The following is a 144,179-nucleotide window of genomic DNA, read 5'->3' as shown; positions in this document are numbered from 1 at the left end:
CGATGACCTCAGGCAAGCGCTCCAATGTCATTGCGCAGTCTTGCAATATTTTGTTTGGCCGGCATGCACCAGGCCAGCTGGCACCCGCCAACAATTAAAAGGCCTATTAAGGCAATTAAGAAGCTAATTGAATTCAGGTTTACGCAGCTCGTCCAACCTAACGGTTGGCGGGCAGGTGTAAAGGCCAAGCAGCCTTTACATTTTAGGAAACCTAATCCAGAGGTGGGATGAAGTTTTCTAAAGCAAATAAACATCAAATAAAAATTTTATTTTTAAATTAAAATCATGTCCCAGCTCATGTGACAGAATCACATGAGGGGGCATATTTTATGACAATTTTATTTCTTTTATTTTTTACTCACCCCGCTTGAATGGCTTACTGTGCCATTGTGCCATGGCCAGTCTGCTCATCCACCTTGCAGACTTCGCTTTATTCCACACAGGTTGCGAGCACCTCAAACCTGTTTAACAATTGTAAAGTCTGAGGCTCCTCCACTACTGTCTGTTCAGTCCCTTTACCTGCCTCACTCATGGTCACATCATCCTGTCCCTCACTGCTGATGAAGACAGATGACCCTATTCTAAGAGGTGTGACCATCTTCTGGAACAAAGTGGCCAAGTAGTTCTCCCCCTCCCCTATGCTGCACAATGTCTGCAGTTCGGTTTCCAGATCAATAGTTCTGATCCAGAATTCCTCTAGCTGCTTACACTTTCTCCAGAACTGTTTGTCCTGGATTGCTTTAGCATCCAAAAACTTCCACATTCCACAGGTTCAACATAACACCTGGCCTGCCATTGTTACTTATGTTATTTGGTTAATTTAATTATTTTCTTAATTAACTTAAAATAATACCTATGTTTACTAGAATTTACAATGCTTATTCAATGCTAGTACCACCTACAACTAAAAGGTATGTGTTTTAGGCATTTTATTTAATTTTTACATTTATTTTATTTTAAAGTTTTAGTTCTTTATTTATAGATTTACCTTAACCCCGGTGTCCTAAACTAACCAATAACACACTGTCCCTTACACTAAGCATTTACTGGCCAATCAACTTACTAGCTTCCTGTGATGTCATAGTTTATTTTTACTCAGTTTCTTCAGCAGCTGAAATGGTCCCGATAGTCTCTGCTCTGCTCTACTCTGCTCCCAGGTTGGAAAGGCTGCGCTCCAATCCCTGGACTGTATTTATGGCGCTTCCAACTGCCTCTGCTCTGCTCCCAGTTAGGAAAGCATGGAGGGTATGAGGCAGGATGGGGGAGTGGGTAAAGGGGCATAGGTTGGCATGGAGGATATAAGGAGCCATGGATAGTGGGTCTGACCTTGTGCTGTAAAAGAGAAGGAAGAGTGTCATTGAATGTGCTGCAATGTGTTTCGGTAATGCAACTGTCATGGTTGAATAGCTGCTAGTGTGTGCAACCTGTGAGACCTGGGTGTGATGCTTGCAGCAGTGCTGTGTGTGAGGGTGAAGTGAAGTTAAAAAGGCACAAGAGGAAAGTTGTGGTGTGAGAAGGGGGCAAGTAAAAGGTGTACTGATGCCTGTAAATCAGAAAAGAGTGTGGGAAGAGGGGTAAGTGGCAAGTGAGAAGGAGGATTAGATATGAGGATATCTTCATTTTGATGGTTTCACTGGCCATGGCCTTAACAATAGCCATTCCAGCAATGGCCAGCACCATCTTCTCCATGGCGGGGTTAGGGCATGCAGGTGCACCTGTACCACTCTGGTTAGCTGCTGCTGCCTCCAGTTGAGTGTGACCTCATGCTGTAAGAGAGGGGGAAGAGTGTCAGTGAATGTGTTGCAGTGTGTTTGGGTAGTGTGATTGCCATGGTTCAATAGCTGCAAGTGGCTTCAACCTGTGAAATGTGGCTTGCAGTAGTGCTAAGTATGCAAGGGCGAGGTGAAGTTATGTTAATTATAAGGCCTGATTGATAGGGATTATTGGTAAGCGAATGATGGGGCTGTGGTGATTTGAGCAGTAACTGAGGCTAATGGTTCAGTTGGTAGGATATGGCATTTGAAGCTACATTTGCTAACCTTGACTACGTATGTGAAGTCATTGAAATTTTTCTGGCACAGCATCCAGATCGCCAACTTGACTCCTGGCATTGACTTCCATGGATATCTGCTTTTTGACATTTTGGAGGGCCTCCTACCCCTTGCAGATAAATGACATCTCTCCCACTTTTTATGTCTTTGTGCTGCCAGCATTGCAATTAATGACATGAGTTAATCGCTCATCGCGATCCCCATGCCAGTTTTGGGGAGATATCCAAATTAGCCTCTAAGACTCCTTAAACACAATGGATGCTTTTCAAAATACTTACTAAGATGCAGTTGTCTATTGCATGATGAGGTTTGTCCATTGCTGTTGACACTGGCAGCCTGTGGTTCATCCTTAATTTATACAGTTTGTGGGTTTGCATATGGCTGTAAAATTCAATTTTCATGAGGAACTTTTCCATACACATATGATCAGATTGACCTGAGGGTTCATCTTTCTTTGTTTTCCTTTTGGGCTGTCTTTGGCTTGCTGGAACAAGCTTTGTCATGCTATCAGAAATCATCTTTTACCACTTTGTTTTTTAATTGGTCTTTATGTAACTCATGTGTCTGTTGAACTGACCACCACAAGACCATATACCAATCTTTGGCCACCGTCAAATAACTTCTTGGATAGTCTAGTGCCTGGCATTTGATGTGCCCACCTTAGCTACAACTTTACTATGATTCCCTCTGTATGTGACATACTGACTCTTCTAAAGACCTCAGCGAATATTGTGCTACCATCAAATTTTCATGTTATTTCTGGGCAATCTATGTGGAAATTATTGAGTTTTCTGATGTGGCAACTGTAATTGGTTCAGCTATCAAATATGCACACAGCAAGGATATAATAACTAATGCCTTGTAGACCTTCATTTTTGTTCCCAGTTTAATGCCCCCTTTTATCCCAGAATGCCCCAAGAAGCTTTGCATTTTATTTAATTTGAATTGTGCTCCACCATAATCTGTAATTTCATGGCCCAGTATATCCCTCACTCTAGCATTATCATCACACCAGGGAATCAATTCTGGTTCAATGCGGAAGGGCATACCAGGAGCAGCACAAGGCATACCTAAAAATGAGGTGCCAATCTGATGAAGCTACAACACAGGATTACATGCATGACAAACAGCCATGTTATACACAGAGTTAAGTGATCCCACTGCCAAAGTATCAGATCAAAGCTCCACAGTCCTGCCACATCCAGTCATGAATGGTGATGGATGGACAATGAAGCAACTAATGGAAGGAGAAGGCTCCACAAACATCTCCATCCTCAATGATTGCAGAGACCAGCATATGAGTGCAAAAGACAAGACTGAAATATTTGCAGCTATTTTCAGCCAAAAGTGCCAAGTGGATCCATGATAACTTCCTCTTCAGACCCAGAGTCAGAGAGACCAGTGTTCAGCCAATTCAACCCACTCCGCCTAATGTCAAAAAAGTGTACTAGACATATCAGGCCTATGGGCTCTGACAACATCAACTAAAATTGAATTGGATGAAAATTGAGGAAATCTGTCCACTAGTTTCAGTCATACATAGCACAAAGGAAAGATGGTTGTGGTTGTTGGGGGTCAATCATCTCAGTCCCATGACATCACTATAGTTCCTCAGGGTAGCGTCCTCATGGCCCAACCATCTTCAGTTGCTTCATCCTGTTTTCCCTTCAACATAAGGTCAGAGTAGGGATGTCCGTTGATTGTGCACGATGTTCAATTCTATTTGCAATTCATCAAGCGGTAGCCTGTGCCCACATACAGTAAGACTTGGACAACATTCAGGCTCAGGCTGATAAGCAGCAAATAACATTCACTCCCCACTGCCATGCAATGATCATTTCCATCAAGAAAGAGCCAATTGTCCTCCCCATGACTTTCAGTGGCATTACTGTCATTGTATAATTTATTATTATTTAGCATGTACATAGTCAGAGCTGAACAATAGCCTTGTCAGTGGCTAAATGGAGTTCTTTGAGTTCACTTTCAGGTTTAGTCACTGGACACTCCTCTACAATGTAACTCATTCTTTGGACTGCACCACAAATGCGGCCTGGATCCTCTTGGTGACCCTACCAATTTTGGGTTGCTGCAAAGAGGCCTTGGTCAGTCCAGAAGAGGTTTAAAACTGTCGCTGTGGGAGATCAAAGCTGGATGAGCAAGCAGTAGATGAGAAAGTGAAAATATTGAATATTAAAATCCCACCATCAAAATTTCAGGAGGTTACTATTGACTTGTAACAACTCGAACAACTGCATAAATACTGTGGCTACAAGAACAGGTCAGAGGTTAGGTATTCTATTACAAATAATTCACCTCGTGACTCCCCAAAGTCTGTCCATGTACGAAGCACAAGTCAGTAGTTTGATGGCATACTCCCCACTTGCCTAGATGAGTGCAGCTCCAACAACATTCAAGAAGCTCAACACCATTCAGGACCAAAAACAGCCCGCTTGATTGGTATCCCAATATAGAAGTGATCTGCACAAGGGCAGGTCTTCTGCTCCTTTCTCCATGCCTCATGGTCTTGTGCTTTCCTCTTCAGCTGCTTGTAAGAGCCTCCTAACTCACAAAAGGGCAGGGATGACCACCCACTGAGGTTTTGAATGACCCTGCTACCCCATCCAGCATGTTAAACATTCACTCCTTGCACCTCACTGCCACCCTCAAGGTGAAATAGGGATGGGGAATAAATGCTGGCCTTGCCAATGACACCCACATCCCATGAATGAATATAAAAAACTTGTTTTCCAAAAGCACCAATGGCTTTAAACAATTTATGGTTTACTTGACCATCTAAAAGCACATCACAGAACGTGGTACTTCCTAGGTAAGTGAACCAACTCACTGCAGACACCATGTGCCCTTTCTTGGTAATATTGGGTGGCTTGTAATGTGTTCAGCGGCATGCTTCTATATATTCTCCCTCAAACTGATAGGGAGGCCAAATTCCTTATAAGATCTGAAAAATGTTCCATGATTACTTGGAGGTCCTCTTCTATGTGGGCAATTAGGGCACCATCCTTTGCAAACAAGAGCCCCCAGACAGATATCTTATCCTTGCCCTTTGACAGTAGAGATTGTACAATTTGCCGGCTGTTTTGAAGTGAATATACCTTCCTTTAATCAAGCTCCTGAAGGTATAAATAAAGCATTGAAGCAAGCAAAGTGCTGCAAAATGCTGGAAATCTGAACCAAAGAACAGAAAATGCTACAAAAACTCAGCAGGTCAAGCAGCACCTGTGGACAGAAAAACAAGTTAACACTTCAGGTCGATGACCTTTCCTCAAAACTGGAAAATGTTAGAGCTGCAATAGACTTTAAGCAAGCCAGAGGCTGGGGAAGGTGAGAGGGCAGGAAATAACAAAAGGGAATGTGTCCAATAAAGTGGAATGCAGAAGAGGTTAAATGATAAAAGGGATCATAATGCAAGGTAATGGGACAAGTAAAGATATAAAAGTGGGTGTAAATGAAAATAACAGAATCATTACCAACCACTACTATACAGTAAAATGGGAGCAATAGTTCTGATCTGAACTGAATGAACTTAGTGTTGAATCTGGAAGCCTGTAAAGTGCATAAACTAAAAGATGACATTCCTCGAGCCTACTATGACCTTCACTGGAAAAGTGTAGAGGACTAAGGCCAGGATTTTACATTGGTCGGGTGGGCTTGGTGGGGGCGGTCGTGAACCTGACCGCCTCCTGCAATCAGACCCACACTGCCACTTTACATGGGCGGGCCAATTAATGCCCTCCCAGCATAATACACGACTGCAGTATCAGCGAGAAGGGGCAGGCGGGGGCGGGAGCTCAGTGTCCGCTGGGTCCAATGGCAACCTGGTGGCCGATTCAAACGTGGCTGCAGCAGCCATGCGAAGGCTGCCATTGACTCAGAGAACCCTAGTTATAAAGAACGTCAGTGCTGAACATGGCAGGCAGGAGGGCAGGTTCGGCGGGGCTGTTGGCCCCATGTTTTTCCGACGAGTATCTCGCTGCCCTCCTGGAAGAAGTGGCAACACGCCGGGATGTATTTGTCCCCAGGGATAGGAGGAGGGGCCCCCCCACCTCACCAAACATGCCTGGGTGAGCCCCCATGATGTGGTGAGCCGCACATGGGTGCAGTGCCGCAAGCGGTTCAATGAGCTCCTGCGATCAGGAAGGGTGAGTACCTTGTTGGCATGGGTCACTTAGCACAGCAGTTAGAAGCGACCCACCCGCCTCCCCCCGGACCTCAGAGTTCTTAAAGTATGAGTGGCAAATGTCAATGAGGCAGCATCTGGGCGAGGGGGTGAGCCCTGGCTGCTTGGAATGAGTGTCTTGTGGCTCCAGGGTCACGAATCGGCTGAGCCCTGCCAGGTATTCCTCAGGTGGGGTTGGGCCAGGCTGCAATAGCAATGCAGGTACAGGGTGGACTAATCAATGCTCCTCTGTCCTTTCAGGAGAAGACACCCCATAACAATGCCGAAAGGTTTCGGACTGGAGGAGGACCGCCCCACTTCCTAATCTTGACCAGATACGAGCAGAAGACCCTGGAGGGGTGCCATGCGCCTAGGTCATCCGGCCGCTGTGAGGTTGGGGTGACACAAGGAGGTAAGAGTGCAGTGCACTGAGGTCAGAATCTCTGTAAGAGCAACCATTCCACTGTTGTCTCTATATTGATGTGAGCCTCAAACATGGAATCCCCATTGATAATGGAAAGACGAGGGCACCCTGATCCGGGTGCCAGGCATGCACAGTGACAGTGTAATAACTTCAACTAATGACATGTCCTTGTTTTACCTTTCAGGCTCACCAGCAGCCCAGTGGGCCTGAATGCCCACCACTGACCCCAGAGAACAGCAAAAAACGAAATGCACCAGCATCACATCCTCTCAGCCAGGCAGGCACCAGTGCAGATATCAGCACCTTGGTGGGCATTAGATTGTCAGATAGTATCTCGGTGCACAGCTGTGAGGCCACTTCACACTCACTTGAGGTGCAGGCAGAGACAGAGAGTGCCCATGGTGCCAGCAGTCGGAGGACTGCTGGGGACCAGGAACATGCTCAGTCGGTGGCTGATGATGGGCCTCTGGAGTCGTCCCTGAGCCAGCAGATGCTGGAAGTCCAGCAGGGTGTGCGGGAGGATCTGGTGGAAATACATGAGGGAATGCGTACCATGGTCTCTGTTGTGGAGGAGTCCATGCGGAGCATGAACAATGCAGTGACCTTCATGGCTGAGCGCACTGCCTCCTCCATGGAGATTGGCGACTCTCATGAAAAGGCTGCTTCAGGAGCTGAATCAGGGCTTCCTGGGGATGCACACGGACCTGCAAGCCCACATACCAGCAATGATGTCAGCTGGTCAGTGTCAGTGTGGGAGATGGATTGAACACCCAGTCTCTCAGCTCGGTGCCCATCCATCAATGGTGAGCAGGGAGGTCCAAAATGACTTGACATTGGTGCACAAACTGCTTCTTGTCTTTGCAGGCTCCTCTCAGGGCGCTCCGGATGAGAGCAGCAGCTCCTCCACCCCTATACCAGTGACTGGCATCCGATGAGGCTGCGGTGACTGGGGAAATGCCAGCCGTGGTACTGGCACCTCCCTCCAAGTCGGGGCCAGCAGAGGCCAGCAGAGTGAGCAGGCTGTCCCCAATGCCAGTGCCAGCGAGGTGGGAGCACCGAGACGTAGCACCCACAGGTAAAAACTTAAAGCACCTCAAGCACAACATGGGCTTATCACTGGTGATATTTTTTTCCCCCACTTTCATGTTAATTATTATTTGGTGTGATGGATAACACCTTTCAATTTAATTTGTATTATGTATGCCAGGCACCACACCATTAAGTGTGTTTTTGTTCAACAAGCCTCTGGGTGCTTCATTAGTTCTGCAGGTGAAGGGTAACCCATGATGTTATGAGTGACTTGTTTGTAATTGAACTGTATTGAAATGGCACATAGTGCATGTTGCTCACCAAGCAAATGTTCCTCTCAGGTATCGAGTATGGAGCCTGCAGCCCTGGCATGTGGTGGTGGTTCTTATTTGGTAAGCTAGTTGAAGTTGGATCAAAGCCTCTCAGGTGTTCCTGCCTCCCTGGAGGTTGCCTGGGTCAGCGTCTATTCCCTCAGCGTTCTCCTGACCGTGCTCATCCTCGGACTCACTACTGGACTCATCGTGTGCAGCCAGAACATCTGCATCTACATCTTCCTCCGCTGAGTCACCTCTTTCCAGCGCCAGATTCTGGTGAGCGTAGCATGCAACCACTATCGGTGACACATGACCTGGGGGCTATTGGAGTGTGCCCCCTCAACGGTCCAGGCATCGGAAGCGCATCTTGAGAAGATCGATGGTTCTCTCCACCACATCCCTTGTGGAGGCGTGGCTCCTACTGTACCGTTGCTCGGTCTCTGTTCTTGGATGGCAGAGAGGCGTTATGAGCCACCTTTTGAGGAGATAGCCCTTGTCGCCCAGCAGCCATCCATCCAGCTGGGCTGGAGCACTGAAGAGCTCAGCACTTGGGAGTGTCTCAGGATGTAAGCATCATGGGAGCTGCCTGGGTACCTTGCACAGACTTGCAGAATCTGCATCCTGTGGTCACACACTATCTGCACGTTCATGGAGTGGAAGCCCTTCCTGTTGACGAAGGCACCGGGCTCACCTGCTGGTGCTTTGATGGCCACGTGTGTGCAGTCTATTGCACCCTGGACAGGGGGGAAGCCAGCAATTGCTGCAAAGCCTCTGGCTCACTCAGCCTGGCTGGCCTTGTCCATGCGGTAATGAATGAAAGTCAGTGCACACCTGAACAGAGCATCCATCACCAGCTTGACACAACTGTGGACAGCCGATTGGGAGACTCCACAAAGATCACCCACTGACCTCTGGAAAGAGCCGGAGGCATAGAAGTTGAGGGCCGTTGTGACCTTCAGCACCACTGGCATCAGCGCACATTTTTGGAGCTGATCTCAGGGCCGATCATCTGACAGATTGAGGTCTCACTCTCCCTTGAGAGGCGGATCCTCCCTCGGCACTGCACTTCAGACATATTGAGGTAGCTGTATTGCCACCTATAAACCCTGGCAGCAGGATAGTGGTGTCTTCTGCGGCCCTTTCCACCTTGGACTTCCTGTTGTCCCTGAGCCCCTTGTGCCTGCGCCTGTCCTCCCACAGGTTGCTCACCTGGAGGCTGAACAGGGACACCTGGCCTCCTCCCCCGGCCCTCCCTTCCTCTTCAGAGGAGGTGGCTCCAGCGGAGACCACAATCCCCATTCCCAGGGTAAGGGAAGGCTGTATGATACCTCATAAGGCCACAAGTGTTATGACTCCTCCGGAGTCCTGAACTGAAGCTGTTATTTCTGTCAAAGCAGCTCTGAAACAGCAGCAAGTTATAAACTGAAGTACTCTCAACTCACGTTAGTGAGCCCACTCACCTCTCTTCATCCCACCCATGGATGAGGCTTTTGAAAATGTGGCCTGCCCACCGACCTGTTGCCCCCATGCAATGCCCTGAAAATCGCACGGGCTATGTAAAATCAAAGACAATTGGTGCCTCAAGGGCCTTAACTGGCCCGTTAATTAATGGCGGCACGCCTCCGTTCTCATTGCATGCCTCCCTAGTGAAATATCGCAACAGTGCATGGTGATGTTGGAACACATGCCCGGCGTCATCACACATCATTTTACGTTCCAATGTGTCGGGGTGTGCGCCTGCATGCCGAATGTAAAATTCTGCCCTTAGGAAAAGAGATCAGAATGGGAGTGGAGTGGAAAATTAAAATGACAGGCAACTGTAAGGTTGGGGTTATACTTGCAGACTAAAAAGAAGCGTTCCACAAAGTGATCACCCAACCTGTGTTTGGTCTCCCCACTGTATAGGAGACTGCATTGCGAGTAGCAATACAGTATACCAAACTGAAAGAAGTACAAATAATTTGCTGTTTTACCTGGAAGAAGTGTTTGAGGGTGTGTGAGGTGGGAAAGGATGAAGTAAAACAGCAGGTGTTGAAGAACCTGTGCTTGCACGGCATGGTGTTATGAGAGGGGAGGGTGGTGTTAGGGTGATTGAAAAGTGGACCAGGGTGCTTGGAGGAAACTTCAAACAGATTACATGAGCCATGCCTTTTTTAATGTTTTGAAAAATCACTTGAAGAATGGATTAAAAAATTAAGTATTACATTCTTATTCAATGTGTTACTTAAAATAAATCCTCTGCTACTTGTCAGTAACAGATCTAAAACCCATAGGGACTTAAAGGATTTTTATGCATGTTATGTGACTTTTCAGCAAGAATCATTTCAGTGTCTATTCTGTTTAGTCCCACACCATGTCTACATAGTTTCCTTTGAAAATATACTGTTATGTCACATGATCAGTTGACCATTGTTCCTCATATGTCCTTGTTCATGTGCTCTCAGTCCTCTGTCCTGCATCCTTTGCTGCAGCTTGTCCCTGAGCTTCATGAGAGAAGAATGAAGAAAGGCAGAGGTGATGTACGTAACTCTTTGGTAATCCTGCCAGCATTGCCTTGTGACAATTAACCTTTGTTTATTTCTACAAGGGGAGATGACCATCTTGCCCGAGTGCAGATGGAACTGTGAACAGGTTGTCAACAAACCATGAAATCATTATCAGACGATTTCTAATTTGGGCAATTCAGACAAACTAACATTTGCCCTACATTGTTCATCATAGGGTGTAAGGGACCCAATAGTTAATTTCAGAATTTATGCTTAAAGATTGTTTCTAACTTAAAGATCATGACCATTCTTCAACCTTCCTTCCTTGTCTCTTATCAAAGACGATTCCTGGGTTATAGCTAAACTCAATTGTTACATACACATTTAGGTGAGTTATATGATTTAATAATACTGAACCTTTATAAGCCATAAGACCATAAGACGTAGGAGCAGAAGTAGGCTATTCTGCTCTGCCATTCAAAGAGATTATGGTTGATCTGATATTCCTCAGCTCAACTTCCATAACCCTTGATTCCCTTGCTGATTAAAAACCTGTCCATCTCATCCTTGATTATACTTAACAACCCAACTTCTACAGCCCTCTGTGGTAAAGAATTCCACAGATTGACTACCCTCGGAAAGAAGAAATTCCTTCTCATCTCTGTTTTAAGTGGGCGCCCCCTTACTCTAAGATCATTCCCTCTGGTCCTAGACTCTCACACAAGCGGAAACAACCTCTCAGCATCTATCCTGTCAAGCCCCCTAAGAATCTTATGTTTCAGAAGGTCACCTCTCATTCTTCTAAACTCCAGTGACTACAGGCCCAACCTACTCAACCTCTCCTCATAAGAAAATCCTCCATACCTGGAATCAACCTAGTGAACCTTCTCTGGACTGTCTCCAATGCCAGTATACCTTTCCTTAAATAAGGGGACCAAAACTGTTCATAGTATTCTAGATGTGGTCTAGCTAGTGACTTGTATTGTTTTAGCAAGATTTCCCTATTTTATACTCCATTCCCTTTGAAATAAAGGCCAACATTCCATTTGCCTTACCTATTACCTGCTGAACTTATATGTTAGCTTTTTGGGATTCATGCACAAGGACCCCCACATCCCTCTGTGCTGCAGCTTTCTTCAGTCTTTCTGCACGTAAATAACATTCAACTCCTCTATTCTTCCTGCCAAAGTGTATAACCTCACACTTTCCTACATTACATTCCATCTGCCACATTTTTACCAACTCACCTAACCTGTCTATATTTCTCTGTAGACTTTTTGTGTCATCCTCACCACTTGCCTTCCCACCTATTTTTGTGTCATCGGCAAACTTGGCAATAGTGCATTCATTTCCCTCATCCAAGTTATTAACATATATATATTGTAAATAATTGTGGCCCCAGCACTGATCCCTGTGGCACTCCACTAGTTACAGGTTGCCGTCCTGAAAATGTGCCTTATATCCCAATTCTCTGTCTTCTATTAGTTAGCCAATCCTCTATCCATGCTAGTGTACTATCCCCAACACCATGGACTCTTATCTTATTAAGTAGCCTTATGTGTGGTACCTTATCAAATGTCTTTTGGAAATCCAAATATATTACATCTACTGGTTCCCCTTTATCTATCTTGCTTGTTACCTCCTCAAAGAATTCTAATAAATTTGTCAGGCATGATTTCCCCTTCGTGAAGCTATACTGACTCTGCTTGATTATATTTTGCATTTCTAAATGCTCTGCCATTGCATCCTTTATAATAGACTCCAACATTTTCCCAATGACATGGAGTGTTAAATCCAATAGGGCTTTCTCTGCAGGAAGTTGGGTGGGAAATTTCAGGCCTGTTGTGTCTGATTTTCTGTCATCAATTAAAGTAGATGAAGAACAAGAGGCTGCATGTGCCCACAATTTCCTGACCAATATTCCTTGCGAGCATCACACCTGCCCAGGAGCAGTGAATTGGACAGTTGCCCTTTACTGTCAACAGGTTCAAATATCCAAATTGTAAAAAGTTATTTGTTAGAATAAAGATTCTGTACATTCCTCTAAGCTGAGATATCACTTAGATAAATCTGTGATATTAATATTGTTTTCTCTGAACGAGGCAGTTTGGGATGTCCTGAAGATGTAAAAGGCACCAGATAAACACAAGCTTGTTCTTTTCATCTGTCTGCCTTTCTATTACAACAAATGGGTGAGACTTTGTAATTTAATGAGGTATGACAGTTAAATACATTTTAATAACCGCTTTTATGTAATGAGGAATTAAAGTTGGACTGATTGATCAATTCCTTCAAATTCATGGTATACACTGACAGAGTCTATCATCTCCTGCAATTTGAGACACTGCAGAATAATGCATTGATAATAGATAAATACAGAGCAATATTATCGAAATGATTGTCCCGTACGGGTATGACTATTAAATTTGTCACAGTCCAATAAAGTGCCGACTCACTTAACTGTAGTGGCACAATAATACCACTTTAAGGTTTTAATTCTGAAAGCTCTTTGTAGGGTTGTTCAATCTGATTTATTTGTTTAGGACAGGCTGCAACTAAATTGCTACGTATGGATATTAAACATTTAAAAACCTTAGGAATTTAGGTTTTTCATTGAACAATCTTTTCTAAATATTTCTATGACTAGATACTAAAGGTGAACTTCAGATCATAGAAAATGTGGAGTCTACTTTATGGGGTGTAATGGAAACATTGTTGTGATCTTGTTCTCAGTAACTTCCTATTTGTCACCAGTGGCAGCCATCAACGGAAAAGTCCTAATCATCATCATTGCTGCAGCGTATTACTGTCATGTGTTTCTCAAGAGAAAAAAGAGGGAAATTGTAAGATAGAAACAGTGCCATTTTAGCTATTGCCCACAATATAGCAGAACTGAGAGAGAATAATCATTTTGTTCACGTTATGGATTAATAAAGTCTTTTTTGTTGTTGCTTTAGGAAGAATTTCAAGGACCAGGTGGAATTCAAAGTCGAGGTTATTTTATGTTTAGGGTATGTGTCAAAATTTGAAAATTTACACTTATATAACAATTATGCAAGTTTCTTATGAGATGCGTATGAATTTGGGAACATCATTAGAATAAAATCAGTTTCTTCAGTGTGGAGCTGCACTGAAATGGGATATAGGTTGGAGACAGGGCGATGACATAGTAGAATTTTTTGACTTGTCTGAGCTTTCAATGTAAAAATGCAATTTGGGTCAATAAGCTAGTGTGATCAAGTTATATGTATAATAGCTTTTTGATATTTCTGGTATTAGATTCCTTCTTATTGATGTAACTCACCAAAATTTAAGCCTGACAGTAAACATTAGTGGGTTGTTTAACCTGCAGACCATTATAGCCAGATCTGACTCTGTCTTCAATCACCAATTTGACTAGGAATCTCAGGGGCACTGAGGTTATGATTTTATAAGCACAATATGTTGTAGATACTCCATTATTTCTTTTATATACTTTTTTCTAGCCAAGAAATGGAAGAAGATCGTCTAGTTTTCGCTAACAGGTACTTTCTTTCAAGTCTGCAATCTAATATCAGGTATTGAAATGATAGTCACAAAGTGATCAAGTTTCACTATCACATAAGCTGTTTCTTTGTAATGATTTAGTTATTGTCTGTTTCTTTTATTGTCATTTTGCAGTGCAGGTCAGTGATTTGTTTTCCCATAAAAATCTAGCCCTAAATTTCTGTACCCATTTCAGACATCAGCCTAGGGTTCTAGGAACCTAGATTAATGACCTGAACTCCCAAATATGGATGGGTTTATTTCAAGTTAGACAAAAGGCATATCACTTGCTCAATTTCTAAGTATGGCCAGAAGGGGCAGATAAACTGACCCACAAATCTCTTTGGTAGTCTAACCTTGAATGCAATCTTGTTTACTGCAGTTAAGCATTGAGCTGATGGTTTCACAGAGTTAAGCACCAAATAATCCCAAAATTAATTCTTGACAGCGGAGTACATCATTAATCAATGTAATGCTTTTTTTTTCCATTCATTGCTCTCAGAACAATTATTTTACACTTATCTACAATAGATTACACCTTCTCCCGATTGAACCTAGTACCTGTAAAGCTCTTGGTAAGAAACACTTGAAGGACTGCCTTGTGCTGCTAAAATATAGCTGTTCTGACTTCTGACTTCCACTGCTGGCATGTTGCACATGCTTCTTCATACACATACGGTGATCATAAATACACCACAGCCCTCCCCTTCTTGGTAAATGAGAAGCATATCTTCTTTGCCTTGGGCAGCATTTTCCCGTTGGCAAGCAGGGAGTGGGGCCTGCTCACCGTCATGTGAAATGACACGCGGTGACATCGGGTGTGTGTCCCAACGTCGCCGCGCGTCACTTAGACTTTCAGTTCAGCTGCCAATGGCCACTTGAGGCCTTTAAAAAAGTAATCAACCCAATTAATGGACCTGCCCGTCCAATCTTAATGTTGGTGGGCCGGTGAAGAGCCAAGACGGCCTTCAGAAAAAACATGAAATCTCATCCACGGACGGGATGAGGTATGAGGGATGTAAAATGTGTATAAAATTTTTAAATAAAAGTAATTGACATTTCCCTGCTCATGTCACATGAGGGGACATGTTAGGAATATTTTTTTCTCCCCTTAATAAAGTTTTCAAACTTGAGCCAAGCTCCTGTGGCAGCACTTTGCCTTAATTGGCCTGTCCACATAAAATGCCGGCGCTCCCCCAATGGTGGGCGCCGATTGGAAATCCACCTGCCTGCGCCCACACCTGCACAATCTCCCCAACGGGGGAAAAATGCAGCCCCTTGAATCAATTGAATTTTTAAAAAAATTATTGTCATGGGACGTAGCCGTTGCTGGCAAGGCCAGCATTTTTATTGCCTGTCCCTAATTTGAGAAGGTGGTGGTGAGTCGCCTTCTTGAATCACTACAGTCCATGTGATGTATACATCACAGTGCTGTGAGGGAGGGAGTTCAGGATTTTGACCCAATGACAATGAAGGAATGGTGATATAGTTCCAAGTCAGGAAGATGTGTCTCTTGGAGGGAAATTGGCAGATGGTGGTGTTCCCATGCATCTGCTGCCCTTATCCTTCTAGGTAGTAGAGGTCATGGGTTTAGAAGGTGCTCTCAAAGGAACTGTGGTGGGTTGCTGTGGTGCATCTTGTAGATGGTATGCACTGCTGCCACTATGCACCAGTAGTGGAGCGAGTGGATGTTGAAGCTGGTGGATGGGTGCCAGTCAAGTGGGCTGTTTGTTCTGAATGGTGTCAAGCTTCTTGAGTGTCGTTGGAGCTGCACTCATCCAGGCAATGCTTGTTACATTGGTTCCTGCATAGTAACAAGGGTGGGACTTTCTGGGAATGTGTTCATAGGTTACCAGATCAATTGAAGATTCAGTGAACAGCTCTTCTTCAGGCAGTCAGTTTTGGGTAGTCTGCCAGCCAACAAGTGCCACAGAGACAGGGACAGGCAGAGGTCCCGGTTAAGCTGAGTTAAAAAGTTAGAGAAACTGCTATGGGCAGTAAACTTTAAGTAAAGAGGGCTGTTGAGGCAAAGGTACCCCTTTGGAGCAGTGGTATTCTTTTTGCCATGGTCAATGATCTAAAAGTGTGCTTGTGAACCAGTGTTTGAGTGTACTCGGGAATCCAGGGAGAAGGAATCTCAGAAGGCGAGACTGAAACTGTTCAGATGGGCCATTGCTAAAGCCATCCAAGTGGGAGTGACTTTTGGGGAGGATTCCAAGGAGAAATCTTCAAAGGTAGATATTGGAAACCCTTGTGAGAAAGACGAACTTGCAGTGAGATTGGTTGACTCACAGTGGGACTAACATCTGGGTGGTTTGTTGAGAAATCCATGGAATCTGTCTTGGTTGCATCTGTCATTTACTCCATTTTGTCTGTTAATTCACCTGTACCTCATACTTACCCTGAATGTAAAGATTTGTAAATTGTTTTATCTTTCTGAACTTGTATAGTAAAGTTTGTTTTTCTTCTTGTGGCTTTATTCCAAAAGCAGATGTCTTGAATCTATTTAAACGATATGTTATTGGTCCCTAACCTGATCTCCCCCCATGGCCTGGGGTCTGGCCAAGAATCGTAACAATTCCCATTGACTCCAGTTTTGCTAGGACTCTTTGAAGCCTCAATTTGGAGAGCGACCAAAAGTGCCCGCAACAATGCCTGTTGCTAGCAGGGCAAGAAAACCCTGGCCTTTGTCTGGAGGTTGGACGTTTCTTTAATTGCTCACAGTGACCTGTGGGATTGTCATTCTGGGATCTAGTTCTTGGTTGCATTTGAGATCTTGTATTAGGTGCAGTAGGACTGCCTAGTGGTTGAGGAGCTAGAATGAATCTGATTTGTCTTCGGTTATGTCGCACTGTTACACCTTTGTGTGTAATGACTTCACAGGATCTTGGTTCTGAACAAATACTTGTCACCTCGGCTGGTTGTCATGGAGCTTCTGTGGGATCCTGGATGTGAACTTGTTGTCCCAACTGTAAACTTGGCAGTTCTGTACCTGCATTTTAATTTTGCTTGTTGATCATCTTCTTCTGCAGTTTTAAATATTGGTCTCTAGTTTCTAAGAGAGTAGAATGGGTAAGAGCAGGTAAATTGGTATGCACTTGTCTGCCAAACATGAGCTCTGCCAGTGATGGAATGGCTGCATTTAAAGGTGTTGCTCTCAGATGTAACATTTCAATATGTAGATTTACACTTTCAGATTGTAATGTATTAATCAGACAGGTTTCCTGAGGTTAAGCAAAGAACAAGATAAGTTTATTGAAACTACTACCTGAATTTAAAAAATAAGGTAAATCACAACCACCCTTTGTGCATTACACACATTCCCTGAGCCCACATACACACTAGCATAGATGGCAGATTAAAAAGGTAGTTTAAGGATTTTTTACAGATCATGAAAAAGATAAAAACAAAGGAGTATATGGTTAGTTGTCCTTTGACCGGTTTTGATGCGGTGATTCCATGTTGTGGCCATTTTGTTCAGTTGTCTTCCTGGGTGTAGTTGTATGGAACAGATTTCTATGTTTTATTCCCTAAAGATCTCAACTTGCAATGGATTTCTCTTCTCAAGATGGTAACTTTACAAATCTGGACACAATAATTTAAAGAGAGAATGAGAGAGAGAGAAAGAGAGGGAGAGAAGGCACCCAACTTTTGCAGCCTGTTTTCAGTACAGCATTCTGATCTCTGGTCTCTCTCCTGCTTGGTAACAATATCTTAAAGTACCCTGCTGGCTGTGTATTCCAGAGGAATTCAATTAGTCCCTGTTTGCTGCAGTCATTGCTTTTAGAACAGGTAACTTGCAATATAATGTCTCATCTCAGAAATTTCTGAAAAATTTCAGGATAGTGTAAAGCAAACAAAAGATAATCTTTCAAACTCCCTTGGGTGGGTTGGGGAGGGGTAGAGTGTGCTTTCTTTTTCATCCCACTTGGTGGAATGCAAACTTGCATGTTGTAGGTGTCTGGTAGTCCTCCATTGTTGTAAGAGGATTTCAGTTTATTTTTAAAAATTCAGCCAAAATAAGAAAACATTAGAAATTGTATCTTTTAAAAAAAAACACATCCTCGTAACAGACACTGTAGGCATGCATGTAAGCCTGTTTCAAGTTCCCTTTCAGTCGACCGTAGATGAGAATGTCACGACTGATATTCAGCATGCCTTCAATATTAGCAGTGCAGACTGAAGCATGTGCCAAAATACCTGAGCTGCTGAGCTGACTCTAAAGTTTAGCCACTTGTATAGAACAAGTTTGTTGTGAATGGCGAACACTGTAAAATACCTAGATTCTTCTGCAAGCTCGATTTGATGGTAGCCTGCATTGAGGTCAAGTTTAGTGAAGTGTTTAGCACAATTCACTTTCCCTATCAGTTGTTATGTCAAATATCTTTCTCATTATACTACTTGGTTTGACAACTGCATATCAATGCAGATTCTGACCTGGTTCTTGTTTGATGACTTGTATGGGTGAGACTCAAGGCTCCAACTTTCCCCAACTTTCTCAATAATGTCAAGGTCAAGTAAGTGCTGACATTCCTTCTCTTTTTTCTGACGTGAAAAGTATTTGTCTTCCTTGCTGAGCGACTGAAGGCACATTAGGGTCTACATGGAGCTTGTATGTAATATCTTTCAGCTTGCCGATACCCGTAAAGTGGTCAGAATACAGTTCAGGAATGTTGTTGGTATGCATTGGATCAGCATGTGACTGCAATCAGGTGCAAATCGGTTGCTGTTTGGAAACCAATAAACAACATTCTCCAGATATGACATGGGATTCGGCATTCATTATTATATCTTTGAATGCGACTGGCATTTCAAAAGTCCCAAGAATTTTCAGTACTTTGGTACTGTTGTAAGGGAGGAATTTTATATTCTGTGTTTGCAGAGAATGGGCAACCTTGAAATTTGTTGAACTTTTTATTTTCCATGATGTTGACAGATACTCTTGTATCTATGAGAGTATCTAATTCTGAGCAGACAGTGGTCATTGTCCCATATGGCTGGTTCCTGTGACCAAAAGAGAGCACAAAAGTATATTCCAGTACACTGCTTACAAGTATCAGGACATTCTGTCCAGTGTGGGTAGGCACTGAGACAATAGAAACAGTGCTTGGACAAGTCACAATTCTTTTTTTGAGACTTGTGTTGCTGCTTTGTGGGTGGTTCATGAGTGATGAACCTGTTCACAGGAGTTGGACTTGTAATGTGGCAGTTACTGTTGGCAATCTCAACTTCAGTAGCTCTGGACTCTGAAAGGGACAACTCTGATAGGTTTCTGTCTTCCTTGAGTGCTTTTCTGCGTAGTTGGCTAGACAGATAACCTTCGGTTATTTGTGTTTTACGCACATACGAACTTACAAACATTTGAATTAGCAGCAGGAGTAGGCCCTGTGGCCCCTTGAGCCTGCCCTGCCATTTTGAGAGATAGTCACACTGGTTCACTCATGCATACCTGCTGACAGTTGATTTCCCTGAGTCATGGGCATTCCCTGGGGAACAGGATGAGAGGGAATGCTGCTCATTCATCTCTTACATGTTTCTCTGACTTTGCACAAATGACCCAGCATGATTCTTATAGAGGACCAACAGCCATTTTATTAAGATAAAAGCAAAATACTGTGGATACTGGAAATCTGAAACAATGCTAATATTATTAAATATTTAATATTAATATGCCTGCACTCTCCTGCATGACTTGCTTGAGTTTGAGGCCGAGCTGTATGGGAATTCAAATCCTGGTGTTCCATGGTAAAATAATGTGTTGTACCAGTGAATACCACTTTACGTTAATTACTATGTTGCAGTGAATCTATATATTTTAAGTAGTTTGAAACCTAACCTCCAGTTAAAGACAATATTCATTGTCTAACTATTACAATCATTTCATTTTGCAGGAAGATGAAGATCTATAGGAATGATTGACACACATGATGAAAATGGTGTATGGACAACAATGTACAAGCAGTTATGTCTATGCCTTTCTACAATTGCCTGTTTAATTGTTTAGTTATGTCTTTTAAACATCTACAATGTGCATGCTAACTTAAGCTTTGTTGAAAATTGTTGTTTCATAGTGAATTATACCATTAAAATTGAAGGTAAACTTATGAAGTCTTTCAGTGTATTTTAGTAAAGTAAGGCACACCTATGGTTAGAAGGTAAACAGCACTTTAAGGTTGAGTTATGATATAATATGATGCATGTTACTAAATTCCATCTAACTTTTTCTGTTTATGATGGTGCCACCAAATGTACAAGTTAATTTAAAATTCTTATCAAAGATTCAGTGTTTGCTTTTGTTTTAAGATATTCCCTCTTTTGATTGACTTGTGGGGCAGAACTTTTCGTCCCGCGGGTGGGCGCGTACCTGACCCAAATGGGAGTAAAATGGTGCGCGATGATGTCAGCAGCATTGGTAGTGGGGAGTTTAGGAGATAGTTTGCTGCTGGTTGCTTATTTGAACTTGACAGCTTCATCTCAGTTCTGAGCTTCATTCTTAGCATTTCTAGGCTTCATTTCAGAACTCATTGGTTTCTCCAAGGCCCCCGGATGATTTTGAGCATGTGGACCCTTCCAGGTATCAGACAGTCTTCTGTTGAAAATGGGGATTGTGGCCTCCACTGGAGGCACCTGATCTGAGGAAGAAGAGAGGGGCAGAAGGGAGAAGAGGCCATGTGTCCCTATGCAGCTTACATGTGGGAGGAAAGGTGCAGGCACAAGGGGCGCAGGGCCAGCTAGCAGTCCAAGGTGGAAGGGGCCACAGAAGACACCGCTAACCTGCTGTCAGGTTTTACAGGCCACAATGCAGCTACCTCAAAATGTCCGAGGTGCAATGTCTACAGAGGCTCCACCTTTTGAGGAAGAGCGTGACCTCCATTTGCCAGATGATTGGGCCTGAGGTCAGGTCCAAATGTGTGGGTGGACATCCCATGCCAGTGGCTCTGAAGGTCACAGTGGCCCTGAACCTCTATGCCTCTGGCACTTTCCAGGTCTCAATGTGAGATCTGTGTGGAGTCTCCCAGTCAGCTGTCCACAGACCGTAGGACCATAAGACATAGAAACAGAAATTAGGCCATTCAGCCCATCGAGTCTGCTCTGCCATTCAATCATGGCTGATAAGTTTCTCAACCCCATTCTCCCACCTTCTCCCTGTAACCTTTGATCCCCTTACCAATCAAGAACCTATCTCGGTCTTAAATACACTCCATGACCTGGCCTCCACAGCCTTCTGTTGCAATGAATTCCATAGATTCACCATTCTTTGGCTAAAGAAATTTCTCCTCATCTCTGTTCTAAAAGGTCTTCCCTTTAGTCTGAGGCTGTGCCCTTGGGTCCTAGTCTCTCCTAATGGAAGCATCTTCCCTACGTCCACACTATCCAGGCCTTTCAGTATTCTGTAAGTTTCAATCAGATCCTCCCTCATCCTAAACTCCATCGAGTATAGACCCAGAGGCCTCAAACGTTCCTCATATGTTAAGCCTTTCATTCCTGGGATCATTCTCATGAACCTCCTCTGGACCCTCTCCAGGGCCAGCACATCCTTCCTGAGATACGGGTCCCAAAATTGCTCACAATATTCTAAATGTGATCTGACCAGAGCCTTATAAAGCCTCAGCAGCACATCCCTGCTTTTATATTCTAGTCCTCTCGAAATAAATGGCAACATTGCATTTGCCTTCCTAACTACCGACTCAACCTGCAAGTTAACCTTAAGAGAATCCTGGACTAGGACTCCCAAGTCCCTTTGCACTCCAGATTTCTGAATTCTCTCCCCATTTAGAAAATAGTCTGTGCCTCTATTCTTCCTACCAAAGTGCATGACCTCACAGTTGCGTCAAGCTGGTTACAGAAGCTGTATTCAGGCGGGTACTGACCTTTGTTCTTTACCATACGGACTAGGCCAACCAGGCTGAGCGAACCAGAGGCTTTGCAGCCATTGCTGGCTTTCCCTGTGTCCAGGGTGCCACCGACTGCACACATGTGGCCATCAAGGCGCCAGCGGGTCAGCCGGATGCCTTCGTCAACAGGAAGGGCTTCTACTCCATGAATGTGCAGATAGTGTGTGACCACAGGATGCAGATTCTGCAAATCTGTGCAAGGTACCCAGGCAGCTCCCATGACGCATACATCCTGAGACACTCACAGGTGCTGAGGCTCTTCAGTGCTCCAGCCTGACTGGATGGATGGCTGCTGGGCGACAAGGGCTATCCCCTCAAAAGATGGCTCATGATGCCTCTCCGCCATCCAAGAACAGAGGCAGAGAAGCGTTATAATATGTGTCATACCTCCACAAGGGTGGTCGTAGAGAGTGCCATAGTTCTTCTCAAGATGCGCTTCCGATGCCTGGACCGTTCCGACGGAGCACTACAATACCCCCCAGAGCGGGTGTCACTGATAAGTGCTTGCATGCTGCGCTCTTCACAATCTGGCACTGGCAAGGGGGGACCCACTGGAGGAAGAGGATCATGACACAGCTGCATAGGCCACAGATGATGAGTCCCAGTAGTGAGTCCAAAGATGAGCACAGTGAGGAGAACACTGAGGGTGTGGATTCAGACCTCAGTAACCTCCAGGGAGGCAGGGACATCAGGGACACCTTGATCCAATGCTCCTTCAGCTAGGTTACCAAAGATCAACCACATCAGGGCTGCCTCCTCCATCCCGGATGTCTGAAAGGGCCCTTTCATTTGATCTCAAAGAACACTCAATGCCTGTGCAATAAAGTTCAAAACCACCTATGTCCAGCGTTACATACTGACGTACCCTGCGCCAATAAAATATAAAAATGAAGCATACTCAGGCCATAATGACAAAAACAAAATTTATCTCATTTTGACAAATCCAAACTCTTTACATAAACTTTTCTGGTCTTCATTCCTAGATCAGTGTAGATAAAGTAAACATAAATGAACATAAAATCACTCATGACCTGTCCCTCTTCTGCTCATGGTGCCTTTAACTGATGTTTGCGGGTGCTATGTCTAGATGTTCCTCCTTGCTGGCACCGTCATTGGAGATAGCCTGGTGACATCTATCTTATTGGCCTTAATGACTGTGGCAGTCGTCCTCTGGCCAGTGGAGCCTGTGCTGGCCCTGCCTGTGAGAGAGCAGCCAGTGTCATGGCTGGCATCTCCCCAGTTGCTGCAGCCTCATCAGATGCCACAGTCACAGGCAGAGGGGCGGAGGAGCTGCTGCAATCATCCACAGCTACCTGAGAGGAACCCGCAGAGGTGACAGGCAACACGTGCACCAACATGAGGTCGCTGTGGACTTCCCTGCACACCATTAATGGACAGGCACCTACCTGCGATACTGGGTGCCTCATCCATCTCCCACACTGGCATTGACCACCTGAGGTCATTGCCTGTGTGAGGGCTTGTAGGTCTGAGTGCAAACCCAGAAACCCCTCAATCTGTCCTTGGGGCTGCCTGTCCATGAGAGTCGCCACTCTTTCAGTGGAGGAGGCAGGGCACTCGGCCATGAGGGTCAACGCAGTGCTCACACTCTGTATGGACTCCTCCATCATGCAGACCATGGCATGCAGACCCTCATGGTTCTCCACCAGATCTTCCCACTCATCTCACTGGACATCCAGCATCTGCTGCCTAATGGACGACTCCAGAGGCTTATCATCAGCCTTCGACTGAGCATCATCCTGGTCCCCAGCAGTCCTCTGACTGCCGGCGTTCTGGGCACTCTCTGCACCTCAAGCAATTGTGAAGTGCCCTCACCAATATACACTGAGATATTAGCTGCTGCTCTAATGCCCACCAAGTGCTGGTATCCGCGCTGGTGCCTGCTTCAGAGATCGGGTGTGACGTAGGTGAAAATGAAGCCCGGTGGTCCCCCGGTGTCAGGGGTGGCCCTTCGGGGTCTGGAGGCTGGATGCCTGCTGGCGAACCTAAAAGGGAGAAGAAGGACATGCCATTAGCTAAAGCCATCACATTGTCACTGCGCATGTCAGGCATCCTGGTGAGACAATGGAGATCTGCATCTTGGTACCCTCATCTTCCAATGATCAATGGGGACTCCAAGTTCGAGGCTCCCATCAATGAAGAGACTGCACTAGAATGCACAAGCCAAAATTCTCACCTCTGTGCACTACAGTCTTACCTTCGTCTGGCACCCCCACATCTCCACGCCCGGTTGCACATGGGATGTGCAAGCTCTCGAGCTCCAGGGCATCTTACTCATACTTTGAGAGGATTAGGAAGCTGATGGGACCTCCGCCAGTCTGCAACCTTTCTATATTGTTGTGGGCCGTCTTCTCCTGAAACAACAAAGGAACATTGATTAGTCCACTCTGTACCTGCAGCGCCATTGCAGCTGAGGAGCACCTGGCAGGGAACTTCCAAGTTGTAGCCCTCGAGCCAGAGGGCACTCAGTCCAAGCAGCCAGGGTTCACCCCCTTGGCCGGTTCCGGCATAGTTGACAATTAGCACTCAGACTCTAGTACCCCTGAGGTCCACAGGGGACCTTAACACATCTGCACACTAACCCATGCCAACATATTACACACCCTTCCTGAGTGCAGCAGGGCATCAAAGCACTTCCTGCACTGCACCCAGGAACACTGCAACATCTCATAGCTGCTGACCAGTGCTCCCACCCCCTCCCATGTCCTCTTGGTGACATGCAGTGGCCTCCTCCTCCCATCCTTGATGACAAGGGTCTCCCTCCTGGCAGCCACCCCCTCCAGGGAAACAGGGGGCTGAGTACCCATGCAACCCGCCCTCCTGCCTGCCGTGTCCAGCTTCACTCGGGTCCATCGTGCCAGCTCAGCTGTCTGTGGCAGCCTTCCAGTAGCTGCCTGGGCTGCTTTTAAACCAGTTGCTGGGTCGCCATTGGACCCGATGGCTGACAGGCCCCCACCCCCGCATGGCTCCTCCCACCCAGTGTGGAACCGCATTTCCCACGTGTGAAGTCACAGTCGGGGCCTGATCACAGGGGGTTTGGTGGCTGCTCCTGGGCCTGCCCATCGCGCCCAACCGACGAGGGAAAAACCCAGCCCATATTTTCAAAGTACTGCCAAATGTCCACAGGGTTTTAATTTTATTCTGCCATGAACATACCATTGTGTTCAATGAAGAACGTATGGGGATGATTCTCCCGTTCGCCCATCTGTGCTACATTGGCAGCAGATGCTAACCCTGAAATGAGGTTCCAGGTCCTCCACAGAAGATTTCAGTTCTCTTTTCTCACCTGCATGATAAACCTCAATCCCTAAGTACACTGTTCCTCAAACAGCTGTAAGAAGGCTTACTGGAATCAAAGTGACAGTGGACAAATGAGAATCCCATCCCTCCCTTCCTGCATCACCATCTCTCCCATCTCCTCTCATCCATAGAAATTCACCTCTCTATATTTTATGTTTAAGGGGCAATGTTATTGCAAGTTCTGGGTTGCTGCCAATTACTGACATTTTCCAGATTGCAAGTTGTTTCCATTGTTGAAACCTCTTTAGAGTACAAACCCGTTTCCATCTGTTTCAGATGAAGTTACATTGTTTCATAGTTTGCCATTGTGAGATTTGAACTCTTGATAATCTTTTAAATGAAAACCAAATCAACAAAATTGGGATAAATCAGGCACAGCCCCTAATTCAGGTCAGCTGTAAAACCAAGGACAAAAATTTAAAAGGAACCTTACAAACTTTAAATCAAAATGTGATTAAAGGGGTCAACAAAACACCCCAGTCCCCGCGGTGCCCACCGGGCACGGAAGGCCAAGAGAGTGCCAGCAGACACCGCGTGCTCCCTCTCCAGGGACATCCGGCAGCGAACGTAGCCGCGGAAGAGGGACAAACAATCGGGCGGGACTCCCCCGTCGATCGCCCGCTGCCTGGACCTGTTAATGGCCAACTTGGCCAGGCCCAGGAGCAGGTTCATGAGGAGGTCCTCCTCCTTCCCGACCCCCTTCCGCACCGGGTGCCCATAGATCAGGAGTGTGGGGCTGAAGTGCAAACAAAACATCAATAAAAGGTTTTTCAAGTAACTAAAAAGGAAGTGGAGCCTACAACACCCTATGTATACATGGTCCACGGACTCCACAAGACCGCAAAAAGGGCACGTGTCCTGAGAGTCCGTGAACCTATGCATCCTCTTATTATGGGGGACTGCTGCATGCAACACCCTCCAACCCAAGTCCCCGATAGAAAGGGGGAGGACACCTCCGTAAAGGGCCTCCCATCGGGGGCCTCCGCCGCCGGAAGGCAACAAGGCATGCCAGGGCGTGTCCAGTCGACGGACAAGGGCGAGAAAATGGAAGGTGTGCAGCAGCAGTCCATACAAAAAGCCCATCTTTGCCGTGCCAAAAGGCACGGAAGGCATGTCCCCGAGGCGGCTCATATTGCGGGGCACCAGCACCCGAGGGAGGGTTCGGGGCTTGGGGCCAATGTGGAATTCTGTCCGAACAGGGGAACGTTCAGATGGAAGACCACCGCACACCTGGGCCACCTCAAGACCCAAAATAACATCAGGTCTGAGCACGACCGTTCTCAGGTCTTGGATGGCATCGGCTGCGACCTGGACACTCACAGACGCGCGTCGCACCAACTCCTACGGGAGCATCCAGCCCAGTCCTCCGCCACCCAGCACGTCCCCGATCCTGGTCACCCCTGCGGCCACAGCCCACCTCTCCGCCAACCACTGAAAAGGACGGAGGGGCGGATTCCTGAGCAGCGGCTCTCTGACGATAGCCGCTACTCCTGACGGGGGAGAGCTGCGTCGCGAGGCGACCACTTTCCAGACTTTGATCAGGTCCTGGTAAAAGACGGGCAACGCCTGCAAGGAGCCACCGAGGCCCAGCTGTTCTATAAACAGGAGCTGCACGTCATAATTCAGGCCATGCACCTGACGGAAGAAATACGTCACAAAAACAGAATTACCTGGAAAAACTCAGCAGGTCCGGCAGCATCGGTGGAGAAGAAAAGAGTTGACGTTTCGAGTCCTCATGACCCTTCGACAGAACTTGCGTTCGAGTCCAAGAAAGAGTTGAAATATAAGCTGGTTTAAGGTGTGTGTGTGGGGGGCGGAGAGATAGAGAGACAAAGAGGTGGAGGGGGGGGGGTGGGGGTGTGTGGTTGTAGGGACAAACAAGCAGTGATAGAAGCAGATCATCAAAAGATGTCAACGACAATAGTACAATGGAACACATAGGTGTTAAAATTAAAGTTGGTGATATTATCTAAACGAATGTGCTAATTAAGAATGGATGGTAGGGCACTCAAGGTATAGCTCTAGTGGGTTTTTTTTTTATTTTTTTTATATATAATGGAAATAGGTGGGAAAAGGAAAATCTTTATAATTTATTGGAAGAAAAAAGGGAAGGGGGAAACAGAAAGGGGGTGGGGATGGGGGAGGGAGCTTACGACCTAAAGTTGTTGAATTCACTATTCAGTCCAGAAGGCTGTAAAGTCCCTAGTCGGAAGATGAGGTGTTGTTCCTCCAGTTTGCGTTGGGCTTCACTGGAACAATGCAGCAAGCCAAGGACAGACATGTGGGCAAGAGAGCAGGGTGGAGTGTTGAAATGGCAAGCGACAGGGAGGTTTGGGTCATTCTTGCGGACAGACCGCAGGTGTTCTGCAAAGCGGTCGCCCAGTTTACGTTTGGTCTCTCCAATGTAGAGGAGACCACATTGGGAGCAATGGATGCAGTAGACTAAGTTGGGGGAAATGCAAGTGAAATGCTGCTTCACTTGAAAGGAGTGTTTGGGTCCTTGGACGGTGAGGAGAGAGGAAGTGAAGGGGCAGGTGTTGCATTTTTTGCGTGGGCATGGGGTGGTGCCATAGGAGGGGGTTGAGGAGTAGGGGGTGATGGAGGAGTGGACCAGGGTGTCCCGGAGGGAGCGATCCCTACGGAATGCCGATAAGGGGGGTGAAGGGAAGATGTGTTTGGTGGTGGCATCATGCTGGAGTTGGCGGAAATGGCGGAGGATGATCCTTTGAATGTGGAGGCTGGTGGGGTGATAAGTGAGGACAAGGGGGACCCTATCATGTTTCTGGGAGGGAGGAGAAGGCGTGAGGGCGGATGCGCGGGAGATGGGCCGGACACGGTTGAGGGCCCTGTCAACGACCGTGGTTGGAAAACCTCGGTTAAGGAAGAAGGAGGACATGTCAGAGGAACTGTTTTTGAATGTAGCATCATCGGAACAGATGCGACGGAGGCGAAGGAATTGAGAGAATGGGATGGAGTCCTTACAGGAAGCAGGGTGTGAGGAGCTGTAGTCGAGATAGCTGTGGGAGTCGGTGGGTTTGTAATGGATATTGGTGGACAGTCTATCACCAGAGATTGAGACAGAGAGGTCAAGGAAGGGAAGGGAAGTGTCAGAGATGGACCACGTGAAAATGATGGAGGGGTGGAGATTGGAAGCAAAATTAATAAATTTTTCCAAGTCCTGACGAGAGCATGAAGCGGCACCGAAGTAATCATCGATGTACCGGAGAAAGAGTTGTGGAAGGGGGCCGGAGTAGGACTGCAACAAGGAATGTTCCACATACCCCATAAAGAGACAGGCATAGCTGGGGCCCATGCGGGTACCCATAGCTACACCTTTTATTTGGAGGAAGTGAGAGGAGTTGAAGGAGAAATTGTTCAGTGTGAGAACAAGTTCAGCCAGACGGAGGAGAGTAGTGGTGGATGGGGATTGTTCGGGCCTCTGTTCGAGGAAGAAGCTAAGGGCCCTCAGACCATCCTGGTGGGGGATGGAGGTGTAGAGGGATTGGACGTCCATGGTGAAGAGTAAGCGGTTGGGGCCAGGGAACTGGAAATTGTTGATGTGACGTAAGGTGTCAGAGGAATCACGGATGTAGGTGGGAAGGGACTGGACAAGGGGAGAGAGAAGGGAGTCAAGATAACGAGAAATGAGTTCTGTGGGGCAGGAGCAAGCTGAGACGATCGGTCTACTTGGGCAGTTCTGTTTGTGGATTTTGGGTAGGAGATAGAAGCGGGCTGTCCGAGGTTGGGCGACTATCAGGTTGGAAGCTGTGGGAGGGAGATCCCCAGAGGAGATGAGGTCAGTGACAGTCCTGGAAACAATGGCTTGATGTTCAGTGGTGGGGTCATGGTCCAGGGAGAGGTAGGAGGAAGTGTCTGCGATTTGACGCTCAGCCTCCGCGAGGTAGAGGTCAGTGCGCCAGACAACAACAGCACCACCCTTGTCAGCGGGTTTGATGACAATGTCAGGGTTGGACCTGAGAGAATGGAGTGCAGTAAGTTCAGCGAGAGAGAGATTAGAATGGGTGAGAGGAGCAGAGAAATTGAGACGACTAATGTCGCGCCTACAGTTCTCAATGAAAAGATCGAGAGAAGGTAAGAATCCAGAGGGAGGGGTCCAGGTGGAGGGAGAATATTGGAGATGGGTAAAAGGATCCGTTGAACTGGGAGAGGACTCCTGCCCAAAGAAGTGAGCCCGGAGACGAAGACGGCGGAAGAAGAGTTCAGTATCATGCCGAGCCCGAAATTCATTGAGGTGAGGGCGTAAGGGTATGAAACTAAGTCCTTTGCTGAGCACTGAACGTTCAGCATCGGAGAGGGGAAGGTCAGGGGGTATAGTGAATACACGGCTGGGGTTGGGATTGGAAGAAAGGGTGGGGACGGAGGAACAGGCAAGGGTGGGGGGTCCTAGATGGGTGTTGGTGTCGATGAGTTGTTGTAGCTTGCGTTCCTTAGCACTTGAGAGAAAGAGATGGGTGAGCTCCTCTCACCCATTCTAACCTGTCTCTCTCTGAACTTACTGCACTCCATTCTCTCAGGTCCAACCCTGACATTGTCATCAAACCCGCTGACAAGGGTGGTGCTGTTGTTGTCTGGCGCACTGACCTCTACCTCGCGGAGGCTGAGCGTCAACTTGCAGACACTTCCTCCTACCTCTCCCTGGACCATGACCCCACCACTGAACATCAAGCCATTGTTTCCAGGACTGTCACTGACCTCATCTCCTCTGGGGATCTCCCTCCCACAGCTTCCAACCTGATAGTCGCCCAACCTCGGACAGCCCGCTTCTATCTCCTACCCAAAATCCACAAACAGAACTGCCCAAGTAGACCGATCGTCTCAGCTTGCTCCTGCCCCACAGAACTCATTTCTCGTTATCTTGACTCCCTTCTCTCTCCCCTTGTCCAGTCCCTTCCCACCTACATCCGTGATTCCTCTGACACCTTACGTCACATCAACAATTTCCAGTTCCCTGGCCCCAACCGCTTACTCTTCACCATGGACGTCCAATCCCTCTACACCTCCATCCCCCACCAGGATGGTCTGAGGGCCCTTAGCTTCTTCCTCGAACAGAGGCCCGAACAATCCCCATCCACCACTACTCTCCTCCGTCTGGCTGAACTTGTTCTCACACTGAACAATTTCTCCTTCAACTCCTCTCACTTCCTCCAAATAAAAGGTGTAGCTATGGGTACCCGCATGGGCCCCAGCTATGCCTGTCTCTTTATGGGGTATGTGGAACATTCCTTGTTGCAGTCCTACTCCGGCCCCCTTCCACAACTCTTTCTCCGGTACATCGATGATTACTTCGGTGCCGCTTCATGCTCTCGTCAGGACTTGGAAAAATTTATTAATTTTGCTTCCAATCTCCACCCCTCCATCATTTTCACGTGGTCCATCTCTGACACTTCCCTTCCCTTCCTTGACCTCTCTGTCTCAATCTCTGGTGATAGACTGTCCACCAATATCCATTACAAACCCACCGACTCCCACAGCTATCTCGACTACAGCTCCTCACACCCTGCTTCCTGTAAGGACTCCATCCCATTCTCTCAATTCCTTCGCCTCCGTCACATCTGTTCCGATGATGCTACATTCAAAAACAGTTCCTCTGACATGTCCTCCTTCTTCCTTAACCGAGGTTTTCCACTCACGGTCGTTGACAGGGCCCTCAACCGTGTCCGGCCCATCTCCCGCGCATCCGCCCTCACGCCTTCTCCTCCCTCCCAGAAACATGATAGGGTCCCCCTTGTCCTCACTTATCACCCCACCAGCCTCCGCATTCAAAGGATCATCCTCCGCCATTTCCACCAACTCCAGCATGATGCCACCACCAAACACATCTTCCCTTCACCCCCCTTATCGGCATTCCGTAGGGATCGCTCCCTCCGGGACACCCTGGTCCACTCCTCCATCACCCCCTACTCCTCAACCCCCTCCTATGGCACCACCCCATGCCCACGCAAAAAATGCAACACCTGCCCCTTCACTTCCTCTCTCCTCACCGTCCAAGGACCCAAACACTCCTTTCAAGTGAAGCAGCATTTCACTTGCATTTCCCCCAACTTCGTCTACTGCATCCGTTGCTCCCAATGTGGTCTCCTCTACATTGGAGAGACCAAACGTAAACTGGGCGACCGCTTTGCAGAACACCTGCGGTCTGTCCGCAAGAATGACCCAAACCTCCCTGTCGCTTGCCATTTCAACACTCCACCCTGCTCTCTTGCCCACATGTCTGTCCTTGGCTTGCTGCATTGTTCCAGTGAAGCCCAACGCAAACTGGAGGAACAACACCTCATCTTCCGACTAGGGACTTTACAGCCTTCTGGACTGAATATTGAATTCAACAACTTTAGGTCGTAAGCTCCCTCCCCCATCCCCACCCACTTTCTGTTTCCCCCTTCCCTTTTTTTTTCCCAATAAATTATAAAGATTTTCCTTTTCCCACCTATTTCCATTATATATAAAAAAAAACCCACTAGAGCTATACCTTGAGTGCCCTAACATCCATTCTTAATTAGCACATTCGTTTAGATAATATCACCAACTTTAATTTTAACACCTATGTGTTCTATTGTACTATTGTCGTTGACATCTTTTGATGATCTGCTTCTATCACTGCTTGTTTGTCCCTACAACCACACACCCCCACCACCCCCCCCCACGTCTTTGTCTCTCTATCTCTCCGCCCCCCACACACAAACCTTTAACCAGCTTATATTTCAACTCTTTCTTGGACTCGAACGCAAGTTCTGTCGAAGGGTCATGAGGACTCGAAACGTCAACTCTTTTCTTCTCCACCGATGCTGCCAGACCTGCTGAGTTTTTCCAGGTAATTCTGTTTTTGTTTTGGATTTCCAGCATCCGCAGTTTTTTTGTTTTTATCTCTGTGAAGAAATACGTCATCAGGGCACACCATCTAGGAGGTATCGCTGCAGGGTCTGAAGGCGGAAAGTCGCCACCTGTGTGCGTAGGCACACTAGCGCCTGACAACCCTCCCTAAGCGGGAGGCTCAGAACCTCGGCAGCGACCCAATGCAATCTTTTGTCCCAGAAGAAGTCGACTAACAATCTCTGGATTCTTGTGACATAGTCCAGGGGAGGGGTCAAAGTGACCAGCCGATACCACAACATGGCGGCGATCAGCTGGTTTATGACCAGAACTCGACCCCGGTAAGATAGCACTCGGAGCAGTCCTGTCCAGCGCCGCAGGCGAGCTGTGACTTTTGTCTCCAGTTCCTGCCAGTTTGCCGGCCAGGATTCCTCAGCGGGGCAGAGATGGACCCCCAGGTAGAGGAGGCTGGTCCTGCTCCAGGTGAAAGGCCTGAGCTCCTCGGGTAGGGGATCCATCTGCCACTGATCGACCAGGAGTCCAGAACATTTACCCCAGTTGATCCTGGCAGAAGCGGCAGAGTAGACCTCCTGGCACTCGCGCATCCTCCGCAGGTCAGCCGGGTCACTAAACATAAGGAGCACGTCATCGGCGTAAGCCGAAAGAACCACCCCGATGCCCGGCCCACGCAGAACCAATCCCGACAACCTCCTCCGCAAGAGGCGCAGGAAAGGCTCCACGCAAATAGAATACAACTGGCCAGACAGGGGGCAGCCCTGACGTACCCCTCTCCCAAAGCGAAGGGCCGCCGTCAGGGACCCGTTAACCTTCACTAGACACTCCGCGGCGGTGTACAGAAGTCGAATCCGGGCGACAAGATGCATCCCGAACCCGAACGCTCGCAGAGTTCCGAATAAGTATCCGTGATCCACCCTGTCGAACGCCTTCTCCTGATCGAGAGACAGGAAGGCGCTCGACAGACCAGCCCTCTGGGAATGGTGGATGATGTCTGGGACCAGATGGATGTTATCATAAATGGTTCGGTCCGGGACGGTGTAGGACTGGTCAGGGTGGATCATGTGGTCCAGCACGGTGCCGAGCCGAGAAGACATGGCTCGGGCGAAGATTTTGTAGTCCGTGCTGAGGAGGGAGACCGGGCGCCAGTTTTTAAGAAGGCGGAAATCCCCCTTCTTCGGCAGCAGGGCAATCACTGCCCTGCGCCACGAAAGGGGCCTCTCCCCGGTAGCAATGCTCTCCCCCAGGACCCTCGCGAAGTCGCTCCCCAAGACGTCCCAGAACGCCCTGAAGAACTCCACGGTCAGCCCGTCTAGTCCCGGGGTTTTGCCCCTAGAAAGACCGTCGAGTGCGCCGGTCAGCTCCCCCAGACTTATAGGGGAGTCGAGCTTTCCGGCGCACTCCGGGCCGACCTGCAGCAGGTCCTCCCACAAAACTCTGCAAGCTTCCTCACTGGACGGATCCGGAGAGAACAGGGCAGTGTAGTAATCTCGGGCGATGGCCCTGATGCCCTCCGGATCCGAGACAAGGGATCCGTCGTCGGCCAGCAGCGTAAGGAGCTGCTCACGGACCCCGTGCCTTTTTTCCAGCGAGTAGAAGAAGGGGGAGCCATGGTCCATCTCCTTAAGGAAACAGATCTGCGATCTCACGAACGCGCCCCGAGACCCGACCAGTTGCAGGTCCCGCAGCGCGCCCTTCTTCTCATTGTACACCGACCGCAGGGCCGGGTCCACGTCGGGCTGACGGAGACGTGCCTCCAGGTCGAGCACCTCCTTCTCCAACTCCTCGACCCTGGATTTGCGTCTCTTTGTCGACCCCTTCGCGTACTCTTGAAAGAAAACTCGGACGTGAGTCTTGCCCACGTCCCACCATATCCTCAAGGAGGGGAAGCCTCCCCGCTTCCTCTTCCAGCCGGCCCAGAAACGACGGAACGAGTCCAGGAACCACTGGTCTTCCAGCAACAGGTTATTAAAATGCCAGTACGCGGACCCCGTCCGAGCGCAGAACGAAGTGAGCTCCGCCCACACCAGACGGTGGTCCGTGCATGGAACCTGCTGTATAGAAGCAGCCGGAACGCAGCACACGTACGCCTTCAAAACAAAGGCGGTCGAGTCTGGACGCTCTGATTCCAGGTGACACAAAGGTGAACACGCTGGAGTCAGGATGGAGATTTCGCCAGACGTCCACTAAGTCGAAGGACCTGACCAGGTCCCGCAACTTACTCACACCTCGCGTGCAGTGCGGGGTACCGTGACGGTCCCGGACCCCGAGGGTGCAATTGAAATCCCCCCCGAGGACGATGCACTCGCCAGCGTCGACGGAGCCGAGATGAGTGGACACTTCTTCAAAGAAGCTCGCTTGCTGCTGCGTGCCCAGGGGAGCGTACACATTCACAAAGTGAAGCACCGCCCCCCCCAGACGCAGTCAGGTGCAGCAACCGGCCTGGCACCGGCTCCTTGACCCCCAAGATATCCGGCTGAAAATGCGGGGCCAACAAGATAGCCATCCCGCCCGAATTGGAGGCTAGGTGACTCATGTAGACCCCCCCTCGCCACTCCAGGAGCCACGTGGCTTCGTCTCCCGGAACGGTATGGGTTTCTTGCAGGAAGCACAACGCATACTTCCCTTCCCTGAGGACCGAGAAGTTCTGGAACCCGCGCTGTGCGCCCTTGCTGCCGCGGATGTTGAGGCTGGCTATAGTCGTCTTCATTGTCAAAGGTACATCAAACCTTCACCTTAAATAATTAAAAAGAAGAAGAGGACTTTTTAGTCCTTCCTCTCCTTCAGGAGCCCAGCGAGAAACGTTTGGACCCTCCGCCGCGCGTTCCTATCCAACTCGGGAGACTTGAGAGCGTCGCGAGTGGACCAGAACACCAGCGGAAACGAATGCCACCGGTCCAAGGCCAACTGAACCCTGTCCCGGCGACCGCGGTGCCCCGACCAAAAGTCCCGGAGTTCCCTTGGGGGGATGAGGGGGGAGTCAGTGGAGGACACCAGGGGATCCACCGCCTCGCTTGAGAGCAACTCTGCGTAATCTCCAACGCTCACCACCGACACCCCGTCCTCCTCCGGGTCGTCGCCTCCAGCTTCCGACCCCTCCCCCGCATTGAGTACGGGGGCTGATTCAGAGCTGCCAGCTGGCTTTATTTGTGCTTCGATCCCGCCCCCAGGATCAAGGCCAGAGGAGTCCTCTCTGGTCTCCTCTAAACTTTTTGGGCCAAAGGGCAGCGGCAGTTCTGATGCCCGCTCTCCTCCCGGCACCGGGTCGTCCCGGGAGCTCAGGACAAGCTCCTGACCTATAACTAGGACACCCGGTGCTAAAGTTTGGGAGGGAGCGGGAAGGCCTTCCTTCTCACCGCCACCCAGTGACCCGTTAACATTTTTAAAAATTTCAAATCTGCAGTCCCCCGACGAGCCTGAAGGTACCTCGGGGGGTATTAAGTGCCCTGGAGTGGGACACCACCTCAAGGGAGGTGCCCTCAGTGACGCCCAGTGGGCCATGTTCAGGGGACTGCAGCAGACTGGTAGGGGGAACAGTGGTAGGGGTAGGGGTTTCGGGTTCCCCCAGAGGGCAAGGCGAGGTTTTACTGGGTGGAGACGCCACCACCTCTTCATCAGGGGAAAGGACACGCCCAACTTCTTCAGTTTGGGCGTCGCCCACTTCCTCCTCCGAAGCGTGACGTCTCTTCCGGATCAGGCTGGGGGCTAGGGAGACCTCCATTTCCGAGGCTCCCTCCTCCTTGTCCAGCCCTCCCGGACAGTCCACCCTCTGGGTTTTGGATGTTTGTTTCCCCGGCTCGGGGTCCCGCGTCTTTTCCCCGCCGGCCCTGGGAGCACGCGCAGGGACGACGCCGGGCCCAGCACTTGGCGCCTTAGCGCCCACGGACCCGGGAGCACACGCGGACACGACGCCGGGGCCGGATGATGTTTTTTCCCCTGGGCTGGTTTTTCCATGTGTTTGGGGGGTTTGGGGCGTTTCACGGGCCGCCTCCAAATTTCGGTTCTTCCTCTGCGCCTTCTTACGGCGCGGGGGCTCTCCCCCTGCCTCACCGGCAGCTGCTGCCGGGGTCGCTTCCCCTTGCGGGGAGGGAGATGGAGTGGTGGCGGGGGGAGGAGGGGCGGTGCCAGCCGCGGCCGCTTGGGTGGGGCTCGTGGCCTTGGAGGCGGGGCAGTTCTTTCTTACGTGCCCCACCTCCTTACAGGCATGGCACCGCACGCCCTCTGCGGTCCAGAAGACCCGATAGGCGGTCCCCTCACAATTAACTGAGAAGGCCCCCTCCTGGCACTCCTCCCGGGCCAAGCGGACGAAAACTTGGCGCCGGAAGGAGTACACGTGGCGGAGGGCCGAGTATTTGAGGCCGAGCGGGACTGGCGCAACTCCTGACCTGACCTCCCCCAGCCTATTAAGGTGGGGGAAGAGGGGCTCACATGGTATAAAGGGCGGGACATTTGAAATAACGATCTTCTGGGCGGTGGCCTCAAGGGGATCCACCGCCAGAAAAGTCCCGCCCACAGTGAGCCCCTTCTGCAGGATGAGTTGCACCGCCCGCTCGGACCTCAAGAAAAAGATGGCCCTCCCATACATCTTTGAGGCCGCGACAATGGCTGAGGGGCCGACAACCCCAGCCATAGCCTTAACGCAGGCCTCAATAATCATCTCAGGGTGAGCGTAGCATTTTACCCCGAGGGCCCTGGTGAGGAGACGGAATGGCGACAGGGCAGCGGGAGCAGCAAGAGCTGCAGAAGCAACCACCCCCGCATAGGTCTTTTTTGTAGGCCCTGCCACCGGTGACAAAGCCGCCTCCACATTAGCCCTCGAGGGTCCGGCCACAGGAGATGTTGAACTGGCCTTAGGGCCAGAGCCACACCCACCCTGGGAAGGATTGGCCATTTTTTTAATATATATATATATTATATATATTGTTTGTTTTTTTTTAATTATATATTTCCTCCCCAGGGAGGGGAGGGGTGGGGAGAAAGGTAGGAAGAACCTCCCCTCTTTTACACAGGAGAGGAGAGGAGGGAGAGGAGTGAAGGACAGGGAGGCACAGGAGGGAAAAGGGAAGAGTCCAGGTGGGTGTCTCCATTGAAAAGTGGAAAGTTGGATGGGGACCTGATGATCTTCTTGCAGGGGGAGGCGATGTCTTCACCAGCCACCGCTGGCCTTACTGGGAAGGGGCTGGGTGGGGCCAGGGGGTAGCAGAAAGGTGGTTTTAACCACACACCCCCCTCTCTTCCTTCCCCAAACCTTCCTGCAGTCTTCTTTCCACCCCCTACAAAACACTGTCCTTTATTGCCCCCACCTTACACAAACAATAATGTTGGACACCCACCTAGGATGTTGTTTTTAGACACAGTCCTGGCCTCCTGGCCTTCCTGTCCTGCAGCAGCAACAGAAGCTGTTCTTCTTCTCTCACTCTCTCCTTTTGCTCCACAGGGGCAGGGGCAGCAGCAGCAGTAAACACCCTCGAGTGCAGGGGAAGCAGCAGCAGAAGCAACCCCAAAAGCAGCAGCAGAAACAGTTGAAACACTGAGGAGCAACAACACCAACAACACACACCTTCTCTCTTCAGTATCAGGAAACAAACTGAATCCACAATTGCCTCCACGAGATCGTTAAGAAGATGAACTCTTGGTAATCTTTTAAATTAAAACCAAATCAACAAAATTGGGATAAATCAGGCACAGCCCCTAATTCAGGTCAGCTGTAAAACCAAGGACAAAAATTTAAAGAAACCTTACAAACTTTAAATCAAAATGAGATTAAAGGGGTCAACAAAACACCCCAGTCCCCGCGGCACACACCGAGCACGGAAGGCCTCGAGAGTGCCAGCAGACACCGCGTGCTCCCTCTCCAGGGACATCCGGCAGCGAACGTAGCCGCGGAAGAGGGACAAACAATCAGGCGGGACTCCCCCGTCGATCGCTCATTGCCTGGACCTGTTAATGGCCAACTTGGCCAGGCCCAGAAGCAGGTTCATGAGGAGGTCCTCCTCCTTCCCGACCCCCTTCCGCACTGGGTGCCCATAGATCAGGAGCGTGGGGCTGAAGTGCAAACAAAACATCAATAAAAGGTTTTTCAAATAACTAAACAGGGAGTGCAGCCTACAACACCCTATGTATACATGGTCCACGGACTCCACAAGACCGCAAAAAGGGCACGTGTCCTGGAGTCCGTGAACCTATGCATCCTCTTATTATAGGGGACTGCTGCATGCAACACCCTCCAACCCAGGTCCCCGATAGAAAGGGGGAGGACACCTCCGTAGAGGGCCTCCCATCGGGGGCCTGAGCCGCCGGACGGCAACAAGGCACGCCAGGGCGTGTCCGGGCGATGGACAAGGGCGAGAAAATGGAAGGTGTGCAGCAGCAGTCCGTACAAAAAGCCCCTCTTTGCCGTGCCAAAAGGCACGGAAGGCATGTCCCCGAGGCGGCTCATATTGCGGGGCACCAGCACCCGAGGGAGGGTTCGGGGCTTGGGGCCAATGTGGAATTCTGTCCGAACAGGGGAACGTTCAGATGGAAGACCACCGCACACCTGGGCCACCTCAAGACCCAAAATAACGTCGGGTCCGAGCACGACCGTTCTCAGGTCTTGGATGGCATCGGCTGCGACCTGGACACTCACAGACGCGCGTCGCGCCAACCCCTACGGGAGCATCCAGCCCAGTCCTCCGCCACCCAGCACGTCCCCGATCCTGGTCACCCCTGCGGCCACAGCCCACCTCTCCGCCAACCACTGAAAAGGACGGAGGGGCGGATTCCTGAGCAGCGGCTCTCTGACGATAGCCGCTACTCCTGACGGGAAGGAGCTGTGTCGCGAGGCGACCACTTTCCAGACTTTGATCAGGTCCTGGTAAAAGACGGGCAACGCCTGCAAGGAGCCACCGAGGCCCAGCTGTTCTATAAACAGGAGCTGCACGTCATAATTCAGGCCATGCACCTGACGGAAGAAATACGTCGTCAGGGCACACCATCTAGGAGGAGGCTCGAAGTAGAGGTATCGCTGCAGGGTCTGAAGGCGGAAAGTTGCCACCTGTGTGCGTAGGCACACTAGCACCTGACCACCCTCCCTAAGCGGGAGACTCAGAACTTCAGCAGCGACCCAGTGCAATCTTTTGTCGCAGAAGAAGTCGACTAACAATTTCTGGATTCTTGTGACAAAGTCCGGGGGAGGAGTCAAAGTGACCAGCCGATACCACAACATGGCAGCGATCAGCTGGTTTATGACCAGAACTCGACCCCGGTAAGATAGCACTCGGAGCAGTCCTGTCCAGCGCCGCAGGCGAGCGGTGAGTTTCGTCTCCAGTTGCTGCCAGTTCGCCGGCCAGGATTCCTCAGCGGGGCAGAGATGGACCCCCAGGTAGAGGAGGCTGGTCCTGCTCCAGGTGAAAGGCCTGAGCTACTCGGGTAGGGGATCCATTTGTCACTGACCGACCAGGAGTCCAGAACATTTATCCCAGTTGATCCCGGCAGAAGAAGCGGCAGAGTAGACCTCCTGGCACTCGCGCATCCTCCGCAGGTCAGCCGGGTCACTAAACACAAGGAGCACTTCATCGGCGTAAGCTGAAAGGACCACCCCAATGCCCGGCCCACGCAGAGCCAATGCCGACAATCTCCTCCACAAGAGGCGCAGGAAAGGCTCCACGCAAATAGAATACAGCTGGCCAGACAGGGGGCAGCCCTGACGTACCCCTCTCCCAAAGGGAAGGGGCGCCGTCAGGAACCCGTTAACTTTCACTAGACACTCCGCGGCGGTGTACAGAAGTCGGATCCGGGCGACAAAATGCGTCCCGAACCCGAACGCTCGCAGAGTTCCGAATAAGTATCCGTGATCCACCCTGTCGAACGCCTTCTCCTGATCAAGAGACAGGAAGGCGCTCGACAGACCAGCCCTCTGGGAATGGTGGATGATGTCTGGGACCAGATGAATGTTATCATAAATGGTTCGGTCCGGGACGGTGTAGGACTGGTCAGGGTGGATCATGTGGTCCAGCACGGTGCCGAGCCGAGAAGACATGGCTCGGGCGAAGATTTTGTAGTCCGTGCTGAGGAAGGAGACCGGGCGCCAGTTTTTAAGAAGGCGGAAATCCCCCTTCTTCGGCAGCAGGGCAATCACTGCCCTGCGCCACGAAAGGGGCCTCTCCCCGGTAGCAATGCTCTCCCCCAGGACCCTCGCGAAGTCGCTCCCCAAGACGTCCCAGAACGCCCTGAAGAACTCCACGGTCAGCCCGTCTAGTCCCGGGGTTTTGCCCCTAGAAAGACCGTCGAGTGCGCCGGTCAGCTCCCCCAGACTTATAGGGGAGTCGAGCTTTTCGGCGCACTCCGGGCCGACCTGCGGCAGGTCCTCCCACAAAACTCTGCAAGCTTCCTCACTGGACGGATCCGGAGAGAACAGGGCAGTGTAGTAATCTCGGGCGATGGCCCTGATGCCCTCCTGGTCCGAGACAAGGGATCCGTCGTCGGCCAGCAGCATAAGGAGCTGCTTACGGACCCCGTGCCTTTTTTCCAGCGAGTAGAAGAAGGGGGAGCCATGGTCCATCTCCTTAAGGAAACAGATCCGCGACCTCATGAACGCGCCCCGAGACCCGACCAGTTGCAGGTCCCGCAGCGCGCCCTTCTTCTCATTGTACACCGACCGCAGGGCCGGGTCCGCGTCGGGCTGACGGAGACGTGCCTCCAGGTCGAGCACCTCCTTCTCCAACTCCTTGACCCTGGATTTGCGTCTCTTTGTCGACCCCTTCGCGTACTCTTGACAGAAAACTCGGACGTGAGTCTTGCCCACGTCCCACCATAGCCTCAAGGAGGGGAAGCCTCCCCGCTTCCTTCTCCAGCTGGCCCAGAAGTGACGGAACGAGTCCAGGAACTGCTGGTCTTCCAACAACAGGTTATTAACATGCCAGTATGCGGACCCCGTCCGAGCGCAGAACGAAGTGAGCTCCGCCCACACCAATCGTTGGCCCATGCACGCAACCTGCTGTATAGAAGCAGCCGGAACGCAGGACATGTACACCTTCGAAACGTAAAGGCGGTCGAGTCTGGATGCTCCGACTCCAGGTGACACAAAGGTGAACACGCTGGAGTCAGGATGGAAATTTCGCCAGACGTCCACTAAGTCGAAGGACCTGACCAGGTCCCGCAACTTACTCACACCTAGCGTGCAGTGCGGGGTACCGTGACAGTCCCGGACCCCGAGGGTGCAATTGAAATCCCCCCCGAGGACAATGCACTCGCCAACGTCGATGGAGCCGAGATGAGTGGACACTTCTTCAAAGAAGCTCGCTTGCTGCTGCGTGCCCAGGGGAGCGTACACATTCACAAAGTGAAGCACCGCCCCCCCCAGACGCACAGTCAGGTGCAGCAACTGGCCTGGCACCGGCTCCTTGACCCCCAAGATCTCCGGCTGAAAATGCGGGACCAACATGATAGCCACCCCGCCCGAATTGGAGGCTAGGTGTCTCATGTAGACCCCCCCTCGCCACTCCAGGAGCCACGTGGCTTCGTCTCCCGGAACGGTATGGGTTTCTTGCAGGAAGCACAACGCATTCTTCCCGTCCCTGAGGACCGAGAAGTTCTGGAACCTGCGCTGTGCGCTCCTGCTGCCGCGGATGTTGAGGCTGGCTATAGTCGTCTTCATTGTCAAAGGTACATCAAACCTTCACCTTAAGTAATTAAAAAGAAGAAGAGGACTTTTTAGTTCTTCCTCTCCTTCAGGAGCCCAGCGAGAAACGTTTGGACCCTCCGCCGCACGTACCTATCCAACTGGGGAGACTTGAGAGCCTCGCGAGTGGACCAGAACACCAGCGGAAACCAATGCCACCGGTCCAAGGCCAACTGAACCCTGTCTCGGCGACCGCGGTGCTCCGACAAAAAGTCCCGGAGTTCCCTTGGGGGGGGATGAGGGGGGAGTCAGTGGAGGGCACCAGGGGATCCACCGCCTCGCTTGAGAGCGACTCCGCGTAATCTCCAACGCTCACCACCGACACCCCGTCCTCCTCCGGGTCGTCGCCTCCAGCTTCCGACCCCTCCCCCGCATTGAGTACGGGGGCTGATTCGGAGCTGCCAGCTGGCTCTATCTGTGCCTCGATCCCACCCCCAGGATCAAGGCCAGAGGAGTCCTCTCTGGTCTCCTTTAAACTTTTTGGGCCAGTGGGCAGCGGCAGTTCCGATGCCCGCTCTCCTCCCAGCACCGGGTCGTCCGGGGAGCTCAGGACAAGCTCCTGAACTAATCATAGGACGCCCGGTATCAAGGTTTGGGAGGGAGCGGGAAGGTCCTCCTTTTCGCCGCCACCCAATGTCCCATTTATATTTTTTAAAATTTCAAAGCTGCAGTCTCCCAACGAGCCAGAAGGTACCTCGGGGGTGTTAAGTGCACTGGAGTTGGACACCACCACAAAGGAGGTGCCCTCAGTGACCCCCGAGGGGCCCTGTTCAGGGGACTGCAGCAGACTGGTAGGGGGAACAGTGGTAGGGGTAGGGGTTTCGGGTTCCCCCAGAGGGCAGGGCGAGGTTTTACTGGGTGGAGACGCCACCACCTCTTCATCAGGGGAAAGGACACGCCCAACTTCTTCAGTTTGGGCGTCGCCCACTTCCTCCTCCGAAGCGTGACGTCTCTTCCGGGTCAGGCTGGGGGCTAGGGAGACCTCCATTTCCGAGGCCCGCTTCTCCTTGTCCAGTCCTCCCGGACAGTCCACCCTCTGGGTTTTGGATGTTTGTTTCCCTGGCTCGGGGTCCCGCGTCTTTTCCCCGCCGGCCCCGGGAGCATGCGCAGGGACGACACCGGGCCCAGCACTCAGCGCCTTAGCGCTCACGGACCCGGGAGCACTCGCGGACACAACGCCGGGGCCGGATGATGTTTGTTCCCCCAAGCCGGTTTTTCCAGGTGTTTGGGGGGTTTGGGGCGTTTCAAGGGGCTGCCTCCAAATTTCGTGTCTTCCTCCGCGCCTTCTTACGGCGCGGGGGCTCTCCCCCTGCCTCACCGGCAGCCGAGACGGCAGCTGCTGCCGGGGTCGCTTACCCTTGCGGGGAGGGAGATGGAGTGTTGGCGGGTGGAGGAGGGGCAGTGCCAGCCGCGGCCGCTTGGGTGGGGCTCGTGGCCTTGGAGGCGGGGCAGTTCTTTCTTACGTGCCCCACCTCCTTACAGGCATGGCACCGCACGCCCTCTGCGGTCCAGAAGACCCGATAGGCGGTCCCCTCAAAGTTAACCAAGAAGGCCCCCTCCAGGCATTCCTCCCGGGCCAAGCGGATGAAAACTTGGCGCCGGAAGGAGTAAACATGGCTGAGGGCCGAGTCTCTGAGGCCGAGCGGGACTGGCGCAACCCCTGACCTGACTTCCCCCAGCTTATTAAGGTGGGGGAGGAGGAGCTCACATGGTATAAAGGGCGGGACATTTGAAATAACGATCTTCTGGGCGGTGGCCTCAAGGGGATCCACCGCCAGAAAAGTCCCGCCCACAGTGAGCCCCTTCTGCAGGATGAGTTGCACCGCCCGCTCGGACCTCAAGAAAAGGATGGCCTTCCCATACATTTTTGAGGCCGCGACAATGGCTGAGGGGCCGACAACCCCAGCCTTAGCCTTCACGCAGGCCTCAATAATCATCTCAGGGTGAGCATAGCATTTTACCCCGAGGGCGCTGGTGAGGAGACGGAATGGCGACAGGGCAGCGGGAGCAGCAGGAGCTGCAGAAGCAACCACCCCCGCATAGGTCTTTTTTGTAGGCCCTGCCACCGGTGACAAAGCCGCCTCCACATTAGCCCTCGAGGGCCCGGCCACAGGAGATGATGAACTGACCTTAGGGCCAGAGTCACGCCCACCCTGGGAAGGATTGGCCATTTTTTTCTTTAAATTATAAATATTTTTTAATATATATAAATTTTTTTAAAAATATACAATGTTCCTCCCTAGGGAGAGAGGTAGTAATATCCTCCCCCTTTTGTACAGGAGAGGAGAGGAGGGAGAGGAGTGAAGGACAGGGAGTCACAGGAGGGAAAAGGGAAGAGTCCAGGTGGTTGTCTCCAGTGAAAGGTGAACGTTGGGTGAGGGCCTGATGATCTTCTTGCAGGGGGAGGCGATGTCTTCACCAGCCACCGCTGGCCTTACTGGGAAGGGGCTGGGTGGGGCCAGGGGGTAGCAGAAAGGTGGTTTTAACCACACACCCCCCTCTCTTCCTTCCCCAAACCTTCCTGCAGTCTTCTTTCCTCCCCCTACAAAGCACAGTCCTTTATTGCCCCCACCTTACACAAACAATAATGTTGGACACCCACCTAGGATGTTGTTTCTAGACACAGTCCTGGCCTCCTGGCCTTCCTGTCCTGCAGCAGCAACAGAAGCTGTTCTTCTTCTCTCCCTCTCTCTCCTTTTGCTCCACAGGGGCAGGTCCAGCAGCAGCAGCAGCAAACACCCTCAAGTCCAGGAGCAGCAGCAGCAGCAAACACCCTCGAGTGCAGGAGCAGCAGCAGCTGCAGCAAACACCCTCGAGTGCAGGTCCAGCAGCAGCAGCAAACACCCTCGAGTGCAGGTCCAGCAGCAGCAGCAAACACCCTCGAGTGCAGGTCCAGCAGCAGCAGCAAACACCCTCGAGTGCAGGTCCAGCAGCAGCAGCAAACACCCTCGAGTGCAGGTCCAGCAGCAGCAGCAAACACCCTCGAGTGCAGGTCCAGCAGCAGCAGCAAACACCCTCGAGTGCAGGTCCAGCAGCAGCAGCAAACACCCTCGAGTGCAGGTCCAGCAGCAGCAGCAAACACCCTCGAGTGCAGGTCCAGCAGCAGCAGCAAACACCCTCGAGTGCAGGTCCAGCAGCAGCAGCAAGCACCCTCGAGTGCAGGTCCAGCAGCAGCAGCAATAAACACCCTCGAGTGCAGGTCCAGCAGCAGCAGCAAACACCCTCGAGTGCAGGTCCAGCAGCAGCAGCAGTAAACACCCTCGAGTGCAGGTCCAGCAGCAGCAGCAGTAAACACCCTCGAGTGCAGGTCCAGCAGCAGCAAACACCCTCAAGTCAAGGAGCAGCAAACACCCTTGAGTGCAGGGGCAGCAGCAGCACACAGCAGAAGCAACCCCAAAACAGCAGCAGAAACAGTTGAAACATTGAGGAGCAGCACCACACACCTTCTCTCCTCAGTATCAGGAAACAAACTGAATCCACAATTGCGTCCACGAGATTGTTAAGAAGATGAACTCTTGATAATCTTTTAAATGAAAACCAAATCAACAAAATTGGGATAAATCAGGCACAGCCCCTAATTCAGGTCAGCTGTTAAACCAAGGTCAAAAATTTAAAGGAACCTTACAAACTTTAAATCAAAATGTGATTAAAGGGGTCAACAAAACACCCCAGTCCCCGCGAGCACGGAAGGCCTCGAGAGTGCCAGCAGACACCGCGTGCTCCTTCTCCAGGGACATCCAGCAGCGAACGTAGCTGCGGAAGAAGGAGAAACAATCGGGCGGGAATCCACCGTCGATCGCCCGCTGCCTGGACCTGTTAATGGCCAACTTGGCCAGGCCCAGGAGCAGGTTCGCGAGGAGGTCCTCCTCCTTCCTGACCCCCTTCCGCACCGGGTGCCCATAGATCAGGAGCGTGGGGCTGAAGTGCAAACAAAACATCAATAAAAGGTTTTTCAAATAACTAAAAAGGGAGTGCAGCCTACAACACCCTATGTATACATGGTCCACGGACTCCACAAGACCGCAAAAAGTCGTCCTGAGAGTCCGTGAACCTATGCATCCTCTTATTATAGGGGATTGCTGCATGCAACACCCTCCAACCCAGGTCCCCGATAGAAAGGGGGAGGACACCTCCGTAGAGGGCCTCCCATCGGGGGCCTCCGCCGCTGGACGGCAACAAGGCACGCCAGGGCGTGTCCGGTTGACGGACAAGGGCGAGAAAATGGAAGGTGTGCAGCAGCAGTCCATACAAAAAGCCCCTCTTTGCGGTGCCAAAAGGCACGGAGGGCATGTCCCCGAGGCGGCTCATATTGCGGGGCACCAGCACCTGAGGGAGGGTTCGGGGCTTGGGGCCAATGTGGAATTCTGTCCGAACAGGGGAACGTTCAGACGGAAGACCACCGCGCACCTGGGCCACCTCAAGACCCAAAATAACGTCGGGTCCGAGCATGACCGTTCTCAGGTCTTGGATGGCATCGGCTGCGACCTGGACACTCACAGACGCACGTCGTGCCAACTCCTGCGGGAGCATCCAGCCCAGTCCTCCGCCACCCAGCACGTCCCCGATCCTGGTCACCCCTGAGGCCACAGCCCTCCTCTCCGCCAACCACTGTAAAGGACGGAGGGGCGGATTCCTGAGCAGCGGCTCTCTGACGATAGCCGCTACTCCTGACGGGGGAGAGCTGCGTCGTGAGGCGACCACTTTCCAGACTTTGATCAGGTCCTGGTAAAAGACAGGCAACGCCTGCAAGGAGCCACCGAGGACCAGCTGTTCTATAAACAGGAGCTGCACGTCATAATTCAGGCCGTGCATCTGACGGAAGAAATACGTCGTCAGGGCATACCATCTAGGAGGAGGCTCGACGTAGAGGTATCGCTGCAGGGTCTGAAGGCGGAAAGTCGCCACCTGTGTGCGTAGGCACACTAGCGCCTGACCACCCTCCCTAAGCGGGAGACTCAGAACCTCGGCAGCAACCCAGTGCAATCTTTTGTCCCAGAAGAAGTCGACTAACAATCTCTGGATTCTTGTGACAAAGTCCGGGGGAGGGGTCAAAGTGACCAGTCGGTACCACAACATGGCGGCGATCAGCTGGTTTATGACCAGAACTCGACCTCAGAAGATGTAACTCTTTCGAGACAAACCCGTTTCCATCTGTTTCAGATGAAGTTACATTGTTTCATAGTTTGCCATTGTGAGATTTGAACTCTTGATAATCTTTTAAATGAAAACCAAATCAACAAAATTGGGATAAATCAGGCACAGCCCCTAATTCAGGTCAGCTGTAAAACCAAGGACAAAGTTTAAAGGAACCTTACAAACTTTAAATCAAAATGTGATTAAAGGGGTCAACAAAACACCCCAGTCCCCGCGGTGTCCACCGAGCACGGAAGGCCTCGAGAGTGCCAGCAGACACCGCGTGCTCCCTCTCTAGGGACATCCGGCAGTGAACATAGCCGCGGAAGAGGGACAAGCAATCAGGCGGGACTCCCCTGTCGATTGCCCACTGCCTGGACCTGTTAATGGCCAACTTGGCCAGGCCCAGGAGCAGGTTCACGAGGAGGTCCTCCTCCTTCCCGACCCCCTTCCGCACCGGGTGCCCATAAATCAGGAGCGTGGGGCTGAAGTGCAAACAAAACATCAATAAAAAGTTTTTCAAGTCACTAAAAAGGGAGTGCAGCCTGCAACACCCTATGTATACGTGGTCCACGGACTCCACAAGACCGCAAAAAGGGCATGTGTCCTGAGAGTCCGTGAACCTATGCATTCTCTTATTATAAGGGACTGCTGCATGCAACACCCTCCAACCCAGGTCCCCGATAGAAAGGGGGAGGACACCTCTGTAGAGGGCCTCCCATTGGGGGCCTCTGCCGCCGGACGGCAACAAGGCACGCCAGGGCGTGTCCGGTCGACGGACAAGGGCGAGAAAATGGAAGGTGTGCAGCAGCAGTCCGTACAAAAAGCCCCTCTTTGCTGTGCCAAAAGGCACGGAAGGCATGTCCCCGAGGCCGCTCATATTGCGGGGCACCAGCACCCGAGGGAGGGTTTGGGGCTTGGGGCCAATGTGGAATTCTGTCCGAACAGGGGAACGTTCAGACGGAAGACCACTGCGCACCTGGGCCACCTCAAGACCCAAAATAACGTCGGGTCCGAGCACGACCGTTCTCAGGTCTTGGATGGCATCGGCTGCGACCTGGACACTCAGATGCACGTCGCGCCAACTCCTGCGGGAGCATCCAGCCCAGTCCTCCGCCACCCAGCAAGTCCCCGATCTTGGTCACCCCTGCGGCCACAGCCCTCCTCTCCGCCAACCACTGAAAAGGATGGAGAGGCGGATTCCTGAGCAGCGGCTCTCTGACGATAGCCGCTACTCCTGACGGGGGAGAGCTGCGTCGCGAGGCGACCACTTTCCAGACTTTGATCAGGTCCTGGTAAAAGACGGGCAATGCCTGCAAGGAGCCACCGAGGCCCAGCTGTTCTATAAACAGGAGCTGCACGTCATAATTCAGGCCGTGCACCTGACGGAAGAAATACGTCATCAGGGCACACCATCTAGGAGGAGGTTCGACGTAGAGGTATCGCTGCAGGGTCTGAAGGCGGAAAGTCACCACCTGTGTGCATAGGCACACTAGCGCCTGACCACCCTCCCTAAGTGGGAGACTCAGAACCTTGGCAGCGACCCAGTGCAATCTTTTGTCCCAGAAGAAGTCGACTAACAATCTCTGGATTCTTGTGACAAAGTCTTCAAATAAGCCTCATTCTGTGCCCTTCAAGTACTTTACCAGCCACTTAACTGCTCAAGTGCCAGCCAATGAGATGAATCCAGCTTCAAAAGGCAGGAAATTAAGCAAACCAGTATATTTTTGCAGTCTGATTCATCAACGTTGTTGACCCCTTGGGTTTCCAACCTCATCGTCATTTGCTGTAATTCTTTCGAGTACAAGCCCGTTTCCATCTGTTTCAGATGAAGTTACATTGTTTCATAGTTTGCCATTGTGAGATTTGAATTCTTGATTTTGGGGTTACAAACCCAGTACCATAACCACTTGGCTATTTAGGCCAAGCGTTTCTGTTGGTGAAATTTCACTGCTTGCTTTAATTGTATATCAATTGGGTGGGGTGTTTCATTGTTTTCATATGGTAGGCATTAATTGGGGCCTCACCCGTGCATATATATATTAGCAGGCTGAAACTGTGTTGGATTGGAGGTGCATGATAAGTAATGTATTTCTCTGTAAATAAAATTCTGTAAATGTATAAATACGAGGCTCCAGCTCTCTCCTCCACCGCTGGCTCTCTGAGTTCTAATAATATTAATCTCACCAGTTCTTACTTAGTATAAAATCCAGCAAAGACAAATGCTAGTTTCTTCATTATTTGATTGGGTGGGATTATTCAGTATGATTTTGTTAGTTTTATGTGCAGAGACCCAGAAATTCAGGGTTTGATCTTCAAATAAGCCTCATTCTGTGCCCTTCAAGTACTTTACCAGCCACTTAACTGCTCAAGTGCCAGCCAATGAGATGAATCCAGCTTCAAAAGGCAGGAAATTAAGCAAACCAGTATATTTTTGCAGTCTGATTCATCAACGTTGTTGACCCCTTGGGTTTCCAACCTCATCGTCATTTGCTGTAACTCTTTCGAGTACAAACCCGTTTCCAACTGTTTCAGATGAAGTTACATTGTTTCCCATTGTGAGATTTGATATCTTGATCGTGGGGTTACAAACCCAGTACCATAACCACTTGGCTATTTAGGCCAAGCTATCATCATTTGCTGTACATGGCCGAGGTGGTGAAAGGAGTGAAGTGAAGATGGCAGTGTTCTGGAGGCAGGCCGACCTGAGCTGCATTCAATACTCTCAAATCTGTGGACAAGTGGTGAGGGCTGACCTAAAGCCCCAGTACCAAGCAGAGGCAAAGAAAGCGGCAGATGTAAATGTTAAAGTCAACAAGCTGAAAGAGACCTGAGCAGCTTCCATAGACCTGAGCTTTTGAATATGAGAACTTTGACCCATCCTGAGAGATGGAATTGCAAATCCATTTGAAGACTCTGTCTGCAAAACTGACCGAATATTAATTAAAAATATAGATCTTATTTAAAAATAAACATTTCAAGGCAAATGGCCAAATCATGGAGGCGGAGAATAATCAATAATCAAGTTTAGAACAGGATTCATATGTTAACCAAGAAAAAAAATTGCTGCAGAATTTTGTGCTAGATGCTCATAACACAACACATCGAGCTAAATGCCTGAGTTGTCCCTTTAATGGAGCCACCTGTCTCCATGTGTTCACCTCAAGTAGCACAAAAACTTTACCTCTCATTGGGGAAAGTCTGTGATAGGGTGGAAGGTAGGAGAGATTAAACGTTAAGAAGGAAAATAGTGCAAGGCAAAAAGGGTTGACAATGGGACTAGTAAAGAAACAAAGAGTGGGTCTTGAGCAGGTGTAAATGGTAATAGAAATCTCATTCCCAACATCTACTGTCCAAACAAATTGGGCTTGTGGTTATAATCTGAAATTGTTAAATTTAACGTTGAGTGCTGAAGTGTCTAATTGAAAGATGAGGTGCTGTCCCTTGACCTTATATTGAGCTTAATTGGAAAAGTATGAGAAGCTGGGGACTGAGTTTAGAAAGTGAGTAGGGTGGAGAATTGAAACAACAGGCAGCAGAAGCTCAGGGTCACTGCAAATGCAGACAGAATGGAGCTGTTCAGTAAAACAGTCGCCCAATCTGTGTTTGGTCTGCTTAATGGAGAGGAAACCATCCCATGATCAGTAAATACAGTATATTAAACTGAAATAAATACAAATGTTTCACCTGAAAGGAATGTTTGGGGCCCTGGACAATGGGAAGTCAGGAGGTGAAAGAGGTGTTGCATTTGCTGCATTTGCAGGGGAATTGCTGTAGGATAAGGAGGAAGTGTTAGGTATGATTGAGGAATGAACCAAGGTGTTGCTAAGGGACTGGTCACTTTAGAATGCAAAGAGGGGAGGGGAAGATGTGTTTGGTAGTGACATCATGCTGGAAGTGGCAGAAATGGCAGAGGATGGTCCGTTGAATGTGAAGCCTGGAGGGGGAGGTGAGGACAAGAAGAATACCATTCTGGTTTTAGAGTGTGGTTTAGGGCTGAGAACAACAGTATAGAAAATGGCACTGACCTGGAAAAGGACCCTGTCAACCCCGGTGGATGGCAATCCTCAGTTGAGGGTAAAATAAGTCATATCAGAGGGACTGATAGAGAACTTGGCTTCATCAGAACATGATCGAAGCAGAGAATCTGGGAGAATGGAATAGAGTTGTTACAGGAAGCAGGCTGGGAGGAATTGTAATCAAGGTGACTGTGGGAGTCAGTGGGCTTTTGGATAGCCTATCCTCAAAAATGTAGACAGAAAAGTGAAGGAGAGGAAGGGAAGAGTCAGAGACAGACCATGTAAAGGTGAGGGAAAAGTAGAAATTAGAGGCAAACTTGATGAAAATCTTCAGTTTAGGGCACGAGCAAGAAATCACACTGATGTGCTCATTGATGTCCTGGAAAAAGGGGTGAGGGAAAGGACTTGAGGATGACAGGAACAAAAAATGTTTCACAAAAAGTTGTGCTAAACCTAGACATATACTAGTTCCCGTATCAATACCTTTCATTTGGAGGAAGTGAGTGGAGTCAAAGGAGAAGTTGTTCAATGTGGAAACAATTTGAGCTAGGCAGAAGGTGGTGGTGATGAATGGGGACTGGTTGAGTCTCTATTCAAGCAAGAAGTGAAGAGCCCTCAGGTTGTCCTGACGGGGGATGAAAATATAGGAGGATTGGGCATCCATAGTCAAAAGGAAACAATTAAAGCCAGGAAACTGAGAAGTGTTAAAGCTGCAGATGTCAGTCGGATGAGACTGTACAGGAAGAGAAAGAAATGGGGTAGAGTTGGAAGAAATCGGTTGAGGGGGCAAAAGCAGGCTGAAGCAAAGGGACTGCCTGGGAAGCTCTATTTGTGAATCTTGGAAAGCTGGTTGAAGTGGAGTGTTGGAGATGGAGGAATATGCATTTGGAGGCCATACAGGGAGATCTCATATGAACATAGGTACATAGGGATTAGCAGCACGAGTAGGCCACTTGGCCATTCAATAAAATCATGGCTGATCTTAATGTAACCTCAATCGCACACTCCTGCCTACTCCTGATATCCCTTCACTGCCTTGTTAATAAAGCATCTATCCAGCTCTGTCTTAAAAATATTCAGAGTCTGTTTCCACCGCCTTTTAAGGAAGAGAGTTCCAAAGACTCAACCATCTGAGAGAAAAAAAGTCTTCTCACCTCTGTCTTAAATGAGCAACCATTTATTTTTAAACAGTGACCCCTAGTTCTAGGTTCTCCCACAAGAGGAAACATCATCTCTAAATCCATCCTGTCAAGGCTCCCCAGCATTTTAAAAGTTTCAATTAAGTCACCTCTTACTTAATCCAGTGGATACAAGCCTAACCTGTCCAGTCTTTCCTCTTGGACAATCCGCCCATTCCTTGTATTAGTCTCGTAGACCTTCTGTGAACTGTTTCTAATGCATTTACATCTTTCTTTAAATAAGGAGACCAATACTGTACACAGTACTCCAGATGTATTCTCACCAGTACCCTGTACAACTGAAGCATAACCTCCCTACTTTTGCGATCAATTCCCCTCACATTAAATGATAACATTCTACTGGCTTTACTAATTATCTGCTGTACCTGCATAATAAACTTTTGTGATTCATGCACTAGGATATCCAGATCTCTCTGAATCTCAGAGCTCCACAATCTCTCACTATTTAGATAATAAGCTTCCTTTTTATTCTTCCTGCCTAAATGAACAAATTCACATTTATCCACATTATACTCCATTTGTGAGATCTTTGCCCACTCACTTAACCTATCCATGTCTCTTTGTAGCTATCTTACATCCTCATCATTATTTATTTTCCTACCTATCTTTGTGTCATCAGCAAATTTAGCCACCATTCCTTCAGTCCCTTCATCCAAGTCATTTATATAAATTGTAAAAAGTTGAGGCCCTAGCATTAATCCCTGTCACACCAGTCGTCACATCCTGCCAACCAGAAAAAGACCCATTGCTGCCAACTCTCTGCTTCCTGTTAGCTAACCAATCTTCTATCCATGCTAATACGTTACCTCCTATAGCATGAGCTTTTTTTCCTGCAATAACCTTTGATGTGGCACTTTGTCAAATGCCTTCTGGAAATCTAAGTACAGTACATCCACCAGTTCCCCTTTATCCGCAGCACATGTGACTCCTTCAACGAACTCCAATAAATTGGTTAAACATGATTTCCCTTTTACAAAACCACCTTCCCAAGGGCAACTAGGGATGGGCAATAAATGCTGGCCCAGCCAGTGAAGCCTACATCCCGGAATGAATAAAAAAAAACTAAAATCCCTTTGAAATTCAAATATCCCTTAATTTATCTAAAAATGCAAATTCACTTCACATTTACACACTTAGCCAGCATCCGTATTTACTCATTAGCATGTCAAGCACTTAGCTTCTTTTGATGATTTAAACTTGCACTCTGTTGACTACAAATGTAACTAAATTACACACAGACAGACCCAACTATACTTACTCCCATAAACCTACTTCACAATAAACCAGAAAAATATTATGAAAACTATTATACTTTCATGACACCTGTTCCTTAGTCAGTTCCTTGATGTACTGGTCTAAAAAAACCATCTCGTACACACTCCAGGAATTAATCCGCCAATGTATTATTGCTAATTTGGTTTGCCCAGTCTATATGTAAATTAAAGTCACCCATGATTACTCTAGCACCCTTGTTACATGCATCTCTAATTTCCTGTTTAATGCCGTCCCCTACCTCACCACTAATGTTTGGAGGCCTATATACAGCTCCCACTAATGTTTATCACCCCTTGTTGCTTCTTTGCTCTACCTGGACTGATTCTGCATTAGATTTTCTGAGCCAATGTCCTCTCTCACTATTGCACTGATTTCATCCTGAACTAACAATGTCATGGCACCTCCTTTTCCTTTTTGCCTATCCTTCCTAAGTATTGAATACCCTTGGATCTTCAGTTCCCTGCCTTGGTCACCCTGCAGCCATGTCTCTGTAATCGCAATTATATCATACCCATTTACATTTATTTGCACTGCTAATTCATCTACCTTATTGCGAATGTTCCATGCATTCAGATACAGTGCCTTTAGCTTGTCTTTTTACGCATCTTCTTTTGTGCTATGACCCTACTTGCTGCTAGCCCTTGTTTCCTTTGCCTTCCACTTTTGCTTTTCACTTTTCTGTTTTTTATTCCTATCTTTGTTTCCCTATCTTGTGTCTCCCTGCTCAGGTTCCCATCCCCCTGCCACTCAAGTTTAAACCCTCCCCCACAGTACTAGCAAATACCCCTGTGAGGATATTGGTCCCAGTCCTTCTGGGGTGCAATCTGTCCAGCTGGTACAGGTCCCATCTTCCTCAGAATTGGCCCCAATGCCTCATGAATCTAAATCCCTCTCTCCTACACCATCTCTTCAGCGATGCATTCATCCGGTCTCTTCTCCTATTCCTGATCTAATGAGCACGTGGCACTGGGAGTAATCCTGAGATTACTACCTTCGAGGTCCTGCTTTTTAATTTATTTCCTAACTCCTATATTCTGCTTGTAGGACCTCATCCCTCTTTTTACCTATGTTGTTGGTACCGGTATGGACCACGACCTCTTGCTGTTTACCCTCCCCTTCAGAATGTCCTGCAGCCACACAGTGATATCCTTGACCCTGACACCAGGGAGGCAAAATACCATCCAGCTGTCATGTCTGTGGACGCAGATTCATCTATCTGTTCCCTATACAATAGAATCCACTAGCACTAGTGCTCTCCAACTCTTTTTTTCTCCCCCTGTGCAACTGAGACACTCATGGTGCCATGGACTTAGCACTTGCTGCTTTCCCCTGAGAAACCATCTCCCCCAACAGTATCCAAAACGGAAAATCTATTAGAGAGGGAGATGGACCCAGGGGACTCCTGCACTATCTCCCTAGTGCCTTTACTCTGTCTGGCAGTCAGCCATTCCCTTTCAGTCTGTGCATTCTTTATCTATGGTGTGACCACCTCACTGTACGTGCTATCCATAAAGATCTCAGCCCTGTGGATACTCCAGCTGCAGCTCCAGATCCGAAACCCGGATTTCAAGTAGCTGTAGCTGGAGACACCTCCTGCACACATGGTCACCCTGGACACTGGAAGTGTCCTGGTAAATGATATTACCAGGAGACAAATCAGTAGAAAGATTTAGGAGTGAGCATGGTCAGATTCCTGGATGTATCAACATAGATTGCAGCAGCAATAGAGAAAGCAAATAGGATTTTGCGCTACACCATCAGAGGAATAAATCATGACTCTGCGCGAGTAATTATGAGTTTGTACAGAAGATTAAACCGCCCGGTCTGGAGAATTGTTTATAATTCTGATTGCCATAGAAGATATTGGAAAATGTAACATCTAAATTTCATTTAGGCACTTGTGGTATAAGGCAAAGTTTTTGAAGTTGGGTGTATTTATACCTGAAGAAAAGAAGGTTGAGGAGTATACAGGCCAGACAGCAAGGTTCCCTTCCCTGCAGGACATTAAAAAAATTACATGCAAATAAATATTGACTTTCATGACTTCAGGGCATCCCAAAACACTTCACAGTTAATGAAGTACTTAAGAAGTGTAGTCACGGTAGTAATTAATGGATCAGTTGGGAATCCAAGGTCAATTTTTACAATGCTAACATTATTTTTATTGAATTCAATTCCACAATGATGGCCATGATGGTGAGAGTACAGCTGTGGGATGAAGAAGAAATGAGAAAGGCACACAAGATAAGACTGCACCAAAGCAGAAATAGGTGAACTAGGAGATAACCTTCCACTAGACTCTTTGTACCACAACACTCCATTAAGTGTATATACCAGAAGAGGCCTGCTTGACAAGACTATGGTCAGATAAAGAGCCATTGTAGGAACTCCATGTCCTGTTGTAATGAGACTAGCAATATCCTCTCAATAAGCCCTGTGTTCTCCATCCAGCTGAATGTCACCTTAGTCAACAATTTCTATTCCACAATGCCCTTTCAGGCTGGAACTGCTGACTTCTGTGGCATTATTCAACTTGAAGCTAAGTTACTGATGCACTTTTCAACAAGGCATGCCAATTTATAACCTTGGCAATATCATTAGAGACCTTTAAACTTTTATCATACGCCTTTCCTGAGGTGCATGGTCCTAATGATAATGCTGTAATTTGGCTTGACATTTAAATTTTTTTTAAATCACAAATGTCTTCAATTCCTTAATGTACATGAAGTATGCAATTAGCAATATGTGATCTTGTACATAATGTCAAATTTTCAACAAACTGGTATTGCATTCAGTCAGAGGATCCCTGTTCTGATTGAGGGTGAGAAACAATCATCTGGCTGGCACCTTGGTGACAAAGATTATCTTCCATTGTCCTGGTTAATGGCCCCTGTTTCTATCCCTTCCAATGCTGCAGTGGAAAGATATCATGATCCCCGTACCACAACACATATTGTTGAGCACAGTACAGGCATTCTAAAGGCACTCTTCTGCCGCCTCCATAGATTGGAGAACTGCAATACCAACCCACTAGGGTCTCAGGAACAGTTATGACATACTGCATCCTAAACAATTATGTCCTTCCAATAAAGATTCTAGATAAGGCAACAACATGCATCCATCTTCAGCCAGAAGCGTTGGGCGAATGATTCATCTCTGCCTCCTGATGCCTGTCTTCAGCCAATTCGATTCAGTCCATGTGACATCAAGAAATGGCTGAAGGCATGGGATACTGCAAAGGCCACTGGCCCTAACAACATCCCAGCAGGACTACTTGTGCTCTAGGACTTGCCGCACCCATAGCCAAGCTGTTCCAATACAGCTTCAACATTGACATCTGCCAGACAATATGGAAAACTGCCCAGGTATGTCCTGTCCACAAAAAGATGGACAAATCCAATCCATCCACATGCTCAGCAGTGTATTTTCAATCATCAGTAAATTTATAGACGGTATCATCGACAGTGCTTTCAAGCAGCACTTGATAGGAATAACCTGCTCATGGACGCTCATTTTGGGATCTGCCAGGGCCACTTAGCTTCTGACCTTACTACAGCATGGACAAAAGAACTGAATTCAAGGGATGAGATGGGAATGACTGTCCTTGACATCAAGACAGCATTTGACCAAGTGCGGCATCAAAGAAACCTAGCAAAATGAAAGTCAATGGGAATTAAATGGAAAATCCCACTGGTTTGAGTCATATTTAGCACAAAGGAAGATGATTTTAGCTGTTGGAGGCCAAACATCTCAGTCTCAGGACATCACTGCAGGAGTTCCATAGGGTGGTGTCCTCGGCTCAACCAATTTCAACTGCTTCATCAATGACCTTCCTTCCATCATCAGGTCAGAAGTGAGATATTCATTGATAATTGAACATCATTTTTGACTCCTCAGACAAAGAAGCAGTCCATGTCCACATGCAGCAAAAACAGGACAACATTCAGGCTTGGTCTGATAAGTGGCAAATAACATTTGCACACAAAAATTGCGATGTTTATCTACAACAAGAGAAAACCTAACCATCTCCCCTTGTGATTCAATGGCATTACCATCACTGAATCTCTCACTATCAACATCTTCAGCATTACCATTGATCAGAAACTGAACTGGGTCAGTCATATAAATACCGTGGCTACAAAAGCAGATCAGAGGCTGCGAATTCTGCAGCGAGTAACTCACCGCCTGACTCTGCAAATACGCCTCCATCTACAAGGCTCAAATCAGGATGGAATACTCTCCACTTTGCTGCATGAGTGCAGTTCCAACAACACTCAAGAAGCTCAACACAATCCAAGGCAAAACAGTCTGCTTGACTGGCACGCCATCCAATACCTTAAACATTCACTGCCTCTACAACCAGTGCACAGTGGTAGCAGTGTATACCAACTACAAGATGCACTGCAGCAACTCGATAAGCTTCCTTTGACAGCAAGTTCCAAACCTGCAACCGTTAGCACCTGGAAGGACAAGGGCAGCAGACACCTGGGAACATCACTACCTACAAGTTCCCCTCCAAGTCACACACCATCCTGATCCAAAACTATATCACCATTGCTGGCTCAAAATCCTGAAGTTCCCTTCCTCACAGCATTGTGGATATACCTACACCACCAGATGGTTCAAGAAAGCTGCTCATGGTCATTTTCTCAGGAGCAAGTAGGGAAGGGCAACAAATGCAGGCATCGTCAGTGGTGCTCACATCCCACCAAAGAATAAAACAAGGATTGGAGCCAGCAGAGAGAACTCACCAGCTGCTTGACTTGAATTAAAAAAACCTATGACATTTCCATCTTTCTTTAGTTCTGCTGAAAGGTCATCTCGACCTGAAACATTAACTTTGTTTCTCTCTACAGATGCTGCCTGAACCGCTGAATATTTCCAGTACTTTTTGTTTTTATTTCAGAAGGAAGCTATTCAGCCTGTTGTGTCTTTGCCAAATCGCTGCAAGAGCAATTCAGCTAGTTCCATTCCCTGCCCTTTCCCTGTAGCCCTGCAATTTTTTTTCTCTGTTCAAGTGGTTTATCCAATTTCCCTTTGAAAGTCCTGATTGAATCTGTCTCCATTACACTCTCTGGTAGGGCATTCCAGATTATAAGCACTTGCTGTGTTAAGGCTTGCTGCATAATCTTTTTACCTCATGTTACTATTGGTTCTTTCGCCTTTAATTCATACCCTTGCAAAATTCAAGATTTTAAGGTCAAATCCTTGTGTTACAATCGATAATATGGAAGACTGTAACATCTGTTTTCATGTTTTATCAAAATTTTAAAAAAATATGCAGAAAGCATTCAAATTATCTAGTAACTTAAATTAACTGACATTGAATTAAAAAGAGAAGTGAACTGTAGTATCCACTCACTGGTATTAAGAGAGTTAGCTAGTTCAGGCAGTCAAGCAAGTGTCCAATCACCTTTCAACTGGCCCATGTAGCACTGTTCATGCTTTAGGAAGTTTGAAATAACCAGGGTAGTTTCAGTTTTATTTTTTAGACTGGTTCTGCTAGAATGAAAAACAATGCAGTTTGTACTGTAGTTAAAGTTGAACTCCCAATCCAAGCTTACAAGTGCCTCAAAACTATCAGGATGGGAACAAAAAGCTATTAGCCCTATGAATACTTGGCTCAACCAGACATTCCCTTCAGCACATTTTGCGGAGGTATATCTTTATCAATTAGTCATTCACTGGATACATTAATCAGCCATCATATATTCTAGGACACTGGAGCCAATACAGTTGCATGTGCTTTGGAAGGAGGTGAGTACCCTTTTGAACTGAAACTTATCTTCTTAAATGTCTTGCTTAGTGTCTACCACATATAGCACTGTGGGGATAGTGGTAACTTTCAAAAGAGATTTAGATATATACCTTAAAAGGAAAAATGTGCATGACTATGGAGAAAGTTCAGGGCTGAGACTAATTGGATGGTCCTTTCAAAGAGGCACAGAACACTAAGAAGAATAATTTCCTTCTGTGCTGTAAGATTCTAAGATTCTAAATAATGGCATTGGCTGTTAGTTTGGTATTTTCTGTCAGATAATTATTCACCAAAGGTATTATTTTATCACAATAGTTGTAACACTGTCACCACAATATATTGTGACATCACTGAATAAGTATAAATTCAAACTAAGATTGTGATTGCAGGAATCTAAAATTGGAATGTACCATTGTGATGTGTATTATTTATTTACAGTTATTAGACAGTTACTTGATAACTTTATCTTCTGATGAAAAGGCTTCAGTGGCTCCGCTAAACTCCAGTCATCTTAAGTACTATTGTTTTCCATTGTTTTTTGTATTTTTGAAATGGATTGTTTAAGGAGTGTTTCTGCATCTAGCCAAATGTGTTGTGACATATGTTCTTAAGTATTCCATCTGATTCTTTAATAATCTTCTACTGTGGATGAATCTTTCAGGAAAAAGAAAGGGAAAGCACCATGCAGGTAACAAAATAATTGAATTTTTGGAAAATCAAGTCAGGTGAACTGCGAGAAGACATTATGCTTTCATTCCTCCAACCTGGGCTTGAATGTAGCCTCTTTTTTGCATGCATTCTGATTGAAATGATTTTGGGTCATCAAAAGTCAGATTGTAGCATTGGATTGATACTTAAATGACAAATGCTTTGTGGATGGTATTGGGAACAGTATTGTTATGATGGATGAGCGGGGTTGCAATTCTCAGATGAAAGAGGTGATTTTAATCCTGCCACTTGCCAAAATCAGACAGGTGGACAGTTACATTTTCTTGTGGGTCTTACCTGAGGTCACAGTGTCTTTCTGGGTTTCTGATTTTTAACCGCTGAGGCGGCATCCAATTGAAATCTGTGGGATTCTTTTTTATATATGCAGATCAGGACCTGATGACACAATCAGGCCCAACGTCTTTTTCAATCCAAGTGCTGCATAGGGAAGCTGCTATGGCTTTTCTACCAGAGCCATCCAGCATGAAGAGGGGTCAGCACCAGATGAGGCTAAAAAAGATTACCCCCTTCTGCACTGTAACTGTTTTGTGATTCTGTGATAAGCAATTTTCCTTGTTTTGACTTTCTTATGGAGCCAGGAGAACCAGAGGTTCCCAGTGGTAGCTATTACAGGGGCAGAGAGAGGCCTGATCAACAAAGGCAGCCCAAAGGTGCCCTGGAGGGACTGGGAGGAATATTCCTGCTTCGCCTGGAGTGCTGTAAGAAGCACTTACTTTCTTCAGCTGGAAGTCCTTATCTTCCTTTCCCTGGTGGGATTCTGATTGCTGGAAAACATACTGTTCAATTTAAATCAGGATCCCACTTGTACTATGGGAACCTGATTTAAATATTTTAGTTATGTTCCACATCTCCAATGTCAGACACTTGCATGCCATAGAACCACGAAAATAGCAGCAGGCACATATGCAGTGGGTTGGGTACTAATCCCCCGATTAAAATTTTTTAACCCTCTCTTCCATCATGGAGGTTAATATTGAGGCTATTCATTCTTTATTTTCATACAATCATTTGAGTTTAAATTGTTGTAACATTAAGTGTGGAGAAGGCATGTAAGATCTGTAATTTAAGTTGGATTTAAGGAGATAAATCAAGATTTTCTTCTAAGTAAACACTTTTTAATAATTTGGAGGTTTTGAAAAATAGTCTTATTTTTTGTATCTATCCTTTTTAAGGAAATGGAGATAAATGTATTTAACATTAAGGGGTTGTAAGGAGATAAAGGGCTATGATATCAGACTCTTTGGCGATTTACCCTTCATTTGTGTTCTCCATGGAGTAACGATGAACATGTTAAGTACCAGTCAGATTGCGTTTTATTTATCAGTGGCAATGGTGGTGAACAGCAGGAGACTGTACCAGGAACTGGCTTACCAGCAGAGTGAAGATTTGAAGAGATAGTTAAAGGAGAGGCAACAGGGAGAGATAGAGAGAGAGCACAACAATTGAGGTGGAACATTTTGAAGTTTCATTTAAAGTCCTTTGACAGCTCTTGTGGTTTGGAGACCTGCTGCTGTTTCCTCTCACATTGCCCTTGTTGATTCTGCATGGTAGGTTTGGATTAGCAATATTGCTCCTGACATATTTACCATTAATAAAAAAGGGAAATATAGTTCTAGTATAGTTTTTGAAGGGCTGTATTTAGTTAAGGGCAGCATTAATATTTGACATGAAAAGCTAAAACAGCAGCAACTGCAAAGGCTTCCAGATCCTAGGGAAAAACTTTAGTTCAACATGGGATAGAATAGCAAGATTTTTGGGTGTTGAAGGCAAATAAGGAAGTGGTGTAGGTTGTATGGAGCAAGGTGAAAGAGGAAATCAGTGCAACATATTCCATCCCAAAAGTTGCAACATAGTGTCAGAAGTTCAGTGAACTCAGAAAGTTAGCTAAGGCTTGGCACTCGAGCCTCTCTCCTCCTTCCCTCTCAAACTCTTTCTATCTCAGCATTTCCATGCATGGGGAACTCACCTCTGTAGAGTGTTAGGGAATAGAGATAGTTTAAGTAAGTTATGTGTGTATTTGGATGTATTAAGAATAAGGTATAGCTCTAAAGTTTAAGTTTGATTTGTATCTCTGTATTTGTATGTTAAGACAAGGTCAAGTTGAGTTTTAGTTTCACTTTAAAAGGTGCCTGCATTTCTAATGAGTTTTACGATTCCTCAAGAGAAATTAAGCATATCAGAGTAGAAAAAAGCTGTGCTGTTGCCTAGCAGCAGCGTTCCAGAGAGGCAGGCTCCACCCACCCACACACAGAGAAAAACTAAAGAAACAACAGTTCTGAGTTCAATTTGAAGACAGCTGCCAAGCAGAAGCAACCTAGAAGGGGCAGATAGCCAGTCCCAAGCTTAAGTTGGTTGAAAGTAGCTGCCAGAGAGAGACTGGAGTGAAGAGGACAGATAACAAGTCACAAACTAAAAAAGAAAGTTCCCACATCCTAGGGAATGGAACAAGAGAAAATCCCAAGAAGGCCTTCTAGTCAAAGGAAGGACAGGAACCTGGAAAAGATCATGTTAAGAAAAGTTAAGATTGAGGGGCAGAGAAGGGCTCCAAGCTTCAAGCTTAAAGAGATAAAGGTTTGTGAAAAGTCAGAAGGTCCAAAGAGACAACGGAAGTTCTCTAACATTTTGCTGTGGGCATATGAAGCAGTGGTGTACTGTTGACAGCTGAGTCAGTGGGAGAGAGTGCATGGAAGAAAGAGAATATCAGAAAGAGAACACCCAGGAAGAGGAACATCAGAAGGGGAGTATGAAACTCTGGAGGTAAACCCTTGTGGAAGGCATTTGAGAGAAAGCATCGGTTGGGAGAAGATTCCAAGGCGAGTTCTTGGAGAGTAGAGATTGGAAACCCTTGTTTGAAAGACGGAATTCAGTGAGACCAGTTATTTCACGGTGTGGCAAGCGTCTAGGGGGAGTTGAGGAGAGATCCATAGCATCTGGTTGAGGTGGTATCTGTCACTTGGTTTCAGAGTGTAGTATATCTGACACAGGTCGCAATTGGGTTACATGGACTGTGTACTTAATATAAATTAGACTATAAGATAGCTTTTGTAATTTGTGTTATCCTTACAAATCTGTATATATCTGTAACGGTATAGTTGTGGACGAAGGAATATTATAATATAGTTCATCTTTCCTTGTTAAATAAATGTTTTATTCTTTCATTAAAAGTTCATCAGATGACCCCAGTGACTCAGTTCAGTAACCACTCTCCACATATTTACACAGAAAAATTAAAAGTTAGGATCTATCAAGCTGGGATCAGGCTTGTCCAGTGGTAATATCAGCTGGGATCATGACAAGAGGGCCACTATTCTGGCAATTCCCACTGCCTACCATAGAGGCTAAGTCTAGTCTTCAAGGACAATTGATTGAAAGGGATAACATACTTCCATGCCTTATCATCGTGGGAAGCATTGTCTTACTTTCCTCCAATGGAAAAGTAGCTTACAGCCAGCACTAAAGAAATGCAAGTGGAGAATAGCAGCTGAAAACCTTGACAGTACATGAAATGGAGTGGAGGAACTGCAAATCAAGGATTGGCAAATAGGAGAAGCCATGGGAGAGGGCAAAGTTTGAGATGAGATAGCAAAATGAGGTATATCATAGGTAGCTTGAACTGTATATGCTTTCTCAAACAACACTTTATATTTATGTAGCACTTTTAATGTAAGAAAACATCCCAAGGCACTCATAGGAGCATTATAAAACAAAAAAAAATGCTGATCCACATAAGGAGATATTGGCCAGCATTTTCCCCTCAGCGATTTGGGGGCGAGGCCCACTCACCGAAGGGAAAAATGACGCGGGGTGACGTCGGGAAGAATCCCCGACGTCATCCCGGGCCATTTAAATCTTTAGGAAGGTGGGCGGACAGCAAAATCATCTGTCCACTGGCCAATCTATCAATGGCCAATTAAGGCCATTGACAGGCTCATTAAGATAGTTAAACACCCTGCCCGGCCAACCTTAAAATTCTGAAAGATGTCCGGTCGCGGTAAAACCGGAGGCAAAGGGCGCGCCAAGGCCAAGACTCGTTCCTCCAGAGCCGGGCTCCAGTTCCCCGTCGGCCGTATCCACCGGCTGCTGCGCAAGGGCCACTATGCCGAGCGGGTCGGGGCCAGAGCCCCCGTCTACCTGGCCGCCGTCCTCGAGTACCTGACGGCCGAGATCCTCGAGCTGGCCGGCAACGCGGCCCAGGACAACAAGAAGACCTGCATCATCCCCCGCCACCTGCAGCTCGTCATCCGCAACAATGAGGAGCTCAACAAGCTGCTGGACGGGGTCACCATAGCCTAGGGTGGGGTCCTGCCCAACATCCAGGCTGTGCTGCTGCCCAAGAAAACCGGCCACCCCAGCAAGGTTTACGCCTGAAGGGGAGACACCGGGAGCAGATCAAATCCACAAACCCCAACCTTAAGGCTGGTGGGCAGGCCAGGAGCCCCAGCGGCCTGTAGATTATTAATGAAACTTCATCCACTGGCGGGATGAAGTTTCATTACCGTTTTGTAAAAATTTAATAAATTTTATGAGTTTGTTATCAACATGTCCCATCTAGTGTGACATTGTCACATGAGGGAGACGTTAATAATTTTAAAATGTCTCTATTTTTTGACTTTACTTACCTTTCACTAAATTCTCTGAGACAGGACTTTGCCTCAGGGAGCAGTGTGCTCTTTGACAGTTGGGGATTCCCTCCCCACCCCCGCACAGGAAGTGCATAGCGCTTCCTGTTGGGCAGGCCACTGGACGGGCCTCAGTTGGCCCGCCCACTCAAAATGGCAGCGGGCCCCGTTTCGGGGTGGGGCCCGCCCGCCAGCCAAGGGCTAAATTCTGCCCTTTAAGTCAGTTGACCAAAAGCTTGGCCAAGGAGATAGGTTTAAAGGAGGGAAAAGTGGTAGAGATGTTTAGGGAAGGTATTCCAGACCTGTGTCCTGGAGTATTGTATAACTAGAGCTGTAGAGAGGGCTGCTAAATAGTATGTATGTGTGCAGGGGGTGCAGGGGGTTGTTGGTGGGAAGGTGGAGGGTTCATGTGAGGGAAGGTGCAGTGAGTTAACGAGAAAGTACAAGGCAATAGTGCAAGATAGCAATATGGGGAGTGATAAGCAGAGTGTGACAGCAAGAGATAAAGGGCAGAAATTTTCGCTCGGTGGGCAGGCACGTGCCCAATCCGCTCAAGCGTGAAATGACGCACGTTGACATCTGCCGAGGATGCTTACATCAACGCGCAGTCGCACAATAGTTCAGGCACACGCCGGGGTTGGCAATGTGCCCGCCGACAATTGAAAGGCTTATTAAGGCTATTAAATAATCAATTAATCTAGATTTTCTGCTGCCCGTCCAACCGAACGGCCTTTGCATTTTTTTGGAAACTTCATCTACGGGCAGGATAGGGTTTTCAAAAGCATTTTTATTTTCTTTATGAAGCGCTCACTTGTGCGCACACGGGATGTTTGCACTCGGCCGCTCGCCCTCCTCCCGCCACCCGCGCAGGCAATACCGAGCGCTACCCCTCGCATTTCATGTCATGGGGTCCTTAATTGGCCCACAAGTGTGAACTCATGGGCAGCTTCCTGACTGCCCCCATCTAGCCCGCCCACCCAGGGCAAAATTCTGCCCATAGTGTACAAACATAATAGTGCAGCATAAAATAAGGTCAGAGAAGAGAAAGACGGCAAAAAGACAGAATTAAAGGCTTTTTAACTGAATGACATTCAGCAATCCTAACAAGATGGATGTATCAGTAGCAAAAATTGAAATAAATGGGTATGATATAAAGCCATTACAGAGATGTGGTTGCATTGTGGTGACCAAGGCTGGGAACTGAATATTTGAGGGTATTTTACATTTTGGAATATGTAAAGAAAGGAAAAGGAGGTGAGTAGAGAAAGGATGAGATCAGTACAATAGTGAGAATGATCTTGACTCGGAAGAACAAGTTTTAGAGTCAGTTTGGGTGGAAATAAAAAATGGCAAGAGAAAGAAGTCATGGGTGGTAGTAGATTTTAGGCCCCCTAACAGTGACCACAGTGTAGGAAAGAGCATAAATCAGGAAATAATGGGGGCTTGTGAGAAAGGTACTGCAATAATCATCAATGATTTTAATCTTCATATAGATTGGACAAATCAAATTGGCAAAAGTAGCTTTGAGAATGAGTTCATAGAATGTATTCGGGATAGTATCTTAGAATGAAAAGTTCTGGTACCAAGCAGCGAACAGATTATTTTAAACCTGGTAATGTGTAATGAGGCAGGATTAATTATGATCTCATAGGGCAGAATTTTCCTGTTGGCATGCAGGGGCAGGCCTCGCATGTCTGCACGTAAAATGATGCGCGGTGACGTCGGGCTAGCATTCCGACATCACCGCGCCTCATTGCAATATTTTGTTGGGCAGGCACGCGAAGATATCTGCTGTGTACCCATCACTAATTAACGGGCCACTTAATACCCTTGACTCACCAATTGACGCCAATATTTCAGCGCCAATGCAATCGTCGGGTCGGCGTTTGGGTGCAACGGGCAGGAGGGTAGGACACATTTGTATAAACCTCATCCACGTGCGGGACAAGAGGGCTCACTGGGGTTGCAAGTGTGCTCTCTCAAGTATTGATTTTTCAAAGTTTTTTGAAATTTGCCTGTGTGATCTGCAGTACTTCCAAACGCATACCAGCTGCTTTGCCTGGACTCTTAACCCTCAGGTCAGCACTCTGAAGTGAGGAATCTTTTTTGGTCCTGCAGGTTTCTGGAAGCCTTACCATAGCCTGGGAATGGGAGCTGAACTCTCCACTGGAGGCACTTCATCTGAGGAGGAAGGGAGGGCTAGAACCGGGAGGAGGCCAGGAGTGCACATTCAGCCTCCAGGGGAGCCACCTTTGGGAGGACAGGCGAAGGCACAAAGGGCACAGGGCCAAGAGATAGACCAAGGCAGAAGGGGCCACAGAGGATGCCACTATCCTACTGCCAGGGTATACAGGCAGCAAAGTAGCTACCTCAATATGCCTGAGGTGCAGTGCTGAAGGAGTCTCCGTCTGTCAAGGGAGATAGGGAACTATATCTGTCAGATGATTGGGCCTGAGATCTCTGCGAGCTGTGTGGGTGGACACCCATGCCAGTGGCTCTGAAGGTCACAGCTGCCCTCAACTTCTAAACCTCTGGCTCCTTCCAGGTGTCGGTGGGTGATCTTTGTGGTGTCTCCCAATCATCTGTCCACAGCTGTGTCAAGCAGGTTACAGTTGTTCTGTTTAGGCGTGCATTGACCTACACCTACTTCCATTGGGACCAGGCCAGCCAGACAGAGTGAGCCAGAGGCTTCGGGACGATTGCTGGCTTCCCCCACATCCAGGGTGCTATAGACTGCACACATGTCCTTCGTCAACAGGAAGGGATTCCATTCCATGAACGTGCAGATAGTGTGTGATCACAGGATGCTGATTCTACAAGTCTGTGCTAGGTACCCAAGCAGCTCCCATGACACCTACATCCTCAGACACTCCTAGGTGCTGGGGCTCTTCAGTGCTCTAGCCCAGCTGGATAGATGGCTGCTGGGTGATAAGGGCTATCCCCTCAGAAGGTGGCTCATGATACCTCTCCGCCATCCAAGAACAGAAATTGAGCAGCGCTACAATAGGAGCCATGCCTCCACAAGGGCTGTGGTGGAGAGAACCACCGGTCTTCTCAAGATGCATTTTCAATACCTGGACGGCTCAGGAGGCGCGCTCCGGTACCCCCCAGATCATGTGTCGCTAATAGTGGCTGCATGCTGCACTCTCCACAATCTGGTGCTGGAAAGGGGGAACACTGTGGATGATGAAGATGTCGACGCAGTGGCTGCAGCTGCACACGATGAGTCCAGCAGTGAGTCCGAGGATGAGCACGCACAGGGAAATGCTGAGGGGGTGGATGCTGACCTGGGCATACTCCAGGGAGGCAGGGATATCTGGGAGGCTTTAATCCAATGAACCTTCAGATAGCACACCACATATGGACCTCCAGGACAAGCCTGGGCTGCAGGCTCCATACTCAATATCTAAGTGCCAGATCTTCCAGGTTAGGAATAGTAACTAAGGGCCTTGTTAATAAAGCTGAATAAAGAACTCCTATCATTTTTGGAAACCATACACATGCAGAAGAAAAGAGGCACCCTCAGCCATGGTGACATGTCTGAATTTAATATCATAGGCAAAGAAACTTAATGAAACAAAATGGCAATGGTATTTCAATTCAAAGCAAATCATAAAGACCTCATTGTGGGCCAACACAAAAGCACTAGTGATAAACCCATGGTGCACCTAAGATGCCTTCTGTTTACGTTTTTGGGTGCAAAGTCTTGGTGCTGCCCCACCGCTGGGAGTAGCATCTGAGACAGCCTGCTGACTCTGCTGTCCTGTTGGCCTCGATGACCTTGGCGGTCGTCCTCTGGCCTGTGGAGCCTGTGCTGGCCCCACCTGGGAGGGAGCTGCCAGTTCCACAGCTGGCATCTCCCCAGTCATCGCAGCCTCACCGGATACCACGGTCACTGGGAGAGGGGCGGACAAGCTGCTGCCTTCATCTGGAGCACCCAGAGAGGTGCCCGCAGAGATGACAGGCAACTGCTGCGCCAATGCGAGGTCGCTATGGACCTCTCTGTTCACCGTGAATGGATGGGCACCAAGCTGGGAAACTTGGTGCCCATACCAGCTCCCATACTTGCACTGACCAGCTGAGATCAGTGCCGATGTGAGGTCTTGCTGGTCAGAGTGCATCCCCAGGAAGCCCTGATGGGTCTCCTGGAGGAGCCTCTCCACGAGATTCGCCATTTTCTCCATGGAGGACGCATGGTGCTCAGCCATGTGGCTTATTGCTTTGGCGAGCGTCCGGGTAGATTCCTCCGCTACGGACACCAAGCCAAGCATAGCGTCATGTATCTCCCCCAGATACTCACACACACCCCACCGCATTTCCTGCACCTGCTGTGTTACGGACAACTCCAGAGGCACATCATCAGGTACCGACTGAGCATGTACCTGGTCCCCTGCAGTCCTCCGACTGCTGGCGCCATTGGCACTCTCTGTCTCTGCCAGCTACTCCAGCAATTGTGAAGTGCCCTCACCGCTGTGCCCAGGACACTAGCCAATGTTCATTTTCCCACCAAGGTGCTAGTATCTGAGCGGATGCCTGCCTGGCAGAAATGGTGTGACACTGGTGAGACTTCAGGGCCCTCAGGTGTGAGAGGGGACATCTGCTGCTCCTCCTCCCGGCCCTGCTCCGATGATGCTGAAAGGACGAACAAGGATATTGGATCAGTTAACGTGGAGATAATGTTAATGTGCATCCCTGTCCCCCGGTAATATGCCCCCATCCTTCCATAAGCAATGGTCAAACCATGTTGCAAAATTAAATCACTTAACATTCAGCATTGCTATGGCTGTTGGGAGAACAATGCTGACTTCACTGCTGGCCATATATACCTGCCTGTGGCACCCCAGTCTCACTGACACCAGTGGACCTGGCCGCATGACGCCTATCCAAATCCAGGGCCTCCTGCTCAAATAGGCTGAGAATGACTAACTGCGCCTGGCCGCTGCCAGTCCTCACGTGCTCTGCTGCGTTATGAGCATTCTTCTCCTGAAAATGAGAGACGAGCGTTGATTAGTGCAAATTACACACGGACTCTCTTCGCGCACAGCCCACCCCAACCAGTGTGGGACATATCAGGGCTCCAGTGTCTCCTCACCCCGCTGCTGCTGAAACACTCACACAAAGGTGCTAAGCCTGTTCCCACCCCCCCACGCGCCTCTTGGCCACATGCTACCTACATCACATTAGGCACCATACGGCATATCCTTCCATAGAAAGGAGGCGCAAGCACATGGAGCACAGAGGGCAGCAGGTGGTTAGTTGCCACGCCACCTTGAAGCTACGCTCCCAGCATGTCATCACCCTGACTTGAGCATGCCCTGGAGTTCCAGCACTGCGCCTAGGTACAGCTCCTCCAGGTTGCCCCCAAAACAGTAATGTGGGACTCAGTGTACCACAAGCTGTGGGCACAGAACCCATCTCTTCACCACCCTCTCAGGGTGACCTCAGCATGGGTAATATCTGTTGGCCCACCCAGCAAAGGACACATGCCATCAATGATTCAAGGCAGTCACTACACTCAGACTTGGGTGGGAGGTTGGGGGGGAGGGGGGTGGGAGGAGGGCAGCAGGGGGGAAAGCCGACCTGCTGGGTTAAGTGACCAATAATCTTTCAGGTAAAACCAATTAAAGCAAATCAACAAAATTGGGATAAATCAGGCACAGCCCCTAATTCAGGTCAGCTGTAAAATCAAGAACAAAATTTAAAGGAACCTTACAAACTTTAAGTCAAAATGTGATTAAAGGGGTCAACAAAACACCCCAGTCCCCGCGGTGCCCCCCGAGCACGGAAGGCCTCGAGCGTGCCAGCAGACACCGCGTGCTCCCTCTCCAGGGACATCCGGCAGTGAACGTAGCCGCGGAAGAGGGACAAACAATCGGGCGGGACTCCCCCGTCGATTGCCAGCTGCCTGGACCTGTTAATGGCCAACTTGGCCAGGCCCAGGAGCAGGTTCACGAGGAGGTCCTCCTCCTTCCCGACCCCCTTCCGCACCGGGTGCCCATAGATCAGGAGCGTGGGACTGAAGTGCAAACAAAACATCAATAAAAGGTTTTTCAAATAACTAAAAAGGGAGTGGAGCCTACCACACCCTATATAAGCATGGTCCATGGACTCCACTAGACCACAAAAAGGGCAGGTGTCCTGAGAGTCCGTGAACCTATGCATTCTCCTATTAAAGGGGACTGCTGCGTGCAACACCCTCCAACCCAGGTCCCCGATAGAAAGGGGGAGGACACCTCTGCAGAAGGCCTCCCATCGGGGGCCTCCGCCGCTGGACGGCAACAAGGCACGCCAGGACGTGTCCGGGTGGCGGACAAGGGCGAGAAAATGGAAGGTGTGCAGCAGCAGTCCGTACAAAAAGCTCCTCTTTGCCGTGCCAAAAGGCACGGAGGGCATGTCCCCGAGGCGGCTCATATTGCAGGGCACCAGCACCCGAGGGAGGGTTCAGGGCTTGGGGCCAATGTGGAATTCCGTCTGAACAAGGGAACGCTCAGACGGAAGACCACCGTGCACCTGGGCCACCTCGAGACCTAAAATAACATCGGGTCCGAGCACGACCGTTCTCAGGTCTTGGATGGCAACGGCTGCGACCTGGACACTCACAGACGCGCGACGCGCCAACTCCTGTGGGAGCATCCAGCCCAGTCCTCTGCCACCCAGCACATCCCTGATCCTGGTCACCCCTGCGGCCACAGCGCTCCTCTCCGCCAACCACTGAAAAGGACGGAGAGGCGGATTCCTGAGCAGCGGCTCTCTGACGATAGCCGCTACTCCTGACAGGGGAGAGCTGCGTCGCGAGGCAACCACATTCCAGACTTTGATCAGGTCCTGGTAAAAGACGGGCAACGCCTGCAAGGAGCCACCGAGGCCCCTCTGTTCTATAAACAGGAGCTGCACGTCATAATTCAGGCCGTGCACCTGACGGAAGAAATACGTCGTCAGGGCACACCATCTAGGAGGAGGCTCGACGTAAAGGTATTGCTGCAGGGTCTGAAGGCGGAAAGTCGCCACCTGTGTGCGTAGGCACACTAGCACCTGACCACCCTCCCTAAGCGGGAGACTCAGAACCTCAGCAGCGACCCAGTGCAATCTTTTGTCCCAGAAGAAGTCGACTAACAATTTCTGGATTCTTATGACAAAGTCTGGGGGAGGGGTCAAAGTGACCAGTCGATACCACAACATGGCGGCGATCAGCTGGTTTATGACCAGAATTCGACCCCGGTAAGATAGCACTCGGAGCAGTCCTGTCCAGCGCCGCAGGCGAGCGGTGACTTTCGTCTCCAGTTCCTGCCAGTTCGCCAGCCAGGATTCCTCAGCGGGGCAGAGATGGACCCCCAGGTAGAGGAGGCTGGTCCTGCTCTAGGTGAAAGGCCTGAGCTCCTCGGGTAGGGGATCCATTTGCCACTGACCGACCAGGAGTCCAGAACATTTATCCCAGTTGATCCTGGCAGAAGAAGCGGCAGAGTAGACCTCCTGGCACTCGCGCATCCTCCGCAGGTCAGCCGGGTCACTAAACACAAGGAGCACTTCATCGGCGTAAGCCGAAAGGACCACCCCGATGCCCGGCCCGTGCAGAAAAAATCCCGACAACCTCCTCCGCAAAAGGCGCAGGAAAGGCTCCATGCAAATAGAATACAACTGGCCAGACAGGGGGCAGCCCTGACGTACCCCTCTCCCAAATCGAAGGGGCGCCGTCAGGGACCCGTTAGCCTTCACTAGACGCTCCGCGGCAGTGTACAGAAGTCGGATCCGGGTGACAAAGTGCGTCCCAAACTCGAACGCTCGCAGAGTTCCGAGTAAGTATCCGTGATCCACCCTGTCAAACGCCTTCTCCTGATCAAGAGACAGGAAGGCGCTCGACAGACCAACCCTCTGGGAATAATGGATGATGTCCCGGACCAGATGGATGTTATCATAAATGGTTCAGTCCGGGACGGTGTAGGACTGGTCAGGGTGGATCATGTGGTCCAGCACGGTGCCGAGCCGAGAAGACATGGCTCGGGCAAGGATTTTGTAGTCCGTGCTGAGGAGGGAGACCGGGCGCCAGTTTTTGAGAAGGCGGAGATCTCCCTTCTTCGGCAGCAGGGCAATTATGGCCCTGCGCCACGAAAGGGGCATCTCCCTGGTAGCAATGCTCTCCCCCAGGAGCCCCGCGAAGTCGCTCCCCAGGAAGTCCCAGAACGCCCTGAAGAACTCCACGGTCAGCCCGTCTAGTCCCGGGGTTTTGCCCCTAGAAAGACCGTCGAGTGCGCCGGTCAGCTCCCCCAGACTTATAGGGGAGTCAAGCTTTCCGGCGCACTCCTGGCCGACCTGCGGCAGGTCCTCCCACAAAACTCTGCAAGCATCCTCGCTGGACGGATCCGGAGAGAACAGGGCAGTGTAATAGTCTCAGGCAATGGCCCTGATGCCCTCCGGGTCCGAGACAAGGGATCAATCATCGGCCAGCAGCGTAAGGAGCTGCTGACGGACCCCGTGCCTTTTTTCCAGTGAGTAGAAGAAGGGGGAGCCACGGTCCATCTCCTTAAGGAACCTGATCCGCGACCTCACGAACGCGCCCCGAGACCCGACCAGTTGCAGGTCCTGCAGCGCGCCCTTCTTCTCATCGTACATCAGCCACAGGGCCGGGTCCACGTCGGGCTGACGGAGATGTGCCTCCGGGTCGAGCACCTCCTTCTCCAACTCCTCGATCCTGGATTTGCGTCTCTTTGTTGACCCCTTCGCGTACTCTTGACAGAAAACTCGGACGCGAGTCTTGCCCACGTCCCACCATAGCCTCAAGAAGGGGAAGCCTCCCCACTTCCTTCTCCAGCCGGCCCAGAAACAACGGAACGAGTCCAGGAACCGCTGGTCCTCCAACAACAGGTTATTAAAATGCCAGTATGCGGACCCCGTCCGAGCACAGAACAAAGTGAGCTCCGCCCACACCAGGCGGTGGTCCGTGCACGCAACCTGCTGTATAGAAGCAGCCGGAACGCAGGACACGTACGCCTTCGAAACGTAAAGGCGGTCGAGTCTGGACGTTCCGACTCCAGGTGACACAAAGGTGAACACGCTGGAGTCAGGATGGAGATTTCGCCAGACGTCCACCAAGTCGAAGGACCTGACCAGGTCCCGCAACTTACTCACACCTAGCGTGCGGTGCTGGGTACCGTGACGGTCCCGGGCCTCGAGGGTGCAATTGAAATCCCCCCCGAGGACGATGCACTCGCCAACGTCGATGGAGCCGAGATGAGTGGACACTTCTTCAAAGAAGCTCGTTTGCTGCTGCGTGCCCAGGGGAGTGTATACATTCACAAAGTGAAGCACCGCCCCCCCCAGACACACAGTCAGGTGCAGCAACCAGCCTGGCACCAGCTTAAGTGACCAATGCCAACATTGTCCACACCCTTTCTGAGCACAACAGATCGTTGAAGCGCTGGCGGCACTGGATCCAGGTGCGGGAGCTCACCACCTCCGTCACCTCCTCCCAGGCACATTTTGTTATGTGGGAGGCCTCCTCCTCCCACCCTGGGGAACCAGCAACTCCTGCCGTGCTGCCACCTCCTCGAGGAGGGCAGCAAGGCAGCCATCGGAAAAACAAGGGGCACACTGGCCCCCTGCCCTACCCTCAGGCCTAGCCTGCCCTGTTGGCCTAGCCTCTGGACTTGAATAACCTCCACTGCCCCTCTGCAGAGCCCTTCGCCCAGCCTTTGTGAGCAGCCTTTCTGAGGCTGCCAGGCCTCCCTTTATACAAGCCATCGCGTTGCCATTGGATCCGGCGGGCTGACTGCACCCTCCCACTCTCGCTATGTACAGGGGTCGTGAAGCACATTGGGTGGGCCTTAATTGGCCCGCCCATGTAAAATGGCAGCATGGACTCAATCGCTAGCAGCAATCAGGTCTGCGTCCACCTGTGCCCATTCCCGCTCCACCACCACCACCATCCAGAAAACTCTGCCCATGGTAAAGGATACTTTTGCAAGATATAATTTCACATTCAGTTTCAGGGTGTAAAGCTTGGGTCTGAAATGAATGTCTTAAACTTAAATAAAGGCACTTGGTTATGATCCGGTTAGGGACCATTCATGTTTAAAGAAGAAATCTGAAGCAATTATCCAACAGAACTAAGCCACACGATTTCACATTTAGGAGAAACAAACTTTATTGTATATAAAGAGAAATCAAACAAAGCAAGCACCACTAGCATAATACTAAAGTTTATAAAGACTTATGCTATAAACTCAGTTCAACATTTTACTTGCACACCCCCAAGAGTTCCCTTACCTTATGAAATCTTGAAGGTTCATTTAATTTACCTCTAGGACCAAACCAAAGGTATGTCACAAATCTCCAGAATTCGCTCTGGTTTCTCTTCAGTGTTTCAGCTGTTTTCCAAGCTAGAAGATTTCATGAGGGTCCTTCTATTAGCTTTTGGCTAAGTGACCTTCCAATGTTCGTTTAAAACCTCATGATTCCATATGTTCCCTGCAACTCCTGCACAGTGGTTTAAAATTGAAAAACACCCGCTGCTATGATTTCAAACTACAACAAAGCCGATTACTTCCAGACCTCCAACTGCAACAAGGTTAACTGCCTTTTGCTGAGAGAATTACTGTAGATTTTTATCCTTTACCTTCTAGTTAAAAAAACCTTCCAGTCACTGGCCCCCTTTCCAATTTTTTCTTATACCCAATCATATGCTGCATCATGGATGATAGATCTAGCATTTTCTCGACTTTAGGGGAAAAATTTTCCCCCCATTGGTGGGGGAAGCGCAGGAGCAGGCATGGACAGTCATGCCTCCAATCGGCGCCCCCAAATGGGGGCGCGCCACCATTTTATATGGGCGGGCCAATTAAGGCCTGCCCAGCATAATGTCCATCAGGAAGCGCTATGCACTCCCTGTGCGGGTAGGGGGGAAATCCCTCAGCCAGGAGTGCGCTCTTTCGCGCATGCGGGCAAAAGAGCGCACTGATCTCCCTGAGGCTAAGTGCTGCTTCAAGCAGGTCGGCCCCAAATTTTAAAATGTTAAAGAAACGATAGCAAAATTTCCCTGACATGTCCCCTCATGTGACACTGTCACATGGGTTGGGACATGTCCATCACTTTTACTGAAACCTTTATTAAATATTTAAAGACCCTCATGAAACCTCATCCCGCTCGTGGATGAGGTTTCATGCTTTTTCTTAAGCCCGCCAGGGCTCCCAGCCCGCCCACCAATCTTAACATTGGACGGGCAGGTCCATTAATGATGTCAATTACTTTTTGAATGGCCTCAATAGACCATTGACAGGCCAGCTGATTCAGCTGCGCCCGCACCGACCTGAAAATGGAGGTGACATGGGGTGACGTCAGGAGTTCCGCCCGATGTCATCCCGTGTCATTTTACATGTCGGTGAGTGGGCCCCGCCCCTGTAAAACGTGAGCCGTAGCACTCAGCGCTACCTGTGCCGGTAGACATGGAGCTGCCTCAGGAAGATTGAAGGGCTTTTGAAATTATTAAATAAATGGATTTTAAATTCAATTAAACATGTCTCCTCATGATGTGACATGTTTTGATTTTGTGTAAAAATTATTTATTTATTTAATAAAAGCTTTAGGAAAACTCATCCCGCTCATGGATGAGGTTTCCTAAAAACCATGAAGGCTGCTTGGCCTTTTCGCCTGCCCACCAACCTTAAAGTTGGACGGGCAGCATTAACAATCACATTAACTACTTCCTTAATGGCCTTAATAGTCACCCCAAATTAACAAACAATTTTTTAAAGTGTCATGATCGTTGTTATGCAGGCAATTACAGCAGCCAATTGGCATAGCCAAGTCTCACAAAAAGGAATTGTGATGAATGATGTTAGGAACTAGAGATAGTTTAAGGAAGTTATATTTGAATTTTTGGCTGTTAGGAATGAGTTTTAGCTTTAAATTTAAGTTTAATTTGTATTTCTGTATTTGTGTGTTAAGAAAGTAGGGGGGGAACTTGAGTTTTAGTTACACTTTAAAAGATGCCTGCATTTTAATAGGGTTTTATAACTTTAGAAGGGAAGTTAAAACAAACACAAGGTTGAAAACACTGTGCTGTTGCCTACCAACAGTGGTCCAGAGAGAGGGACCCATAGACACAGAGGGAAGAATTTTGCCCTTGGTGGGCAGGCTCGGCGGGAGTGAGTGGGGGCGGTCAGGAAGCCAACCACTGCCTGTGATCAGCACCAGACCGCGATTTCACCCTGGCGGGCCAATTAAGGCCATTGTGAAATGCGAGTTGTGAGTGGCAGTGCTCAGAGGCGGGGGTGGGGGAGGGTGGGGGGAGGAGGAGGGCGAGTGGGCCGAGCCCAAACTTCACATATGCGCACGAGTGGGCACTTCATAATCTTCCTGAGGCATACAGCTGCCTCAGGGAGATGCAGCGGGGTTAAAAAAAGAAAATGAAGAAAATAAAAATGTAATAAAACATGTCCACTCATGTCACTCTGTCAGCATAGCAGGGACATGTTATTAAATCAATTTAAAAACTTTTATTTTATCTTTATTTGCTTTTGGAAACCTCATCCCGCCCGTGGATGAGGTTTCCAAAAGATTGCAAAGGCTGCTTGGCCTTTTCGCCTGCCCTCCAGCTTTTAGATTGGAGGGCAATGAAAAATGTAAGTTAATTGATTATTTAATGGCCTTAACAGACCTTTTATTTGTCGGTGGGTGCTCCAGCACGTGCCCGCCGACCAAACTATCGTGCGACTGCGCGTTGACATCAGCATGCTCGGCCAACATCACAGCGTGTCATTTCACACTCGAGCAAGTTGGGGGTGCGCCCGCCCACCAGGTGAAAATTTCTGTCCTGAGAAACCAAAAGCAGTTTGATTATGCTCTTAAGATGGAGGAAGCAGTTTAAGTCTCTTTCTACATGGACATACTAGCAGATTGTTTTGGAAAATAAGCCTAAGAATCTTAGATGAGTTGCTCTAAAGTTAAAGTAACATTGAAAGTCAAGTGAATTCTGGATCTTAAGGGGGATATCAAGTTGTAAGCAGCCTACTGATAGAGGGAACTGCAGGGAGCAGGTGCTAAAGGAAAAAAGTCACAAGAAGCCCCTTTGAGTTAAGTCAAATGTCAAAGACAGGAATCTAGAACAAGACCCTATTCAGTAAAAGTGAAAGCAAGGAGCAGAGAGGAAGGTTTCAAGTTTAGAGAGAGGAACCTGCAAGAAGCAGACACTCAAGGCAAAATAGACTTGTGAGAAGCCAGAAGGTTCGAGGAATCTGCCAAAAGGTTGGTGACTCCTTACTATGGCCACATAGTGAAACAGTGGTGCTCTGTTGGCACAGCTGTGTATCTGAAAGAGTTTGTGGAAGGAAGCCTGAATGCACATGGTCATCCAAGGGAAAGGAACATAGGAAAGAGAGTTCAAGACCCTGTGGCAGGCGTTCCAGAGAAAGTATCGTTTGGGAGAAGATTCCAAAGCAGGTTCTTCAAGAGTGGAGATTGGAAACTCTTGTGTGAAAGACAGAGTTCAGTGAGACTGGTTGGCTCATGGCGTGCCAAGAATCTGGGGGGGTTGTTGGGGGGGGGAGTTGATCAGTTGGGGTGACATCTGTCATTGGTTTCAGAGTGTGGTGTGCATGACCACAGGTCGTCTATTGGTTTACGTGGATTGTGTACTTACTGTGAACAAGAGAGCACAAGATAGCTTTTGTTACTTGTTTTATTCTTATGAATCTGTGTATATCTGAAAAGGTGTAGATGTGAGTGAAGGAATATTGTAATATGGTTCATCCTTTCTTATTAATAAATATTTTCTTCTTTTGTTAAAAGTTCATCAGCTAACTCCTATGACTCTGTTCAGGAGCCACTCCCACATTTTTAATAAAAAAAAATAAAAGTTAGGATCTATTAAGCTGGGTTCCACTGTGGGATTCGACTTGTTCAGTAGTAACATCGGCTGGGGTCAGAACAATAATTAATTAATTTGTTCTGGCATTACTGGTTCAGGAATAAATGATGGCTAGAGCACTGCTCCTACTCTTCTTCAAATCTTTATTGAGCCTTGGTTGAACAATTCATCAAAAAGATCACCTTACAACACTGTTGCACTCCCTCAGTGCTGCATTACAGTGTTATCCAACATTATACCCTCAAGTATAAGGGTATTGAGCTTGAACACATAACTTTCTGACTCAGTAACAATGGGCTACAACTAGTTGACACCTTGACATACAAACAGAACAGTAATCCTAACATGTTGTAATTTGAAGATGCAGATACACATTGACAGAGAGTTCAACCAGCCAGGCATGCTACACTGACAGTAAACAGGGGTGGAATTTTATAGCCAGCCAGCAGGTTTGAAAGCGGGGGTGGGGAGGTGGGGGCCAGGAGTGGGCTTGTAAAATGCAGCAGGTGGCCTGCCTACTATCTAACACTCTGCCCCTGACCTGTCTCCAATTTTGCATGGGGCCACCGCTTGAACTTAGCGCTGCTGGGACTACAGAACTGCCAGCCATCCAATTGGCTGTCAGCTCTCTAAAGGGGGACTTCATCCCCAGATTGGGACAGAAGGCTCACTCTTAACCAATTAATGCCCCACCGAATGTTAAATGGCTGCAGGACTAACAGCATCGGAGGGGATGTGTTCCCCACTGAGTCTTCAGGTGGCTGGATGGGAAACACTGCCACTCGAAAAATCCTGCCCTAGAAATTCTAAACAAAACAATTCTTTTCACACTCACATCAGGAAAAGCACCTCCACTTCCTCAGCCAATAAAAAGGAAGTCTGCCTTCCTCTCCAAGTAATCCATAACCAATGGATTCCGTTTTCTGCCTCAAAAGCAAGTCCTTGAATGGGCAAAAGGATGATACTTGTTATATTTTCTGTAGAAGTGATGAATACTGTGAAGAGCTGCTGTTGAATATGCAGCAACATTGATCTGGATTATATGCAGCAATATATACATTTTTTAAATTAATTCACGGGATGTGGGCTTCATTGGCTGGGCCAGCATTTATTGCCATCCCTAGTTGCCCTTGAAGAGGTGGTGGACAAGGGCAATCACTCTCACCTCACCTCTGGGGTTCAGATCTTTTGTCCATTTTTGAACCAAAGCTGTAAGTAGGTCAGAAGCTGAGTGGCCCTGGCAGAACCCAACCTGGGCATCAGTGAGCAGGTTATTGCTAAGCAAATGCAGCTTATTATAACTGTTGATGACCCCTTTAATTACTTCACTGATGATCAAGAGTAGACTGAAAGGGCGGTAATTGACCGGGTTGGATTTCTCCTGCTTTTTGTAAACAGGACACATCTGGGCAATTTTCCACATAGCCAGATAGGCGCCAGTGTTGTGGCTGTACTGGAACAGCTTAGCTAGGGGCGCAGCACATTCTGGAGCATTCTTCAGTACCATTGCTGGAATAATGTCAGGGCCCATAGCCTTTGCAATATCCAGTGCCTTCAGCCGTTTCTTGACATCATGTGGAGTGAATCAAATTGACTGAAGGCTGGCATCTGCGATGCTGGTTACCTCCAGAGGAGACCGAGATAAATCATCCACTCAGCACTTCTGGCTGAAGATTGTTGCAAGTACTTCAGCCTTATATTTTGCACTGATGTGCTGGGCTCCCCCATCATTGAGGATGGGAATACTTGTGGACCTTCCTCCACCAGCGAGTTGTTTAATTTTCCACCACCATTCACGACTGAAACAAAAACAGAATTACCTGGAAAAACTCAGCAGGTCCGGCAGCCTCGGCGGAGAAGAAAAGAGTTGACGTTTCGAGTCTTCATGACCCTTACACAGAACTTAGCGAATATAAGGAGAGGGGTAAAATATAAGCTGGGTTAAGGTCGGGGGGGGGGGCGGGGAAGAGAAGTTGGGAGGGGTGGTGTGGTTGTAGGGACAAGCAAGCAGATAGGAGCAGATAATCAAAAGATGTCACAGACAAAAGAACAAAAGAACACAGAGGTGTTGAAGGTTGTGATATTATCTAAACGAATGTGCTAATTAAGAATGGAAGGTACGGCACTCAAGGTACAGCTCTAGTGGGGGTGGGGTGGAAAGGCTAGCGGGGCATAAAAGATTTAAAAATAATGGAAATAGGTGGGAAAAGAGGAATCTATATAAATTATTGGAAAAAACAAAAGGAAGGGGCAAGAAACAAAAAGGGGGTGGGGATGGAGGAGGGAGTTCAAGATCTAAAGTTGTTGAATTCAATATTCAGTCCGGAAGGCTGTAAAGTGCCTAGTCGGAAGATGAGGTGCTGTTCCTCCAGTTTGCGTTGGACTTCACTGGAACAATGCAGCAAGCCAAGGACAGACATGTGGGCAAGAGAGCAGGGTGGAGTGTTAAAATGGCAAGCGACAGGGAGGTTTGGGTCATTCTTGCGGACAGACCGCAGGTGTTCTGCAAAGCGGTCGCCTAGTTTACGTTTGGTCTCTCCAGTGTAGAGGAGACCACATTGGGAGCAACGAATGCAGTAGACTAAGTTGGGTGAAATGCAAGTGAAATGCTGCTTCACTTGAAATGAGTGTTTGGGCCCTCTGACGGTGAGGAGAGAGGAAGTGAAGGGGCAGGTGTTGCATGTTTTGCGTGGGCATGGGGAGGTGCCATAGGTGGGGATTGAGGAGTAGGGGGCGATGGTGGAGTGGACCAGGGTGTCCCGGAGGGAACAATTGGGGTAAAGGGAAGATGTGTTTGGAGGTCGTATCATGCTGGAGTTGGCGGAAATGGCGGAGGATGATCCTTTGAATGCGGGGGCTGGTGGTGTGATAAGTGAGGACAAGGGGGATCTCTGGTCCATCTCTGACACTTCCCTTCCCTTCCTTGACCTCTCTGTCTCAATCTCTGGTGATAGACTGTCCACCAATATCCATTACAAGCCTACCGACTTCCACAGCTACCTCGACTACAGCTCCTCACACCCCGCTTCCTGTAAGGGGTCCATCCCATTCTCTCAGTTCCTTCACCTCCGTTGCATCTGTTCTGATGATGCTACCTTCAAAAACAGTTCCTCTGACATGTCCTCCTTCTTCCTTAACTGAGGTTTTCCACCCACGGTCGTTGACAGGGCCCTCAACCATGTCCAGCCCATCTCCTGCGCATCCACCCTCACACCTTCTCCTCCCTCCCAGAAACGTGATACCGTCCCCCTTGTCCTCCACTTTCAAAGAATCATCCTCCGCCATTTCCGCCAACTCCAGCATGATGTCACCACTAAACACATCTTCCCTTCACCCCCCCCGGTGGCATTCCGTAGGGATCGTTCCCTCCGGGACACCCTGGTCCACTCCTCCATCACCCCCTACTCCTCAACCCTCACCTATGGCACTTCCCCATGCCCACGCAAAAAATGCAACACCTGCCCCTTCACTTCCTCTCTCCTCACCGTCAAAGGGCCCAAACACTCATTTCAAGTGAAGCAGCATTTCACTTGCATTTCACCCAACTTACCCGACTGCATTCGTTGCTCCCAATGTGGTCTCCTCTACACTGGAGAGACCAAACGTAAACTAGGCGACCGCTTTGCAGAACACCTAAGGTCTGTCTGCAAGAATGACCCAAACCTCCCTGTCACTTGCCATTTTAACACTCCATCCTGCTCTCTTGCCCACATGTCTGTCCTTGGCTTGCTGCATTGTTCCAGTGAAGGCCAACGCAAACTGGAGGAACAGCACCTCATCTTCCGACTAGGCACTTTACAGCCTTCTGGACTGAATATTGAATTCAACAACTTTAATACTTTATATAGATTTCTCTTTTCCCACCTATTTCCATTATTTTTAAATCTTTTATGCCCAGCTAGTCTTTCCACCCCACCCCCACTAGAGCTGCACCTTGAGTGTCCTACCATTCATTCTTAATTAGCACATTCGTTTAGATAATATCACCAACTTCAACACCTCTGTGTGCTTTTGTTCTTTTGTCTGTGACATCTTTTGATTAACTGCTCCTATCACTGCTTGCTTGTCCCTACAACCACACCACGCCCCCTCCCAACTTCTCTTCCCCCCCCCCGACCTTAACCCAGCTTATATTTCACCCCTCTCCTTATATTCGCTCAGTTCTGTGGAAGGGTCATGAGAACTCGAAACGTCAACTCTTTTCTTCTCCGCCAATGCTGCCAGACCTGTTGAATTTTTCCAGGTATTTCTGTTTTTGTTTTGCATTTCCAGCATCCGCAGTTTTTTTGTTTTTATTCACAACTGAATGTGGCAGGACTGACTTACATTTGATCCATTGGTTGTGGGATGCCTTAGCTCTGTCTATCACTTGCTCGCTATGTCATTTGGCACCCAAGTAGTCCTGTGTTGTAACTTCACCAGGTTGAAACCTCATTTTTAGGTCTTTCTGGTGCTGCTCCTGGCATGCTTCTTTGAACCAGAGTTGATCCCTTGAATTGATGGTAATGGTAGAGTTGGGGATATGCTGGGCTATGAGATTCCGGGTTGTGTTTGAGTACAATTTTGCTGTTGCTGATGGCCCACAGCACCTCATGGATGCCCAGTCTTGAGTTGCTAAACCTGTTCAAAATCCATCCCATTTAGCACGGTGGTAGTGCCACGCAACATGATGGAGGATATCCTCAATGTGAAGGTGGGACTTCATCTCCACAATGACTGTACAGTGGTCACTCCTACCGATTCTGTTGTGGACAGATGCAGCTGCGGCAGCACCACTACTGTGGGTCAGTAGTGATGCTACTGAGTCACTGTTGGTGATGGACATTGAAGTCTCCCACCCGGAGTTCATTCTGCGCTCTTGCCACCCTCAGTGCTTCCTCCAAGTGGTGTTCAACATGGATTACTAGTCCAGTGATACCACTATGCCATCGCCTTCCTTTAACTGATGCTTTTGTACAATTGCAGTGCACCAGGAAGCATTTGGCAGCTCCATGACATTTTTCTTATTGACAACTTTCTTTTAAACTTATTATCCCTCTTACACTCAGCATCTCCTCATAGCAACATATATAGATTCAGAACGTGGCATCATGTGGGAATTAATCCTGCACCCCAATGCCAAGGTATAGACTAATGGTATGTCAGTATACTGCATTACTGCTATACAATCCACACTGTGTAAATGTGACCATTGAATCAACTATTAAAAGCTAGGGCAGGAATTTTCCCTTGGCGGGGTGCTCGGCAGAGGTGGGCAGGGGTGGGCAAGGGCAATCAGGAAGCCGACCTCTGCCCATGATCGGCTCCACATCATGATTTTATATGGGCAAGAGGGCCAATTAAGGCCCACCCAGCGTGGAACGTGAGTGTTTGCACTCAGCACTGCCTGTGCGGGCTTGGGGGGAGGAGGACGAACAGGCCGAGCACGAGCTTCGCATGTGCGTGAGAAAGAGCACTTCAATCTCCCTGAGACAAGGAGCTGCCTCAAGGAGATGAAGCGCTGTTTAAACAAAAAATAAAGGAAATTAAAATGTCATAAAACATGCCCCCATGTGACTCTGTTGCATGAGCAGGGACATATCTTTAGCTCAAGTGTTAAATTTTTAGTTGATTTTTGTTTGCTTTAGGAAACCTCATCCCGCCCGTGGATGAGGTTTCCTAAAAAAATGTAAAGTCAGCTTGTCCTTTTCACCAGCCTGTCAACCGTTAGGTTGAATAGACAGTGAAAAACTCAGTAAAATTGTTAACTTATTGGCCTTAATAGGCCTTTTAAATGTCGGCAGGGGTGCTTCCGGCTCCGGCACACATCTGCCGACCTAACTATTGCGAGAGTGTGCATTGACGTCAACAATGTGCTTTATTTCACCTTCCGGTGTGTCGGGCGCTCACCCACACGCCAAGCATAATTTTCTGCCCCTAGTGTTTTCAAGCAGCAAACTTGTTCAATTTTAGGAGTGATTTAGTACATCACATGATGTGTGATTTTTGTTATTGAAAAATAATCTTTCTGTGTCCACTTTGCACAAAGATACAAATTCATGGTCTGACAAACGTTACAATTATCAATTTGAAAACAAAAAAAAGGCATAATTCCAGGTTTTTTTCCCCAAAGGATCCCAATGAAGATACAGAATGGAATGATGCCTTACGGAGTTTTGGGATTATTCCTCCAAAAGAAAAACCAAGGGATGAGGTTGAAGAAATGGTCCTGCGTTTACAGGAAGAAGCTAAAGGTAAAAGTTTAGTTTTGTCTAAATGTGAACGTGAAGAACAAAAGGTTCTAATAATTAAGATGAGGGCAAAGCTCATAGTGTGTATTGTACTGAAATCCCTGATAAAAACAGATATTACTTTTACCTTTTTTCTTGAAACCATGCAGTGTTAATCATCTGCTACTGTGGCTTTTAAAGATGCTACCTATATAAAACTATTAGAAAAAGGGAATGAAGGCACACAGTGTAAATCTATCATGTCATGAGCGCTCTGGCCGAAGGCAGATCCTTGGCTCATTGTCTCCTGATGCTTCATCCCTAACTGTTTTCTTGGCAGTTTTTGTCATTGGTGGTTTGTCATTGCCTTTCACTCTCAGGGACAGGGTGAGGAGCAAGTTCCTAAGTCTACTTCAGCAGGAACAGGACGGAACCTCTGCTGTTGGCATTATTTTGAACCACCTCTAGTCATCTAAGCTAACTGGCCCCTGACTGGGTAACTGCAACAGGGGTATTCCACAGAACTAAACTGTTCAGATTTAAGCTCTGCCACAGTAATAGTTAGAAGTCTCAGATTTGGCATTAGTGATGCTGTGTTAGAGAAAAGAAAAACTGAATTGTCGATTGCTGTTACAAACCTCTGTGGAAGTAGGCATTAGGGGAACAGAGAATGGAGGTTAGCAGTGATCACTATCATAATTGTGTAACCTGCCAACACCTGCTGTCTGCTCCCTATTATGGCCCTACTGTAACTTTTTTTTTGGGTTCTGTTTTGTCACTCATTCTCAAAACCAATACCAGGATCTCACATTTATAGGAATTGACTTAAATGGCCCTTTATCTATTTGTTCAATAGCCTAGGATTGCAATGATAATAACTCTTTATGACCTGAATCAGATTTACTCCTCTAATAAATGTACTTTTTAGCTTCTCTGATGGTGTGATCATGAGATATAAATCATTAACTGTTTTATTTTGTAGTGTTGTGAATGTACAGAGCAACAGTTAAGATTAGGATCACTTATTTCAATCATAAATTGACTTTGCATAATAATACCAATTAATGAACACACTATGCTTTCCCACATCCATGGGTTTTCTTGCTCTCTTCTGTACTCAATCCTTGAGGAAGCTTCTCCAGGCCTTACATATCTCAGTGTTTTATTTCCTTCTGTTGCTCATAACTTTCAATACTTTGAGTGAGAGGTGTTTTCCAATTCCTGATGCAAGCTGAGCAATTATTAATTGTTTATAATTTATGGGGAAAGATTATCAAAACTCATTAGAATCTTAACTACCTATGATCAAAAGGTTCTGAAATATGACTCAATTTCTGTATAATGTCTGAATAATTTATGATCTCTCTTAATTCAATAATCTACCAAACTTCAGCAGAAGAAATGGAGCAACATTATCAGTTTGATCATACTTTCATTACAATGAAAATATAAAATAACATTCTTACTAGCATACAAATAGTCATTTGGTAATGCAGAACTTGAGTATTGCTGAAAAAGAGCATTTTGTCAAAGCTTTTCATCTTACACTCATCAGGACAATCGCAAAAATACCAATGACAGGGGAAGCAACAAATATATACTGCATGAGAAGAGAGTGCTGATTGGTTGGCAAGTAGATTCTGTCTTGACAAACGCAAGGCGAGAAGCTTCGACAAAATGTATTTTTCCAGTTAATACTTTTATCAGTATGTTTTATTTTGCATTCCTGATGATTATAAAATGTTAGAACCACATTACTCATCTAACAGAATTGACTGTATAAAGTTCCTGTCCAATGTTGTCATCATACTCTAGCTCCATTCAGTCAACATAATTGAATAAAAAGAAGCTTAATTTGTAATAGACTGGATTGTTTTTGTTTGTAGTTCTCTAGTAGGAATAGAATATACACTAAAGCTGCATTGAAATAATCTAAGCAAAAATGTATTATTAAATAAACCTAAGAATATAACAGCAATGTTATCAGTCCACACTGCTGTTGAGAAGCATCACCTATCAGATCTGCATGAGAGAAATTTGTTTGCCTGCCACCCATAATTTTCTAACCATGCATTTTTAATATTAATGGTCAGAAAATTGAAAGAATACATGCTCAGATTTTTGATGATTGTTGTTCTCCAGCCTATTAAGCACCTCGCAGGAGGCATCTAAAATCAATCAGTAAAATCTACCCTTAAATGCGATAGCACTGCTTCTGACAGGTGAGGGGTTCTCCACTGGAAACGTGATCGGAGCTGCTGTCACTCTGCGACCATAACTTCCTGCAAGCATAGTGGCTTACTAGGAAAGTTAAGGATAGTATTAAATAAAAGAAGAGGCTTATAATGTTGCAAAAGATAGTAGTAAATCTGAGGATAAGGACTGTTTTAGAAACCGGAAGCCAAATAGTTGATAAAAAGGGTAAAATACAATATGCTAGTAAACTAACCAGGAATAGAAAAACAGATTGTAAGAGCTTTGACAAATATATAAAAAGGAGTATAGCTAAAGTAAACATTGGTCCCTTAGAGGCACACACAGGAAAATTATCTTGGAGAATGGGGAAATGACAGACACTGAAATGATATTTTGTGTCTGTCCTCACAGTAGAAGACACAAATCACATACCAGAAATAAAGGGTAACCAAGGGACTAATAAAAGTGAGGAACTTAAGGTGATTAATATCAGCAGAGGAAAAGTATTGGAGAAACTTAAGGGACTAAGAGTGGACAACTGGCCTATATCATAGTATTCTGTAAAAGGTAACTACAGAGATAGTGAATGCACTGGTAATGATTTTCCAAAATTCCCTAGATTCTAGAATGATCCTAGTGGATTGGAAGGTAATAAATGTAACATTGCTATTCAAAAAAGGAAAGAGAGGGAAAACAGGGCCATTAGCTTGATATCAGTCATCAGAGTCTACTTGGAATCTTATTAAGAAAGTCTCAACAGTGCATTTAGAAAATCATGGCATGATCAGACAAAGTCAACATTGTTTATGAAAGGGAAATTGTGTTTGACAAAGTTATTAGAGTTTTTTTGAGGATGTAAATAATAGGGTGGATAAAAGGAACTAGTAGGTACAGTATGCTTGGATTTCCAAAATGCATTAAATAGGTGCTACGCAAGAGTTTAATATTCAAGACGAGCGCTCATGAGCTTGGGGATAATGTATTGACATGGATAGGGGATTGGTTAATGGACAGGAAAAAGAGAATAGAGGTAAATAGACATTTTCAAGCTGACATGTCATAATTACTTGAGGACAGCAAGGATCAGTGCTGGGGTTTGAGGTTTTTGCAACCTATGTTAATGATTTAAGTGATGAGACTGAGAGTAATGTATTTAAATTTTCTGATGATACAAAGCTAAGTGAGAATGTAAGCTTGTATGAGGATGACACAAAAAGGCTGCTAAGGGATAAAGACAGGTTAAATAAATGAGTAACAAGGAGGCAGGTAGAACATAATGTGGATAAATTTGAGCTTATTTACTTTGGTAGTAAGCATTGAAAAGCATAATATGTTTTAAAAGGTGTGAAGCTTCTAAATGCTGATGTTCAGGGAAACTTGTTGTGTACAAGGAACACAGGAAGTTAGCAAGCTGGTAGAGTGAACAATTAGGAAGGCAAATGGCATGTTTGTGTTTATTGCAAGGGGATTGAAGTACAGGAATAAAGAAGTCTTGCTACAATTGTACAGAGATAAAAAAAAACTGTGGATGCTGGAAATCCAAAACAAAAACAGAATTACCTGGAAAAACTCAGCAGGTCTGGCAGAAGCGGCGGAGAAGAAAAGAGTTGACATTTCGAGTCCTCATGACCCTTCGACAGAACTTGAGTGAATCCAAGAAAGGGGTGAAATATAAGTTGGTTTAAGGTGTGTGTCGGGGGGGGGGGGGGGTTTTGGTGGGGGGAGAGAGAGAGAAGTGGAGGGGGTTGGTGTGGTTGTAGGGACAAACAAGCAGTGATAGAAGCAGATCATCAAAAGATGTCACAAACAACAGAACAAAAGAACACATAGGTGTTAAAGTTGGTGATATTATCTAAACAAATGTGCTAATTAAGAATGGATGGTAGGGCACTCAAGGTATAGCTCTAGTGGGGGTGGGGGGAGCATAAAATATTTAAAAATATTTAAAAATAATGGAAATAGGTGGGAAAAGAAAAATCTATATAATTTATTGGTAAAAACAAAAGAAAGGGGGAAACAGAAAGGGGATGGGGATGGAGGAGGGAGCTCAAGACCTAAAGTTGTTGAATTCAATATTCAGTCCGGAAGGCTGTAAAGTGCCTAGTCGGAAGATGAGGTGTTGTTCCTCCAGTTTGCGTTGGCTTCACTGGAACAATGCAGGAAGCCAAGGACAGACATGTGGGCAAGAGAGCAGGGTGGAGTGCTAAAATGGCAAGCGACAGGGAGGTTTGGGTCATTCTCGCGGACTGACCGCAGGTGTTCTGCAAAGCAGTTGCCCAGTTTATGTTTGGTCTCTCCAATGTAGAGGAGACCACATTGGGAGCAACGAATGCTGTAGACTAATTTGGGTGAAATGCAAGTGAAATGCTGCTTCACTTGAAAGGAGTGTTTGGGCCCTTGGACGGTGAGGAGAGAGGAAATGAAGGGGCAGGTGTTGCATCTTTTGCGTGGGCATGGGGTGGTGCCATAGATGGGGGTTGAGGAGTAGGGGGTGATGGAGGAGTGGACCAGGGTGTCCCGGAGGGAACGATCCCTACGGAATGCCGATAGGGGGGGTGAAGGGAAGATGTGTTTGGTGGTGGCATCATGCTGGAGTTGGCAGAAATGGCGGAGGATGATCCTTTGAATGGAGAGGCTGGTGGGGTGATAAGTGAGGACAAGGGGGACCCTATCATGTTTCTGGGAGGGAGGAGAAGGTGTGAGGGCGGATGCGCGGGAGATGGGCCGGACACGGTTGAGGGCACTGTCAACGACCGTGGGTGGAAAACCTCGGTTAAGGAAGAAGGAGGACATGTCAGAGGAACCTTTGCAGAACACCTGCGGTCTGTCCGCAAAAGTGACCCAAACCTCCCTGTCGCTTGCCATTTTAACACTCCACCCTGCTCTCTTGCCCACATGTCTGTCCTTGGCTTGCTGCATTGTTCCAGTGAAGGCCAACGCAAACTGGAGGAACAACACCTCATTCTCCAACTAGGCACTTTACAGCCTTCCGGACTGAATATTGAATTCAACAACTTTAGGTCTTGAGCTCCCTCCTCCATCCCCATCCCCTTTCTGTTTCCCCCTTCCTTTTGTTTTTACCAATAAATTATATAGATTTTTCTTTTCCCATCCATTTCCATTATTTTTAAATATTTTTAAATCTTTTATGCTCCCCCCACCCCCACTAGCGTTATACCTTGAGTGCCCTACCATCCATTCTTAATTAGCACATTCGATCAGATAATATCACCAACTTTAACACCTATGTGTTCTTTTGTTCTGTTGTTTGTGACATCTTTTGATGATCTGCTTCTATTACTGCTTGTTTGTCCCTACAACCACACCAACCCCCTCCACTTCTCTCTCTCTCCCCCCCACCCAAATCCCCCCCACACACCTTAAACCAGCTTATATTTCACCCCTTTCTTGGATTCACTCAAGTTCTGTCGAAGGGTCATGAGGACTTGAAATGTCAACTCTTTTCTTCTCCGCCGATGCTGCCAGACCTGCTGAGTTTTTCCAGGTAATTCTGTTTTTGTTTTACAATTGTACAGAGCTTTGGTGAGACCATGCCTGGAGTACTGTGCACAGTTTGGTCTTTGTATTTAAGGAAGGATATACTTGCATTAGAAGCAGTACAGTGAATGAGCACTAGATTGGTTCCTGGGATGAAAGGGTTATGAACATATGGTTGTCCTATGCTGAGAAGCTGAGTAAATGTGGCCTATATTCTCTGGAGTTTAGACAAAGGAAAGGTGATCTCATTGAAACATACAAGGCATTGAAGAGGCTTGACAGGATGGACACCAAGAGGTTGTTTCCCTTCACTGGAGAATCGAGAACATGGGCGCACAGTCTCAGGATAAGGGGTCAATCATTTAGGACCGAGATGAGGAGAAACATCTCCATTTAAAGGGTAATGAATCTTTGGAATTCTCTACCCTAGAGCGATATTGTTGTGCATACTTCATTGTTGACTATATTTGACGCTGAGATAAATTTTTGTTCTCTCAGGGAATCAAAGGACATGGGGAGTAGGCAAGGAACTGGAGTTGAGGTCTAAGATCAGCATTGGTCATGTTGAATGGAGAGCAGGCTTGAGGAGCCATATGGTCTACTCCTGCTCCTATTTCTTACATTCTTAGGTTCTATTGTAACATTCATTTTCTGTTTGACATGCAGGGGGCGGGCCCTGCACGTCAGTGCATAAAATGACGCGCGGTGACTGCATCCCGACATCACCGCGCGCCATCGCAATATTTCACTGGGCGGACGCGCGATGAAGTTCGAAGTGAACCCGCCATTAATTAACAGGCTAGTTAAGGCCCTAAAATCGGCAATCAATGCCATTTTTCAGGCGCCCTTGTGAACTGCGGGTGGGTAGACGGCCAGGCGGGTAAGAGACTTGTTAATAAAACTCATCCATGGGTGGGATAAGAGGGCTCAGTGGGGTTGTCAATCTGGTCTGTGAGTATTATTTTTAAATTTGCCTGTGTGATCTGTAACAATTCAGAATGTATTCCAGCAGATTTCTGTCTACTTTGAACCTTCAGCTCAGCATTCTTCAGTCAGGAACCTTTATCAGGCCTGCAGCTTTCTGGAGGCCGCCCTTTAGCCTGGGTATGGGTTCTGACATTTCCACTGGAGGCAGCTCCTCTGAGGAGGAAGGGATGGATAGAATGAGGAGGAGGCCAGGAGCGCACAATCAGCCTCCAGGGAAGCCACCTTTGCCCAGGCACAAGGGGCGCAGGGCCAAAAGGTTGTCCAAGGTGGAAGGGGCCGCAGAAGACGCCACTATCCTGCTGCCATGGTATACAGGTGGCAAAGCAGCTACATCAATATCTCTCAAGGGAGATAGTCAACTAAATCGGTCAGATGATTGGACCTGAGATCTCCCCTAACTGTGTGGATAGTCACCCTATGCCAGTGGCTCTGAAGGTCACAGTTGCCCTCAACTTCTATGCCTCTGGCTCTTTCCAGGGGTCGGTGGGTGATCTTTGTGGTGTCTCCCAATCAGCTGTGCACACTTGTGTCAAGCAGGTTACAGAAATTCTGTTGAGGCATGCATTGACTTTCATCCACTTCCGTTGATACCAGGCAAGCCAGACAGTGAGCCAGAGGTTTCACGGCCAATGTTGGCTTCCCCCGCGTCCAGGGTGCAATAGACTGCACACATGTGGCCATCAAGGCGCCAGCAGGTGAGCCAACAGGAAGGGCTTCCACCCCATGAACATGCAGATAGTGTGTGACCACAGGATGCTGATTCTACAAGTCTGTTCTAGGTACCTAGGCGGTTCCCACTCCCAGGTGCCAGGGCTGTACAGTGCTCCAGCCCGGTTGGATGGTTGGCTGCTGGGTGATAAGGGCTATCCCTTCAGGAGGTGGCCCATGATGCCTCTCCGCCATCTAATATCAGAAGCTGAGGAGCGCTACAATAGGAGCCACGCCTCCACAACGGCTGTGGTGGAGCGAGCCATCGGTCTTCTCAAGATGCGCTTCATATCTGGGCCGCTCAGGGGGAGCATTGCAATAGCCCCCAAATCGCATATCTGTGATAGTGGTTGTAGGCTGCGCTCTCCACAATCTTGCGCTGGAAAGGGGGGATGCAGTGGACGATGAAGACATTGACGCAGTGGATGGGGCTGCACACGATGAGTCCAGAACTGATTCGGAGGATGAGGAAGCACAAGGGAATGATGAGGGGCTGAATGCTGACCCAGGACTACACCAAGGAGGCAGGGCACACAGGAGACTTTAATCCAATGAATCTTCAGCTGGCTCCACACAAATCGATCAGGAGTACCAGCCTTGCCTGGCACTTCCATACGCAGCACTTAAGAGCTACATCTGCCACTTCATCAGCTGCAACTAAGGGCTTTGGACATAAACCTCAATGTCCACTCAAACACTCATGACGTATGTAAAACATACAAACGCAGAACAAAGGAACCATCCTCAGACATGGTAACACATCTGGTTTTAATTTTCACCATCATAAGGTTACACAAAGTCAAACCAAAGTCAAGCATAAACAAGTAATTATTCCCTAATCTAGGGCCAACACAAAAGCACCAGTGAGAAACCCGTGGTGTGCCTAAGGAGCCTTATGCTTACGTTTACGGGTGCTACGTCTTGGTGCTGCCCCCTCGCTCGGAATGGCACCTGAGACAGCCTGCTGACTTTGCTGTCCTGTTGGCCTCGATGACCTTGGCGGCCATCCTCTGGCCCATGGAGCCTGTGCTGGCCCTGCCTGGGAGGGATCTGCCAGGTCCACAGCTGGCATCTCCCCAGTCATCGCAGCCTCACCCGATGAAACGGTCACTGGGAGAGGGGCGGAGCAGCTGTTGCCCTCATCCGGAGCGCCGTGAGAGGAGCCCACAGATATGACAGGCAGCTGCTCCACCGACGAGAGGTCGCCCCGGACCTCCCAGCTCACTGTGGATGGATGGGCAACGAGCTGTGAAGCTTGAAGCCCACATCATCTCCCACATTGGCACTGACCAGCTGTGGCCACTGGTGCTGTGAGGACTTGCAGGTTCGAGTGTATCCCCAGGAGAAGCTGCTTGTTCTCCTGGAAGCCCCTCTCCACGAGAGTCGCCACTCTCTCCATGGAGGAAGCATGACGCTCTGACATGAGGCTAATGGCATCATTCATGCTCTGCGTGGACTCCTCCACCACGGACACCAAGCAAAGCATAGTCTCATGCAACACTCCCAGAAGCTCCCACACACCTTGCTGCATTTCCTGCATCTGCTGCATCGCGAATGACTCCAGAGGCACATCATCATGCACTTACTGAGCATGTGCCTGTTACCCTGCAGTCCTCCGACTGCTGGCGCCATGGGCACTCTCAGTCACTGCCAGCTCCTACAGCGATTATGAAGTGCGCTCTCCACTGTCCCCCGGTACACTAGCCGATGTTGCAATGCCACCGGGGTTCTAGTATCTACGCTGGTGCCTGCCTCACAGAAATGGTGTGACGCAGGTGACAGTTGAGGGCCCTCAGGTGTGAGATGGGACATGTGGAATTGCTACTGGTGGACAGGCTCTGATGATGCTGAAATTAACAACAAGGACAGTGGATCAGTTTGTGTGCACACAGTGACACTTTATCCCTTTCCCCCGGCTCATTATGTGCTCAGCCTTCCAGAACCTATGGAGACGAATATTGATGTGGCAAATAGTCAAGAGGATACCCTAACATTACAGGCAGATACAGACAGGCTGGTTAGGCGGCATAAGGAATGCCAAGTGGAAAATTATGTGGATAAGTGTGACCGAGATAGATAGGTTCTTGATTGGTAAGGGGATCAAAGGTTATGGGGAGAAGGTGGGAGAATGGGAGAATGGGGTTGAGAAACTTATCAGCCATGATTGAATGGCGGAGCAGACTCGATGGGCCGAATGGCCTAATTTCTGCTCCTCTGTCTTATGGTCTTATGGTGATGTACTTGGGCAGGAGAAACAAGGTAAGGGAATACATGAGGAATGGTAGTATTGTGGAAAGTAAGGAGGATCAGAGGGACCTTGCTGGGCATGTCGACAGGCCCATTAAGGTAGCGGGACAGGTACATAAGGTGAATAAGAAGGTAAATGCCATACTTGCCTTTATTAGCCGTGGAATAGAAAATAAAGGAACAGGGAGATTATGTTGCAAGTGCAGAAAACGCCGCCTAGGTCACAGCTAAAGTTCTGCATACAGTTGTGATATGCGCTTCACGGGAGGGATATGAGTGGAGTGGAGAGAATGTAGAGATCATTGACCAGGATGCTGGCTGGGCTGCAGAGTTTGACTTATGAGGAGACATAGGATAAACTGGAGATATTTCCCCTTGAGTAGCGGAGATTGAGGGGTGACATTATTGAGGTTTTTAATATTATGAGGGGCATAGATAGGGTCAACAGAAAAGAACTTTTCCCCTTGGCAGAGGGATGAGTAACCTGATGGCGTTGATTTAAGGTAAAGGGCATGAGATTGACAGGTGAGGTGATGAGGAACTTTTGCACACAGTAATGTGGGACGCACTTCCTGAAATGGTGGTGGACGCAGAAACCCTCCTAACATGTAATGTAGGGGGTGGTGGTATGTGTCAGCTTCCCCTCTGACTTCTGAGCAGTCTGAATTGCTCCTACTCCCTGGGTTCTAGACCTTGGACTTATTTGGGGGTTGTGACAAAGTGCAGCAGACAACTGGTTTTGATGCAAGAAAAAAAAACTGGATTTATTGAAGTCATAAATGAACTTATAACATTAGGATTACACTGAGATTATACAGACCTACAAAGTACACCTAGTTAAGAATGGGGAACACATGGCATAATGAGGGAAAATCACACTACTAATCCCCTTACCCTTGTCCCACCCCCAAAACTTAAATAAATTGAACTAAGAGAGGTCAGGGATTATGCTCACCAACAGGGTTCCTTGACAGTTCGAAATCCAGCCAGGTAAGCTGGTTGCAGTTTTGGGGTACGCTCTTTGTGCCCTCTGGGGCCTGCCATCCCCACATGGTCCTGGTCTATGGAATCTGCGAAGGTTCTTCAGTTGGGTGGTGGGCGCGGTTGTGGCTTTGTTGTCTTTGGATGAGCCTACAACCCCGTGCCCCTCGCCATGATGTTGCCTACGGTCCTGCAAACCTCCAGATCTCCTTCTCTGCTTGGCTCAGCTACCTCTCCCTGCTTAAACTCTGCTTCAACAGCTCCAAAACTGCTCATCCCCCTCCCCTTTGTAACTGGTGGCCCAGGTGTACTGTTTTACGAATTTCTTATCTCAATCCAAATCAAGGTTAGTTCTTTGTCTGATTTTGGTGGGCTTCTTCAGGTGATTGTTGTCTCATTGTTTTTAATGGGCTCGCATGACATTTATCGTTGTCTTCCTGTCCCTGTAACTAGTCTTTAACTGAAAGCCATTGTATATGTGGAGTATTGATAGGTTCGCATAATTGCATTGATTGCTGCCTCCCTGCCTTAGTAGTTAGCAGCGATTATTTATGCAAGATTTTGATGGGCTTTAGTTTCATGTAAGATGAAGTCTTTCTCTGGGTTGATTGTTTTAAAGGGAAGAATGCGTATTCTGTCTCCTCTCGTTGTCTGGTTTCAGGCAACAATCCACACTGCACTCAACAAGCCCGGGCATATCCAGTCCCAGGCCTTCATGGGCCTAGCCTCCTGTCTGCAGGGTTCTACACTTAACTCAGCAGTTGCGTCCTCTGCCATAAAATCCAAAAGTCATATCCTTGTTGATGATATGAAAAATGTGGGAATTTTGAGAACCCTTCAGTAATAAGTATTTGTATGTGCAGTTGCGATGCCATGGCATACAAAATCATGGTCGGAAATGGGATAAGGCGACTTTGGAAGGTGCTGGACACGCGCATCTTCGAAGGGCCGTGGGACCTTTGTCTATGGCCCACACGTCTGACTCTATCAGTCTGTGAATGAGCAGTGTTGCAACAATAACAATTCAAACAATAATCAGCACTTTGGATGGTGGGAAGACAGAGCAGATGTCACTGTTGACCTCAAATACCTGGCCATTCCACCCCAGCCTCACCGACACCAGTGGATCTGGGCACATGGCGCCTCACAAGCTCCAGGGCCTCCTGCTTGAAATGGCTTAAAATCATGAGCTGGGCCTGGCTGACTCCAGTGCGCAAATGCTCAGAGACATTGTGAGCATTCATTTCCTGAAAAACACAGAAGACCATTTATTGGGGCCAATCGCACATGGACTCTGCATGTGCATGCTGCACCCCAACCACAGTGGCCCATATCAGGCCTCCAGTGCCTCCTTTCTCTGCTACTGTTGATCAGTCACACAAAGGTAGTACACCTGCTCCCAACCCCTCTCAACCGTCACCTTGGACACATTCTGCATCCATCACTTTAGGAAACACATGGTCTTAGCTCCCATAGCAAGGAGGTGTGACTATGTGCAGCGTCAAGGGCAGCAGATGGCTCTTGGCCATGAAACCTTGAGGCTCCCCTTCCACAACCTCATCACCGTGAATAGGACATATGTTGGAGTTCTGAGTATGTGCCTAGCTGCATCTCCTGCAGGTTGCCCCCAGACTAGTCATGTGTGACTAAGACCAACACATGGTGCAGGGGAGAACTCAGCTCCTCATGAACCACTGAGGCTGATGTAAGCATGGTCACTATCTGCTTGCCCACCCAGCGTACGGGAAATGCCCGACATGACTCAATGCAGTCACGACATTAAAATTGGTAGAGGGGGCGGCCTCAAAGGCTAAGGTTACCTGTTGGGTTAAATGCCCAACACCAACATGGTACTCACCCTTCCAAAGCACAACAAATCGTTGAAGCGCTTATGGCACTGGATCCAGATGCGTTGCACCACGTAGTGGGAGCTCACCACCTCCACTACCTCCTCCCAGACATGTTTGGTCATGTGGGGGGGCCTCCTCCTCCCATCCTAGGGGACTAACACCTCCCACTGTGCTGCCACCTCCTCGAGGAGGGCAGCAAGGCAGTCATTAGAAAAGCGAGGGGCACATTGGCCCCCCACTGGCCTCCCCTGCAGCCTGCCCTGCTCCTGTGGCAGACCCCGCAGCCTGGCCTGCTCCTCTGCCCTTCCCTCCAGCGTGCCCTGCCCAGCAGGCCCCCTGCGGTGTGACCTGGAAGTGGCCATTGTGAGCAGCCTACAGGAAGCTGCCAGGCCTTCCTTTAAACAGGCTGCTGGGTCGCCATTGGACCCGGCAGTCTGTGCACGTCCACCGCTGCCTGCACAGTCCCGCTATTCATGGGAGTCAGAAATGCTCTGGGCCGGCCTTAATTGGCCTGCCCACACAAAATGGTGGCGCGGCCCCGATCGCAGGCGCCTGCGGCCGCTCCTGCTCCGCCTGCCCGACAGGCAGAAAATTCTGCCCATGATCACGTGCATAAGTTTGTGCCATACTTCCGACAATGTTATAATGACAGAAGCAGAGAGCCTCTGAGCAAATTTCCAGCAAAGGAATCAAAATGATCAATGTACTGATGATGCCCAATATCCAAAAAACTATATTCAAGCTTTTGCTTCTCACAGTTAAACCCTATGAACGGATGAACCTTGCAGGGCTAAAGGAAGCAGAGGATGAGTTTGATGAAGAGGATGAACGTGCTATTGAAATGTACAGGTTAGTGCAAAGAACTTTTTAGCTACAACAATAAAATAGCATGATATGGCCAGCCTACATACAACTGTTATGTCCGAAAGAAAGGATCTGTTTCCATTGGCTTACTGAGTATTATGCATCTTCAGGTCAAAGAGTGGGAGTTTTAATTCCAGAGGTATGGTAGTTGATGTGCATTGACATTTATATACACAAGCATAAAAATAATATAATCGGAATTATTTTTCAGAGAATTAAGGGATTAATATATAAAAACTATGAACATGCAAAAATAACGAATGCAACATCAGCTAATTCTTTCTGTTGCATAAATTTATAGAGAATGTAGAGGAAATACAACACTAAGAATAAGGATATGATCCTCCTGGGTCTTGGCCCTGGACCTAAGATTCCATGTGTCCTTGCAAGGGATGGATCTCTGCCTGCCTCAAAAAAGGACAGCGTTGCATGAGGGAGTGGGCAGTTGCAAATTTCAAAGCTCTCTCATTCCCATCCTCTCCACCCCATTTCTTACCAGAAGCCATTTTCTAATAGGGGAAGAGAAGGCAATTCCTCCTCTCAACCCATTATATCATATGGTGTGGCTTGAGGGGAATTCCTGTGCTACCCAAATTCTGCCCAGTAATGCCTTAAAATAAGCCACAAGCAACCAGAGTTAACTTATTTTGCAGGGGTTTGATTACTTTTGTTGGACCTGAAAATGACTACCTTTCAGAACTGAAAATTTATATATACATTTTCTCTGGCCAACAAAGAAGCCCAAGGGTATTGATGGTGGAGCAGCTATGCATTATTCCACCTTACAAGGACACTTTACGCTGGGTACTGCTGAAGAGCCCTCGCAAGTACATGCAGATTGCCCCTTCCACAGAAATAACTCCATCACACAAATTTGGGACAGAATCTGTGGCGTTATGCTTGCATGGACGAGTGTTTCATTACTTTTACCTCAGCACAGTGGGACCGCAAATATTTCGACCCTTAAAAATTAAAGATATGAAAATATGATGAAAGAGAAGGGAAATGAGAATTTACAGCAAATGGTTCCGATTTGGAGAAAGCTCTGCAGAACTGCAGCAGGCCAAAAAACCTCCATCCATAGTGAAATTTCTTATTCTAAATAACAATGTTTTTCAATTGATTGGTATACAGAGGTAGATTCCAGAGGTTTCTTTGAAAGAAACATTTTAAGCAGACCAGTGCCGCACTAAAAATGACTCATGTTTGTGTTTTAGGCGCAAGCGTCTGGCAGAGTGGCAAGCCCTGCAGAGAAAAAGTAAATTTGGTGAGTTGGCTGAACTCCAAGGAGATGAGTACGTAAAACAAATTACTTACGCGGGAGAAGAAATATGGGTCATACTTCACCTTTATAGACCTGGGTATGTAGTTAATCAGTTTTGCAGATATAACAGTCTTTTTAATTGTGTTATTAGTTCAATGTTTTAACATGCAACAGTGATAAAATTAATTATTCAGGCCATAACATCCTGCCTCTTAAATGCTAGAAAAATATTTTTGTTCACTCAGGAAAATTTACCAGTATTATTATAAAGCTTTAACTTGTAGAATATTCCCAAGGAGATAAAAATAATGGTTTTGGTGTTAAATGAAATGTAGTATTACCTAACAATTTGGAAGTTTCCAGAAGCCATGCAAATGTATAAAACGTATGAGACTGGATCGGATGTTCTGTGTTGTAAGGGTTGTTTGGTGTCTCACTGAGAGGTCTGGAGGCATATACAGTTGAACATAATCCGTTTATTGGTAACTCATAACCATGTTATTTATAAGACTAGGAAAGAGGACCTCTTTGGGGTTATCAGGATCTAGGAACTAAATTAAAGAACAGGTCCTCAAGGGTTATAATCTCCGGATTACTACCCAAGCCATGTGCAAATTGGCATAGGGACGCGAGAATAAGGGAAGTAAACACGTGGCTAAAGGAGTGGTGCGGGAAAGAGGGGTTCCATTTCGTGGGGCACTGGCATCAGTATTGGAACAGGAGGGATCTGTACTGTTGGGACAGTCTCCACCTGAACCAATCTGGGACCAATGTTCTAGTGAGAAGGGTAAATAGGGTGGTCAACAGATCTTTAAACTAGAAAGTAGGAGGGAAGGAAAGGGTAAAACTCCAAGAAGTATAACTAATGGGAAACAAAGCAGCAGGTTAGCATGTCGGGGCGGGGTGGGGGGGCGGGGGCGGGGGGTGGATTCAACTTCATGGGAAATTATGAAAAAACTGAAAAGAAAGGAGAGCCCAGGAGAGGCTATTAAAGTCTCCAGAACACAAAATAGCTCAGAGTGTTTGGAAAGGGCTAGGAATCTAACTTCAAGCACATCAGTTAAAGGGATGACAATGAGAAAGGGGATGGGAAATACAGGACTGAAGATGTTGTGTCTGAATGCACGCAATATACAAAATAAGATAAATGAGCTTGTGGCGCAGATTGAAATTGGCAGGTATGATGTGGTGGGCATTACGGAGACATGTCTGCAAGGGGATCAGGACTGGGAGCTAAATATCCAAGGATTTACATCCTTTCGAAAAGATAGGCAGGTTGGCAGAGGGGGTGGGGTTGCTTTGTTAGTAAGAAATGAAATTAAATCAATAGCAAGAAACGACGTAGGGTCAGATGATGTAGAACCTGTGTGGGTAGAGTTGAGGAACCGCAAAGGTAAAAAAAACCATAATGGGAGTTATGTACACGCCTCCAAACAGTAGTCAGGATGTGGGGCATGAGATACACCAGGAGATAGAAAAGGCATGTAAGAAAGGCAAGGTTACAGTGATCATGGGGGATTTCAATATGCAGGTAGACTGGGAAAACCAGTAGTGGATTCCAAGAAAAGGAATTTGTGGAATGTCTACGAGATGGCTTTTTGGAGCAGCATGTGGTGGAGCCCACTAGGGAACAGGCAATTCTAGATTTAGTGATGTGTAATGAGGAATATTTGATAAGGGAGCTTCAGGTGAAGGAACCCTTAGGAGGAAGTGACCATAATATGATAGAATTTACCCTGCAATTTGAGAGGAAAAAGCTGGAATCAGATGTAACGGTATTACAGTTAAATAAAGACAAATACAGAGGAATGAGGGAGGAGCTGGCCAGAATTGACTGAGAGATGAGCCAAGCAGGAAAGACAGTGGAACAGCAATGGCAGGAGTTTCTGGAAGTAATTTGGGAGACACAGCAAAAATTCTTTGTTTAAGAAGGGAGTGAGGCAAAATACGGGAAATTACAGGCCGATTAGTCTGACCTCGGTCATTGGTAAGAAGAAGCATACTGAAAGGAGGGTGAGGCAATCATGGCTGACAAGGGAAGTCAGGGACAGCATAAAAGCTAAAGAGAAAGCATACAATGCGGCAAAGAGCAGTGGGAAACCAGAGGATTGGGAAGCCTACAAAGACCAACAGAGGACAACTAAAAAAGAAATAAGGAGGGAGAAGATTAAATATGAGGGTAAACTAGCCAGTAATATAAAAGAAGATTGCAAGAGTTTTTTTAGATATATAAAGGGTAAGAGAGAGGCAAAAGTGGACATTGGGCCGCTGGAAAATGACGCTGGAGAAGTAGTAGTGGGGAACAAAGAAATGGCGGAGGAACTGAATAGGTCTTTGCGTCAGTCTTCACAGTGGAAGACACGAGTAACATCCCCAAAGTTCAAGAGAGTCGGGGGGGCAGAGGTGAGTATGGTGGCCATTACCAAGGAGAAGGTGCTAAAAAAACTGAAAGGTCTGAAGGTGGATAAATCACCTGGACCAGATGGATTACACCCTAGAGTTCTGAAGGAGATAGCTGTAGAGATAGTGGAGGCATTAGTGGCGATCTTTCAGGAATCACTGGAGTCAGGGAGGTTCCCAGAGGACTGGAAAATCATTAATGTATCCCCCCTTTTTAAGAAGTGAGTGAGGCAAAAGACGGGAAATTACAGGCCGATTAGACTGACCTTGGTCGTTGGTAAGTCCATTATTAAGGATGAGATTTCAGAATACTTGGAAGTGCATAGTAAAATAGGGCAAAATCATCATGGTTTCATCAAGGGGAGGTCATGCCTGACAAATCTGTTAGAATTCTTTGAGGAAGTAACAAGCAGGTTAGATAAAGGAGAGCCAATGATGTTACCTACTTGGACTTCCAGAAGGCCTTTGATAAGGTGCCACACAGGAGGCTGCTCAGTAATATAAGAGCCCATGGTGTTAGAGGCAAAGTACTAGCATGGATAGAAGATTGGCTGTCTGGCAGGCGGCAGAGAGTGGGGATAAGGAGGTCCTCCTCAGGATGGTGGCCGGTGACTAGTGGAGTTCCGCAGGGGTCAGTGTTGGGACCACAATTTTTCATTTTATACACTAATGATCTAGATGAAGGAACTGAGGGCATCCTGGCTAAGTTTGCAGATGATACAAAGATAGGTGGAGGAACAGATAGCATTGAGGAGGCGGGGAGGCTGCAGAAGGATTTGGACTGATTAGAAGAATGGGCAAATAAGTGGCAGATGGAATACAATGTGGGGAAGTGTGAGGTCATGCACTTTGGTAGGAAGAACAGAGGCATGGACTATTTTCTAAATGGGGAGAGAATTCAGAAATCTGGAGTGCAAAGGGACTTGGGAGTCCTAGTCCAGGATTCTCTTGCAGGTTGAGTGAGTAGTTAGGAAGACAAATGCAATGTTTGCATTTATTTTGAGAGGACTAGAATATAAAAGCAGGGATGTGCTGCTGAGGCTTTATAAGGCTCTGGTCAGACCACATTTAGAATATTGTGAGCAATTTTGGGCCCCGTATCTCAGGAAGGATGTGCTGGCCCTGGAGAGGGTCCAAAGGAGGTTCACAAGAATGATCCCAAGAATGAAAGGCTTAACATATGAGGAACGTTTGAAGACTCTGGGTCTATACTCGATGGAGTTTAGAAGGATGAGGGGGGATCCGATTGAAACTTACAGAATACCGAAAGGCCTGGATAGAGTGGACATGGGGAAGATGTTTCCATTAGTAGGAGAGACTAGGACCCGAGGGCACAGCCTCAGAGTAAAGGGAAGACCTTTTAGAACAGAGATGAAGAGAAACTTCTTTAGCCAGAGAGTGGTGAATCTATGGAATTCATTGCCACAGAAGGCTGTGGAGTCCAGGTCATTGAGTGTATTTAAAACCAAGATAGATAGGTTCTTGATTGGTAAGGGGATCAAAGGTTACGGGGAGAAGGCGGGAGAATGGGGTTGAGAAACTTATCAGCCATGATTGAATGGCAGAGCAGACTCGATGGGCCAAATGGCCTAATTTCTGCTCCTATGTCTTATGGTCTCATGGTCTTATGTATATCTCCAAGGGACAGCCCTGCATAGGTGCTGTATCCATGTTTGCATCTTCCAGGCTTTACTACATAGTCTACCATCATGTGACTCTCTACATCATTATGTAGGCGGTACTGTTTCCCCAGTCCCACATGAACCCTTGCTCCGCCTAATATCCTGGTACTACACCTCCCCCCAAGTCCTTACCTAAATATATTTACAGTACAATCTTCTTTATTTCCATGCTACCCCTTCTCCCCCACTTAGGTCTCTGACTTTATAAATTCATATGTTCTGGAGGCCTGACATTTTGACATTTTCTCCAGATATCGTTCTGTCATGTTTGGAGGAATGGTAGCCTCAGTTGCTTTGGATCTGACATTGAAATTATAGTACTCTGTGTTTCTGGCACTTGGTTGTCTCCATTTGATTTGCTTTTTGTGCACCTTTGAGTTGCAGTTCTCTTTAACAACAACCTGTCTGCTTTATTTGGACACCATGGGCTGTGTTTTACATGCCCTTGCTGGACGTGTTTTGGGCCAGTGCTGGTACATAAAATAGGGTGGGAGCCCACCCCACAACCCTCTTGCCCACCCCCAAGCTCAACCCCATAATATGGGGGTGGGCAGTAGCCAAAAGCGGCAGCCTGCCCACCATAGTCAAATATTATCAAGGGTCAATTAGGCTTGTTATCAAGCCAAATGACCCTGAAAGTGTACTGCCCACACCATAAAATGTTTGGAGTGGGCAGTCGGGTAGGAGCGGATAGCCCAATTTTTTAACAAAGTTCTTCAAAGGGCAGGAATGAAGGGGGAGTTCGATCTTCAGGGGCTGCCTTAAGCCGATTGGGTGGCCATCCTCCTAAGGTCAAACCTCCACATCCTTCCTACCCGCCTGCAGCCTTAAATCCTATCCCTCTCCCCACAACCCTTTCTGGCCTGCTCAAATCCTTCCTGACCACGACCCTGACATACCTGCTCTGGGGATCCATGAGCCTTCTTCCTTCTCCTGTGGTCCTGGCTCTGTCGGGACTGATGGAGTTGCCAGCCAATCAGACTTCTTTCCCAGTCAGGGGTGGAAGTCTCACTTGGCCCTTATTAGCCTTCCCACAGTGCTTTATGGCTGCAGGGTGGGCCAGCATAGAACATGTCTGCCCCACACCGACTTTGTTTCCCGGATCGTGAGCCGTCTGCACCCCTGTATTATTCAACACTTTGGGTTTGTCCCATTCCTTCTGAGTTCACTTCGTTCATTCCTAGAGTGGACTCAGATTTTCTTTTTCCGTGGGGTCTGCCATATTCTTGCTGTTTCATGATGTTTCAAAAATGGAACCTTCCTTTCCACTTGTTTCACAATTGTAGCCAAATATTTATTTACTCTCTTATTTTCCAATTCTTTTTCAAGCTCATGAATCTCTTTATTCAGCTCAGCAAATATTTTGGTGAGTTCAGCTGCGAAACCCTTCAACAAGCTTAACAACTTTATCTATACAATCAGTTCTGTTTGGAATATTTCTTCCATGGTCACAGACTTTTTCTCGGACTCTTTCAACTCGCTCATTAGATTGTCAATCTATTTTGTAGAATTTCTCTTATCCGCACTCAGAGTCTGGATTTGCTCTTCCATATTGTGTATCTCAACCTTCATGTTGTTCATATTAGACTGAAGGTCAAGAAGTTCCTCAGTTTTGGTTGTTAATTCTGCTTTCAAGAAACTGTTCTGATGTATCTAAAATTCTTTCTCCTGTTCCAGGCATTTTGCATGATGCTTACTAGAGACTTCTGATGCTTGGTGTTCATTAAGTTTTAATTGAAGATCTATCCTTTGTTGGATTTACTTCTACAAGTTCATTATTTAAACATTTCAAGTCTTCTTTCAAGTGTTCTACTTCCTGTGAATGAAATTCCAGTGTTCTCATAAGTTCTTGTTTTTCCTTTACAAACTCATCTTTTATATGTGAAATAAAAGCAAAAAACTGGATGCTGGAAATCCAAAACAAAAACAAAAATAAAAATACCTGGAAAAACTCAGCAGATCTGACAGCATCTCCGCAGAGGGATACAGTTAACGTTTCGAGTCCATATGACTCTTCAACAGAACTAAGGAAAAATAGAAGAGCGGTGAAATATAAGCTGATTTAAGGGGGGGTGGGACAGGTAGAGCTGGATAGAGGGCCAGTGATAGGTTGAGATTACCAAAAGATGTCATAGACAAAATGACCCATTAGCACATTTCTTAGCTAATATCACCACCATCAACACCTCTTTGTCCTTTTGTCTATGACATCTTTTGGCAATCTCCACCTATCACTGGCCCTCTATCCAGCTCTACCTGTCCCACCCCCCACCCCCCCCACCCCCTCCTTAAACCAGCTTATATTTCACCTCTCTTCTATTTTTCCTTAGTTCTGTTGAAGAGTCATACCGAGTCGAAACGTTAACTGTATCCCTCTCCGCAGATGCTGTCAGACCTGCTGAGTTTTTCCAGGTATTTTTATTTTTGTTTTTGTTTTGTATGTGAAAGTTGGTTCCCAGTTTTTTTTAGCAGAACATAAATCCTCTGCGCGATCTGATAAGCTTACATTCTATAATTGCACTTCTGCCAATTGTTTCTGAGACTCTTCACGCTTTTTTATGAGAAGTTCTACTTGCTATTGCCATTCTAGGTTCTTAATTTTCATCACTTCATATCAATCTTTGGAAATGTAATGTTTTCCCAAGTTTCCTTCCACATGTCTAACCATTTTCTTCAGCTCTGTAGCCTCCATCTTATACCTCTTAGCTTATTCCTGGAAAATATAACATTCCTGAGTCTTCTCTGCCAACTAGTATGTCAGTTCATTCAGAGTAACATTAAATTTATCTTGCTTCAGTTTGAAATTTTCCTGAGGAACAAACTTTGACCTGAGGGATCCTTGTAACATGTGACGGTCCTTCACCGGGTTCTTCGTTTCTTTGTGAAGCTCAATTGCTTTGTCTTGAGTTTTCTAGTAATTTAACAGAGTCTCTTTGAGTTTCTTCTGCTGTTCTTCCATTCTGCTGTTCAAGACAATCTTCATTTCATCATGCTACTGAAGGGTTATGAATTCCATTTGCATTGATCGTCAAGGACAACCAGCTGTTCTTTTAACTGTTTATTTTCTTGTTGACCTCTTGCCAACTCATGCTGCACTTTGGTGCATTGCTTTGTTACTACTGATGGTTCCAAAGCAGCTTTTTCTTAAGTAGTATTCAACTTCTTTCTTAACTCCTCATGTTTTTCCACAGCTAAGTATTGATTCTCCAAAGATATTTTCAAGGTTGTAACCTCTTTGAGTGCAATTTCTGCCTGATGTTGAGCGTGGCTGTATTTCTGGTTGGGTTTTCTGAACTCTCACTTCGATTTGCCAACAGTAAAATTCAGAGTTGTTCTTTCCTCCTGGTACCTTTGTAATGCCTCAGAAATATATTTGTTCAGATCTCGAACAGTTTGGTTCAATGAAGGCTTAATTTATCGTGCCTTTTCAAAGGGATATACTCAGCTTTAATTTTGTGTTTAAAATCTTCCAAGTGTGAATTTTTTCCAACCTTATTTCATTTTCCTTTTTGCAGGGTTTGTGTATTTTGATCTTCATCAGATTCCTTCATTCACAGTCAGCTCAGTACTGCCATCTGCAGTTCAGATAATATATCAGGCTTAACAAAAAGATATAGGGTGGAATCTACCGTGCCTGCTGCCGTTCAGCATGTTCAATGACGTGAACGGAAAATATGGTGAAAAGGCCAAAAAATTGGTTTTGCAACGTCGTGAAACTAGTTTGTGATCGTCTGCTCAGTCCATTCATGGCAGACCACATTTCCTGCCAAGGATATTGGGAACCTCATTGTAATACATCAGCATATCATTATAAGGCTAGATCTCTGAACTCATCCACCACCACCCACTGACACACACACACAGCCCGCACCCCCCCCCCCACCGCTGGACCGTCCATCCACATTGGCATGATTGCACACCGACATGTTTCACAACAGCATATAATAGGTGTGCACTTGGCGGCCTGCACTTTAAGAGGAACTTGGAGGTGAGTGCGCAGTAACATTGCATAGCGTTTGTGAGGGACGCCAGTTGGACTTCAAAAAGTTGAGGCGCGTTGGAAGGGGAGGGGGCAAAAGCTGTCCAGCGATTGAAGGTGCTGTGTAATCACATGCAAAGTGGTGGGTGGGGGGTTGCAGTGGACGAGGGAAACAGACACACATCAGGGAAACCTTGTATGAAGTGATCATTCCTCTGCAGCTGAGACAGTTCAGACACAACCACATTGACATGCGAGGAGTCGGGCCTCTAGCTTATCTGCCCACTCAAGCAATGCAGAGGCATGAAAGTGCCACCAAGTGCACCGGAGATTTTCACTCCTCGACACAGACTGCAAACTAATGGGCGTTTTAGTGGACTGCAGAATAGTTGGACAGCAGGACACATTGTACAATCTCCTTATTAAAGCTGGCTGTGGAGCAGTCACTGGTGGAGGTGCTCACAGCCCCTTGCAATGTCATCATCCTAGTTTGGACCAGTCTTCCCCATGGTTCAAGCTAACAGTGCAGCACGGCTTAGGAGAATGCCTGCACCTGAGCTGAGAGAACAGCGTGCAGTCCAATGGGCAAAGCTGTCACCAAGCAGTCAGGTGGAGGGAGGCAGAGATGGGTGGAGTTTTAGGCAGCCATGAAGTGTACTAATCGCTGGCCATCCCAGTGGAGGCCAGCACTCGCCAGGATGCATTAAATTAAATTCAGACTTAACCAAGACAGGTTCATTTTATACATATGCTAACCCACGCGTCTCTCTCTCTCTCATCCTGCAGGAGGAGTATATCAGGATCATGGAAGCTGGTGAACTAGCTGTATGCCTCATGGTGTGCAGAGAACAAAGACAACGGAGAGGAGAGTGTCTGAGGTGCCTGGCTGCGCAGAGGGAGGAGCAGCACCCACAGGAAGATGGGGCGGTTGGGGCTCCTCCACAAGCTGCTAAAGAGCCACAACAAGCCTTTGCTGGTTGGCACCTAGCTAGACCCAGGCTCTATAGACACCACATTTCATTTCTGCAGATGACCGAGAATCAGTTTCGTCGAAGACTGCGCATGTCTAGGGAACTGTTTGGTCACATCTGCCAGCTACTGCAGGATTTGGTGCCACAGCGACAGGGACAGGGACTGCCATTGGCCGTAAAAGTGAAGCGGCACTCAATTTCAGGGTTCCACAGGTGACCTCTGTGGGGTATCACAAACATCCACCCACAAATGCATCCACAAGGTCACGGATGCCACCTACGTGAGGGCACACAACTTTGTCCATTTCGCCTGGGACCAGGAGAGCCAGGATGCAAGACTGGCGGGATTTGCCCAGATCTCGTGTTTCCCACAGATGCAGGGTGCCATCGACTGCACTCACTTGGCGCTCAGATCTCCTTCAGAATATTCAGTCAACTACGTCAACTGTAAGGGATTCCATTCACTGAATGTGCAGCTAGTGTGCGACCACCACAAACGCATCCTGCAGGTCTGCACAGGGTTTCCAGAGAGTGTTCACAACTCCTAGATTCTCAGTCGGTCACAGATCTCTGATGCTTTCCAGGGTCCATGGAGGCTGCAGGGATGGTCCCTCTGGGACAAAGGCCACCCACAGAGGCCGTGGCTGATGACACCCATGCAGCGGCCTCAGACTGCAGCAGAACAAAAGTATAATGAGGCTTATGCTGCAACTTGCAGCTTGGTGGAGCAGACCATCGGGTTGCTGAAAATGAGGTTCCTGTGCCTGGACCGGTCTGGTGGAGCCCTGCAATACAGTCCACAGAGAGTGCCATGCATCGTCATCGTCTGCTGTGCCCTTTACAACCTGGCGCTGCAACGGGGAGAGGAACTGGCTGAGGAGGAGATGCAAGACCTGGCGGTCTCCTCCAATGAGGAGGACGTCAATGGTGATGAGGGTCAGGTGGTCCTCGCAGGCGATGATGATGGCGATGAGGCTCTCGCACTAGCCAGACAAGACAGATGAACTCGAGAGGCCCTCACAGCTGCTAGATTTGTGGAGAATGTTGATAACTTGCAATGAGGGGACACCGTAAGATCCTCACATTGCATCTACAAATGTTTGACTCCAGTCTGGCTTATAGTAGCGCACATACCCTCTGTGATAATGCTCCTGTCGCTGAAACACAATGAAGGCCCTAATAGTCACTGAATTGCAGGAGGATGATGACGACATTCAGTGAGGACACTCCATAGATCTTCATATAGCCTCTGAGAATGTCTGACTCCTGTCTGGCTGAGGGAAGCTCATTTGCAATCTGTGATAAGGCTCATATCATGGAGATGCAACCATGAAACTTTAAAAACACCTGATCCTTTGTCCGCCTTCAGCACCTGAGCCCTTCAGGAGCACAGCGTCACCGGTCACAGATTCTGATGAGATGAGGGCCAGCCCCACTTAAAGGTGCTGAGAGCACACAGAGAGAATGACAGAACTTTGTGAGGCCTGTCTACAACATTCTGGCAGCAATGACAAGCACCGTCGAGGTGCAGACATCAGTAAAGTGTCCGGGGAGTGAGAGGCCGGACCATCACTTTGGTCTGAAGGCTGCACAAAGCACAGGGAAGAGGCCCTGGACTGAGACACCTGCCTTTATCTTGTGCAGAAAGTTTTTACATCTGAGTGACACAAACACTGCTCATCAGAATGAGGAGCTTGGAGTCATTCTTGGGAGTTCATTGACAATAGTGAACATTGTGTACAAGTGATTAACACCCATGCCCAGACTGTACAACTACATCTTCTTAACCTTCCTAACCCTGCCATTACATCTTGGTGCTCCCTGGCCATCCACAGCGGAGGTGGAGGCAGCCTGCTGACTGCTACACCCTGTCTGTAATGACCTAGATGTGTGTCCTCTGGAGAGATGAAACCTGGAGGCCTGCCTTCGGGGACCTGCTGTGTGGCAGTGGCACCATCCTCAAGCTGTGGAGCTGGAGCTGCAGGGGTCACAGGAAGAGGGGATTTGGAAGGGCTGGACACGCCTGGGCTCAACTGGCTGGATGGCCCTGGGATGTGCACCTGCTGATCCTCCTCCCCAGGCTGACTCCTTGAGGAGAAGAGGTAGCTGGAGTAAGATCGGGCTGCCCGACACCCCTCTCGCGTACATATTGTTGGAGGCAAACTATGGCATCAGTGATAGAATTGAGCCCACACAGCAGTGCAGGAACAACGTCCTGGACCAACGTCCCATGGTAGCCGCCATTCTACCAGTGTTGACTTCAGTGTGTTGGCATGCCGGTGCTATCACCTCAGCCTGAAGGTGAACAGACTCCTCCGTCAGGCCTTGCAATCTGTGGAGTGCATCAGACATTCCTTCCTGATGTTCCCGAGCTTGCCTTTGCAGCTCCAGCAACTGTGACATGACCGAGTCCAGAGGCTCATCAATTGACTCAGACTCAGCAAATTTCTGGCCTCCAGCAGTCCTCCAAGTGCCGGGGACCTGGGAAGTCCCTGCCACCAGCTGTGGATCAAAAAGTGTGATGTGCCCACCAGATTGTGGTCCCGAGGCTACTCTAAAGCTAGTTCCCACCAGGGTGTATGTCTCTGTGTTGGTGAAATGTGTGGGTGAGTGCTGTGTGGGACTTCAGGGAGGGTGCCTTCAGATTCCTCTTCAGAGGTTTCTTCGGAGCTTGATTGGAGGCCCTGGGTTGTGGACCCCGTTGGCTGTTTGCCAGAGGTGTCTGCGAAAGCAAGGAGAGATAATTAGTGCATGGCAATGGCCTATGAAACAGGACTCATCACACACAGCCTGGTTGTCTGATGTCTGATGGATGTTGCACTGCTGGATCCTCACTTGGTCGAGCACTGCCAACCTCTTCATTAGCAAAAGAATGGTCCAGATCCTCACTGGCCAGCTGGATGGCTCTGTTTACAAAGTCTGTGAAGACCTTGATTTCAGGCATTCCTCTACTGGTAAGTGACCTCTCCCTTTTGTTGTTTGCCAGCTTGCCCTGCATAAATAGAGATGGAGAGAGTGTAAGCAGGACAAAAATATACCTGGCATGTGTGGATGGTGAGTGGTCCCATGGATGGGATGAGGACAATGAAGGAGTGTGTGAGAGAATGAATGGTGATGTCTTTTGAACGGGCAGTGAGTAAGGGCCCTATGGAAGTGTGATGGGTTTGTGAATGTGAGATGGGTTTGAGAGTGGAGAGAAGAGTGACTTACCCTGGGGGAACGGAGGAGATCATTCAGTGCATTCAGCTGTCCTCTTTTGCAGGGCGTTGGCGCTGACCACTGCCTCCTAAGCCGGGTCATTGATGTTGCTGCTCATACTGTGGCCAGAACGGGGTTCAAGGACATGATGGCGAGGCTCCACTGTGTCCAAAAGGCACTTGAGGGATACGTCAATGAACCTGGGGGCTGCAGTCTTTTTGCCTTTCAGGGCCACGTCTTCTTTGCAGCAGTCATGGGCTGGAAGCACTGAGAAATGTGCACATGTCTAGATTTTAAGTATGGTGCCCGGCGTGATGAAAAGGCAAGGTGGTGGTGTGGTGGGCGAATGGCAGACATTCCGCCATCGAAATGGTGTATTTCCTGGGAATGCAAAATGCAGTGTGTTTGGGATGATATGGTATGAAAAGCCATTATTGCGGCCGGTGGGAAAATGTTGTTTTACCTGCCTGCTACCACATTTAGTGCAAATCTTCGTGACAATTCCACCCATATTTTTGGGACTCCTGGAAAGTTTGTTTCCTCTCTGGCACCCTCGTCTGGTTTGCTTGGTTAATCCCTTTTTCCCTTTTGTAGGTTTACTTGGGGTTTTCTATCTGCTGTTTAAGCTCTATGCACTCCACAATTGAAAATTAAAATGTTTATCAAAGGCTTTTAATATTTCATCAAAGTCAGCTGAGGACTCATCAATGCCTTGCATTAGGATTGCTTCTTCTGCAAATACATCGAACGAATATAAAAACCATATTAACTTCTACTTTTTATGATTTCTAATTTAATCCTGATAAACTCCTGTAATCTAGAAATTCTCTTCTTCAAGACACCCAATTTTTGGTCTGGTAGTTTTGGGCCCAAATTGGTCTGACAATTTTAATTGTTCTTACAACAATCAACAATGATTTCATGGTCATCATTCAACTTTTAATTTCAGATTTTAATTGAATTCCACCATCTGTCGTGGTGGGATTCAAACCTAGTTCCCCAGAGAATTACCCTGGGTTTCAGGATTACTAGTCCAGCAGGAATACCACTTGACCATTGTCTCCCCATCGCCTCCCCATTGTAGATAATAGGGAAATAGCAGGTGAAATTATCAAATATTTTTCTTCTGTCTTCACTATAGGGATACAAAAAGGTGTAAACCAGGGAACTACAAGCCAGTCAGTCTAACCTCAGTGATGGGGAAACAATTGGAAGCAATGCTCAGGGACAGAATTAATCCACACTTGCAGAGGCAGGGATTAATCAAGGACAGTCAGCATGGTTTTGTTAAAGGGAGGTCATGTCTGACCAATTTGATTGAATTTTTCGAAGAGGTGACTAGGTGTGTAGATGAGGGTAATGCATTTGACGTAGTCTATTTGGACTTCAGCAGGGTTTTTGATAAGGTCCTGCATAGGAGACTGATAATGAAGGTAAGAGATCATGGAATCCAAGACAATTTGGCAAATTGGATCCAGAATTGGCTGAGTGGCAGGAAACAGAGGGTGATGGTCGAGGGGTGTTTTTGTTACTGGATGCCTGTGTCCAGTGGGGTTCCACAGGGATCGGTGTTGGGTCCCTTACTGTTTGTAGTATATATAAATGATTTAGACTTGAATGTAGGAGAGTCAGTCAGTCAGTTCGCGGATGACAGGAAAATTGGTGGGGTGGTAAATAGTGAGGAGGATAGCTTTAAATTAAAGGAGGATATAGACGGGCTGGTCAGATGGGCTGATCAGTGGCAAATGGAATCTAATCCAGATAAGTGTGAGTTGATGCACTTGGGCAGGGCAAACAAGACATGGGAAAACATGATGAATGGTAGGACCCCGGGAAGTACTGAGGATCAGAGGGACCTGGTAGCGGGACAGGTAGATAAGGTGATTAAGAAGGCATATGGGATACTTGCCTTTATTAGCTGAGGCATAGAATATAAGAGCAGGGAGGTAATGATGGAACTGTATAAAACACTGGTTAGGCCACAGCTAGAGTATTGTGTGCAGTTCTGGAATCTGCATTATAGGAAAGATAGAGTGCAGAGGAGATTTACCAGGATGTTGCCTGGGCTGGAGAGTTTTGGTTATGAGGAAAGATTGGATAGACTGAGGTTATTTTCCCTGGGGCAGAGGAGATTGAGGGGGACATGATTGAGGTGTATAAAATTATGAGTGGCATAGATAAGGTAGACAGGAAGGAACTTTTCCCCTTGGTGAAGGGATCAATAACCAGGGGCATAGATTTAAGGTAAGGGGATGGAGGTTTAGAGGGGATGTGAGGAAGAATTTTTTCACCCAGAGGGTGGTGTGAATCTGGAACTTACTGCCTGAAATGGTGGTAGAGGCAGAAACCCTCATAACATTTAAGAAGCATTTGAATGTGCACTTGTAATGCCATGGCAGACAAAGCTATGGGCCTAGTGTTGGAAAATGGGATTAGAATAGTTAGGTACTTGTTTGACCGGCACAGACTCGGTGGGCTGAAGGGCCTTTCTCTGTGCTGTAGACCTCTATGACTCTAAAAAAACATTCCAGTAATAGCTGTAACTCAAGAGGTGGAAGGGAGAAAGGAACTTGGTGAAATTGAAATCACTAGGGAAATGGTACTGAGAAAATTGATGGAGCTGTGGGCTGTCAAGTCTTCGAGACCAGTTGGACTTCATCCTAGGGTCCTAAATGAGGTGACTAATGAGGTAGCCGATGCCTTGGTATTAATTTTCCAAAATTTCCTAGATTCTGGAAAGGTTCCTTCAGACTACAAAGTAGCAAATATAACCCCTCTATTCAAGAAGGGATGGACGCAGAAAACAGGAAACTATACGCCAGTTATCTTGATGTCTGACATGGGGAAGGCACTAGAGTTGAACATTATGAAGGTTATAGCTGGGCATTTGGAGAAATTCAAGGTAATTGGGAACAGTCAGCGTGGTTTTGTAAAAGGGAAATCATGTTTAACTAATTTATTGGAGATCTTTGAAGGAATAACATGCGCTCTGAATAAAATGGAGCCTGTAGACCTACTGTACTTGGATTTGCAGAAGGCATTTGATAAGGTGCCACCTCAAAGGGCATTGCAGTAAATAAAAACTCATGGTGTAGTGGGTAACATATTATCGTGAATAGAAGATTGGCTGGTTGACAGAAAACAGAGAGTATTGCATAAATGGGACTTTTTCTGATTGGCAGGTGATGAGTGGCTGGAGCCTCAACTTTTTACAATTTATGTCAATGACTTAGATGAGAGGAGTGAAGGCGTGGTAACTAAATTTGCAGGCAACAGAAAGATGGGTAGGAAAGTATGTTGTGCAAAGGACAAAATGAGATTGCAGACAGATATTGATGGATTGAGTGAGTGGGAAAAAACCTGGTAGATGAAGTATAAAGTAGGAAAATTTGCAGTTATTCACTTTGGCAGCAAGAATAAGAGTATTACTGGAGAACGACTACAGAATTCCGAGCTGCAAAGGGATCTAGATGTTCTTTTGCATGAGTCACAAAAATTTAGTATGCAGGTACAGCAAGTAATTAAGAAGGCTTATGGAATGCTATCCTTTATTACAAGAGGAATTAAACATAAAAGTCAGGATGTTATGCTTCAATTATACAGGGCATTGGTGAGACCACATCATGAATATTGTGTGCAGTTTTGGTCTCCTTATTTAAGGAAGGAAGTAAATGTGTTGGAGGTGGTCCAGAGGAGGTTTACTTGATTGGTGCCTGGAACAAGTGGGTTGTCTTTTGAGGATAGGTCAGGCAGACTGGCTTGTTTCTGGGCCTTAAAAACCCTATTGTCCACAATTTTATGTTGCCAGTGCGATTTTGCACTCATCACAAGGGCAAAACAGGCAGACGAGCAAACGGTTTTAACAAAACCTCATCCAAGGGCGGAATGAAATGTCCAGGGTGAAAAATGATAAAAAATGATATCTGGAGGCTGATGTTTTTTTGAGTTCTGCTATCAGTTGCTTGAGTGTGTTGCATAGACACAGTTTGCTGCATTTTTTCCTTCTTATTTATTTTGTGCAGGTCCGCAACTCCCTGAGGCAGTTCCACAGCAGCAGTCTGCCTTCAGGGAGCTCGCTAGAGGTGCCCACCTGCATCCTCACTTTTGTTAGCACCTGCCCTTTTCTCACCCCACTCGGTAGCGCTGAGGCTTTGTCAGCACGTGTTTCACACTAGCTGGACAAGTAATGGCCAGTCAGCGTGAAATTGCGTTAGGGGGCTGATCACAAGCAGGAGCGCATTTCTCTTCCACTTCTGGGCCCGCCGACTTGGCGTACATGCCAAGTGTGAAATTCAGGCAACTGGGTTAGCAACTAGACTCCACACTACAGACAGAGTTTGGTAATCATATACACCATTGGTTTCTTTATTTGCAGATCATCTACTCCACATTTTAGATTTTATTCCCTTTCCCTTTTAGATATTCATATCAAACAGAGCTGCTGCCCCACATGTGTGGTTCCCGCCTGAAGCTTAGCTATAATCGTGTCTCACTGACGCATTTGCCATTGAGTACATGGGAGTGAGTGAAGTTGTTTTACCCATGTGACCGATACCCACCTAATGCACCCAAAAATCGCAATTCATCCATTCCACTGTAACTAATTTTTTATCAACATGATGAGTTTAGATCACTACCAAACAATGGGGAGGATATTTAGGCCCTGCTGAGGTTGGGATGTGAGGGGGCAGGTATGGAGTTGCGTGCCACTGGGTGTGCCTGTTCCCCAGCTCCATCCTGTCCCTCCATTTTTCTGGAGGTGAATAGGGGTGCGGATCGGCAAGGTTACCCAGTCACAAGTGATGGGGAGCCAACTGAAGTCATTAAGGGCCACTAAAAGCCTATTGAAGGAGGCCAACTGGAAAATCCCAGTCGTCCTCCAGGTCTCTACAGGTGGCAGCAGGCCTGGGGGCAGCGAGAGCTCCAGGCTGCCTTAGAGGCTGTTTTCTGCAGCAGCAGCCACAGGCTGCCCATTGGAAGGGTCCCCCTTCATAGTGGTAGCCCTGCTGCAAAGGTAATTTTTACTTTTAAATTTGAAAAATTTAGAGAGATGGCACTTCTATTTTGGAGTGTCCTCTCCATCATCTTGGTATCTTGTTGCTACTTACAAGCTGGAGAGCCTCATATTGGCTCTCCAGCTTTGCGAGCCAGCCATGGACAGTGAACCCAACCTCTGGCCACCAATTAGCCAACCTGGAGAAAATCACAGGTGAGTGACTGTTTCCCATGCAGGGCTGAATAATAATCCACGTTTATATGCCCCGTAATCCATAAAGTGCTGCGGGCAGGTTAAATGAGGTCCAAGTGGGACTATCCCCTCCTTACTGTGGAAGAAGTCCAGCCCTCTGGAGCTGCTGGCAAATCCGATTGGCCAACAGCTCCATCAGCCCAGGCAGCGCCAAGAGCCATTAGTGGCTGCTGCTGGGACTGCAATGAGTAAGAAGAAGAAGGCCCATGGATTCCTGGAGCAGGTAAGTCCGGGATCTTGGAGTGGGAGGGTTTGGGCAGTGAGCTGTGGGGAGGATATGGGTTTAAGGCTGCAGGTGGGTAGAAAGGGAGTGTTCGATCTTAGGGGTGCCACCCTCTGATCAGCAAAGGGCAGCCCCTAAAGATTGAAGCCGCTTTTCTTTCCCACCCTTTGATGACCTTTGCTAAAAAACTGCCTGCTCCCGCCTGAGTGCCTATGCCAAATATTTTGTGGTGTGGGCAGCATATTATCAGAGGCAATTAGCTTGGAAACAAGCCTAATTGACCCTTGATTACTTATTTGAATATGGCAGGTGGGCTGCAATAAGAACCTGCCCTATTTTATGTTCCCCCTACCCAAAATGTGCCCAGTGAGGGCACATAAATACAACCCATAGTTTGGGCTTCTGGTCTCCATTTGAGCCTTATGGCAGGGTTCAAAAGCCTGTAGGAAAATCCTGCGCTCAATTTTATAACATGGAGCCTCATGCTTTGAGATTTTAATTATTGTTGGAGATTTAGAAAAATTAAAAATTTAAGATTAAAATCTGGCTTTTTCTTTCTCTTAATCCAATCTCTCTTTTCCCTTCAATCTCTCTACATGATTTGACATTGAATTAAGGATTCTAACTGACTCTTCTTGATTCAGACACTGTGTCCTGCAATAACTATTCCTCAATCTGGTTAAGAAGATAGTTGCTTGTCCCTGTTCATACAGGTAACAAATCCCCTGTAGGGGGTGCAACACTGAAATGGGTTTCTAATCATCACTAATTGCAGCACAATAGCCCACAGAAAGTCTGCATGACAAGTGTAAGTCTAATAAATAATGTAATAAATAGCTATCTCTGTACATTCATCCAATGTCTGCAAAATTCAGGCCAATAGCTTTTCATCTCTATGAATTATCTTTAGTTGAGACTGATGAAATGAAATTCTTTTTTGTCCGTTGGCTTTAGGGTCTTTTGCAAATAGACTTGTGCAGCCCAGTAGACATGAACTCACAAAATTATCCTTCCTTTGATGTTGAACTGCCGCCATCAGACAAGTCATTGCATGAATAGAAAATTGTCTCAATGATGCAATAGGCAGTGTTACTTTAAAGTTAAGGTTAAGGCACATTGTTGATATTACAATTTTATGATTTTGTACAATGAGGTTTGGAGGGGAGGGTGAGTGGGGTCGGGCATTGCTTCTCACCCTGCAGCTATGCATATCAAGATGTATTGTGTTCTTTCAAGTGTCAATTTTGACTGAGGAGTATCTGAAACAATCATTGATGGGTTCAAGCTCCATTCTAGGACTTCAATGCATAAGCTAGGCTGATTCTTCTGTACAGTTTTGAAGATGCACTATGATGCCAGAGGTTCTGCCTTTCTGAAGAGGTGATATAAACAAGGTCCCATGGAATGATAGTAAATGAATAATTTGAAACACAACATGTGGTAAGTGTGAATGTTTTGGAACTATGATTCTCAATGCTTTCCATCATTGAGGATTTTCATCACTGAGTCTGTTCTAAACTAATTGATAGAGATTGATTGCTGTGGTTAGTCAACAACCTCTCAATGATTGCTGTATCCTGCAACTATGAGAATGATAGAAGGTAAACAAAGTTGGGCATTAACCTTTTTCATCCAACAATTCCTGTGTTCCTATGCATCTTGGACAATGTTTATCCCTCAATTAACATCATTAAGAAATAGATTAACTGGTCATTCATCTCATTTGCTATCTATTCAGATCTTGCTGTGTGTAAATTGGCTGCTGCAATTGCCGAAATAACAACAGTGGCTACACTTCAGTAAGTAATTCATTGAGTAAATAGGGGCATCTTCAGGTTGCAAAATTTATATGCAATATAAATGCATATACTTTCTTTCCCTTCTTTATTCTAATGAACAGATAATCATGGTCAGTGCACTCGGTGAGCAAGACTCCCTGCCATTAATGCACATCTGTAAAATTAGCTTTTTATTCTGCCTCTGGCTTAGCTCAGGCCTGGGTGTGGACACCCTATGTCTGAAATAGGAAAGGGATTCTTCTGCATGACTCATTTTGACCAGCCCAAAATTCATAAAAAAACATATATTTACTAAAACCACGAGGATTTCAACAATCAGTATATTAGAGCTATAATTCCACTACCCGGTGCTCCTAACGGGAGCTCTGCTGAGAGGGAGCACAGGTTATGATGGCATTACAATGCTCATTCCCCAATTCTCTAACCTATGCTCTGTGCACCTGGCTCTCTATTGGAAACTTGTACTCAGCACCTGGACTCAGAAGGTTAAAGGTCAACTATGTTTATCATAACAACAAGATCAATGCTTGTCTAGTATATACTATTTGAATTAAAATATCTGTTGCCATTATGGTAGTGAACCCATATTTAGCATTTAGTAAGACATCTTAAAAATAATATAAGGCACTTTAATAAGAACTTACAACAGTAGCAAGAACAGAATGATTTTGTCGCAAAGGCAAAATAATACATTGATTTTATTCCCGAGATCATAGTCTTACAGGTATTTCCATAAAGTCAAATGCCATCCATTAGTTGTGGACTATTACTTATGCTGAACCTGCTGTATATCTACAGATAATGAAAGGAACAAGATGAAACCACAACTGTTTTATGTATATCATTATTATTTGAACAGAAGCCATGAAACGATTATCTAACACTTTGAAAATTCTGGTTTAATTCATGACCATGATTTGTTATTTTGCAATGCCATTGCAGTGAAGATTTTGTTGCTTATGTTTTGCACCTTTGAAGCTAAATGGCTATATATTTTTCACTCAGAATGCCCTATCTATGCTGAAGTTCATTATCCATCATCAAACTCTTTCTCATTCTCTGCGGGATTTCTCAAGGCTCTGTTCTAATCCCATTATATTATTTTGTCAATAACAAAGCTTTCTCCACTCATCAAAATTAATTAATTTTTTGTTGAAAATGCCATTATGCATTCATTTATTTCCACCAACTACATGTTCTCAGTACACATAATCCTCTAATCCTCTTACAATGCAATCATGGTATTTTGATCTCTTTCATGCTCTTGATGAGACACACAGAGTTCTGCCTCTTTCAAATATGCATTTCCTCATGTCTCTCACCTGCCTAACTAACAGATCCCACCTGTTGATGGGTCTACCCTTGGTCCATCTTCATTTATCAACATGCTTGGTCTCAAAAACCCCAATGATCTCAAGGCAGCTCCTGCATTTCTTCCATTGCTAGACCTGTCTCCAACAATCTCTGTTTAGTCTTTCATGCCAAACACATCTTTCTTTCCAATGACTTTATAAAGTTCAAGTCCATTCAGGGCTAAGATAATGTTCTGATTTTTGGAAGGCTATTTCGACACATCTATTGCACTCTTCAACATTGTATAAAAAATGCTTGTCATATGAAAGACAATCTCTCTATCACACACATACTCTTCTGATCTCCAAATAAAGTCTTCAATTTCAGTGTTTGATAAACAATTGTTTAGGGATAGGATGGGGACAATTACAAAGCTAGTTAACAGGCAAATGTAGACAATCGATCATTAAAGAAGTTTTAGCTGGGCACTTAGAAGATCTCAAGGCAATCGGAAAGAGTCATGGTTTTGTGAAAGGAAAATCAGGTTTAACCAGTTTATTAGAGTTTTTTGAAGGAGTAACATGCGCAGTGGATAAAGGGGAGCCTGTAGATGTACTATCCTTGGATTTCCAGAAGGCATTTGATAAGGCGCTACATCAAAGGTTATTATGGATAATAAAAATGCACAGTGTAGGGAGTAATATATTACCATGGATAGAAGATTGGCTGGCTGGCAGAAAGCAAAGACTATGCTAAAATGGGTCTTTTTCGGATTGGCAGGATGTGATGAGTGGAATCCCACAGGGGTCTGTGCTGGAACCTCAACTTTTTACAATTTACATCGATGACTTAGATGAGGGGAGTGAATTCTGGGCCATTATGTTTGAGATTATAAGCAAAGTCACCAATTTACAATTTTCACAGAAAAACAATTGGAATCATGAAAATCAATCTCACAACACCAATAAAAATCTCTGAATCCCATGTAATTAAAAAGGAATTTGGTTTATTCAGTCACAATAAACCTAATTGTAAATAGACATAAATGTGCAATGTGATACACAAACTACTGATAAAGGTTCCAGAATCCTATGTAATAAAAACTGAAGTTAAAATTTATTGGTGATAATTTCAATTTTTCTATCTAGGCAGTAATGTGGCAGAGCTGAATATCTGCTCATTGTAAAATCTTTCCAGTTTTCATTTCAATGATTTCAATAGCAGCTCACTTTAAAATATCTTTAACATTGGATTGTTGTTATATGCTTAATTAAACCAATATAACATGAAATAGCATTTATATGTTTGTATTTCTTTTTAATTGACAGCTCCCTTTCCTCTTTTTAAACAGCCCCCTATAGGCATTATTTTTTCATGTTATTCGATTTATTTCAGTCTGGAAACTCAGCTATTGCATTGAACGTTTCTGCTTAGAGCGCCATCTTGAGGCTAGGCTGTTCTTAGGTGCCCACTAACCAAATAGCCCAAATTTGATAGACGAATGTAATCACAGAACAATTAGAGCACTGAAGAAAGCCATTCAGCCCATTGTGTCTGTGCTGCTTCTCTGAAGGAACAATTTACCTAGTGCCACTCCCCTGTCTTTTCTCCATAACCCTGGTCATTTGTCCTTTTCAAATAATGCTGCAGATCACAGTGTATAAATCAACCTTTGAAGCCTCAAAAAATCCTTCCAAAAACAAGGCTTGGCTTATATGCCGAGTATGAAACATGAACTGCAGTGTTGGTTTAGATGGTTGCCATTTTGAAATGTGAACAAAAACACAAATAATTCAAATTAAATCAATGTAACAAGTTTTATTGAACAAATTAATTCTACAAGGATATGCTTAATCACAAAACAAAACGTTTTAAAAACCATCAAATTCATTCTCTTTGCTGTCCACTCAAAAAGTAATTCACCAACCTGTAACATGGATCTCATGGTTACTGACGAAAGGTAAAATAAATAACACCTTTAGACTATAGCAGGTTAAGTATGGATAAGAAAAACAGCTTGTACTTACTTCTATAGTGCCTGCAATATAATAAGTGTCCCAAGGGAGGACACTTGGCACAAAATGTCACAAAAGAGAAACAGAAAGCAAATGGCAAAAGAATTAGGGACATGGCCAAGAGAATGAAGAGGTAAGCTTTGAAGAAGCATTTGAGAATGGGGATGAGGTGGAGAAGCTGAATTGTTTAGGAAGGAAGTTTCAGTGGGTAGGTACAAGGTAATTGAGGCTTGGCCTAAATGGCCAAGTGGTTATGGTACTGAGTTTGAAACCCCAAGATCAAGAGTTTAAATCTCACAATGGCAAACTATGAAACAATGTAACTTCATCTGAAACAGATGGAAACGGGTTTGTACTCGAAAGAGTTACAAGGTAATTGAAGCTTCTGCCACATTTGTTGGAACAGAGGGAGGAAGCACAGAGGAAACATGTAGCTGGAGGAGGATAAGTAGATGAATGCTAAAAACATAATAGAACAAAATATTTTCTGGGTGGAATTTTTACCTCGTCAGGTGGGCTGGCCCGGGATTGCAGCCAGCTGCAACCCACGATCGGTCCCCAACCGCAATTTCATGCTGGCTGTCCAATTAACGGCCAGCCAGCATGAATTGCATGCTGTAATGCTGAGCGCTGCCTGAGTGGGGGTGGGAGGAGGGCGAGCGTGGAGGTTTGAACATGCGCATGGGTGCAAGCACTGAAAGCTCCCTGAAGGCACAGATCTGCCTCAGGGAGCTGAAGATTTTTAAAAACACAAGTAAAGAATTTTAAAATGTTAAAAACGTGTCTCCTCATGGGACTCTGTCACATGAGCAGAGAAATGTTATAAATGAGATTCAAATGTTTAATTGTATTTTTAATTACTGTTGGAAACCTCACATTGCCCATGGATGAGATTTCATAAAAAATCCAAAGGGCAGCAAAAATTTCCATTTAATTATTAATTTAATGGCCTTAATAGACCTGTTAATTGTCAGCGGGCGTGCTGCCAACTGAAATATCGCACATCATTTTATGCTCGACCGGGTTGGGCATGCGCCCGCCTACTCAGCTAAAAATTCTGTCCTCTGAATTTATAGAGAAAGCAGAGATATGTAATTTAAAAGTAGAACTCCTTTAAAGCACTCTGCTGTTATTGTGGTAATATTTATTACTGGATATATACTGGTAATATTTTAAGGAAAATACTAGTTCATTTTAAGCAGATTCGTTTTACCATAAGGGTTATATTTGAAGTTTTCCAACACTGTGACATTGAAAAAATTAGAGGGAGTGAATTTCCATCGGGATTCTCTCAATTGCCATTGTTATTTATATAGTTTTCCTGGTTCTTCCACCGAAGCTGTGTAGGGGATCCCCTTTTCCCACAGACACCCTCCCCACACTCAAGTTCATGGCTCCAGATTCACAAGTGTATGGCTTGAACAGAATGACCAGCAAGGCAAGTTTCTTCTGATAATTCACAATCGCTTTATTGAATCACCCACAACCCCACGGTGCAAAACCCAAAATTTAAAACAACCCATTCTCAGCGCCTGACACAAAGACACCAAAACTCGGTTAAAACTCACAAAAACACAGACAAAACACCATGTCCTGTCCTGAAACCTTGAGATAAAACCTTCAGACCAATATCACCAAGATAAAAACAAAAAAATATAAAAACAAAAAACTGCGGATGCTGGAAATCCAAAACAAAAACAGAATTACCTGGAAAAACTCTGCAGGTCTGGCAGCATCGGCGGAGATGAAAAGAGTTGACGTTTCGAGTCCTCATGACCCTTCAACAGGACTGAGTGAATCTAAGGAGAGGGGTGAAATATAAGCTGGGTTAAGGTGGGAGGGGGAGAAGTGGAATGCGGGGGGGTGTTAGGATAGGAGCAAAAGATGTCACAGACAAAGGAACAAAAGAACACAGAGGTGTTGAAGTTGGTGATATTATCTAAACGAATGTGCTAATTAAGAATGGATGGTAGGGCACTCAAGGTATAGCTCTAGTGGGGGTGGGGGGGGGGCATAAAAGATTTAAAAATAATGGAAATAGGTGGGAAAAGAAAAATCTATATAAATTATTGGGAAAAAAAGAGGAAGGAGGAAGAAACAGAAAGGGGGTGGGGATGGAGGAGGGAGCTCAAGACCTAAAGTTGTTGAATTCAATATTCAGTCTGGAAGGCTGTAAAGTGCCTAGTCGGAAGATGAGGTGCTGTTCCTCCAGTTTGCGTTGGGCTTCAGTGGAACAATGCAGCAGGCCAAGGACAGACATGTGGGCAAGAGAGCAGGGTGGAGTGCTAAAATGGCAAGCAACAGGGAGGTTTGGGTCATTCTTGCGGACAGACCGCAGATGTTCTGCAAAGCGGTCGCCCAGTTTACGTTTGGTCTCTCCAATGTAGAGGAGACCGCATTGGGAGCAACGAATACAGTAGACTAAATTGGGGGAAATGCAAGTGAAATGCTGCTTCACTTGAAAGGAGTGTTTGGGCTCTTGGATGGTGAGGAGAGAGGAAGTGAAGGGGCAGGTGTTGCATCTTTTGCGTGGGCATGGGGTGGTGCCATAGATGGGGGTTGAGGAGTAGGGGGTGATGGAGGAGTGGACCAGGGTGTCCAGGAGGGAACGATCCCTACGGAATGCGACAGGGGGGGGTGAAGGGAAGATGTGTTTGGTGGTGGCATCATGCTGGAGTTGGCAGAAATGGCGGAGGATGATCCTTTGAATGCGGAGGCTGGTGAGGTGATAAGTGAGGACAAGGGGGACCCTATCATGTTTCTGGGAGGGAGGAGAAGGCGTGAGGGCGGATGCGCGGGAGATGGGCCGGACACGGTTGAGGGCCCTGTCAATGACCGTAGGTGGAAAACCTCGGTTAAGGAAGAAGGAGGACATGTCAGAGGAACTGTTTTTGAAGGTAGCATCATCGGGACAGATGCGACGGAGGCGAAGGAACTGAGAGAATGGGATGGAGTCCTTACAGGAAGCGGGGTGTGAGGAGCTGTAGTCGAGGTAGCTGTGGGAGTCGGTAGGCTTGTAATGGATATTGGTGGACAGTCTATCACCAGAGATTGAGACAGAGAGGTCAAGGAGGGAAGGGAAGTGTCAGAGATGGACCACATGAAAATGATGGAGGGGTGGAGATTGGAAGCAAAGTTAATAAGTTTTTCCAAGTCCCGACGAGAGCACGAAGCAGCACCGAAGTAATCATCGATGTACCGGAGAAAGAGTGTGGAAGGGGGCTGGATTAGGACTGGAACAAGGAATGTTCCACATACCCCATAAAGAGACAAGCATAGCTGGGGCCCATGCGGGTACCCATAGCCACACCTTTTATTTGGAGGAAGTGAGAGGAGTTGAAGGAGAAATTGTTCAGTGTGAGAACAAGTTCAGCCAGACGGAAGAGAGTAGTGGTGGATGGGGATTGTTCGGGCCTCTGTTTGAGGAAGAAGCTAAGGGCCCTCAGACCATCCTGGTAGGGGATGGAGGTGTAGAGTGATTGGACGTCCATGGTGAAGAGGAAGCGGTTGGGGCCAGGGAACTGGAAATTGTTGATGTGATGTAAGGTGTCAGAGGAATCACGGATGTAGGTGGGAAGGGACTGGACAAGGGGAGAGAGAAGGGAGTCAAGATAACAAGAAATGAGTTCCATAGGGCAGGAGCAAGCTGACACGATCGGTCTACCAGGACAGTTCTGTTTGTGGATTTTGGGTAGGAGGTAGAAGCAGGCGGTCCGAGGTTGGGCGACTATCAGGTTGGAAGCTGTGGGAGGAAGATCCCCAGAGGAGATGAGGTCAGTGACAGTCCTGGAAACAATGGCTTGATGTTCAGTGGTGGGGTCATGGTCGCCGCCATATGAACACACTCGACCTCTCCCTCCAGCAGCACCACTGTACCCTTTTTCAAAGCTGCGCGTGCCCCCAGTTTCATTTTATTCTTCGTCTCATCCGACGCCTCAACAAGAAACTTTTTCTCTTTCTCTCAAGTGCTAAGGAACGCAAGCTCCAACAACTCATCGACACCAACACCCATCTAGGACCCTCCACCCCCGCCTGTCCCTCCGTCCCCACCCCATCTTCCAATCCCAACCCCAGCCATGTATTCACTATACCCCCTGACCTTCCCCTCTCTGACGCTGAATGTTCAGTGCTTAGCAAAGGACTTAGTTTCATACCCTTACGCCCTCATCTCAATGAATTTCGGGCTCAGCACGATGCTGAACTCTTCTTCCGCCGTCTTCGTCTCCTGGCTCACTTCTTTGGGCAGGAGTCCTCTCCCCGTTCAACGGATCCTTTTACCCACCTCCAATATTGTCCCTCTACCTGGACCCCTCCCTTTGGATTCTTACCTTCTCTTGATCTTTTCATTGAGAACTGTTGGTGCGATATTAGTTGTCTCAATTTCTCTGCTCCTCTCACCCATTCTAATCTCTCTCTCTCTGAACTTACTGCACTCTGTTCTCTCAGGTCCAACCCTGACATTGTCATCAAGGGTGGTGCTGTTGTTGTCTGGCGCACTGACCTCTACCTCGCGGAGGCTGAGCGTCAACTCGCACACACTTCCTCCTACCTCTCCCTGGACCATGACCCCACCACTGAAAATCAAGGCATTGTTTCCAGGACTGTCACTGACCTCATCTCCTCTGGGGATCTTCCTCCCACAGCTTCCAACCTGATAGTCGCCCAACCTCGGACGGCCCGCTTCTAGCTCCTACCCAAAATCCACAAACAGAACTGTCCTGGTAGACCGATCGTGTCAGCTAGCTTCTGCCCCACGGAACTCATTTCTCGTTATCTTGACTCCTTTCTCTCTCCCCTTGTCCAGTACCTTCCCACCTACATCCGTAATTCCACTGACACCTTACGTCTCATCAACAATTTCCGTTTCCCTGGCCCCAACCGCTTGCTCTTCACCATGGACGTCCAATCCCTCTACACCTCCATCCCCCACCAGCATGGTCTGAGGGCCCTTAGGTTCTTCCTCGAACAGATGCCCGAACAATCCCCATCCACCACTACTCTCTTCCGTCTGGCTGAACTTGTTCTCACACTGAACAATTTCTCCTTCAACTCCTCTCATTTCCTCCAAATAAAAGGTGTGGCTATGAGCACTCGCAGGGGCCCCAGCTATGCTTGTCTCTTTATGGGGTACGTGGAACATTTCTTGTTCCAGTCCTACTCCGGCCCCCTTCCAAAACTCTTTCTCCGGTACATCGATGATTACTTCGGTGCCGCTTCATGCTCTCGTCGGGACTTGGAAAAATTTAGTAACTTTGCTTCCAATCTCCGCGCCTCCATCATTTTCACGTGGTCCATCTCTGACACTCCCCTTCCCTTCCTTGACCTCTCTGTCGCAATCTCTGGTGATAGACTGTCCACCAATATCCATTACAAGCCTACCGACTCCCACAGCTATCTCGACTACAGCTCCTCACACCCCGCTTCCTGTAAGGACTCCATCCCATTCTCTCAGTTCCTTCGCCTCCGTCGCATCTGTTCCGATGATGCTACCTTCAAAAACAGTTCCTCTGACATGTCCTCCTTCTTCCTTAACCGAGGTTTTCCACCACGGTCGTTGACAGGGCCCTCAACCGTGTCCGGCCCATCTCCCGCGCATCCGCCCTCACGCCTTCTCCTCCCTCCCAGAAACATGATAGGGTCCCCCTTGTCCTCACTTATCACCCCACCAGCCTCCGCATTCAAAGGATCATCCTCCGCCATTTCTACCAACTCCAGCATGATACCACCACCAAACACTTCTTCCCTTCACCCCCCCTGTCGCATTCCGTAGGGATCGTTCCCTCCTGGACACCCTGGTCCACTCCTCCATCACCCCCTACTCCTCAACCCCCATCTATGGCACCTCTCCATGCCCACGCAAAAGATGCAACACCTGCCCCTTCACTTCCTCTCTCCTCACCATCCAAGAGCCCAAACACTCCTTTCAAGTGAAGCAGCATTTCACTTGCATTTCCCCCAATTTAGTCTACTGTATTCGTTGCTCCCAATGCGGTCTCCTCTACATTGGAGAGACCAAACGTAAACTGGGCGACCGCTTTGCAGAACATCTGCGGTCTGTCCGCAAGAATGACCCAAATGTTGCTTGCCATTTTAGCACTCCACCCTGCTCTCTTGCCCACATGTCTGTCCTTGGCCTGCTGCATTGTTCCAGTGAAGCCCAACACAAACTGGAGGAACAGCACCTCATCTTCCGACTAGGCACTTTACAGCCTTCCGGACTGAATATTGAATTCAACAACTTTAGGTCTTGAGCTCCCTCTTCCATCCCCAACCCATTTCTGTTTCTTCTCCCTTCCTCTTTTTTTTCCAATAATTTATATAGATTTTTCTTTTCCCACCTATTTCCATTATTTTTAAATCTTGGGGGTGGGGGAGCTATACCTTGAGTGCCCTACCATCCATTCTTAATTAGCACATTCGTTTAGATAATATCACCAACTTCAACACCTCTGTGTTCTTTTGTTCCTTTGTCTGTGACATCTTTTGATGATCTGCTCCTATCCTAACACCCCCCCTTCCACTTCCCCCCCCACCGCCTTAAACCAGCTTATATTTCCCTCTCCTTGTAAAGAAAGATCAGTCCTGTTGAAGGGTCATGAGGACTCGAAACGTCAAATCTTTTCTTCTCCGCCGATGCTGCCAGACCTGCTGAGTTTTTTCAATATCACCAAGATATGGCGGAAACAAGTTACAAGGTACAAGTTCTGCCGCCTTCGTCTCTGTGCTCACTTCTTTGGGCAGGAGTCCTCTCCCCATTCCACGGATCCTTTTACCCGCCTCCAATATTCTCCATCCACCTGGACCCATCCCTCTGGATTCTTATCTGCTCTTGATCTTTTCATTGAGAACTGTCGGCGTGACAGCTCTCGTCTCAATTTCTCTGCTCCTTTCACCCATTCTAACCTGTCTCTTCCTGAACTTGCCGCCCTCCGTTCTCTCAGGTCCACCCTGACTTTGTCATCAAACCTGCTGACAAGGTTGGTGCTGTTGTCGTCTGGCGCACTGACCTCTACCTTGCAGAGACTGAGCGTCAACTTACAGATATTTCCTCCTACCTCCCCCTGGACCATGACCCCACCACTGAACATCAAGCCATTGTTTCTAGGACTGTCACTGATCTCATCTCCTCTGGAGATCTTCCCTCTACAGCTTCCAACCTCATAGTCTCTCAACCTCAGATGGCTCGCTTCTACTTCCTACCCAAAATCCACAAACAGGACTGTCCCGGCAGATCGATCGTGTCAGCCCGTTCCTGCCCCACGGAACTCATTTCTTGCTGTCTTGACTCCATTCTCTCTCCCCTTGTCCAGTCTCTTCCCACCTCCATCCGCGATTCCTCTGATGCCGAACATCATTTCCAGTTCCCTGGCCCTAAACGCCTCTTCTTCACCATGGGCTTCCATCCAATCCCTCTACGCCTCCATCCCCCACCGGGATAGTCTGAGGGCTCTCCGCTTCTTCCTCGAACAGAGGCCCGAACAATCCACATCCACCACTACTCTCCTCCATCTGGCTGAACTTGTTCTCTCACTGAACAATTTCTCCTTAAACTCGCCTCACTTCCTCCAAATAAAAGCGTTGCTATGGATACCCACATGGGCTCCAGTCATCCCCGTCTCTTTATGGGGTATGTGGAACATTCCTTGCTCCAGTCTTACTCCTGCTCCCTTCCACAATTCTTTCTCCGGTACATCGATGACTGCTCCAGTGCCACTTCATGCTCTCATCTGGATCTGGAAAAATGTATTAATTTTACTTCCAATTTCCACCCCTCCATCATTTTCACATGGTCCATCACTGACACTTCCCTTCCCTTCCTTGACATCTCAGTCTCAATCTCTGGTGATAGACTGTCCACCAATATTCATTACAAGCCTACTGACTCCCACAGCTACCTCGACTACAGCTTCTCACACCCCGCTTCATGTAAGGACTCCATCCCATTCTCTCAGTTCCTTCACCTCCGTCGCATCTGTTCTGATGATGTCACTTTCCAAAACAGTTTCTCTGACATGTCTTCCTTCTTCCTTAACCGAGGTTTTCCACCCACGGTCGTTGACAGGGCCCTCAACCGTGTCCGGCCCATCTACCGTGCACCTGCCCTCACACCTTCCTCTCCCTCCCAGAACCATGATAGGGTCCCCGTTGTCCTCACTTATCACCCCACCAGCCTCCACATTCAAAGGATCATCCTCCGCCATTTCCGCCAACTCCAGCGTGATGTCACCACCAAACACATCTTCCCTTCACCCCCCTTATCGGCATTCCGTAGGGATCGTTCCCTCCAGGACACCCTGGTCCACTCCTCCATCACCCCCCACACCTCAACTCCCTCCCACGGCATCTTCCCATGCAACCGCAGAAGGTGCAATACTTGCCCCTTTACTTCCCCCCTCCTCACCGTCCAAGGGCCCAAACACTCCTTTCGAGTGAAGCAGTGCTGCACTTGCACTTCCCTCAATTTAGTCTACTGCATTCACTGCTCCCAATGTAACGGTCTCCTCTACATTGGAGAGACCAAACGCAGGCTGGGTGACCGCTTTGCGGAACACCTTCGGTCTGTCCGCAAACATGACCCAGATCACCCTGTCGCTTGCCATTTCAACACACCACCTTGCTCTCATGCCCACATGTCCGTCCTTGGCCTGCTGCAATGTTCCAGTGAAGCTCAACACAAACTGGAGGAACAGCCCATCATCTTCCGACTAGGCACTTTACAGCCTTCTGGGCTTAATATTGTGTTCAACAATTTCACATCATGAACTCTATCCTCCATCCCCACTCCCTTTCTGATCCCCCTTTTTTCAATACTTTATAATTTTAAAAAATATATAATTTTCTTTTCCCATCTATTTTTAAACTTATTTTGATCTATTGTTTTATCTCCACCTTTTAGCCCATTTTGATCCCTTCCCCCACCCCACCCCCACTAAGGCCATCTGCCACTAGCTTGTCCTGCTTGCTACCCTTAATGTCCCCATTAGCACATTCCTTAGATAATATCACCACCATCAACACCCCTTTGTCCTTTTGTCTGTGACATCTTTGGCAATCTCTTCTTTGTCTCCACCTTTCACTGGCCCTCTATCTAGCTCTACCTGCCTCTACCAGCTTATATTTCACCTTATTTCTCTATTTCCTCAGTTCTGATGAAGAGTCATATGGACTCGAAATATCAACTGCATTCCTCTCTGCAGATGCTGTCAGACCTGCTGAGTTTTTCCAGGTATTTTTGTTTTTGTACAAGGTACACCAAGTTTTCGCCCCAAACCTTCACAAAGACATCAGACCAATATCACTACGATTTGGCTGAAACTTACAATCTCCAACACAGCTGGTCTGTCCAGTGTTGGCTGTAGGTTTGAATCAAGGTGACCAAATTGATCCTTCTTCCAACTGCAGCCCAAAACCTTAGATCTGCTCTTCTTTTATAATAATTTAACTCAGACATGTCAAATCATATTTCCTGTTGTTCCAATGTCCATTTAGTTGATTCCATGCAAAGTCAAGACATAGGTCATCAGCTCCTACTGGTTGAAACAATACAGGGTTTTCCTTGGAACATGTATCCAGATGAATATTATCAGTTGTCATTGTATGAACAACTCTCCTGCTGTTTGAAGTGGCATAGTAACAGCATAGTAATAGCACCTGGCTCTAAAGTTAATGAGGGTGCAAATGACCTTATTTCAGTACTATTGTCTGTGGTGGTTGAATAATTCCTTGAGTGTATTGTATTGATGATATGTCCTTTGTGCCATTGTATTGGGTAATCAGACCTTCTTGATCACGTTGGTCAATGTCCAAACCCTTTTGATGGGTCACTGTGTTTTCACTAAATGTCCAAATTAACCCCTTGCTGCCCAGCACTGTACTGCTGACTGCAGCTTATCTTTTTGAAATTTATAGCTGCAATCATGAAGTCAAAACATGTCCATGTGTTTGAAATTATGTTCCATAAGTTTCCCAGTTGGAGGGGATTTTGATCCTACATCTGTGAGGGTCGAGCTGGAGAGCTCTTGTGGAGGTTTATTCCCATAGTTAAGCTTTGTTTACATATGTTTCAAAAGTTAAGACAAACTGAATTGGATAACTTGTTCCTTTTTGTTACTACTACAGCATACCAATGTGCATTTTGATCAATCATCACTTGAGTCAACTAGCTAAAAAGTATCCAGAAACAAAATTCATGAAGGCAATTGCAAACATTTGTATCCCTAACTACCCAGACAAATATTTGCCAACAATTTTTGTGTATTTTGAGGGTCGAATGAAGGGCAGGTTCATTGGATTAGAGTGTGGAGCTCCAGATCTGAAGTTAGAAGGTAAATCTATTCGAAGTACTAGTGATAGCTGCAATATTTAGTTGTTGGTATTATCGATTAGATATGATAAAAACAGTATTTCTTTTTATCCACATTCCCCTTCCCCTGACTTCCTTTCCTTCTCTAAAAGCGCTGGCCCCTTGTGGAGATATTGACACTGGTTGACATCTAATATGTCAGCTGAATGGCCATTAATGATTCTCTAATTAGAAATTTGTGAATGAAGATAATTTTTGCAGGCTTCCTTGTGCTATGTAAGTCTCTATTTGTAGCCACAAAAAAGTTAGCTCAGACTTAGGTCACTTATGGTGACCAAATAAAAATAGCATAGTTCAAAGCATTTTTTAATGTCAACCATATCAGAACAGTTTATTGGAGATCATATCAATTGTAGTAATCCATGCAAGAACAGTTTCTTACTTATTTCTCATGGTCATCATGCTGGAACAGCACTGCTCAGACAATACACCCACTGTTTTGCATTATTGTAATTTCTTCTGACTGGGCCATTCTTGATTTTTTAATAGTTAACGCTATGAAAAATTACTGTAAAGGCTGCCAGATTGTCATAAAATTCCAAATGGTTCCTGAATGACCTTTAATTGAAGGAAGCCTGTTGCCCCCACACAATTTGACTTACACATGACTCTAGTTCCTTACTGGGGTTGATTCTTTGATGCCTTCAATGTAACTGGGAATTGACAATGAATGCTATGTTGCTAGTGCCAGACATATCCTAAGAATAAATAAAAGTAAATTACATTATATATCATATAAGGAGATTATGGTGGGCTGAATTTAATCCCCACTTCCTTGGTGAGTTTGGCGTCACGGAGGGCATTTAATCAAGCGGGATTCCTGCCTCCTCCCCAATTAGGTCAGGGGTGCCAATTGAGGCCCTTAAGTGGACAATTAATGTCCCCTGTCCCTCCTTGATCCTTGGCCTCAGGTAGGTGTTGTAAGGGCAGCAGCCACAGCCTCCCCGGTAGCGCTCCTATTCATAGAGCTAGCAGCCACTGATTGGCTGATCTTTGATCCTGAGGAAGGCCCACTGCTGGCCTGATTGACAATTAATTCAGTGGGCCATCCCTAAAAGAGGTGATGCGGGGCTTTCCCTGGCACTCCAGCTGGCGGACTGTACCCCTGTCACCTCCATTTACTACTGCCCAGCATATTAGAGAACTTAGGAACTTTATGATAGGTGTTCCAAATTAATTGGAACAACTTTAATTTTCACTAAAGGTAGTGAAATTATTATTTTAGTCGGAAGAAAATAGAAGGACAAAACATGAGCTAGCATATAGTTTTATAAAAAGGGCAGGTTTATGTATGGTTGTTGTACCAGCTGTTACATTGCACCTGTCAAAATGAAATAAAAACCTTGCAATAACACCCCTTAGAGATTGTGTCATTCACATCACTGTAACGGAGATTACAGGCAGGATTTTGCCAAATCTGTTGAGATCCCGACATTAGCCGGAAATGTGTGTCAACAACATGCATGGCCAGCCAACAGAACCTCCGCCTCAATTTTATGGATGGCAGCCAGGGTTGCCGTGCTGTTCAAAATGTCCACCCATCCACAGGAGCTGCAAGTCCAAAGCGCCGCTTGGAATGGTGGCAACTGCTGAGGAAGGCAGGGGCCCTGCAGCCTACAGCAGGTAAACTAAAGAAACTTTTAAAATGCTATTGATGGTGGGTAAGCCCCTCTGAGAAAATCACTGGGGCTGTAGGTGCTGCCTTTCACACCCACAGCCTTCTCTTTGATTAAATAAACCATACCCCTAGGCTGCTGTTGGGAAGCCACTTCCATTCAGCTGTTGGCCTCCCCAATAGGTGGGCAGGTAAATTGGCCCTTAATAGGGCCTTTGAATATTTGAATGAATGATTTTCCCACCTGTTTGTGGCAGGAAAACTGTCCAAACGTGCTGCTCCTGTCATTAAAATTTGCCAAAGGCAGAATATAGTTGGAGAGCCAATCCACCATGGCTCTCCATAATTTCACTGGCACCCTCCCCCTGCCCTCCCTCATGCTGGATGGTAAAACTCTCCTCTCTATGTCCATCAGCAAAACTATATTGCAATTTTATGAACATATGAAATAGGAGAAGTAGGCCATTTGGCCCCTTGAACCTGCTCCGCCATTCAATAAGATCATGCCTGATCCGTTTGTATTTCGAGTTCCGCATTCCCATCTACCCCTGATAACCTATGATTCCCTTGCCTAATAAGAATCTATTTATCTCTGCTTCAAAAATTTTCAATGACTCCGCTTCCACCACCTTCTGAGGCAGAGAGTTCCAAAGTTGCATAATCCTGACAGAAAAAAATTCTGCTCATCTCTGAACTATAAGGGTAACTCCTAATTTTAAAACAGTGCCCCCTAGCTCTGGACTCAACCACAAAAAGGAAACATCCTTTCCACTCCCACCTTGTCAAGACAATTCAGGATCCTATACACTTCAGTCAAGTCACCCCTCACTCTTCTAAACTCCAGTGGAAACAAGCCCAGCCTGTCCAACTGATCCTCATAAGGCAACCTGCTTATTCTAGGTATCAATCTAGTAAACCTCCTCTGAACCACCTCCAATGCATTTCCATCCTTCCTTAAATAAGGAGATCAAAATTGCACACAGTATTCAAGATGTCGTCTCACCAATGCCCTGTATAACTGAAGTATTGCATTCTTACTTTTATGTTCAATTCCTTTCATAATAAAGGATAGCATTCCATTAGCCTTCCTGATGACATGCTGTACTTGCTTACTAACTTTTTGTGACTCATGCTCTAGAACACCTAGATCCCTCTGTAGTTCAGAATTCTGCAGTTGTTCTCCATTTAAATCGTGTTCTACTTTTTTATTCTTCCTGCCAAAGTGAACAACTTCACATTTTACCACATTATACTCCATCCGCCAGATTTTTGCCCACTCACTCAAGCTATCCATATTCGTCTGCAAACTCTTTATGTCTTCTTCAAAACACATTTTCCTACCTCTCTTTGTGTCATCTCCAAATTTAGCTACCATGCCTTTGCTCCCCTCATCTAAGTCATTGATGTCATTTGTAAAATGTTGAGGCCCCTGCGGAACTCCACTCGTCACATCCTGCCAATCAGACAAAGCCACATTTATGCATACACTCTGATAAAAACAAAAAAACTGCGGATGCTGGAAATCCAAAACAAAAACAAAAACAGAATTACCTGGAAAAACTCAGCAGGTCTGGCAGCATCGGCGGAGAAGAAAAGAGTTGACGTTTCGAGTCCTCATGACCCTTCAACAGAACTAGTTTTGTCGAAGGGTCATGAGGACTCGAAACGTCAACTCTTTTCTTCTCCGCCGATGCTGCCAGACCTGCTGAGTTTTTCCAGGTAATTCTGTTTTTGTTTTTGTTATGCATACACTCTGTTCTCTGCCAGCCAGCCAATCCTTTATCTATGCTAATATGTTACTCCCTACACCATGAGATTTTATTTTCTGCAATAACCTTTTATGCGGCACCTTATCAAATGCCTTCTAGTATAACCAAGTACAGTACATTTACAGCCTCCCACAGCACATGTTAATCCTTCAAATAACTCTAATAAATTGGTTAAGTATGATTTCCCATTCACAAAACCATGCTGAATCTTCCTCATTACCTTGAGTTTTTACAAGTGTCCAGCTATAACCTCTTCCTTTAATGGTTGATTCTAACACCTTCCCCACAACAGATGTCAAGCTAACTGGCCAATAGTTTCCTGTTTTCTGCCTCCCTCCCTTCTTGATTAGAGGGGTTATATTTGCCACTTGCCAATCTGATTGAACCTTTGCAGAATCTAGGGAATTTTGGAAAATTAATACCAAGACATCTACTGCCTCATCAGCCACCTCTTTTAGGACCCTAGGATGAAGTCCATTTGAACTCGGAGGCTTGTCAGCCCACAGCTCCATCAGTTTGCTCAGTACCATTTCCCTAGTACAAAAACAAAAACAGAATTACCTGGAAAAACTCAGCAGGTCTGGCAGCATCAGCGGAGAAGAAAAGAGTTGACATTTCGAGTCCTCATGACCCTTCGACAGAACTTGAGTTCGAGTCCAAGAAAGAGTTGAAATATAAGCTGGTTTAAGGAGTGTGTGTGGGGGGCGGAGAGAGAGAGAGAGTGAGAGAGAGGTGGGGGGGTGGTTGTGGTGGTAGGGACAAACATCAGTGATATAAGCAGATCATCAAAAGATGTCAACAACAATAGTACAAAAGAACACATAGGTGTTAAAGTTAAAGTTGGTGATATTATCTAAACGAATGTGCTAATTAAGAATGGATGGTAGGGCACTCAAGGTATAGCTCTAGTGGGGGTGTTTTTTGTTAAAATAATGGAAATAGGTGGGAAAAGGAAAATCTTTATAATTTATTGGAAAAAAAAGGAAGGGGGAAACAGAAAGGGGGTGGGGATGGGGGAGGGAGCTCACGACCTAAAGTTGTTGAATTCAATATTCAGTCCGGAAGGCTGTAAAGTGCCTAGTCGGAAGATGAGGTGTTGTTCCTCCAGTTTGCATTGGGCTTCACTGGAACAATGCAGCAAGCCAAGGACAGACATGTGGGCAAGAGAGCAGGGTGGAGTGTTAAAATGGCAAGCGACAGGGAGGTTTGGGTCAATCTTGCGGACAGACCGCAGGTGTTCTGCAAAGCAGTCGCCCAGTTTACGTTTGGTCTCTCCAATGTACAGGAGACCACATTGGGAGCAAGAAATGCAGTAGACTAGGTTGGGGGAAATGCAAGTGAAATGCTGCTTCACTTGAAAGGAGTGTTTGGGTCCTTGGACGGTGAGGAGAGAGGAAGTGAAGGGGCAGGTGTTGCATCTTTTGCGTGGGCATGGGGTGGTGCCATAGGAGGGGGTTGAGGAGTAGGGGGTGATGGAGGAGAGGACCAGGGTGTCCCGGAGGGAGCGGTCCCTACGGAATGCCGATAGGGGGGGTGAAGGGAAGATGCGTTTGGTGGTGGCATCATGCTGGAGTTGGCGGAAATGGCGGAGGATGATCCTTTGAATGCGGAGGCTGGTGGGGTGATAAGTGAGGACAAGGGGGACCCTATCATGTTTCTGGGAGGGAGGAGAAGGCGTGAGAACGGATGCAGGGGAGATGGGCCGGACACGGTTGAGGGCCCTGTCAACCACCGTGGGTGGAAAACCTCGGTTAAGGAAGAAGGAGGACATGTCAGAGGAACTGTTTTTGAAGGTAGCGTCATCGGAACAGATGCGACGGAGGCAAAGGAACTGAGAGAATGGGATGGAGTCTTTACAGGAAGCAGGGTGTGAGGAGCTGTAGTCGAGATAGCTGTGGGAGTCGGTGGGATTGTAATGGATATTGGTGGACAGTCTATCACCAGAGATTGAGACAGAGAGGTCAAGGAAGGGAAGGGAAGTGTCAGAGATGGACCACATGAAAATGATGGAGGGGTGGAGATTGGAAGCAAAATTAATAAATTTTTCCAAGTCCCGACGAGAGCATGAAGCGGCACCGAAGTAATCATCGATGTACCGGAAAAACAGTTGTGGAAGGGGGCCGGAGTAGGACTGGAACAAGGAATGTTCCACATACCCCATAAAGAGACAGGCATAGCTGGGGCCCATGCGGGTACCCATAGCCACACCTTTTATTTGGAGGAAGTGAGAGGAGTTGAAGGAGAAATTGTTCAGCGTGAGAACAAGTTCAGCCAGACGGAGGAGAGTAGTGGTGGATGGGGATTGTTCGGGCCTCTGTTCGAGGAAGAAGCTAAGGGCCCTCAGACCATCCTGGTGGGGGATGGAGGTGTAGAGGGATCGGACTCCCATGGTGAAGAGGAAGCGGTTGGGGCCAGGGAACTGGAAATTGTTGATGTGATGTAAGGTGTCAGAGGAATCACGGATGTAGGTGGGAAGGTACTGGACAAGGGGAGAGAGAAAGGAGTCAAGATAATGAGAAATGAGTTCTGTGGGGCAGGAGCAAGCTGAGATGATCGGTCTACCGGGGCAGTTCTGTTTGTGGATTTTGGGTAGGAGATAGAAGCGGGCCGTCCGAGGTTGGGCGACTATCAGGTTGGAAGCTGTGGGAGGGAGATCCCCAGAGGAGATGAGGTCAGTGACAGTCCTGGAAACAATGGCTTGATGTTCAGTGGTGGGGTCATTGTCCAGGGGGAGGTAGGAGGAAGTGTGTGCGAGTTGACGCTCAGCCTCCGCGAGGTAGAGGTCAGTGCGCCAGACAACAGCACCACCCTTGTCAGCGGGTTTGATGACAATGTCAGGGTTGGACCTGAGAGAATGGAGTGCAGTAAGTTCAGAGAGAGACAGGTTAGAATGTGTGAGAGGAGCAGAGAAATTGAGACGACTAATGTCGCGCCGACAGTTCTCAATGAAAAGATCAAGAGAAGGTAAGAATCCAGAGGGAGGGGTCCAGGTGGAGGGAGAATATTGGAGATGGGTAAAAGGATCCGTTGAACTGGGAGAGGACTCCTGCCCAAAGAAGTGAGCCTGGAGACAAAGACGGTGGAAGAAGAGTTCAGCATCATGCCGAGCCCGAAATTCATTGAGGTGAGGGCGTAAGGGTCTGAAACTAAGTCCTTTGCTGAGCACTGAATGTTCAGCATCGGAGAGGGGAAGGTCAGGGGGTATAGTGAATACATGGCTGGGATTGGAAGATGGGGTGGGGACGGAGGGACAGGCTGGGGTGGAGGGTCCTAGATGGGTGTTGGTGTCGATGAGTTGTTGGAGCTTGCATTCCTTAGCACTTGAGAGAAAGAGAAAAAGTTTCTTGTTGAGGCGTCGGATGAGACGAAGAATAAAATGAAACTGGGGGCACGCGCAGCTTTGAAAAAGGGTACGGCGGTGCTGCTGGAGGGAGAGGTCGAGTGTGTTCATATGGCGGCACATGGCACTGAGTGTGGATTTCAGAATGTGACGGGAACAGCAGTCCGAGAAACGTTTTATGTCCCGGAGATACCTGTAATCCTTTTACCCATCTCCAATATTCTCCCTCCACCTGGACCCCTCCCTCTGGATTCTTACCTTCTCTTGATCTTTTCATTGAGAACTGTCGGCGCGACATTAGTCGTCTCAATTTCTCTGCTCTTCTCACCCATTCTAACCTGTCTCTCTCTGAACTTACTGCACTCCATTCTCTCAGGTCCAACCCTGACATTGTCATCAAACCCGCTGACAAGGGTGGTGCTGTTGTATGGCGCACTGACTCTACCTCGCAGAGGCTGAGCGTCAACTCGCACACACTTCCTCCTACCTCTCCCTGGACCATGACCCCACCACTGAACATCAAGCCATTGTTTCCAGGACTGTCACTGACCTCATCTCCTCTGGGGATCTCCCTCCCACAGCTTCCAACCTGATAGTCGCCCAACCTCAGACGGCCCGCTTCTATCTCCTACCCAAAATCCACAAACAGAACTGCCCCGGTAGACCGATCGTCTCAGCTTGCTCCTGCCCCACAGAACTCATTTCTCGTTATCTTGACTCCCTTCTCTCTCCCCTTGTCCAGTCCCTTCCCACCTACATCCGTGATTCCTCTGACACCTTACGTCACATCAACAATTTCCAGTTCCCTGGCCCCAACCGCTTCCTCTTCACCATGGACGTCCAATCCCTCTACACCTCCATCCCCCACCAGGATGGTCTGAGGGCCCTTAGCTTCTTCCTCGAACAGAGGCCCGAACAATCCCCATCCACCACTACTCTCCTCCGTCTGGCTGAACTTGTTCTCACGCTGAACAATTTCTCCTTCAACTCCTCTCACTTCCCCCAAATAAAAGGTGTGGCTATGGGTACCCGCATGGGCCCCAGCTATGCCTGTCTCTTTATGGGGTATGTGGAACATTCCTTGTTCCAGTCCTACTCCGGCCCCCTTCCACAACTCTTTCTCCGGTACATCGATGATTACTTCGGTGCCGCTTCATGCTCTCGTCGGGACTTGGAAAAATTTATTAATTTTGCTTCCAATCTCCACCCCTCCATCATTTTCACGTGGTCCATCTCTGACACTTCCCTTCCCTTCCTTGACATCTCTGTCTCAATGTCTTGTGATAGACTCTCCACCAATATCCATTACAAACCCACCGACTCCCACAGCTATCTCGACTACAGCTCCTCACACCCCGCTTCCTGTAAAGACTCCATCCCATTCTCTCAGTTCCTTTGCCTCCGTCGCATCTGTTCCGATGACGCTACCTTCAAAAACAGTTCCTCTGACATGTCCTCCTTCTTCCTTAACCGAGGTTTTCCACCCACGGTGGTTGACAGGGCCCTCAACCGTGTCCGGCCCATCTCCTGTGCATCCGCTCTCACGCCTTCTCCTCCCTCCCAGAAACATGATAGGGTCCCCCTTGTCCTCACTTATCACCCCACCAGCCTCCGCATTCAAAGGATCATCCTCCGCCATTTCCGCCAACTCCAGCATGATGCCACCACCAAACACATCTTCCCTTCACCCCCCCTATCGGCATTCCGTAGGGATCGCTCCCTCCGGGACACCCTGGTTCACTCCTCCATCACCCCCTACTCCTCAACCCCCTCCTATGGCACCACCCCATGCCCACGCAAAAGATGCAACACCTGCCCCTTCACTTCCTCTCTCCTCACCGTCCAAGGACCCAAACACTCCTTTCAAGTGAAGCAGCATTTCACTTGCATTTCCCCCAACTTAGTCTACTGCATTCCTTGCTCCCAATGTGGTCTCCTGTACATTGGAGAGACCAAACGTAAACTGGGCGACCGCTTTGCAGAACACCTGCGGTCTGTCCGCAAGATTGACCCAAACCTCCCTGTCGCTTGCCATTTTAACACTCCACCCTGCTCTCTTGCCCACATGTCTGTCCTTGGCTTGCTGCATTGTTCCAGTGAAGCCCAATGCAAACTGGAGGAACAACACCTCATCTTCCGACTAGGCACTTTACAGCCTTCCGGACTGAATATTGAATTCAACAACTTTAGGTCGTGAGCTCCCTCCCCCATCCCCACCCCCTTTCTGTTTCCCCCTTCCTTTTTTTTCCAATAAATTATAAAGATTTTCCTTTTCCCACCTATTTCCATTATTTTAACAAAAAACACCCCCACTAGAGCTATACCTTGAGTGCCCTACCATCCATTCTTAATTAGCACATTCGTTTAGATAATATCACCAACTTTAACTTTAACACCTATGTGTTCTTTTGTACTATTGTTGTTGACATCTTTTGATGATCTGCTTATATCACTGATGTTTGTCCCTACCACCACAACCACCCCCTCCCACCTCTCTCTCACTCTCTCTCTCTCTCCGCCCCCCACACACACACCTTAAACCAGCTTATATTTCAACTCTTTCTTGGACTCGAACTCAAGTTCTGTCGAAGGGTCATGAGGACTCGAAATGTCAACTCTTTTCTTCTCCGCTGATGCTGCCAGACCTGCTGAGTTTTTCCAGGTAATTCTGTTTTTGTTTTTGTTTTGGATTTCCGGCATCCGCAGTTTTTTTGTTTTTGGTTTTAACCATTTCCCTAGTGATTATAATTTCACCAGGTTCCTCTCTCACTTCCACCTCCTGATTTTCAGCTATTACTGGAATGTTTTCTGTATATTCTGTAGTGAAGACAGAAGCAAAATACTTTTAGGACCCTAGGATGAAGTCCATTTGAACTCGGAGGCTTGTCAGCCCACAGCTCCATCACTTTGCTCAGTACCATTTCCCTAGTGATTGTAATTTCACCAGGTTCCTCTCTCACTTCCACCTCCTGATTTTCAGCTATTACTGGAATGTTTTTTGTATATTCTGTAGTGAAGACAGAAGCAAAATACTTGTTCATTTCATTCGCCATTTTGTTATTATCTACTATTAACTCCCCATTCGCCCTCTCTAGAGGACCAACACTCACTTTACTTACCCTTTTTATTTCCAAATAACTATAGAAACTCTTGGTATCCATCTTTACATTTCTAGCTAGTTTCCTTTCATACTCTAATTTTTTTCTCCTGATTAACCTTGTAGTCATTTTCTGTTGTTCTTTATATTCTGACCAATCATCTGACCTGCCACTCATCTTTACGCAGTTATATGCTTTTTCCTTAAGTTTGATACTTTCCCTAACTTCTTAGTTAACCACGGATGGTGGTTCCTCCCTTAAGAATTTTTCTTTATGCTGAAATAGCCTCTTAAATGTCTGCCACTGCTTCTCTATTGATCTATCCCCTATCCTAGTATTCCAGCTCGCTTCAGCTAGCTCAGTTTCCAACCCACATCGTTGCCCTTATTTAAGTTTAAGATAATAGGCTTAGACCCACTCTTCTGCCTTTCAAACTGGATGTAAAATTCAATCATATTGTGGTCTCTGCTACCTAGGGTGCCTTTACTCTGATGTCATTAGTTAATCCTGTCACATTACACAATACCAAGTCAAATAAAACCTGCTGTCTGGTTGGTCCCAGAATGTGCTGCTCTAAGAAACTATCTCGAAAACATTCTATAGACTCCTCATCCAGGCAACTACTGTCAATCTGATTTTTCAAGTTTATATGTAGATTAAAGTCAACCAGAATTATTACCATCCTTTTGTCACAAGCACCCAATATTTCTTCTTGTATACTTTGTCCTGTTACTGTTAGGGGCTTGTAGACCACTCCCACTAGTGACTTATTTCCCTTTATTCCTCATCTCCACCCAAACCAATCCTACCTTCTGATCTCCTGACCCAAAGTCATCTCTATCTATTACACCAATGCAATCCTTAATTAACAGGGCTACCTCTCCACCTTTACCTAGCTTCCTTTTCTTCTTGGATGTTATATACCCTTCAATATTCAGGACCCAATCATTTTGGTTTCAAAGTGAGAAAAACTGTAGCTTGGCATTGTATTATAGCCTCAGCTATTTACAATTTTTGTACATACATCCTACTGATTCCAATTGTTTGTGCTATCTTTTATGATAGAGCTAAATTTTAGTCTTCCTACATTAGTGTAAAATATAGAAGCACTCTAATCCCAAATAGATAACTGTAATACATGGCTAATGTCCAAATTAATACAAAGCATTACTAATGTCGTTCTCATTTCAGAATTGGAGTGGAAGCTCGCAAATTCAGGTGCAATAAAGACACACTTAGAAGAAAATCCCAAGAAAAAGGTTGCAGAAATGATGACATCATCAATAAGAGATAGTTCCGTTCAATATTGTAATGAAAATGACCACAAACAAAACTGATACGGACAACATATGTTACTAGCTCAACAGGATTGATTAAATATGATGTTGTATAAAAGTATTTCGACTTTTATTTCTATTTTGCCATAAACCCCATCCATTACCATTGTTCAAGTGATAGTTTTATTAAGTCTGAAAGATCATTCGAATATAAAATTTTCCTAACTTTCTTCGTCAGCTGAACTGATCAAGACTTGGATTCTGTTCAACATACAGTTGAATGGACTCTATAAGCCCCTCATGCCTGTTCCACATTCACAGAATAAAGGCTGATCTTTAACTCATCTCTGTTTATAAGCCTTTTGTTCAAATCTCTGATACCCTGACTTAACATCCCGGTTTAACATGTCATCTTAAATATGACACCTCCAACGGTACAGCACTCCTCAGTACTGTATTGGAACTTTCAGACATGATTATGTGTTCAAGTGTCTAGACTGACACTTGGACCCACAACCACTGTCTCAGAGACAAGAGTACTACCATTGAGCCACGGTTTACATCTACGTAGCACTATGAGCTCGATATTTAGGCCTAAATTTTCATAAAGGTGTAGAAGGTCTCCGACTTAGCCAGAATGGTGCCAGAGACTCGATTCTGGAAGTCGCATTCCTAAACCTGGAACCCAACATGTTCGTTGATGGGGTAATGTAGGCAGTTGTAGTCTGCACGTCTGTGGTTCACAGAGGCAACTGCACATGTAAAAGTGCAGCTTCCTTGAAATAGATTGTC

The 144,179-nt window shown here is 47.2% G+C and overlaps 2 protein-coding genes and 1 pseudogene across 2 annotated transcripts; all 3 read left to right on the top strand.

Annotated features, from left to right (window-relative positions):
* Positions 1-49,534: 49,534 nt before the first annotated feature.
* On the top strand, positions 49,535-49,690 carry LOC121285295 (ATP synthase subunit epsilon-like protein, mitochondrial). Its single transcript, XM_041201726.1, has one exon. The coding sequence runs from the start codon at positions 49,535-49,537 to the stop codon at positions 49,688-49,690; it is 156 nt and encodes a 51-aa protein (XP_041057660.1).
* Positions 49,691-63,814: 14,124 nt separating this feature from the next.
* LOC121275495 lies at positions 63,815-64,204 on the top strand (annotated as a pseudogene).
* Positions 64,205-74,295: 10,091 nt separating this feature from the next.
* LOC121275479 (phosducin-like protein 2) lies at positions 74,296-143,447 on the top strand. Its single transcript, XM_041183073.1, has 6 exons — positions 74,296-74,394; positions 84,426-84,546; positions 97,748-97,838; positions 99,071-99,214; positions 132,045-132,250; positions 143,302-143,447. Exons 1-6 carry the CDS (start codon positions 74,296-74,298, stop codon positions 143,445-143,447), a joined length of 807 nt encoding a protein of 268 aa, XP_041039007.1.
* Positions 143,448-144,179: the final 732 nt, after the last annotated feature.

This window comes from Carcharodon carcharias, chromosome 1 (genome assembly GCF_017639515.1).
Source record: "Carcharodon carcharias isolate sCarCar2 chromosome 1, sCarCar2.pri, whole genome shotgun sequence".
NCBI classification, from domain to species: Eukaryota; Metazoa; Chordata; class Chondrichthyes; order Lamniformes; family Lamnidae; genus Carcharodon; species Carcharodon carcharias.
This window is presented reverse-complemented; position numbering and strand designations above follow the sequence as displayed.

Coding starts and splice junctions, on each gene's coding strand:
- LOC121275479 (XM_041183073.1), top strand. CDS start 74,296: ATGGCAGCATGGACTCAATCGCTAGCAGCAATCAGGTCTGCGTCCACC. Junction 99,215..132,044: donor CTTCACCTTTATAGACCTGG/GTATGTAGTTAA, acceptor TTACTACTACAG/CATACCAATGTGCATTTTGA. Junction 132,251..143,301: donor TCCAGATCTGAAGTTAGAAG/GTAAATCTATTC, acceptor TTCTCATTTCAG/AATTGGAGTGGAAGCTCGCA.
- LOC121285295 (XM_041201726.1), top strand. CDS start 49,535: ATGGCAGTGTTCTGGAGGCAGGCCGACCTGAGCTGCATTCAATACTCT.